This window comes from Colias eurytheme, chromosome 18 (genome assembly GCF_061535395.1).
Source record: "Colias eurytheme isolate Ceu_HAF_F1 chromosome 18, ilColEury1 Martin Lab GWU primary, whole genome shotgun sequence".
In the NCBI taxonomy this organism is placed as follows: Eukaryota; Metazoa; Arthropoda; class Insecta; order Lepidoptera; family Pieridae; genus Colias; species Colias eurytheme.
In genome coordinates, this window is record NC_142997.1 from 10,569,100 (window position 1) to 10,713,278 (window position 144,179).

The following is a 144,179-nucleotide window of genomic DNA, read 5'->3' on the forward strand; positions in this document are numbered from 1 at the left end:
ATTTAACATTCATTTGTTTGTCCACGCTCATTAATCCCTCGTTTTGTTTGTAATTACAGTTTCAATTTAAACCCTCATACGGATTAACGCCGTGCCCCGTGGTTGTCAGTGTGCTGTGGTTTTTGAAGAAATGTAAGAAAGAATAAAGCTTTCAATGGGTTTGTAAAGTTTCTAAGTCGAGTGATACCAAATTAATTAAATGTCTCCTAGTAGCTTTATTGCGTGGTTTCGCCTGATAACTAAATATAAAAACTAAATCTCTTAAATGACGATCATTAATTATCTAAGTAACAAACGTTTTGTCGTTGATTTTGTGTGAGAGCAATGAATATATTACCGGAACTATCGGAGGTGCTAGCAATTATGTGCTATTTTTTTAATGGAATTTTATTTGTGTTTGATTCTTAGAAAATTGTATCAATCAATAGATCTATTCAGACTTGAATTCAATTATCTGCTTGATTTATACACGAACACTCTTTGTAAGTTTTTTGTAACGCTAAATATGCTATTACGAATTTAATTGCCTGTACTATTAAATGTCATAACAGTTATAAATATAATTTATAATAGTTCTGCTTTAATCACATAAATACAGATGATTCATTTCATAATAGACGAAAATACATTTGCATTAGATATAGCGAGATAACTGCCGGCGGACAATTTATTAGCAATAAAAAGTTAATAGCTAATAAATAAACTGTAACACACTATTCCGAAGCGTTCAATTCCCGGTGGAAATAATTGAAATATCTCGCAGGCAATTTACAAACAAGCGATAGATCGCTTTAATTAGGTATAGAGCGCGCGACACCGGACACCGCGGGCCATTGTCTCGCTATTGTCCGACCAATTAGTTACGACATAATTGACGCTATCTATCGGACAAATTGAGCGCGAAATCGATCGCTATCGACCAATGACCGCCGCCCTTTCACATTATGGCCAATTGGAGCGGCGCGTTGTGGAGCTAGCCGCTGTGATTGGTCGGTAATGCCGCACAATGCGCCTGAAACGTGAAACTTTCGCGACCATGTTGGTTTCGGGGTGAGCTGGTGTGTAGCCGCTGCCGTGCCCTTTGCCCTTTGATTGGCGCGCGGCGGCCACCCGGCTGCAGCGCCCGGCACGGTTTCATCTTACAGCCCTGTATTTGATCCCCATAACGACTTTATTTCCTTTTGCCTTCGAATGTTATAAATATTGGTAGAAAGAAAGTTGTTTTATTACATATCGTCAGTCTCTAAAGGTATTGTGTAAAGGAAATCTTATACTCTTAGGTATACCTATTATTCTTAAGGGGAATGTATAATTAACTATTTCAAATGTAAAAGTAAACTCTATCCTAAAATATTTTCATTGGTATTCATTCACATCAATTGTATTAACTTCAATAGAGTAGCTTGTTTATAGAAAAGCGTTTTTCTCTTTAATGGAAAAGTGAGGCGTCTCTAGGTACATGATTTAAGTCTCTATTATTACGTACTACAAATCTACAGTAGAATAGTAGAGAGCTCTATTATTACTACACATTACTACAAATTGATAAGAAAGTTTGGGCATTATTGGTAGGATCGATGTGCATTAAAAACTATCAATACCTTACATGGATAGGAAGAAGTACGTTTAGTATCTAATGCTTTACACAACTTATACAAAAATAAGGCACAATTTGCCGTTCAGTCTGAACACATTTTATTTAATCTGTTGTCTAGACCTTGGTGGTCCCATTCATATATAGCCGAACTTCCTCAGAAGCCTTAATTACATAATATTCAGATAAACACAAAACAATAGGTTTAATTAATGAACGCTCTCTATCGACCTTTCATAGGGAGATTAGGTGGTCAATGGGCAATTATGTCGGCCATTAGTGACCACCTGGGGGCGAGGGGAGCGGGGTGCGGGGGCCTGTGGGTGCAGGGGGAAGGGGGGGGGAGCTGGCCACCCGGGTGACCGACATAATTGGTGTCGTCGCTGCGAGCGTGTTAACGTCGGAACGCTTTTTATTATACAAATAAAGCGTTTTTGTTTTTATTGGGCTTCGATGTCGATTGTCGACCGCTAACAATGGATGGACAAAACCGCTTTGTTTCCGTTTATCGTAACATGTATTTGAAGTAATGCTTTCAATGATTCTTTAATCAATTTTTGTTTATTATAAAAAGGTACTTATTACAAGTGAAATTTAAGCAAATTTTATCTGATGCAATAAATATGCATTTTTTTAAATAAAGATAGACATGAGGTAAACATAATGAAATCCATGTGCAACCCATAACCAGGAATCGAACACAGATCCTTCAAATTAAAGTTCGCGTTTGCAACTTTTCTAAAGAACTTTTAAAGAGATAAATTACACATTAGGTAATTTCTTCAAATCAAAGTAAAGCTTTTCCAATCACGACTAATACTATAAATGTAATATATTTTATAAGAATACTTAAAAACTCGTTCGTTTTGAAATAATATTACAAAAACAAACTAACGAATATCTCTTTAACATAATAAATATCTAAATTTATGTGTATGTCTACAGATTGCTGTCCCCTAAATTGTTGAATTATATTCTCTAAAATACATCTATTGCTCCGGTCAATGTGTGTAAATTATAATAATAAGCAGTAAGAGTATTTATAATAATATATTCCATTAGCGGTTATGACGTGTCGGTTATTTAGTAATAGGGGAGACCGAGTTTGGTTGTCTCACGGGTTGGTTGTCACAGCGGTCTTAACACAAAACTGAACTATCGAATAAGTCTGTTGAACAGCGTGGCAAGAGCGATACAGTACAACGCTGTCCCAACTTCGCGTCAGACCGCTCCGATCTGCCGTGAGGGCCTCACACGTGTTTATTGTTTTCGCACAGCAAAAGTAAATTTTTGTGCTGCTGTGTTGAACCTCATAATTATACCTTCTTGTTTTACAGTAATAATCTTTCAGTGCATTTGATGATGATGAAATGTGTTTTATAATATCGTAGTATAGTTTTTTAGATATTCATTGATCGGAATTTATTTACAATTTTATTTTCCTAAAACGTGTTATGGGGCTCGTTGTCACAAATTTTCGGGGGCTGGTTTTTTTTTTTTTTTTTTTTTTTTAAAAGGCACCCGTCATCACAGGGTGTTCGCGCCACCTCTGGAATATTGTCCAGAGACATTATTTTCATTTTTTATTTGTTTACAAATACATAATTTTCAGCCACATAATAAATTAAAAATAAAATTATTACTAAATTAAAAATATTACAAATACAAAGTCAAAGATATTAAAATACTGGGTAAATAAAATAAATGCTACAAAATTGAAACTATCCTAATACTAATATCACAGAATCACATCACACGCCATTGTTACGCTTATTGACTACTTCTACAATATATTTACAATATTTAAAGAAAGTATCCCTACACTTGTCCCCCAGGGCGGAAGGCAGATTCTCACCCGTCATCGCCATGCCCAATTTTTGCTCAATAGCATATCTATTGCTTGCAAAAATCGGGCACTCGAGTAACAGGTGAGGAACCGTCTCCTCTACTCCGGGCTGACATAGACACGACGGATTCTCCTTCAGCTTGAATCTGTTCAAGTAGAAGGCGAATCCGCCGTGACCAGTCAGTACTTGTGTGGTGTGGTGTGTGATGTCTATTTTCCCGACTACCTTGTATGCAGCAGCAGCGCTTGGGAAAAAGAGCTTCGTGACTCCGGCCGTTCCTCCTACATCGTATCTCCTATCCCATTCGCTGATCGTATCCTGTCTCAAAATACGCTTGACGAATGAAACAGGACACAGATCGTAATCCGGTTTCTTCCTCAACCCCAGAGCGGCCTCCTTGGCTAACTCGTCTGCCCTTTCGTTCCCCCTAAGCCCTGCGTGCGCCTTAATCCAAAACAGGGAGACCTCCCGCCTCTGCAACGCAGCATTTCGGAGGGCCGCCCGTGTTTGCACAGCCAGGGGATGACGGGAACTCAGGGTAACCGCCTGGAGCGCCGATCTGGAGTCGCTAAAGACACCGACCTTTGCCGCTCCGCTCTTGCAGGCTATGTCTACTGCTCTTTTGAGCGCTAGGAGCTCAGCCTGATAGACGGTACAATACGGTGGCAACGCAAGCTTAACGGCCTTTGTCTCGGCCTCACCTTTCCATACGGAAAGGGCGGCTCCGACGCGACCCTCAATCTTGCTGCCGTCCGTATAGACCCTGTGGACGTGGCTGTCAACCACGTCGGCATAGGTGTCCTCATCTACCAAGCCGAACCCCAGCTCTACCTGCTCTGCCGGATGTGGGTCCTCAATCGCGGGTGCCATTCGTTCCACCTCCCTGTCCCTCAACACCGCCGGGTGCGACACACCCCTCCCGATCTCATAAAGCCTCGAAGCTTCGAGTATCCTGAGATCAAGAGGGAGAATCCCAGCCAGCAGCATCGCAGAGTTCAGGGAGACAGTCCGATATGCTCTGCAGATCTTCTGGGCAAAACCCCGTTGAACGGTGTTAAGCCTCTTTTGGACCCCCATCTTTTCCGCTGTGGGTGCCCACGCTGCTGATGCATACAAGATAGTCGGTTCTATAACGGCGATATATATGGTCTTAACTACTTGGGGGTTAAGCCCCCAACTTACTCTGGCTGCTCTCGCTAACAACTTGTAGCGGGCGATTGCCTTCTTGCAAACGCTCCCGACATGGTCGTTGAACGTCAGGCCGCCGTCAATAATAAGGCCCAGTATCTTAATATTATCGTAATACTGGATGTCCACACTACCCATTGTAAGTCGTGGCTTGTCATATTTTAGTTTTCGTGTCGAGAGCAGGGCACATGTCTTATGTGGCGCGAATTTCAGCTTATTTTTGACACCCCATTCGTCAATTATTCCTAATATGCGGTTTGCCTTGACCTCTATTTCTAAACCCGTATCTCCATCAAACACTAACACTATGTCGTCGGCAAACGCCTGACAGAACACTTTCATCTCCTCTAACATCCACAGCAGGGGATCCAACAAGAGGTCCCACAGGAGCGGTCCACCTATGGACCCCTGTACGCACCCCTTATTGGTTTCCCTACTCACTTCCACACCTGCATACCTTACATTCACTCCCCTTTCACTCAGGTAGCTGCTAATCACCCGCCTCAAGTTCACCGGACACCCAACTTCGGCCAACCGCACCTTTATGGCTGGCCACCAGGCGCTGTCGAAAGCTCCCTCTATGTCCAGCGAAACCACAACAGAAATCTTCTTCTCCTCCCTCTTATTTCTGATATGGTTCACTAGTCTATAGAGGGCGTCCTCGGTGCTCCTCTGTGGCATGAAACCATATTGATGGGGGCTTATTTTGGGCAGCAAGTAGAACCTGAGTCGGGCGACCAACATCTTTTCGAAGATTTTGCCGAGAACAGGTAAGAGACCGATCGGTCGATAGGCTTTCGGTACCCGGTATGATTCCCTGCCCGGCTTTCTCAGGACCACCACAGTCGCCCACTTCCACTGTTTGGGGAAGTAGGCGACAGTGAGGCACTTGTTCAACAGCGCAAGGAACCACTCCGGGTTACAATCTACAGCGTGCTGGCAGATGTCGGCCGTGAGGCCATCCGCCCCGGGGGCCTTCTTGGGATTGAAGGACCTAACGGCTCCCTTCAACTCCTCCATGATGAAAGGAGGATCGTCCGGACCCATCGGCAGTTCGGTGTCCAAGGACTTCGCCCGCCGGCGCGTCAAACGATGTTCTTCACTTTCACCACTCTCCAGGTCCACGGGGTAGAAGGTCTCCGCCAACAGTTCCGCAGAGCTTCGGGCATTGAGGGTTTCACCGCCCCTCGTAAGGGGCAGATCCTCCACTCTCCCTGTGGCCCTGTTCAGCACCCTGTAGATGCCCTCCCAGACCCCCTCCCTATCCTGTTTCCGGCAAAACTCCTTCCAGCTCTCACATTGCGCATCTTTCACCGCCTTTTCATACTTCTCCTTTTGTTCCAAATACAATCCAACAACGCGGTCTCTGCGTACAGGTGCTGCGTTGCGGATCCTGCGTCTCCTCGTGGCAACTTCCTTTTTCATCTGCGCGAGCTCATCATTCCACCACGACAAGGTGTATTTCTGTGTGTGTTTTTTGGTCGGCATTGTGTCTCTGCATGTGTGTGTGATTGCTTGTGTGTATCTGTCTATTACCTCGTCTATTTGTTGTGTGCTGTGTATTGTGTCTATGTCGTGTGAAGTCAATTGTCCGTCTGACATCAGCTGGGTCAGTTTCTCATGAAACTGAGTCCAGTTTGCCTTGCGTGTGTTAAATATGCGTGTAGTTCGTATTATGTTCGTGCCTGTGGATTTCTGTTGTCTGATGCCGAATGATATGCCGTTGTGGTCCGAGTTCGTGAGACCCTCCTCTACTCTCCAGTCGCCCACTCGGTTCAGCAGATCGTCGGAGCATGCTGTCACATCCACGTAGCTGGAGTATCTTTTCCCCCCTCTGATGGTATCGAATGTCGGGATGTCCCCGGTGTTGAGTATGTGCATACCCATTGCTTCCAGTACAGCAGACACATCCCTACCTCGCTGGTCTTCCTTGTCACCACCCCACCACGGGCTCTTTGCATTCGCATCACCTCCCAGGACCATCCTATTGGAACCTAACTTTCTTCCTATCCGCATAAGATTGTCCAGGTAGGGCCCTACTGGCTTATCGGGCTCGAAGTAGAAGGACACTACAATCATCTCCCATGCTTTGGTTCTGAGGGTGGCCACAACAATGTTGTTGTTGCTAAGGCGTGCGTGTAGCTCGACGTCCAGTGAGTCGTCGAGTACCACAATACACGCCTTAACTACACCGCCCCCTTCGCCATCGCTCTGGAAGACCCTCACTCCATTGTATGTCCTCACACTCCGTGCCCCACCTACGTAGGGCTCTTGAAGTAACGCTACGCAGGCCTTACGCTTGGTGGCCTCGAGCAATAGCTCCTTAGTGGCGATTTGGCTCCGCTGGAGGTTGGCCTGCAATATTCGGTACTGGAAGTACTCACCTTGGACAACCTCAGCAATACGCTACCGCCGACCTGGCTAGAGCGTCCCACCTCTTTCGTTCCACACATTCGCGGTCAAAGGCACTGTGCTTCACGCTACCTTTCTTGGCCTTCGTGCAATTGATGCACTGAGGCGCTTCTCCCCGCAGCCACTTGTCGCATTCAGTCCTCATATGAGGACCGGCGCAGTGGCTGCATCGTACCTGCTCTTCACTACACACGCGCTTTGTGTGCCCATACCCCAGGCAGCGGGAGCACTGCACCAGCGGACTGTGGTCCATCACTTTCACTCTTCCCAACCCTATGTGGGCGTATCTCTCATTCATCCATCTTCTCCATACCTGTGGGCTCGCTCTGACCACCACGTGGTTCTGGAGGGGGTTCCTCGCTCCCATCACATACGCTACTTCAACCTTTCGCTCATCCCCTTTCAAGCCCTCAAGGATGTCTGCATTCTGGTTCTTTAGCGCAGTGATGAAGTCGCCAGTGTCACACTTCATCACATCCCTGAAGACCAGAAGAGGGCTCTTGTTTTTCACTTCTTCCACAACTAATCCCTCATTCTTTCCCAATCTCTCTTTCACCTTATCTCTTTCTTCTTCGCTCACACAGCCGACGACTACTTTTCTATTTTTCACCTTTCTTACTCTTTCCACTTTTACCCATCCATCTTTTGCGTCCACAGTCTTCCTAACCTTCTCCAATACTTCTTCTCCCGTTTCTTGTTCGTCCTTGGAGGACACCATGACCGAATGCAGGGCCCTTGTTTCGGGGAGACGCTCAGCGACTCCTCTCGAAGCAACGGCCGCATAACTTGCCGTTTTGGCGACAGTCATATTGCTCTCCAACAACGAGCTTAGCTTTTCCATTCTTACTTCACTCTCTTTAATACTTCCGCTCATCTCTTCCATCCTTTTCGTCATTTCTTTCATTCTCTCATTCATGCTTTCTTGTAAATTCATGTTCCTCACCAGTACGTCGTCAAATATCGTAGGACTTGCGTTGGACGGCTGGGGTGGATGTAAAGAGTCCCTCCCCTGTCTTCCAACGCTCCCAGCCCTAGCACTGGTGAGTTCTGCATCTAACTCTTTAATTATTTGATAGAGTCTGTCTACCGCTACGATGAGTCCCTCTTTCCTTTCTACTTTCATATTTCGGGAGTCCCTTATGTGATTTTTAGCTTTTTGTAGACAGGCTTTACCCTCGATCAACTTTGTGCTTTTTATAGCGGTCGTTGCAGATGGGCTTCCCTCCTTGTCCTCAGCTTGCCTCTTACTGAGTTTCTTTTTCAGAGCTGGTGGCTCTCGGGTGGGGGGTGAAACGATAGAATTCAGAGCCTCCAGTTTGTCAATGCTTTTCCGCACTACGGATGCCTCAGGTCTTGTCGTAGTCGTTGTCTCGTCATTCGTGTCGCTTATACGTTTTTGGGGTGTGTGGAACATCGTTATGAGTTGAGTCTGAACTTATAATAATAAAAAAAAAATGTTAAAGAAATAAAATAAAGTTATATTACTAATAATATAAGTAAGTTGTCAATATGTAATTGTCACGGAATAAATAAAATAAAATTATATACAACACTAATCTAAACAATTGCTCCAATAGGGAGACAGTTGTATAAAATAATAATATAATAATTATGTCTCAAAAGAGTAAAAAGTCAAAGATAAAAGTCATAAAATAATTATAATACTTAGAATAATTATTTCTAAAGGGTCAAATAAGTAACCTAACAGTTGCCCCAATAGGGAAAAAACTGATCTAACCTAAAAATAAAATAAAAAAGTATATATAACACTAATCTAAACAATTGCTCCAATAGGGAGACAGTTGTGTAAAATAATAATATAATAATTATTTCTCAAAAAAGTAAAAGTCAAAGATAAAAAGTCATAAAATAATTATAATACTTACAATAATTATTTCTAAAGAGTCAAACAAGAAACCTAACAGTTGCCCCAATAGGGAAAAACTGACCTAATCTAATAAAATATTGAAAAAAAAATAATAATATATATACTTATTAATAAATACTTTGTGGTGTGTTTATAATATATATATATATATATATATATATATATATATATATATGTAAATAAATAGGGGATATTCCTATGCTCTCCGATTTACAATTACACTTATAGCAATTAAACAGTAGCTTCAATAGGGGCTACTGGTCTGTAAAACAAATTATTAATTGAAATAAATGTACAATCCCCTTAGATTGCGGTCTTCCGATCTGAATGCTGCGGTTGCGGCGGTGTCTTCTAAAATATATTAATAGGATGATTTTTAAAATTCACATATAATTTCAAGTTCGTGTCGATTTGTTCACTATAATCGATGTTTTATAGCAGGTAACCTCTGTTTACGCAAATAAAGTAGATTGGGGCTACTGGTCTTGCAATATCCCTGGCGCGGTGTTGCGGCAGCGTCTACTTCTCGTCCGCTCCAACGGGCGGAATGTCAGAACTGATTTGCGTAAAAATCAGTTTACAATATTATTATGTTTTTAATCCTTTGAATACACTGGTCAGTGTTATTTATCGCCTTCGAATTCAATTGAAGCGGCAGTCGGGTGAGACAGCAATTATGACAGCTGTCCTTGTTTCGCAGAAGTGAGTATGGGCCGCGGAGAACTTCTCGACTTGTTTCACGCCACTTTATTCACAGTTATCACTGATTTAAAGGTTATATTTGCGTATATGAACTTTTGAATAATAATTAAGTACGCGACCGCTTGCGAGCACTGCGTGAACGGAACTCTCGGGGGCTGGTTGTCACATATTAACCAGCCCCCTGTATGCGAGATGACTTTATTTGCGTTTTGAGATTGTTTGTTTTAGCCGTAAATTTTCAATCAACACCGGAAAATCACCCTAACAAACCTGCTGGAAGTCCATCTGTCCTTGATGACTCTATATTGACTCATGATTATTATTGGTTGCTAAAATTGTGATTGATTAATATTCAGACTGAAATAAAGACCGTAGACACGGTTTCATTTGGTTAAGAGTTCTTAATTAAAAACTATTCCGTAAAATTTTAAGACCAAAGTGTGACTTTCTATTTATAAATTGCCTGTTATTTAGTATGTGACTACCTACCCTAGGCATTGAGACAACCATCCCTGACCCGGGGTTATAAGTCACATTTTTCTTAAGAGTGAAAATACAAAATATTTCTACAACTGATAATATTACACAAAAATACGTTTATTTCTTTTGTAACAGAATAATTACACTATCTTTTGGTATACAAATATCATTCCTAAACAACGTATTTTGGAAGTTACATAAAAAAAGTTAAAAATGTGACTTTCATCCCCGCTCTCCCCTATTTAGGAGGCAGTTGACAGCGGCCGCCGCGAGCAACACAGCTCATTCTCGAATTCAATATCTTAAAGCATATAAACTCGCCGTAAATCGACAAATTATCCGCTAGCATATTGTATTTGATTATTATCTTAATTCAATATTATGAATACATTTCCCATTTTAAATTATATTAGTATCTTATGTAAATAAATGTTTCTTGTAATGTCGATCGACGGTATATGCATAATTATCTCTGATTATTGCATTCCTTGTGTTTTTATGAAACAATATCTACACATTACACGAGAAACAACATCTACACTCTATCTCTTTAGTATTTACATTTGAACTTTAACACAAATAATGAACACTTAAAATTATTACAATGATCATTCTCTCTTTAATTTTTTTAAGTGCTCTTGCATCACATGTTTATACTTTACGTATCTATATTCGATTTATAGGCTTTTTAAAACCATTTCAATTAAAATTTTTTAATGCCGTATACACTATACTTGCCGTATAATTTAAATGGTTTGAAGTTTATACAGTCTTTTCTACAATATCGTAATTTTTTTGATAAAGCAGCTCTATATAAAAGAGTAATTAAGGCAATGAGTTGTTGACAAAATAACATCAGTCTATGTAAATAATAAAATCATAACATTAAGTACGTAATAAAGGTTCCACCCACGCCCCGCTCGTGCAGTGGGCCCTTTTTTTCCCCGTCATTTGTCCCCGTCGCGTCGCGGCCGAGGTGTCGTCGATACGTTTCAATTAGCCCGCGTTATCCCGGCTGCATCTAACAACAGGCCAATTTGTCGCTATCCGAGAACATTTTTCAATCTAATTACCGAGGTTATCGACCCCACGAGTCACGGATAAAAAGTGAATTCTCGCAAACTTGTGTCCGAGCGAAGCCGGGCCTGAACCCGAGCTACGGAGCTTGAATAATGATTTTATTACGGAAACGACTTGTTCAATTTGTTAATTTAATTGCGCGGAAATGTATTACGTGGACCGAAATTGTAAAGGATTGTACTGAAGGTCTACATTGTATTGGAAAAAACTTTCTTGATCGATGTGTCAGATAATTTATTCGCGCAACGTGTTTTCTTTGTCATACAATGGGAATGTATGTAATTTGAGCACACAGTTTTAGCACAACGGTCTGCTTCTGAGTCTATTATGGAATATCTATATCGACTATAATTCAGTAAAAAATACATAATTAAATCCGAGTCCTAGTACCTAGTTTTTATAGTAGGAAAATCTAAAGCTCTTCATCGCTTTTTTAGCTTAGACCTATGGCTTTACATTAAATATGGATCAAAATCACACTTTCAAAGCTTTACGATTTTTTTTATTATAATGATATTCTTAATTATCTGATTCTGTAACAATATGAGAAAGTAATTGAAACTTAATTTTACTTCATAACGTGAAGACAATACAAGACTTAACGACGCATGGCTGACTCGACATATCCATTTCACAATTAATACGAGGGGTTGTTTTACGAATCTCTTTGTTTAATATACACAGCTGCACGGGATAGGGGCAAGGGGCAGGGGGCAGGGGTAATTAGGGCATGCACTTGTTTCACGTTATCTTGCTATTAAAAGTTTTGTGCGGTCTTATGAAATTGTAGACAGGGGATAACTGTTTTAACTTGTGTTTGTATGTAGTTTACTTTCAGAGTTTTTTAATCTAACGGTGAATCGCGGTTGCTCACGTTTCAGTATACAGTTTGTATTTAAAAGTATAGCAGTTGGAAATTGAATTTAATTAATGAGGTATATTATAGAATTTTTTTAATAAATATGGCGGAGCTCTTTGTTTTTATGTTTTCAATTTCTTGGTGTTATAACTTAATACATTTGTAAACTCATTAAGATTAATAAGTCTGATAAATAAGTGTTGTAATCTAAATCTACCTAAATATCTATGATAATAACAAAATTATTCATGTCTTCAATCTTCAAAAGTTAGCTCTAGAAGACTTCTACAAGAGTTTGTATAAATAACTAGCATAGTATACAAAAAAATAAAAATGTAGTTACAGTTAAAAGTTATCTAATGCTACAAACACGATCAATACTTCACAGATAACTAGCCACCGATATGAGTGGCAGGATCATAAACATGTAATGGTAATGCTCCCCCCCCTCCCCGCGCCCCTCGCCCCTCACCCCTGTAGGGCTCCACATCTCTTCAAGCGACGCAGCTTTTTCTCCACATTATCGGTAACTCTTCAACAAGGATTTTAATTGATCTCAACAAACAAAAACGTTAATTTATTGGCGCCACCGCTTCCTTCATGTTTATAATTGCGACGTTGTTATTTAACTACTTCTTATCAAATCGAACAGGTGATCTAATTGTAGTTACTGATCTTGTAAAGTATTTATTACTGGCGTCCCGACATCCGCATTTGTGATGGTTTTCGTTATTTTTCCCAAGACTCTATTACGTGGTCAGTGTCCTGTACCGGGATATAGGTTATATCATAACGTCTTACGTTGTAAACGGTTTACGTTTTTTTTAAACAATAGCTATATCCTTAAATATAAACATTTTTCTTACTTTGTGAAAAGCAGAAAGATATTTTATAAGCGAAGAAAGAGGATTCAAGGAATAAAAAAAATCTCTAGAACAAAACAGATTTAAAATAATATCTATGCAAATAAAACTGCCCCTCTGATTTGTCAGGCCAATCATTTAAAATAGATACGCGCTATCTCTTCGTATTAATAAGTATCACTACACACTTGTTAACCAAATGTTTAAAAAACAACACACAAAGAAATCACCCTACTTTCGTCCAACAAAAACCATTTACAAAGCCTTTGTAATCGACTTTAACAAAGTAATTAGCGGTGTGTATCGCTGGACGATTCACCCATTGTTGGACCGCGGGACAGTCCCCTCGGCGCGACCCTCGTGGTCAGAACTATTGAGATAATTATCTCTATTGAAAACACAAGTGTTCCAACGCAAATTAACTAATTTGTGTTGACATGCGCCTGCGCTCGTTGTTGTCGCTTTTAATTAAGCATTGTAGTTTTTATATGAATGAGTTGCTATTATTTTTTTTTACTATGTATGTACTACATAGTAATTACATGCAAAATGTTATAGGAATATCAGATTTTAATAGCGATACCTTATTAACAGCTAAATCACTTAAGTATTATTCCACTCCTATCTTAATAATTCAGCGTACCTAATTCCAAAGATAAAGATTAAGAAGACTTAAAATAATTATTTTAAAATCGTAAAGTTTAAATAACTTAACTAAAACTTTTAATTTAAATGAGCTCATGTCCATCCTATAATTGGATTATACATTAATTGCAGTAAAGGTAGCTGTTCCCGCAACCCTTCTGAAGTCGGGAGCGCAGGCACCGGTCGTGCGGCGTGCGTGCCCCCGCGTGGCCTCGCTGGTCCCGCGAACATCGCACAGCAACGATAAATTCCAAAAGTTACGACACACGATTGAATGAATCGCAGTAAAAGCTAAACTCCGAATGATTTTTAACGAATCGTGCTCACGTTCCGGCCATAATTGGACAGGGCCCGTTGGATGGGATCGACATCGGCAGATTTAATTCCGTTCAGATATCTCAAGCGACGGCCGGTGTGTCACGTATGTTAAGCGTCACATTGGTCACATTACACGCAATCACCGTGGTTTAGCTCCACATTCGATGTGTCGCCAAGTATTTGGAACATATTTGGCATTACAAATAAGCAGTTACAGGTAAGCGGTTATTGAGTAGGTAGAATATTTGTTGGAGAGATCAATGAGAATGTTACTTCTTTGGCAAAATTACACGAGTCATGTTTAACAAAATTGTACCGTATAGAACTACTAGTATAAAGATACTAATACATCTTGAAGTGACTAAATCTATTAAGCTTTATTTTAATTTACAATAAAAAAAATTATAATTGATGGTACAATATTCATACGGTTAGTGACTCTACATTGTTAGTCGATAATCGCTAGGCGCCTTCCAAATCTCGTGTATGTATGTATGTATGTATGTATGTAGTAGGTAATGCAATATTTATAGTATAGTATAGTCTATAATAAAAAAGGTTAACTCCGTAATAATTAAACTTTTTTAAGAATAGTTCGACGTTAACGATGTTAATTGAAGAAACTGCTGACATTAATCTTTTTTAATAAGTACATATTGAGTATTTCTTCGACCATTTTTGATGTTTAGAGATGAATAGAGACAACAGGAGTCGAATCTTAATTGAAAAGGTTAAGCAATCATAGTCAAAATATGTTTTCTATGCAGTTGCATTTTTACAAAGCTTTTATTATTTTTCGTACCGTTTTTTAAACACTATGTTTTAGTAGGCCACAGAAAGCAGCTATTTTTACATAATATAACCTTTATACAAATCGCTCTCCGCTTATGGCTTGTGCGTGGAGCGGTGAGCGGGAGCGACACCCTTCCGCCCGTCACCCCGCCGCCATTGTAGTCCGTTTTCTTATGGGAAAAGGTATACATTTTTGAGTAAAGCAATGAAATTTGGTTCGAATGTTGTACTCATCCACCTAAGCCCAAATCGCCTGGTAGCCAGTGTCTACTCCCCTGCAGAATGGAGGGAGGGGGGGTTATAGAACAGAGCGCCCGGCGCTCGGAAAAAAAATTCTGGCGGATGCATTTGGCCCTTTGAGTCGAGTTTGGTGTCGTTATCAGGTAACTAGATGATGCCCGATTCATTCCCCATACCAGTTTTTTAGGGTTCCATAGCAAAATATGTCACAATCTTTAAAATAATAAACTTTTGGCAGTGGCAAAATCCAAACAAACCAGTATATCTTTATATTTTTGTATGAAATTTTGTTTATAAAAAAATACTGTCTGAAAGGCCATTTCATGCAGATTATAAAAACATTAACATGTAACATATGTCTTACCATTTTCAATGTGAAATAAATTATAGAAAGTACAGGAACGTTCGTCAGCGCAGCGTAGGGGACGGCTAATAGACCCGAAAAATAAGCAATAACATAAAACAAAAAGCAGTCAAGTGCGAGTCTGACTCGACCATCGAGTGTTTCGTACTTATTTGTCCTATACCATGTTATCTTGTCTGGTAGGACCTGGTTAACTGATACACACACACTTTCGTCTTTTTAATATTAGTGTGATTTTTAATCATCTTTAAATTATAAATGAAGTCAGGTAACTTTGTTAAAAATAAAGATTTATAATAATAGAACGTTTTTGTATTAATAATAATGATAACCACCTCCACAATTACATAATTCGATACATTTGAGCTGGCGTATAAAACACTTCAATCTGGAATTGCAAGATTTCACGCACCGACATCTTATCAATTCAAAGCTTCTCTTTTCTTTTTATTTCAGATGGGCAAGGAATTTTTTGATTGTTTTAGGTCCCTAAATATATACAGCCTGTAAAACTGCCCTTAAGGTGTCTTGTTTAAGGGCAGCTTCTGTGGGAGGCAAATTTTCGATTTGCCTGTCCGTTTTTGTTAAAAATTTGTTTGCGACCCTCATTTACTGTCACAGCGGGGTACAATGTGAAAAACAAACATGTAAGTACTTATAATAATTATAAAAAAATATAAGTTCTGGATAAGAGTATCCTTAAAATATCGTGACCGTCCTTACCTATCATGCATTGTAATCACAAACTTTTTAATTTCACTGTCTGCATATTTGCCACTGTAAAGTGCTTCAAATCCTCGTGTGATATTCGAATATGCCTTCCATACCTCAAATGCATGTGTACCTATAGTTCTTTTAGACCTTCTAGCTTGGAATACATGATATTCTGTACTAGTCATATCTGTCGACTTTTCTTAACATTATTTTGGCTACTACTACTATATCGTGTGTTCCAAAGCTAGAAGGTCTAAAAGAACTATAGGTACACATGCATTTGAGGTATGGAAGGCATATTCGAATATCACACGAGGATTTGAAGCACTTTACAGTGGCAAATATGCAGACAGTGAAATTAAAAAGTTTGTGATTACAATGCATGATAGGTAAGGACGGTCACGATATTTTAAGGATACTCTTATCCAGAACTTATATTTTTTTATAATTATTATAAGTACTTACATGTTTGTTTTTCACATTGTACCCCGCTGTGACAGTAAATGAGGGTCGCAAACAAATTTTTAACAAAAACGGACAGGCAAATCGAAAATTTGCCTCCCACAGAAGCTGCCCTTAAACAAGACACCTTAAGGGCAGTTTTACAGGCTGTATATATTTAGGGACCTAAAACAATCAAAAAATTCCTTGCCCATCTGAAATAAAAAGAAAAGAGAAGCTTTGAATTGATAAGATGTCGGTGCGTGAAATCTTGCAATTCCAGATTGAAGTGTTTTATACGCCAGCTCAAATGTATCGAATTATGTAATTGTGGAGGTGGTTATCATTATTATTAATACAAAAACGTTCTATTATTATAAATCTTTATTTTTAACAAAGTTACCTGACTTCATTTATAATTTAAAGATGATTAAAAATCACACTAATATTAAAAAGACGAAAGTGTGTGTGTATCAGTTAACCAGGTCCTACCAGACAAGATAACATGGTATAGGACAAATAAGTACGAAACACTCGATGGTCGAGTCAGACTCGCACTTGACTGCTTTTTGTTTTATGTTATTGCTTATTTTTCGGATCTATTAGCCGTCCCCTACGCTGCGCTGACGAACGTTCCTGTACTTTCTATAATTTATTTCACATTGAAAATGGTAAGACATATGTTACATGTTAATGTTTTTATAATCTGCATGAAATGGCCTTTCAGACAGTATTTTTTTATAAACAAAATTTCATACAAAAATATAAAGATATACTGGTTTGTTTGGATTTTGCCACTGCCAAAAGTTTATTATTTTAAAGATTGTGACATATTTTGCTATGGAACCCTAAAAAACTGGTATGGGGAATGAATCGGGCATCATCTAGTTACCTGATAACGACACCAAACTCGACTCAAAGGGCCAAATGCATCCGCCAGAATTTTTTTTCCGAGCGCCGGGCGCTCTGTTCTATAACCCCCCCTCCCTCCATTCTGCAGGGGAGTAGACACTGGCTACCAGGCGATTTGGGCTTAGGTGGATGAGTACAACATTCGAACCAAATTTCATTGCTTTACTCAAAAATGTATACCTTTCCATACAAGCATGCCCATAAGAAAACGGACTATTGAGCGTCAATCACACACCAACGAATAAGTCTCCTTCAGCCGGGCACGACTGTATAACTAACTGGAAATCTATTTAGACGCTATATATACCTATAAAGTGTAACTGATAAATAGTTTGTTTTGATCTGTGTATTTAATCTATGGCTTAAAAGGCATTTTACACGCGTGAAAAGGCGTCGCGCGTCATGCATTATACATAATATGAGGCAGGTCAATATAAAAGATACCACCACTCTTACAAATAATATGAACACATGATATAACTCTCTGTAATGTATAATTTTGGTCAGAATTAGTGAATTTTTTAAATAGAACAGTGGACAGTGAACAGATGTGATGTTAATTTGGTCCATATTTTGCAAAGGGGACAGTAGTAGTTGCACCCATCTATCGGTATCTACGGGTATCGGTGTCGTCTGAGCTCGAATCTGCGATCCATTCTAGTGTATGATGCACGGTTTCGGAGATGTGCAGATCTATTTACTCATATCTAATTGGTGTGGTGGGTGGGTGGGTCTGTACCGTCATTAGCGTCCCGTTGTTCACCTTTTCCTATTATCTATTGTTCCTCCAACACCGTCCCAACTCGGCGTTCATATTATCTATTACTCATTTTGCACCTCGCCTATCACTGCTTTTGTATTAAACTTCTTTGTTACGACTTACCTCGCTATTCTGAATCATCAATAAAACACATACCTACATTTTACTGCCATTTTTATTTCCAAAATGTTGTTGCCTATTATCTACTGGTTTGTGTGCTTATGGAAAATGGTCACCAAATAACGTTTCCTTAAATAACCTACTTTCTGTTAACCAAGCCGAACTTCGGGGTGTCCCTGATTTCTTGCTAAAGCGAGTTTTAGATTTGGCGACCATTTGTCCATTTTGCTATACAAAAATAATTATCGATGAACATTTGAATTGTAGCCTTATCTACTTATAAAATAGGAGCGAAACATCTCATCCACTAAAATATCGTTGTACAGTGTGTTCCCTGTAAATATGCTCGTAAAACTATGCATTGAATATCCCTGAAACTTATATAGCAAATACATTAAGCAATATTCACCACAAACTGAAGTCCAATCATTCTGAATCCTATCAACATTCCAGACCCATCTCTTACAATTCCTTTTCAAAAACTGGAGATGATATCGCTCAGGTGTTCGTCCATATGAATCAAAATATTCGTATCGATATGTACAGCTACCCAGTGTGAACCTGGTTTATCATCCGCATCCAAATTGCATATTATATACGTTGGTACATGGGTATACAATATACATAGGCAGTCTATTAGCAGCATAAACATTATTTTCTAGACTGGGATGAATCTTTTTCATATGTTTTTGTAATTCTAGTGTATCCATAATATTACTGTTACATATTAGCAGATTATTACAGTACCAATCTATTCAATGGTTGTCATAGGAATGTTTAATTATAAGATGTGTTTTGTATAAGATTAAACTAGCTTACCGCCAGCTTTGTCTAAAACCTAATAAATTATATACTAAAACCTTCCTCTTGAATCACTCTATCTATTAAAAAAAAACCGCATCAAAATCCGTTGCGTAGTTTTAAAGATTTAAGCATACAAAGGGACATAGGGACAGAGAAAGCGACTTTGTTTTATACTATGTAGTGATGATAGGAAGTTTATAAGGAAATAAAAAATAGTAAATTGCATACAATTTATTTTATTTAATTTTATAATGTTTCCTTTATTTACATAAACACAAAATGCATTAAGCATAACACATAAATCTAAAACATAACACACATTATAACCTTAAATACTATAGTCTACAGTAACATTTCTATTTTTATCTATTTCAATAATATTTATTATCAAACTCAGCATAAACAATACAGTTAATTGTATTCATTAAAAATCGATATCTTATTTTTGATAAATGAATGTATTCAACAACATACAATTTTAAAATAAGCTTCATATTGCATGTTGATTTCAAGCTGATTTCATACAACAAACTAAAGATATTAAAAATACATTTGATTTTTAAACGTTTAATTACCTAATTTGTCAGGGAGATGACTTAAATATTTTTTATTCATCATTAATAGACACTGTAGTCGGTAAAATTTGTCAATTTGAAAAAAAAAAGATAGTGGTTGGAGTCATAATCAAATTAAATACGTAGATATGAATGTTAACAAATTCAACCCCCTACGTGATAGTTCATATATCGACCTTCCTCAAGATATTAAATCAAAAAAAGCTGTAATCAATGGTAAAAATAATGATAACATGTGTTTCAAATGGGCATTACTCTCTGATTTATATCCTGTATGTAAAAGTGTAGATCGGGTAGCATCTTACGCAATTGAGTATTTGAATAATAAAAAAATGTTGATTTTTTTAATGTATTTTAAAACTTTATTATTAATAATATTGATATTTAATGCAAAAAACTCCGAAAAATTATTTTTCAATTAATTATAAGCAATTAAAAATTGATGAAATTTAAATTAAAGTCACGTGACTATAAACGCGCCATGACTGGTCACGATAGATGTGACGTCAAAATGTTATAGTTGTATACGTTTTTCTATCAACTGCAATGAGTGAAAACTAACATTATGACGTCACACGCGTTCGGGTGACGCTTCGGGAGTTGTCGGTGTGTTTTCGGTACTGGATTCAAAGACGAATTTTTATTTTGAAATAACTTTTGAATTATTGCAAAAACAAAATTTTAAAAAATAGTTTAAAACTAATATATAATCTTTCCATTTAGCACAAAAAAATTTTTTATTCAAATACCCAATTCATGGAAATAGACAAAAAAATTACTGGTATTTCTTTTCCGGTTAAAATTGCAGATATATCAAAAGTAGAGAAATTAAACAATATTAGTATTAATGTTTTTGGCTTAGAGTATAATAAAGAAAAAAAGTGTAATTCTGTTGTAGGTCCTTTATATTTAACAAAATGTCGTACACCTAATCATATTAACCTACTATATTATATATATATATATATATATATATATATATATATATATATATATCGAATGGTACTAACAATCATTACTGTTATATTAAAAACTTATCGCGATTAGTTAGTTCACAAATATCAAGTCAACATCGTGCAGTTTATATATGTGATTCATGTTTACTTCATTTCCCATCAGAGGAAAGACTTAATTACCATCAACAATATGATTGCACTCACATTTGTACGGAAGTAGTATTTATTGTGTTTCGAATTCAACCACAGGTCAACGCGTAGAAATTAACAACAAATAACAAAATGGAGGTAAGTTATTATTATGTCTCTCTCCATAATATTATAATTATTACTTCAGTAAAATCTTTATTTATTTTTATCTTGTTAAACATATTTTTAATTATATATGTTATGTTTCAGGCTTCTTACAACCTCAAAGATGTGGAAAAATGTTTCAAGCCCTATAATTATTATAATTTATCGGATGAAGATGAGGTTTCTAACTTAACAATAAATAAAAATAAGAGGACCAGTCGTTTAGATGACTTTTTTCTTCAAGAGCCTGAGCGGAAAAAGAAAAAGGCGAAACTATCTTCAATTGTTGGACGTTCAGTGAAGGAGGGATGCATTTCATATATTTCAACAGACAAAGATGACGGAATGGATGCTGATCTACTAGTGAAAACTGAAAATTGATTTATATAGTTTAAAAAAGTTGAAAGAAATCCCGGTGTCGGAAAAATGCTGATATTCGCATTAAATATTATACAAAAAACGATTCTAACATAGATCTTCAAATAAAAGATATTGTATACAACATAACAAAGGAGATATCGGAGGAAGATAGTGCTTTAAAAATTAGGTTTCTTCATGTGGTAGTTTAGTAATTAGTTTATCCACTAGTATAAATAGTACGTTGCAATGTATAAAGTCATTGATTATGTTGAAGACCATTGAGCATTAAGGTAAAAAGTGTGTTACAAGAAAGTAGCTGTGAAACAAATATAGTGTTTAAGATGTCTGAAGAATGTGTTAGTGTTTTTTTTCAATGAAATGGATCTTGAATTGACAAGCCTATCCATTGATACAAATGAACTTTTAAACGTTTGTGATGAAATAGAAAGAAATGAATTAAATCACTCATTTCATGATCAAAGTTTGATGGAGCTATGTGATGAATTCGATGGAAAATTGTGAGTATAGGTATATTTTTTATAATCATCTTATTTGTATTTTAAGCAGTCGAAGTAAATAACATTTTTTTTAGGGTGGAACAAACGGGACGGGGAACCAAAAGGAAAGCAGAAGTTGATGTTAATTCTGATGACATCAAAAGGATAAAATCTGCAACTAAAATTGATTTTTCACGGACTTCACAACAACCATCAACATCGAATGAAGGTATTAATTCCAAGACGAAATGTTGTAGTATTTGTAATATAATTAAGTGTTTCCAAAAAATATTTTGCTAATCATCTGAGAAGCAAAAATAACGTAGATAAAATACAACATTCAATAAAACCTAATGTTAAGATAATTGAGACTGCGTTCGGTAATAGAATAATAACTTATAGAGTAACTTCTGAAAATCAAAATTTTTTACAGTTTGAGACACTAGATTTAATTCTTGCTTCAATCAAAGATATAATATTGACGTTAATAAATAAGTCCATAGAAGAGCATACAATTTTAAAAATCAATTTTATTTTATATGGTGACTTTGTGCAGGAGACAAAAAATATAAATAACACTTTTGATTTTCAATCAATGAATTTTATTGTTTGCACCGGCGATGATTTAAATATATTTTATACTACTGTAACGAATTCTCTTATTAATTACATAAATTCATTCGAGAAAAAGGATAGTGGGTGGAGTTTGAAAACAATTTTACATTTGGATATGAATATAAATCAATTTAACCCTTTAAGAGGAAAATCTTATATTGAGTTACCACATGACATAAAAATAAAAAATGTTGTGTGGTTTTATGAAACCACGGTAAAAGTGAAACTGTTCGAACGGTTCCGAACACTGCTTTGTGTAGCGCATGTCGCGTGACGGTCGGCTGCCGAGTAGGTATACCTACTCGGCAGCCGCGTACGCGACATGCGCTACACAGACCAAAAAGTTTGAGACGATGTAATAAAAGTTTCACTTAAAAAAAAGCTGTTATAAATGTTAAAAACACAGATAACGCCTGTTTTAAGTGGGCACTGTTGTTTTTCCAATACATAAAAATTCGGATAGAGTATCATCATACACCAAACACAGTCATAAATTGAAGTTCGGTAATATTACATTTTCAGTTAAATTAAACGATATTCGCTAAATTGAAAGTCTTAACAATATTAGTATTAATGTTTTTGGTCTAGAATATAATGAACAAAGAAAAAAAAAATAGTGTTGTCGGACCCTTGTATTTTTCAAAGAACAAAATGCAGACTCATATAAATTTATTATATTTGACACAGGGTAAAATCGGTCATTATTGTTACATAAAAAATATGTCAAGATTAATAAGTAATCAAATTTCAAAATCGAAGGAAGCTATATAGACCGGACTCTCAGTGGAGTTTCGTTTGCAAAAATCGCGGACCTAAATCTGACTTCTGATATATATTGTATAGATCCCAGACATCCTATAGACAGATGTTGCCAACCAGTTTTGTGGTCCCCCTGCCCGCACCCCGGTAATTAAATATGGCATACAAAGAAAAACATAAAAATTTCCAAAACATGCCGTGTGGGGTATCAAATGAAAGACCTTATTGAGTAGATCACGAATATATAGCATACTATATACATTTCTTACACTTTCTCTAAGATTTTTTAGAAAATTTACGAAAATGGTCCATTTTTGAGTTAACTTTAAACCACTATAGTTTGAAAACTCATGAATATATTTTTTAAATTATTATTTTAAATAATTAACAATAGTCTATTGTTTACGATTCAATATTTCGTACAGTGAAATAGTTGCATGGGGGAGTGGGGGGAGCATTCAAAGATGGCGAGTATATTTTCAAGTTCATATAGTATATAGTTATTTTCATCAAATCCACCACATAGCTCACTTATATTATATTACGAACTATTGAATCATAAACAATGGACTATTGTTAATTATTTAAAATAATAATTTAAAAAATATATTCATGAGTTTTCAATCTATAGTGGTTTAAAGTTAACTCAAAAATGGACCATTTTCGTAAATTTTCTAAAAAATCTTAGAGAAAGTGTAAGAAATGTATATAGTATGCTATATATTCGTGATCAACTCAATAAGCTCTTTCATTTGATACCCCACACGGCATGTTTTGGAAATTTTTATGTTTTTCTTTGTATGTCATATTTAATTACCGGGGTGCGGGCAGGGGGACCACAAAACTGGTTGGCAACATCTGTCTATAGGATGTCTGGGATCTATACAATATATATCAGAAGTCAGATTTAGGTCCGCTATTTTTGCAAACGAACATATCCTTGGAGCCTGCTCTAATATATATATGTGACTTTTGTTTACAATATTTTTCAACATATGAACGTTTGAATAACCATAAAAAAATGATTGCAGAACAAGTTGCAGACATATATGTACACAAATACCAAGCGTTGATAAAAATAAAAGAAATTGGTATCTGAAAGTAAATTAAGTTTTGATAAATTCCAACGTAAACTGAAGTTACCTTTTGTTATATATGCGGATTTTGAGGCTTTTTTAAGTCCTTTAGCATCGTGTTCAAATGACCCTACAAAATCACATACGATAAATGTACAAAAACACAATGTTTATAGTTTTGGATATTACATTAAATGTTCTTATGATGATAAATTGTCTAAATATGTAACATATACTGGTGAAAATTGTGCTTTAAAATTTATGGAATCGTTAAAAGATAATCTGAAAATAATTGTCAAGAAAATTAATTGGTTTTCAAAAAGCTACTAATAATTTATCACAAATAGAACAAGATATAGTTAGCAAATTTGAACACTGTTATGTTTGTAATAAAAATTTGACTCTGGATTCAGTGTTTTACCATGATTGGTTTACTGGGAAATTTATTGGGGTCGTGCATAAAGTTTGTTCAGAAAAATTTAGAGTACCTTACACTATACCAGTCTTCTTGCACACTTTAAGTCATTATGATGCACATTTCATTGTACATGCATTAAACTTTGATGAAGGTCAGGTAGAAGTTCTCCCACAAAATAAAGAAAAAATATATCATTTTCAAAGATAATTAAAATCAATAACAGTAATGTTACTTTACGTTTTGTGGATTCATTTAAATTTTTACCCAGTAGCTTAGATACCTTAGCAAAAAATTTAAACGATAATGATTTTAAAGAATTATCAAAATGTTTCCCTAATTTAGAAGACTTTAAACGGCTAACTAAAAAAGGTGTATTTCCATATGAATTTGTTAAAGATTTTGATGCATTAAACCACTATCAACTTCCAATTCCAATGCAATCGCAATTTTACAGTACTCTCACAGATTCTTTTATTTCTAATGAAGATTACCACCATGCGAAAGACGTTTGGAATTATTTTAAATGTAAAAATATGATGGACTATTCAAACCTTTATTTAAAAACCGATGTATTATTGTTAGCAGATATTTTTGAAAATTTCAGATGTGTTTGCATAAAAATATATGATTTAGATCCCGCCCATTACTATACAGCTCATGGATTAAGTTGGGATGCTATGTTGAAACATACTAGAACCGAGTTAGAATTACTTACAGATATTGAGATGATTGCTTTTATTAAATCAGGAATACGTGGAGATGTTTCACAGTGTAGCACTCGCTATGCAAAAGCAAATAATGTTTATATGTTCGACTATAATTCAAAAGATAAAGATTCATTTTTAATGTATTTCGATGCCAATAACCTGTATGGTTGGGCTATGTCCCAATATCTACCTACAGGTAATTTTGAGTCTTCATAAAATACACCCCAATCTCCAGTATAGCGTGTACCCCTCGAATCGCCTGCCAATGCATATACACATACCTGCATTTATTATATGCAATCTCGACCCTGACTCACAGCCAGGTTCTCATTGGGTAGCTATTCATATCAACCACGAAAGAGTTGGAGAATATTTTGATTCCTTTGGACGTAAACCGATTAGAGAAATAGCGGAATTTTTAAGAAGAAATTGTCGCATGTGGGGCTATAATACTGCTAGAATTCAGGATATCTATTCCGCGTTTTGTGGAGAGTATTGCGTGGTATATTTGTACTACAAGTTCCGGGGCCTGAGATTGGAAGATTTCCTTACAAATTTTTCGTATGACTCACCAAGAAATGATATGACACTTGTTAAATTGTATTGTAGTGTAATGCGGGTGTAAATAAAGAAATAATATATGGAAATAATATGTTTATTTTCAATCAACACTTTTACAATCCTTGTCCTCACCTACAAATGTGACGTCAATTCCTACATTCATTAAGTCATTAGCAAATCATTTTATCTTATCGCCAACGTAGAGAAAAAGCTATCTTTGGAACCGTGAGAAATATCGCTTCGGGAGTGAGTGCTATCGACTCAGCGTGGCCGTCTTAGTGGGAAAAGAGTCCAAACTTTTTTTTTAGTCGGGGTATGTTTTGGTTTGGTAAAGCAACCAAATTTCTTTTTTTATAATTTATTCAAATAATAAATTAAAATTTGATAAATTCGCGAAAAAGTTGGAAATGCCCTTTGTGGTTTATGCAGACTTTGAGGCATTTTTGAACCCGATAGAATCATGTAGTAACGATCCATCCAAGCCTAGTACAAATAATATTAAAAAACATGAAGTGCTATACACTTCATGTTTTTTAATATTATATGTTTTGGATATTACATTAAATGTTCATATTATGTGTTTATGAATCGCCTTTGTGAGGATGTGAAAACAATAGTTAAAAAAATAGTTTCCAAAAATGTCCCGTTCCATTATCAGATGAAGATGAAATTAAAATTTCAAATTCAAACATACTTCCATACTAATATTATAAATGCGAAAGTAACTCTGTCTGTCTGTCTGTTACTCAATCACGCCTTAACTACTGAACCAATTTGCATGAAATTTGGTATACTTAGAGATATTTTGATGAGAAAGGACATATAGGTTTTATCCCGGAAATCCCACGGGAATGGGAACTGTGCGGGCGAAGCCGCGGGCGGAAAGCTAGTATGTCATATTTTTGAAACTGAGTTAAATGAAGTTCTAAGTACAGAACCCCTCGTCATATTCCAATATTCTTACATAACCTCAGTCACTACGATGCTCATTTCATTGTCCATGCATTAAACCTCGATGATGGCAAAGTTGAAGTTATTCCACAAAATAAAGAACGATACATATGATTTTCAAAACAGTTAACAATAAATAATCAATCAGTAAGTTTAAGATTTGTAGATTCATTGAAATTTTTATCGTGTAGTTTAGATCAACTAGCTAAAAATCTTAATGATGATCAGTTTACAGAACTAAAAAGGAACGAACCAACCTAATAAGGAAGATTTTTCACTTTTAAGACGGAAAGGTATTTATCCTTATGAATTTATGTGTAATAGTGATTGCTTGAAACAACTTGATCAACACCAATTTTATAGTTCACTCACAGATTCAAACATTTCAAATGATGATTATAATCACGCAAAAGATATTTGGCAACATTTTATAGTAGTAGTATGTCTGATTATTCCAATTTATATTTAAAAACTGATGTTTTACTTTTGACTGATGTATTCGAAAACTTTAGAAAGCTTTGTTTTAAAATTTATGGATTAGATCCTTCTCATTACTATACTGCCCCAGGTTTAAGTTGGGATGCAATGTTAAAATTTACCAAAATAGAATTAGAATTGTTAACGGACTATGACAAAATTGCTTTTTTTACAGCTGGTATTAGAGGGGGCGTATCTCAGTGTAGCAATCGTTTTGCTAAAGCAAATAATAAATTCATGGAGGATTATGATAGTGAAAAACCTAATTCATATCTAACATATTTTGATGCGAATAATTTATATGGTTGGGCAATGTCTCAATCTCTTCCTGTTGGTAGTTTCGAATGGATAGATTCTAATACAGATTATAATGTGTCGGATAACTCTGATTTCGATTATGTTTTAGAAGTTGATTTGGAATATCCTGATGAACTTCATAATTTGCATTCTGACTTTCCGTTATGTCCTGAAAACATAGGTGTGGTACTAAAAGAACTAAATCAGTTCCTAATTATTTAAATAATAAAAATAAATACATCATTCACTACAGGAATTTAAAACAATGCATTGAAATGGGAATTAAATTAATTAAAGTACATAGAATTTTAAAATTTAAACAGAGTTCTTGATTAAAGAAATACACAGACTTAAATACTAGTTTGAGAACGTTAGCTACATCAAACTTTGAAAAAGACTTTTTAAATTAATGAACAATTCTGTCTTCGGTAAGACTATGGAAAATATTGAAAAAAGAGTAAACGTTAAACTACTAACTCACTGGGATAATCGTGATAAAGTTTTAGGTGTTTAGTTAAAGTTTCAGGGTTGGATTGCAAAACCAGAATTCCATAGTTTATCAATATTTTCAGAACATTTAGTCGCAATACAATTACGGAAAACAAAATTAATTTATGATAAGCCGATTTATTTAGGATTTTGTATTTTAGATATATCTAAGACCCTTATGTATGAATTTCATTATAACTACATGATTAAAAAGTTTCATAATAAAATTAAGTTATTGTACACCGATACCGATAGTTTGATATATCTAATTTTTACAGACAATTTTTATGAGGATATAAAACCAGATCTACTTCACTATTTCGATACATCATATTACCCGGAAAATAATATTTACGGTTAAAGAAATATGTAATTGTGATTTTAATCAGATCACATGGTGCTTTGATGAAATGCAGCCTTTCCATTTACCAAATGTCATCAAGGAATTCCAAAACTTAATATGTTTGATAATGAAAACACACAACTTATTATAAATTATTGATGATCTAATGAGTGAGTCTGATGGAAGAATTGTGGATTGAAAAGTGAATGTGGAAAGAGTTTAAATACACCAAGAATCAAACAATTCAAATCAAAGCTAAATGCTTTGCATACGCTTAAACCAAAATATCAAAGAGCGTTACTTAAAACGTGTGATGAAGAAGAAATAAATTGTATTTGTGAATGTATTCATAACGTTTTACAAGGAAAGATACCAATTAAAGATAAACAAAAATTGAATAAACACAAAAATATACTCCGTAAACTGGTGCATAAGTGTAAACATAAACTAAGAAAAAATATTATTATTCAAAAAGGAGGGGCTTTTTTACCAATAATATTAGGTGCAATATTGAGTGGATTAGTAAGTGGACTAGCCAGATAACATGGAAAATGCTAAGAAAATGATACTTATTGAACCTGGATTGATTGAAAAATTAAAACAAGAAAATAAGGTTACTAGTAATTTGTCTCGATTAGATATTGAAATGCAAAATATTATGAATAGTAAGACGGAAGACCGAAAAAAGTGGATGTTATACATATTTACAAACACTACAAAGATACCTTCACTTTACCGAAGAGGATCGTCAACCACTCAGATTACAAATTTATTCTGATACATCTAATGAATATTCAAATGAGTCTAAAATTGGTTTTAAAAATAAAGATCTAAAAGTGAGATCTAAAAAGTTCAGTTGATGCTGAATCTTTGTTGGAGGAGAAAGGATCCATTCAAAGTATAGAAAGTGAGGCAAATCCACTGTATTCACCAACACAAATACTCAGTTTAATACCAAAAACTTATAATAAAAAAGGTGAGTCATTATTAAACTTAATTGGAACAAGTAAAAGTAAAATACGTTGGGATAATGAAGGCACAGTCATAATTGATAATGAAAAAATTCCAGGAAGTAATATTGTTGATTTAATAAATGATTCACTTAGACCCTTAAACAAAAGTGATCCGATAGGGTGGGATAGATTTGCTAAATCATTAAAAGATATTAAAGTACCACTTACTTATATTGGAAATCCAAAGAGATGTGAGTTTATTAACCAACTTCAAGCAAAAGATTCAGATCTTTTGCTGAACAAAACCTCTGAGATTGAAGTTCAAGAATTTTCTACACCGAGCAGTGGAGATAAAAGATATATATAGGTAACTAAAATACGTAAAAAGATCGATTGGGAAAAATGGACCCCGTACTAGAAGAAATTAACAGGATTTATTATTATCCATCTAACCCCGCTGGTTTTGGTGGTATTGATAAATTATCAAAAGTTATGAAGGGTAAAATGGATAAAAAGCAAGTAAAGGAATGGTTACAATCACAAGAAACATATAATACATTACATAAACCCATTCGGAAAAAATTCCCGCGTAATAGGTACATTCTATCAAATATTAATGAGCTGTGGCAAGCTGATTTAAGTGATATGCGAACTTATTCTCAATATAATGAGGGTTTCAACTACATACTTTGTGTTATTGATGTATTTAGTAAATATGCTTTTGCAAGACCAATGAAAAATAAAAACTCAGAAACAACTAAAGAATGTTTTGAAAGTATATTTACTGAAAGTAATTCAACACCTACTCACATACAATCTGATAAAGGTACAGAATTTGTTTCAAAAGATGTACAAAAATACTTTAAATCCAAAAAGATGAACTACCACGTAGGGGGTTGAATTTGTTAACATTCATAATATCTATGTATTTCATTTGATTAAGACTCCAACCACTATCTTTTTTTTCAAATTGACAAACTTTACCGACTACAGTGTCTAGGTATTTATGATGAATAAAAAATATTTAAGTCATCTCTCTGACAAATTATGTAATTAAACGTTTGAAAATCAAACGTATTTTTAATATCTTTAGTTTATTGTATGCTGATTTCATACAATAAACTAAAGATGCAATATGAAGTTTATTTTAAAAATTGTATGTTGTTGAATAAATTAATTTATCAAAAATAAGATATCGATTTTTAATGAATTTAAAAACGATTCCGGTGTTTATAAATATTGTCCCGATTGAAGTGTTTTACTATTAGTTCTATATGTTAAAATTCGATTGCCAAAAGCGGTTTCAACAACTGTAACATTTGTTAATGAATTATGTGATTATAAAAGATAATTTTTATGTGTTAAATGGTTGTTTAAATACCTTTTATTAATATAAACATTCCACCTTATTGTTGTCCACGTCATTGGTTTCAATTGATGATGTAGAAGCTCCTTCATTCTCCTTCAAATTTTGCTTTCTTGGTAACCTTATTTTCATCAGAAGTGATACCTCGTTTGATACCTCTTCCAACTTGTTGTTGACTGTAACAAAAAAGAAAATTATAAGACAAATCTTAAAATAAGACATTACTACAATAATATTATTTCTTATTGAGTTTGTACTTCTAATACTTACATCAACGTTGTTTCAACCATCAAACATTGATTATACAACTCATCATCATACGATGAATCGAACAGTTCACGCTTCTCCATTTCATCACAAACTTTAGACAGATCCTGATCGAATTCGCTATTAGATTGTTCTATATTCTCTTCAATGGTTGCGGAAAAGAAAGCACTGGTGCACATTTCACTGAAGTTTTACATCTTTATAATAACGAAGAAAGTATGTAGCACAGTAAGTAACAGTTAAGTGTTGGTAGAGCAACTGATACTCAATTTCAAATAATGTCCAATATTTATAGTCTAGCAAATGATTAGGAAAGTCAGGTAAAATCTAATGAGTTCATAGAAGTAATTTAAGTAAACAGAATCACATTCACTAATGATCATTGTTAAAATAAGTAAACAGAATCACATTCACTAATGGTCATTGTTAAAATAAGTAAACATAATCACATTCACTAGTGATCATTGTTTAAAAAGTATTTTTTAACTTTTTCACTTTCTGCTATAATTGTCTTTGTAATATTGTATACGAGGGCGTTTTTGTTGTCATAGATGCTATCCTTATTATTCTATACGTAATATTTAATCCTCGTGGTAGCGTGCTTCCAGTGATCACTAGTTGGAATCTTGGATAGTTTCTTCATATCATACATTTCGATTTTTATGAGATGTGTCGCTTGGTCTCCGTCGTCAGAATTTGTAGAGATGTATGATACGGCATCTCTAGCGGCTCGTGCCACAGTCGACGATAGCAGCTTCTTCCTTTTTATTTTTGGTGCCACTTCAAAAAATCGATCAATCGGTTGCGATTTCCTTTTTCCACCATCGTCTGTGTTATTAACGATGATGTCATCACTCTCTTCTTCGTTATGAGGAGAGAGTGGCGAGTAGTAATACTGTTTATAGGTATTTTGATCGAAGTTGAATGATTTCTGCAACAACAGAGTTATCGCGTTAATATCAATTTGTTTACACTTAATCTGACACACACACGTTAGGAAACAACAACAGAAATACAAGTAAATTTGTCAATAGAATAAACACTTACCTCCATGGCCATTGATGCGTTGAAGTAACACAAACGTAGTATTGGTAGACGTATACAATCCACTGTGGTCAAACGACCATAGACTGACTGCATGACTGCAACTGTTCGATTATATATAGTACCATTCTTATCTAAAGCAAATTCCTAAGTACAACGAAACTGATTGTAACTCTTTGAGTCAACAAACTTATCTCACGTTCCTTCGCAACAGGCATAAACCTGCTTTGTGACTCTCACAAAAGAATGCGATTTAATATTTACAAATCACTATAATTGAACATTCCTATGACAACCATTGAATAGATTGGTACTGTAATAATCTGCTAATAACAGTAATATCATGGATACACTAGAATTACAAAAACATATGAAAAAGATTCATCCCAGTCTAGAAAAAAATGTTTATGCTGCTAATAGACTGCCTATGTAGTATGTATATTGTATACCCATGTACCAACGTATACAGGGTGTAATCGTTAAGTGTGCACAGGCGATTATTCCGTAACTATTGCAGATATCAAAAAACTTTTAACTGATATCGAAAGTACTTAACCTAATGAGAAAATGACCATAATAAAAATTTAAAAATAAAACGAAAAATATCTAAAAAAATTTCTTTAAACCCTCCCATACATTTAGTATGAGATATGAATATCCCATGTACATTTAATATGAAAGATTTTAGCTTTTTCTTTCTTTTATTGGTTTTCTGTTTTAATTACTTAGCAAATTTGAAGGGAAGTTCATTTAGAAACTGTAAATAGAGCTCCTCATTGTATTGCCTAATGAGGACGTCACTTCGAAAATCTACTATGAATACAAAATGTATGGGAAAAATAAAGTATGGGAGCGTTAAATGTGTAACATTTTTAGATATTTCTCGTTTTATTTTGAAAAATTTATGATGGGCATTTTACTCATAAGGTTAAGTAAGTACTTTCGATATCAGTTAAAAGTTTTTTGATATCTGCAATAGTTACGGAATAATCCCTTGTGCACACTTAACGATTACACCCTGTATAATATGCAATTTGGATGCGGATGATAAGCCAGGTTCACACTGGGTAGCTGTACATATCGATACGAATGGCATCGGTCAATATTTTGATTCATATGGACGAACACCTGAGCGATATCATTTCCAGTTTTTGAAAAGGAATTGTAAGAGATGGGACTGGAATGTTGATAGGCCCGTCCGATTAGGGCCCTTCTGGCCTCCTCCACTCAAGCGACAGCTCAAGCCGAGGTTCGTGGTCCCCGTCAAGGGGGGACGCCCTTGTGCATGTCGCTACCAGGGCGAACCTTCAGTTCACCCCCGCGTCCGCGTTAAAATGTAGAAGCCCTTCTGGCTAACATTGAGAGACACCACACAAAAAAAAAAAAAAAAAATGTTGATAGGATTCATAATGATTGGACTTCAGTTTGTGGTGAATATTGCTTAATGTATTTGCTATATAAGTTTCAGGGATATTCAATGCATAGTTTTACGAGCATATTTACAGGGAACACACTGTACAACAATATTTTAGTGGATGAGATGTTTCGCTCCTATTTTATAAGTAGATAAGGCTACAATTCAAATGTTCATCGATAATTATTTTTGTATAGCAAAATGGACAAATGGTCGCCAAATCTAAAACTCGCTTTAGCAAGAAATCAGGGACACCCCGAAGTTCGGTTTGGTTAACAGAAAGTAGGTTATTTTAGGAAACGTTATTTGGTGACCATTTTCCATAAGCACACAAACCAGTAGATAATAAGCAACAACATTTTGAAAATAAAAATTAGGATTCAGAATAGCGAGGTAGGTCGTAACAAAGAAGTTTAATACAAAAGCAGTGATAAGCGACTAGCGAGGTGCACAATGAGTAATAGGTATGAACGCCGAGTTGGGACGGTGTTGGATGAACAATAGATAATAGGAAAAGGTGAGCAATGGGACGCTAATGACGGTACAGACCCACCGGATATCAATTAGATAATATGAGTAAATCGATCTGCACATCTCCGAAACCGTGCATCCTACACTAAAATGGATCGCAAATTCGAGCTCAGACGACACCAAAACTTTTATATTTCTATGATGGGTGCAACTGATTCGCGGGTTCTGGCGCTTGCGCCAGACTGGGGTCGACGAACACAATACCGAAAGATCTATCAAATTTAGAATTTAATTTATTCATACCACGGTAGAGCAACCAAGGGATTTTAAAATTATTTTTAATATTTAAAATTCTGATGTTTATTCCTTTGAAAATTTGACATTTCCTTAATCTCACATTTTTATCATACTCATTATTTAACAAAGGCAACAATATGTAATTTTATTATTGACTAATTTATAATGCGGTATGCATTTTGTGCTTATCCAATATTCTTTTATAATAATTAGCCGATCAATCGTTAGGCGTCGAACAGATAACAAATAATCACAACTTTTTATCTTTATAAGTTTAATGAGCTAGACGTTAGTCCACTTTGTTTATGTATTTAGATTTCCGTATGATATAAATAATAATTAATATTTTATTCATAGACAAAATCATGATACACATAAATATGTAACTTTAAGAACTAACAAAAAGCGACGACTATGTCAAGTAACGTGTGTCTTTTCTAAAAGTGAGGTAATAATTTTAATAATTTCATATAATTCCATTTACACATTAATAAGATACAGGTGTTTGATAAAATATAACGAATTGCATACTTCATATTATGTCGATACTCATAATTACACCTGTATTCACGTAATTGCAAGCGATGCAGGAGCGAGGGGGGAGGGGTAGAGGAGGGGGAGAGGAATCCTGTAATTACACAATTTGAAGCAAGTTTTTCCCTCGCAGCAATTAAACTAATGAATTGGGACGATACGGTATTAATGACATCGCGGAGACTGCGCGAGCGGCGCGGGCGCGGGCGCGGCTAGCTCGCTAACGAACCTCTTCAATTACCCCCTTACACGTCACTTTATATTATGCTCATGTGCTCATTTATAAGCGCTGTTAATTGTTTCATTCTATAATTATAAAATTGTAAAGTTGGCGCTTGTGTAGTTTAAGGTCAAATAGAGTCGCAATCGCCTTTTAGAACACGAATCGTTTATTTACAAGCACGTTAGTTCTTATTGTGTATTAAATATTGTTAAAAATTATTTAGGATTAATTGCTATGTTATATTTAAAATTTAATGACAGTAAATATAAACATCAATGTGAGAATGTTCAGAACATTCGCAGTTCAAACAATTACCACGTTTATAACATTATACAGCAACAATGTATTGGAAATTACAAAAGCATTGACGCCCGTAGATAGGCATCTATATAAAGACAGTAGGAAGCCAGCAATATATTGAACAATCGCAGATCTGGCGATCTAAATCACGGCTATCTGCGCTTGCGCCGCATCAGATACACGGCTAATGTATGCTGCGCCCAGTACGTGTGATACCGCGCTATCACTGCTAGTCTACGAGTTAGTACGGCCAGGGATACTCAAAGTTGAAAACAAAATAATTCGTGGAAACTTGAAATAGAAAAACTTGATAAAACACTGAAAAGTCCACTTAATCTGACAGACTCCAAAGTCACAATCATCAATCAAATATGTATATCCAATAGTAGAGTCTGTCTCTTTAAGTACATACACGATTTTCAATGATTTTCAAACTTTGATAAAATGTCCGAGCGATGGCCCAAATTATAGATTTTAGATATTGATTATCATATTATGATAAAAAGAAAGTTATATTTGTATTCTAGAATAGGTTCTAATATGATAAATGGAAATTTTTCTATCAAAATCTGTTTTGGTAAGATTTAACTTCAAAAGTCCCTTTTTAAGCAAGTCTATTTTCTGTAATGTATCTAATATGTAGTATGATTGTGAACTATAAAATAGGTAGGCATAAAATAATATGGAAAAGCTTTTCTTTGGAAGATTTACTTTGAGTAACCATGGTAAATAGCGTGATACAACGGCAAGCCACGAGGATCAGCACAGTTTATAGCTCACAGTCGGGGTTAGGCGAGATTGCTTGTATCATTGTACTTTAAGATCAGCGCCTGATGTGTAATGTATTATAGTAACACTGTTTGCACTAGAAGTAGCTGCATGTTTTACTTTAGAAGAAACCTCTTAAGATACATATCCTATTAATCAAGTAGTTCTAGTGTAAATACCAGAATTGCTATAAACAGGCTAATGTCCAGTGTAAAATTTATTTTCATAAGTGTAGGTAACATTATGTTTTATTATGTTTATCTCTAAATTTTTGATAATAATCGAAGATAATAACGCAATCTTCTACAAAATCTATACAGTCCACATCATCTGTATCACGACAATATTGTACTCAGTCTGCTGTTAACAAAATTTACGGAATTATGGAGCCAATAACAAATCCATCATCTATGATCTAACACTTGATATTTAACGACGGCGACACGGCTGCTGACCGCTCGACACCGGCCAGTAATTGATACCAGCCACCACCTAATTTAGTATTACAACTAACTCGTATTATATTACATGTTCATTTTAGTATTTTGAAATGCTTAATTCATCATGAGAAAAGAGTTGGTAGTGTTTATGTACAAAAACTCGATCATAAGCTTTTCTCTAATTGTAAGTTCTAAAGAGCTAATTCCTTTAATTTGCAAAATAGTTAAAATATATAATAAAACAACATAATATTATGTACAATCACTTTTAATACTTTTGAGTCAAACTCTATCCATATAAAATTGACCGAAATTCTTTATGGTTTGCTATCTATGGTGTAAAATTTGGAAGTTCCGATCAATCTAATTTATTTATATATAAGATCGCAGTAGTTGTAACGGTTGTAGATGGATGATAAACGAGTGTATCAGAGTTACCATTAGACCGCACGCTCCACGCTCCCACCGAAACGAAACACCATCAATTATCCGAGCTATTTATTTACTTGAGTTTCACCAACGGAAGCATAGCTTTCGTAATGTAGGTACACCGTTTCGAAAGGATTGTTTATGTTTGACAGTAAATAATTTGTATAGATTCAAATTAATTATCAATTAATTATGTGAGTGATGTGAGTGTATATAGTAGCGCAAAAATGTTTAAAATAATATTCAGGTCAATCTGAAATGCAGACATACAAATAGGAATTCTAAACCATAGTAGAGAGTCTATGTAGTTCTAAGTGTTCCATATAAAGTAAAAATGGCTTAAATTTTTATAGGTCTTAATTAATAAAGCTTCCGCTAGCCAGCTTTTCACATGCAAAATACAAATAATGCGTAAACAACTCGTAGATCTAAAGGAGCATGTTTAAACATGCCCCACAGCTTCATTATTTTAGTATGACTGTATTAATAATATGGTATAAGAATATAATATTTTGTTGCAATCCTTCCAAAGCTACAAATTTATTGCCAGCATATTTGATAAATATGTTAACTTACCTTTTTAGAATAATAAACCGTAACTAATGATCTTTACGTTTTGTGGACATTAATCTCGAACAAGCTAAAGAAATAAATGACAAACATTTTAACTGTGACCCACAATACCAGATCGTAAAATATTTAAATGAAAATAGGCTAAATATTTGTAGAGTGCCATGACTCAGGCAAGGCTGTTTGACTGACTAGATATGAGGAGCGACAGCACGACTTTTCAATGAATACATTGCTTCGTACATTGAACTAACGTGAAGGCATGTTGTAGGGTGGCGAGAGATGGATGTGTAGCTGAGTGATGTGGTCACGAACGGGTCGGCGTGGTGCGGGAATTAATTAGAAGTTAGAATTAATGCCCGCAGCGCGCAGTGGGCGTGGGAACGGCCAAATATTCGCGACTTTTTTTGTTCGCGGTCGAGCGTCGCCGACACGTACCGGTCGCCGGCTCTTTGCTGTATATGCGCTGTTTTGAGAATTCATTCCGCTTGCAATATTTTCTCGATAGTTAATTAATAATTAGTATGCATACTTATTACCATGTAAATTGCTTTTTTTATTAATTTAATAAATAATTTATTCAAGCTAGATTAAAGTGCACCTTTTTTGTACCTAATTAACGAAAAGTTACAACGGTATACTGATTGAAAAAAAGTGTTCACAAAAGATAATATCAGTATACCATGCAATATAAAAAAAGCTTGGACTATATTCTATAAACTAAACTATACTACACATTATTCAGCCAGTTATTTATTTATCAGCAAAACCATATTTAGAAACCCCGGCATCTCGCAAGCACACAATTCAAGCTGTCAGCTCTCAAACAGCAATTAACAAAACGCAGAAATCTGCAAAACAGAGGTATCGCGATTGGTGAGCTTTTAGCGTCGCGATAAGCGCGCCCGCTATCACCTGATACGACAGCTGCATTCAATTGCTTGATAAGGAGCTGCTGATAAGGGTCTCCAGATTATCGGCAATATTTACCGCGCCATCGATAACTCGCTCCAATAATTATAACAGGAGTTATTGTGAAACTTTCCCTAACTCTGAATATGATCTCTGCTAATTATTCCCTGGCTTGTTTATTGGTTTTATAATTTAATGCGAGTGGTTTATTTATCTCCTATTGCCTGTTGGTTGCGATATTTCCCGTGTTGTTTTAGATTCGAGTGATATCCTTGTTGGTGTTCGTTTTATAATACAGGTCATGAAAACTAGTGCGTCTATCGTACATAATAAAAAATAATTTGGAAAATCCAAAAGTGCACGCCTCATAATTTTTTTTTAATAAATATTTATTAATTATTATTTTTGTTTATTTAATAACAATTAAACCACATCGAATCAGACCCTGAAAATGAAAGGGTTCTATTCCTGAGCATACCTACTCAAGCGTAAGAGATAAAAAAATATTCGATTAGTAAAGTATTTCGGTCGCTATCGTGTTAACAAGAAAAAGGATCCGCACATACAGACACACGGACGTCCAAGACAGAACTTTTTTAAACTGTTTTTTAACTAGTTTAAATAACAAAAATGACATCAAAAATATCATGAACGTTAAAAATAGTGTTTTTTCTTAATATGTGTGTGTATGTATTATCTTACAAGTGCAATGTATGATACATAAAGACATTTTAAGTTTGAAAAATCAGATGTTTTGCGCGAAGTGACAGTAGTACCCACCTCAACGCTTCGCTTATGAGGCGTGCAAAATGTAATAAGTAAATAAATTCACCTGGAATATTATTCAATTTGTGAAAGTACAAAATATCATCGTGTGATTGTAATTTATTCGCCAATCATAATACATATTATATGCAACTTTCAATCAAGAGTCATCGAAAGCCAACTTATAGTTGAAACTGATTGAGGAAGGACGGAATGGATAAATTCTTCATTTCCCTTCCTGTATTATGATTTTAATAATTTTATTATTACGTAGGTATTATTCTACGTATAAAAATTATTTACGTACCTCTTCACTTTTACAAGAAAGAATAAAGTGATTTGTTTAGTGTAACTATAAAAGATAATTATTTAATGTGACACTTATTCTATATTTTTTAAATGCGACATTCCAGCGCGCGGGGCAAAAATTAGGTATGAGGAAGAATAGTTTCCTAGAACTACAAACATTAAAAATGTATGAGTAATATAAAAATGAATGTTTCACGCTCTAAGACAACACACTAATTAATGCCAATTTGTCACAACTCATGCCGCGTGAAGTGACCCAGAGTTAGGTGACGCTAGTTAGCGGCTCCAATTAGATGACACAACACTATCTGTAAGGGATATGCTTATTAGCATGATACAGTGCTGACACTCGACTGTTGACAGAGTTATTTAATTCCTCCCGTCACGTGTTCCTTAATGGCGGTCTTATTTTGACGGACGATAATTACTGTAGCCCACTCATTAACTGCGCGAGGATTGGAATGTTTTGCGAGAATTTCGCATACATTAGCCGATTAATTATTCAAATTGTATTTATTACACTTGGTAAAGAACCGAATAAAAAAATGTTGTGTGGTTTTATGAAACCACGGTAAAAGTGAAACTGTTCGAACGGTTCCGAACACTGCTTTGTGTAGCGCATGTCGCGTGACGGTTGGCTGCCGAGTAGGTATACCTACTCGGCAGCCGCGATACACGCGACATGCGCTACACAGACCAAAAAGTTTGAGACGATGTAATAAATAAAAGTTTCACTTTAAAACTTACAAAACCTTTAAATTGACAGCACAGACAGTTTTATAAAAAAAAAAAAACATATTTATCCGTAACTATATGTTTTTTTATATGTATACGTTTTTGTATTGGTCCTCACTAGCGACAGATATCTGATTAGAAAGTAAACTCTAAGAATAAGTTGATACTAATAGTAATTATTCAAATTGACCAACAGTGTACACTCATCAATAAACGCTGACACCGTATCGGGGACATTATTTGAATTTTAAATTCACAATTTATTATTTTCTCGCTCACAATGTGACGCTTTCCGATTGAATTTACTAAAGCAGTAATAATGTTATTTATTAATAAACTATGATTATTAATTTTAGACCAATAAATTTTGAGTGTACATTTTTAAGTGAAATGAAATGCAACCTTTTTTTATGGAACATCTTCAATAAGTACTTAGTACAGTATATAATATTATGTTATAACATTTAAAATTATACTTTATTATACTAAAAAGTGAAATTTATTTTTAACACATCAAGATACGGTCTATTCGTAGCAATGTAGAAGAGATGAAATACATATAATTAATAGATACAAATACTTCTTAAGCTAAAGCGTAGGCAGCAGCAGTTGAGAGGACGAATTAAAACTTCCTCCTTTTAATGAACCCAGTAATTACAATAACATGTTTAAGTATGCTTACGAATTTAATAAATAACTGGATCGTTTTCGACTTTTCAAAGGAACTTTTTGCAAAAGATTATATATCATTCATAAATAATTTAAACCTCGCTTAATTATTTAGACGATTTTAATACAATTTGAAGGCATTCCATTCAGTAGCTATTTTTAAAAATTCATAGTACAGCGTTACATTTTCCCCGTTTCAATATCGCAAAATAATAATATCGATTTATTTGTAGAATCTCTGGTTTAACCTATAGCTAATCATCAAAAGATAGAGTCAATAAGTTTACTACCAATTCCACAAAACTAACCGATGTACTTCTAGACATTTTAAACATAGTGCAGGCTACTTCAGACTGAACACTGATACATTCTTACTTACTTAGTCATTACACACGGATTCTCGTGAGGTATTGAAGCGTGTCACATGATCGATAAACACAAAACCATTAGTCGAGGGATTACTGAGCAGCCTCCACCCGCTTATCTGATGCCTGCAGCTTAGCTCCGACATGTGTGCTTATATCTTTATTATCCCCACGCTGGTTAATAATATTATGTGTTACTGACGTTGTAAATAACCATTTTGTGTCGTATTTCGGAATAACTAATGTTGCATGATTATTGGTTTTACTTATTACTGGTAGAGTCAGTAGTCAGGATAGTCATAGTTGGTAGAAGTCACTAGTCATCTATAGTGGGTATTAAAATACAAATGCCTAAAAATTATATTATTGTATAACATTCTAAGTTGAATAATAGATAGTCGTAATTCAAATCCTGATAAACAAAACATGATAAATGTTTTAAAGGAAACTAAACAGATTTCAAATGATCATAATTTAACATTTCAAAACCATTTAAAATGTCGTATAGAAAACAGACATTTCTATTTATAATTCCATATCCTTAAGAATAAACATTATGAAAGATAAAGTGGTCTGAGACGCTTTTATTCGGAAGCATATCTAATAACATTAAAATAACTTCTGTGTAAGCTTCAAGTATAAATATTGATGAGATCTGTCCGTCTGTGAACACTAAACAGTGCATAAACGCTCGTTAATTTATCCGAACGGCTCAATTAATAGCCATAACATTAATTAGAATTTGAACTGCGCTCCGACCGCGGGTGTTCACTTTCCCTGCTTTTGTAAATATCTTCATTAATGCCTCTTTGAATGTAATCACTGTCATCCTAAAGCCTTGATAAGGAAGGGACATACAAGGTATGAAGATAGTATCGACATGGATATAAGTGCATATTAATGGCTTCATTGAATATATATTATTGGTTTTACTTATTACTGGTAGAGTCAGTAGTCAGGATAGTCATAGTTGGTAGAAGTCACTAGTCATCTATAGTGGGTATTAAAATACAATATTACTAGTAGTAGGGGAGCCCAAGAGGGGATTTTGGGATTTACTCGAGCGCGTCAGATTACTATAAGGGACGGTACCTTAGCTATTCATTAGTACCTCTAGTCAATATGAGCAGTTATGGTTGGTGGGTGCGCTCAGGGGCCCCGCTGGAAAATTTGAATAATCCTTAATTTCCTAAGGTTGAGCTCGAATCGTCAGATTAGCGAAATGGGGACTTCTTATATTGTAATTAACCCCCCCATATATTAATCTGACGCGCTCGAATAATATTACTTAAATTTTTTACCCTTTCTTCATAGCGATTAAATCGCCACTTAAATCGTCAGATTAACGTATACTTTTTTTCAGTGACGACCTGGAGTATGCAAAATATCAATATCTAACGCGCTTGAGTATTTCCAAGCCAATTTTTTTCTTTTTTAAATTAAAAAAAATCAAAAAACCCTTCCCCACCGCTAAAAGTGAAAACATTATAGGACCTTTTTTTCTCGCTATGGTCTAATCTACCAATTCTAATAGGTTCCCGTGACGCTCGAGTAAATCCACATTTAGCATCCTGGCCTCCCCTACTATAGTATCAGAACAGTTAGTTAATAGTTATTGAAATATAAACAGAAAATTGTTATCAATCTACACAAATGTGTAAAAGTGTACCTTGTCAATATTAAGTTTATAAAAGTTCCAAAGTTATATGCCTTAACAACCGTTCCAAGGAAACTATCAGGTTGTATTTAACTGCAACGGTGAGAATAAAAAGAGTTTAATTTATATATTGTTGCATTCAAGACGAACAATGTGATGAATTCAAGCAATGCTATCGAGTTAACAATTATGGAGTTTTTCTAAGCACAACAATGTCGCCGCTCGTCCGCTCTAACCCGCTATTAGGGACGTCCTACGTTTCTATATATCGATAAATAATAAATGTAACAACAATCGCATCAGATAATAAATCGCATTTATTAACTGATGCGATTTTTGTTTGTTTGTCATTGTCTAAGTAATGTAAAATAATCGCCAACAATGTGACTTTTTTATATTTATTCTATGTTATATGTCGGTACATACTGTAATAATAAATATAAAACGTATACAATTATCAATTATAGATAATAATGCATATTTGATTAGAAAGTGAAAGTAAGCAAATCATCACTAAGGTTCAGATATACAATGTTGCAGGCTATTGTATCGATACTCTTTTTTTGAGACACCCCTACACGCCTGTACGGAGGCTGTATTTAATTAGGTCGTAACAAAGCCTGTTTACTGCGCGATCTTATCGCTCCTGCCTTCACTATTTATACTATTCTTTTGTTATATTCCAATTTTAATTCTTACGACTTATAAATACCGATTGAGATTAATACCGATTATATATTATTTTAAAAATGTTGATCGTGAGGTTGGATTACATCGGGACTAATATTCCGTGAAATGCAACAGGTTGGGATCTATTGATGCTTGACTAAATAACTATTTTTATTTTGGGGCTTTGTAAATTTAATAATATGTAAATTGTATCATGGTTTATGGAGCGTATTAACATACACTTAAACTTAATTTTATTTAGAGTAGATAGACATTGTTTACACTAAATACAATAATTCAATGATTATTATTATTTAATCAATTTTAGTAAAAAAATTAATTGTGTTAGATAAAGTGTATTATTAATATTACGTACAACTTCATGAAAATTGCTGAACAATTTTGATTTGATGTCTTGTATGCGAGTAAAATAAATCTTATTTATGATATATCGTTTATCGGAAATACTCAAACGAAGTAATCCAAGCCGCTTATATAGAAACATTCAGCTATATTAACATGAGACATGTCGTTGAAGTCTTTTCTATGGCGCGGCGTTCGCGGCGCAGTGTCGCAAATACCTGTCCCCAGCAGACGATACTATCGCTATCAGCTCCGCTATCGGCCCATCGGCTCGCCGGCTAATCGCAACAAACGTGACACTCCGGGAAATGGAAGCAATCGCTGATATTGCCGACTTCTACCAAATGACTCTATTTGTTTTGTAATCATACTCATGTAGGTTGTAAACGTAATTGTTGCAGTGGTATTGTTGAAATGGTAGTTGATGGCATTAAATGATACGGTTAACATTCAACCGTATCATATAATCTCAAAGTACATTAACACTATCTAATAATATGAAATCGAAGTTCAGTTTTTACCAATCACCGTCAGGGGCTGCATCTAGGTTGAAACGTTTTTCATGTGACTCTACCAAGAGACAGACAGTGTTTTTCAAGCCTACAATTAGAATTATAAAACATTTAATGTATCCATTGTTTCATTGCTGAGTGTAATTTCCAGAGGTTGTGTTTTGTGTGGACGATTTCGTATTCAAGAACACGCATAAATAGTTGAAATGTCGTTTCATCGTTCGCTTTGTTCCGAGTCGTAAAATAATATTATGAAGGACAAAAAGTGTTTCAATGCTCCGTGAATGAGCCGCGGGTATACGAGCAAAAATGGCCACAATGCTGAAGACGAACATACGACTCGTCTCTTTTTATGTAACTCATATATCGTCGGAGCTTACGCGCAGCTTCCTTTGAGCGACGCAATAAACGTTTGTTCAACAAAACTATTGCATTTGCAAAAAGCGCTTGAAACATTCGGCTTGTAGTGTCGTGTTGCTTTCGCTGTGTCTGCAATCAGACAGTAGTATTTACTTTCATTTGTATTGAAAATGTTTTACGATGCTGGGGAAGTTTAAAAATAAACTTGCAAAAGGCACATAGTATTAAAACTATATGCAGGTACTTATAATGTTTAGCAATTTCATTACGAATTCAAATTATAATATTATGTATTACAATTTGACCTTAATACTTTTTTAGTAGTCGACTTAAATATTCCATCACATTCTATTATCAAAAGAGAAAATTATTATAAAATATAGTATATTATATCTGCTGGACTTTAACAATGAGAATTCGTGACGTTTAATAAATGATATCAAAATATTATTCATATAATATGAATTGCAGTGAGACAGAAGTAAACATCGGTAGTGGAATGTATTGTGCGGTGGTCCACCATAACTACGTAATTGCTTATGTTTTGCAGCGACTCTGCGGCCGCGGCGTAGCGTGCTGTAGTGTGTCGTGTTGTAACGCAGTGTGTCGCGGTGTGTTGCGCTGTGTCGCAGTGTGCCGCGGTGTGCTATGGGTCGCTATTGCGCCCGTGTGCTGCTGTGGTCAGGCACAAAGGTGCTGTGATGATCTTTGACCGCTGCACCGAGAGATGGCTTAGGTTTTAATTCACGTTAAATTAAAGGAATATATCCTAAAAGTAAATAAGGGATAATGTCAAAAAAGACGTCATAGACGCCTCATACGTCGTAATCGTTATGAGGCGAAGTTGTCAAAGAACATCTTAAACGATTCGTGGACTTAATGCTTTAAATATAAATTTTAAAAACATGTAGAGTGTTTTATGAAGTGATTACAATCTTGAATATAGGTAGACAATAATAACATTTTAACAAAACTTTTTTCTTGTTAAGTAAGTACCTATCACTTCAGTATTTCTTAAATACTAATATTATAAACACCACCACACATACTTCCTTCGACTCTTTGACTTTTAGTAGTTTTGCGTGAGAGAGGCACACCACTGTGCCCCTGATAATAAAACATTCCTCGAGTAATGAGTGTTCGGGCGCGGAGGGCGGCGGGCGGCGAGCGGGGGAGTACGGGGGGAGTGCAGCGGCGAGGGGGCGGGGAGGGGAGGAGGCAGATCGAATTGGCGGTGAAACTGTAGCGTTTACGGCGGCGGGCTGCGGTCGGCATTCGTTTAACCTTTTATTTATTGGCGATAACCCGAGCGAAAACTAATACTCTCCGACATTTCATTATGTTTGTACCTGAGCTAGCTAGCCGCAGCCCGCGACCGCGCCCGCCCGCTGTCTCACTGGACTTGCGGTTTAATTGGAGAATGCTAACGTTGTATGTAAATATTTACACGTTATGTGTGCGCTCGATTCGATCTGACGTGAAAGTAAATGTGATTGTTTATGCAAGCTTTTTAACATGCCTTATTATCTACAGGAGAGCTTTCTGTTTAACTGTCAGTAAATTTGCAATGAGCTGAAATTTTGAACACGTTGGTAATTCCCGACTGTACAAAGATAAAAAAGACTAGAGCTTTTTAGGAATTAAATTACCTTACATACCTTTCAACTTTCAAGAAACGATAAGCTTTTTAACTGATTTATTAACGCCACACATTCTCACATCGCTCCATAAAAATATAGCTTTATATTATATTCTATTAACTAAATAATTTCTTTACAAACACGTTTAATGAATTAAAATAAATTTTATTTTTTGAAGCAAGGCGCTAAACTTACGTTTTTTAATTAGGTAAGTAACATTTGCATAATATGTATATCAATTTAACTTTCCATTGTACATTTATTAGCATCACTAGAATCGTATCTAGAACTCCAAAAGAGATTGTTGACGTAATGTGAAGCATATCTACATAGTACATATTATTATACTTGTACTCTACCTGTTCCGATTTATTTGATTGATCGGTTGAACGCTTTCATTTCAACTTGTATTATTGTTGGTTACGACTTCTCCTCGGTTAAGTAATTACTTAGCGTATTCAAAACTTGAACATTTGTTTATTCAACAAGACTTTTTAAGCTGCCTCTTTTGTTGTTTTTTATAGAGAGAATGTTTATTGTTCCTTACTTAAATATTTACATTTATTATAATATATATATATATATTGCTATAAACTATTTTTAAAAAGCCGTTATTTAATGATACAAAAATTTAGACTTATTTTAGAAGATTCGACTAACAGGTCGTCGGTTCGCCAACAAACAAGTTTCGGGGATTCTTCTACACATCAATTTATTGTGTAGCAGACAAGATGTTAGCAATGTTGGATCGCTCCCATGTCTCGAAGGGCACGTAAACCCATCAGTTTCGCACTTGATCTCTGCTCGTGTCAGATATTCTCCTCTATCGTACCTTGAGAATAATGGTATAGATAATTATTATTACTAAGCAAATAAATTGAACTTGTGTTTTCGCGGATTTTATTGCGCTACAATAAGTATCTACTATTTATAATTATTAGTTTATAAGTATTATTAAGGCTTAAGTAAAGTAAAGTAAGTTTAAAATGACCATTGGTGATTCTGTATTTGCATTCGAGAAAGTATTGTGTTTTAACGATAAGTGGCTAAGTGCGATGCGCTGCTATCGCGCGAGAGATCTGTGAGCACCTAATAATAGCAATCGTGTTGTGATGTTGTTATCAAACATAAAGCAAACATAGTCTATTATAAAAAAAAATTTGATCCCGTTTTTCTAATTCAGATTGGAATATTTTAACCTATTTCAAAGAACAGGTTATCAATATGATGTGCGAATGTATTATTTGATAGTTGATAGTATGTAATATTGTCAGAAATACAAACACATAAAGTATAGGTATCTTCTTTGCAATACCAATAAATGAAAAGAAATGGATGAGACTGTCACGATTATTTTTTGTTATCGGTCAAAGGTTAAGTTCTCAGCAAACTTGTTGTGTTAATATGCTAATAAAATAAAAGTAAAAACATTAGAAACATGATGTCACATTGTGGGAATCCCTCCGATAGCATCATGATAGCATCGCCTGCATTAGCGCATAATATTATAATATTATTGCGCTCTGTTCGATCGCGATCGTCGATAGCGGCTCAGCAGTTGCATAATGGTGGCGTGTAAACAAATATAAAAGTGCTTTAGCCAACAATAGGTACAGATAGCCATCGGAATATATATTAAACTCGTTGTGTTTCTTAAACTCTGATGTTTTAACGGAATTTATTGATTTGTAGGGCGGTATATGATTTGCTGTTTTTAACGTCTGAAATAAAAAGGAACAAGAGAAACGATTACAACAGATAATTACACTTAAATATAGGAAATCAAAGAAGTATTTATTGCATTGCATATTCATGAGTTTCAGCCAATCGCGACTGGTTCTTCTAATTCGTCGCATCAAAAACACATCATTAGTTGCTGGCCGGTCCGGGCTGCGGCTGGCCGCGCTCCGGCACGCCGGTCACGTCACCCGCCGAATCCCGGAATGTGGGGAAGAAGCTGCAACGGACGATGATTAAAACAATTCCAACAATAAGTCAACAATCAGTGCACCGGTTTCACAAAAAGGCTCGCGGGAACCAGTCGCGGGCGCGGGCGGTGCGGGGTGTGCGGGGTGAGGGCGCAGGGCGAAGGGCGCGGGAGCGTGCGGGGGGCAGGAGGCACCTGCGCCGCCGCCGAGGGCGACGACCCCCACAGCCTGCGCGCAGCCGTGCACCCTGACACACTGATTGAGCGCTGCATCCCGGCTTAGATGCCCAACGCACGAACCTTATTTACCGACCAAACCTATAGAGTGCAATATAGGTACATGATTACGATAGGTATATTTCAATTACTTAAACAATAGTAATATAACAAGTTTGGAAATTCATAGCATCTAGGAAAAAATTGACGTTACGGCTACTATTATACAATTGTTCACTAAAACGTTTTCACGTAATAATACATTAATCCAATAAACAATGGGTCTGAAAGGTTGAAAAAAGCTCGGTGGTGTAGCGTAACAAGGAGATTCCTGTACCGTTCGTGATGAGACTCTGCGTGTCGGCGCTCTGTCACGATCCCTGCGCCGCACAATGGACGCAGGAAACGTTTTTTGTAGGGATGTAACGATACCGATACAGATACCGATATATCGGCCGATATATCGGCAAGCCGATATATCGGTATCGCCGATAATAAATCAACCGATACCGATATTTTTTTATTAAATTATTTCTTTTCTTTTATGTTTTTGCATTGTATTTATTCCTGACACAAGCATTTTATTTGCTTACTAGGAGTGTTCAAATCACAAATTTGTTTATGTAAAGGAAATAAATAAATAATTTTGAATTTTTTTAATTTTTAACGTGATAACGTTTTTAAAATCGTTTTAGTCGGGTGACATGTTCATAAACTTGTGTCACACCAAAACCTCACGAGCGCGATCGCAGGTATAACGAGAGAGAGACGGACCGATCTCCCGTTTCATCTCGAGCGCTGTCACTGCATTATGTTATCACGTAAACATCTCGATCGTAAAAAACTTTACAAACATCCAATTTTTTTGATATCAAATAATTCAAAAATCCGCGCCCAATGAACGATGCGGGAGGCCGCCCGCGCGTGCGCACTTTGTTTTCTGAAAAAACTCTACCAATACTGCCGTCCTTTAACTAAAAAGCCGTTAACCCTCAAATGGTCAATTTTCAGTTTTAAATGTAGGGTGATAGAGTTCAGAATTCTCTATCTTTCTGTCTAAGAATCATTTCTCTAGCATTAATAGTTATAAATATATGAAAATATTGTAAGCCGTTAAGTAACACAATTTTCAGCGATTCCATAACTTGAAAGCATCTAACCAACACTACTTCGCTAAATTTCCTTAAAAGTACCTTAACCGCCAGATTTAATAATTATTTTTTAGCTTTTTACTTGACTAAAAGTACGTTATCAGATTATACTTGACTATAGGGACGCAAAAGGACTATAACTGCTTTATGATATGCTTTCATATAACGATTCCAATGGAAATCCTTACCTTATTTGCAGTTACTCGCCATTAACGCTTTTTTAGTTAAGTAATTTTATTTAGGAAAAATTCTAATAACACTTTTTTGCTTAGCTACAAAGCAGCTAACCCTCATTTTTAAGCTAAAAGGCAGGTATCCGATTCTGGTGATACATCAGTTTTGGGGATGAGAGTGATGATGAAATAATGTCGCTCCCAAGCAGAGTACCGATTGTTTTTGATTTTCTTTTACAAGACGTATTGTTTCTGATCAGGTTTACTAAGTTTTAAACAATCTAGCAGCTAAATTACGGAAAATATAACAAGTCAAAGTTACGAAAATTTGGTAGGTAATGGTTACGACAGTGCGAACTTTCAATCGTACTTCTCTGTTTAGACTCTGATTTGTCTCTGTAACCGAGAAAGAGAAGAAAGAGAGTCTGTACTATTTAATTTTTAAAACTATTTATTAATTATGTAATTTACCCCTTGGGTGGAATTAGTAATCGACTGTCAAGCAATGTACTAGAGATGGTGATACAAAAATTGTTAGGAGTACACTACCTTTGACCCGCTGACGGAGAGTCCATTTTGCAACTATTGCTATTTTTTCTTATCTTTATATGTATTAGATTATTAAGATTTGTATTTTTTACATAGTAGCAAATAAAAAGTTTTCTACTTCCTGCTATTTTCCACATATTCTGGTATATTATATTTTCTGAATGTGGATGAAAGAGTCTTCTAATCATTTGATAAGCGGTTCTACATTATTTATTAAGAGCATCCCACATGTAAGAGCTTGAAGCCCTATTGAAACCAGGGTTTTATTTTTTCAAAAACCTTGTGCACAAGTCTTAATTTTTTTTTTCAGGAAACGATTTATGTTTATATGTTTGTGGTTCTATATGTACTCACATACCCGTGACTCGTAGAAGAATATTTATAAAATAACGTTAAAATTGCAATTCTAAATGAATATACGGTTCCAAAAAAGAAAAGCGAGAAGATTTATCTCAATCTTAACCCCTTCGCAGACTAACTTCGCAGAAGAATATTTATAAAATAACGTTAAAACTGCAATTCTAAATGAATATACGGTTCCAAAAAAGAAAAGCGAGAAGATTTATCTCAATCTTAACCCCTTAATGAGCCACTGTAATGAAATAAACGTGAACATGACGAGAAATAAAGGTTAATTTTATCGAAAACTTAAAAGAGTCATTTAGTAAAAGAGTTTAAAATACTTGTTACTCACAATAAGACGCTAAAACCATTAATTTAGATAGTGTTTAAATCTTTAATACTTAAACCTAAAAGCTTTTGATCCTTTTCCTTTCCATTGGTTGATGGTTGACCTAGAGGATGTAATTCCCGAGAGCAAAGCCTCAGACAGCAGCAAATTTTTAACATTAGTAAGATTAAAATTTAGTACAACTATATAGAATCATAGTACAAAAGCATCCAAAAACCCTTAAACGCTGATTATAAAGTTTTTGAAATTTAAATTAAAACGAAAGTCATAGCTTAAAAGTAGTTATAGTAGCTTAACGACGTTTTAGGTAAGCATTTTATTACTAAATAAAAAAAAATCACAAAATGAAAATAAAAATACTAAATTACTTAGCTAAAAAGTCGCTATGGTATGTGAACGGCCGTCTTGTCCAGTAAATAGTTAAAATTTTCAGATTATTATGCTGAACTAAACGAGAAAAAGTGAATTTAAAAATAAATTATAACAGTTTCTGGGTAAAAACTAATATTTATATATAATTAAATGTCGATCGATGTATCTCACAATAATTATTGTAAGTGTCATAATTTTTAAGAAATAACGATTTCCGTGTTTTTTGCCATTTACTCGAAACTCACTTCGTGGGCTTAACGGCTTTCTAGTTAAAGGACGGCAGAATAGTAAACTTTTATTAGGTACTGATTGTATGTGTATTACTTAAAGTTTAACTGACTTCGTAAAATAATAATACTAAAATAAATGGTTTTGTTGTTTTTTGATTTGGCATTTTTATTTAAAAGAATACGATTAACAGTTGTCTCTGTTAAATGTTGGTAACTTTTTATGCATAATTCACTATTTATTTTTCTACCAAGCCATCGATATCGGTATCGGTATCGGTATCGCCGATACATTACTACAAATATCGGTATCGGTATCGTATCGGCAAAATCATGTATCGTTACATCCCTAGTTTTTTGGCTTTAATTTAATAAGGAGGAACCGTGACCTGCTTCCCAATGTTGTTAACTCGTATTAAATAATATTTTATGGCAGTCGGGTCGTTTGATGCTACACCTACACCTTGGGAAAATCTTCACTAAGTAAAAACTTCAACAAACGATCTCATATTTTTATTCATCAACACGTCGCATCATATGAACAAAAGAAAAAATTATAGATATCCCGCATTGCTAACAAGAATATTATGAAGTGCAAATAAATCTAAGAGTATAAACTGGTAATTCGTATATAATATACACCACAGATCACAGAAATGATAGATATACACCATACAAGTTATCCTAACTCGTTCTTTGGCTAGCTAGTAAGGTCACAAATTCAAAAAGTAAATCATCTCCACACATTGTAACACCTTTAGGAAACAACTGTTTTTTCCTTTTTTAATTTTTTCCACTGTCCGCTTCACCCGCAACTTACCCTTCCGCGTACGGTGAAACTGTGGAACGATTTGCCACGCGGTGTTCCCGAACAACTACGACATTGGGGCCTTCAAGAAAAGAGCTTATTTGTCCATAAAAGGCCGGCAAAGCACACTTCTAGTGTTACAAGTGTTTATGGGCGGTGGTGACCACTTAACATCAGGTGGCCCACCTGCTCCTTTGCTTGCTCTGATATATAAAAAAAAAGAACAAGCAAAATGTTATACTTTAGCTACATTATAGCTATTTTCTCCCGATCCACTTAGGCTCTATGACATTGAAGAGTAAAAATCAAATTGCGCTTACAACTTTAATGCAAAAAAGGTAGACATCAATTTTATTGTATAAACAAATATTGCAGATAAAATAAAAGCACCTTACGTACCTACTAAACTTTTTACGTTAATCTTAAAACTGAAAAAAATGTGAATGAAATAACCTGAAAAGGAAACTGCGCCAAAAAGTTCCCATTATCACATTTAGATTCTCAGAGACACCGTATATAATAATATAAAGTGTCTCATTGTACTTCTTGTGATATTTTTTGTCCCTGTCCAGTGTACAGTCATCTATAATATAAATTGACTAAAAGCTATAATACATTTTATCAGCTCATTTTCAAAGCAATGCGTTTACGTGACTTGCCAGTTGCCTACTGGACCATTGCTGCATTGGTCAGGTTATAGATTCGGTAAGAGATATTTCCACTGCTGTTTATCTTTATTATAACATTTGTGGATCTTTGTTTTGGGCTTCAGTAATTGAAGTGACGCGTAATGATTTAAGTTAGGTAAAAATAGTTTCTAATTTCTGACTCTTTAATTAATATTCATGCACTTAACTATATTAAGACTCTAACCACTAAAGTAATTATAAAGTCGTAAAATATGAAAGTTACCAAAAAAGGAGATAATAGAATCATAATAAAATTAAAAAATTACGCGTCAAATCAATTATTACTTAAGCCCAAAATAATGTTCCACCAAATAAAGGAAGTTAATTTCATACCACGAATCTCTAAATAAAAATTTAACAATAAAATTCAAATGTTCAAAAGTTTTGAACCCGATCCCATTCTAATAATGGGAAAATATTTAGTTATCGCGGCGTATAATCGAATTTATTAACACGGAGTGAGGCGGTCGAATTGTGGCCACAAAAAGTGTTCCGAGCGGGGCGCGGGGTGCGGGGCGTCGGGACGAGGGGGGAGGAGGGAGGCAGAGGCCTCATCAATTCAATTAGGGCACACAATAAATGCTATTTAGTTACGATGACTTTCATGTTGCGTAATAATAACTTATGTGTTTGATGCACATATTTTTCACCGGTTAATTGAGGTTGAAATTATTTTGTGGTAGTCGCTACCGACATTGTGTTTAACCGTCGGAATTTGTGGAGCGATCGAGAATGGAGTTTCCAATTAATCCTGCAATAAAATATATTATACTGCTTTCTTACTCAAAGTTTTTATGAGATACATGTCGTTGTTAATTATAATAAAATGTACAACTTTTTAGTTTATTATGGGATTGGGGCGAACGTCACAGAAACGTGTTTTTAATTATGAATCATCGTAAAGTGCTCGTATACAAAAATTATATGTTTTTATATGCCATATTAAACAATAAATATTTTTAATTTGAAGATAAGTATGAATAATAACACAGTAGGTACTAGGTATTATTATTATTAGGTATTCTTATATTCAATAAGTGGTTTATTTATATTAGTTATGTCTATACTTTTCCACACGAATACATAATTTTTGAATTTTGTTATTAGTTTGCATGTTTTTATGTGAAATCATGCAAGAATAAAAAATAATGACACAAACAACATGAAACTCGCGAAAAAACTAAATTCCGCTTTGTTTTCCCTTTGTATCATAATCATCACGAGCTTATTAAGGGCTTAATTATCTTCTTTACGCGAGAAGCCGCTCGAGCCCGACCAGCCGCCACTGGCCACACAAGCACTAGCAACATAATTAATTTCAAACTTAATAACAATTTAACTACGTTGTAAAACACCTGCATAATTTATAATACATTATTATATTTATATAGAGTCATAACTTCGAGCCGTTAAGAAAACTAATGGTTTGTTTCAGGGCGGCCTATGACAATAATGAAATACATACATTAAATTATCATAATCAACGAGCAATGTTTAAAATGAATACACAATTTACGTTAGTCGCTCAGATCGCCACATGCGATACGCAATCGTCCACAAATCTGCCGCGATACAACTAGGCTATTACTGACAGGCCCACGTTTCAATTGTCAAGTGTATGGAGCTCAGTTGAGCAATAAGAAGGCTTTACTAAGCGTCCCAATAGCGCAGAGCGATCGTATCGCGCTCATTTCTCGACAAATCGCCCACTCGGTATGCTGAAACTCATGAAATGCAACGATTTCCGCGAAGATCGCAATCTCGCCGCGACGCGACCGCCACGGGACGACGCGGGGGAAACTGACTTAAAGTGCGCATTGTATGAGCATCTCCAGATTTGAGACGTGTATCGGCGCTCCTGGCCGCGGTACTAACAACAACAAAAGTATACAATGGTCCCTGTATGTTTAAATAGTAATCAGAGACATCTCTTCTGCGTTGTACCATCTAAACGTCTTACAGCTTCACAAATAAAAAAAGCTTGGGCTAGTAACATTAAATACAGATTGATATAAGCTAAAAATCTCTATTTTATCGTCATACATTGTTGAAACTAAGTAAAATTAAATGTATAAAACACCGTTCATGTTCTAGATTCTCTCGACGCCGATTAATTATACCAATTCTCCACCGCAGTAGCCAATTCGATCTGAGCGATTGGCCGCGCTTGACAATTCCTAGAGGAGTGAAAACAAAACAAGAGCAGCGAATTGTATAATGCATGGAGTCACGGCGGCGAGCGTGACGAACCGGCCGGCCACCGGCGGAGGCTGCGGCGGAGGCTGCGACGGTTTCACGGCTGTGGGCTTTTTTAGTGAACGAAACGTAGATGCGTGTCCCGTGTTGATAAGCAGTAGATTGCCGAGACAATCTTAGTCTGTAATCAGTTCTAGCTGAGTAAGAAAAGCTGACAAAGAATCAAACAATTTTATACGTAGAATATAGATAGGATGCGAAGATGTTTCCTCCTATAGCTACATTCTTTATCGCAGACTAGACAGACTACAGACTACAGACTAGCTGCTCCGCGCGGTTTCACCCCCGTGGCTCTACTCCTGTTGGTCGTAGCGTGTTGATATAATATAGCCTTTAACCTTCATCACTACATAGTATAAAACAAAGTCGCTTTCCCTGTCCCTATGTCCCTTTGTACGCTTAAATCTTTGAAACTACGCAACGGATTTTGATGCGGTTTTTTTTAATAGATAGATTGATTCAAGAGGAAGGTTTATATGTATAATAACATCCATTAAATAGTGGAGAAGTACTGTTATTTTTGAGGTTTCTAATGTGATGTCGTAAAAAATTACATTTTTTCCGCTTAAATTGCAAACGCAGGCTGAACCCTACGAGTTTTATCAAAATAATGTACAAAGTATTATACACATTGAAAAGGTCTACAGAAAAGTCCGCGATGGTATATTATGTCTATCTCTTATGGATAACCCACAATAACTTTTTTTGTCATTTACTTTTTACGACAAATAATGGCTACTTTTCGATGCGATTTTATCCAATACAGCATTAATCCTTAACCAATTAAATACCTTGAATACATTGTTCATTTAATATAGATCTATATGGCCCTTTACACCGTATGATTTAAGTGAATATTTTCGAAGATATTACAGATTTAAAAATTGCGGGACGTAGCGTTTGCAGCGCTACTGCAGGCCGGCCGCCCGGCTATCTATTTTATACCCGTGCGAAGCCGGAGCGGGACGTTATATTTTTATATACAACGTTCACAGTTTTTCTGTAGTGTATTTAGTATCAGCATTGCACCCGTGCGAAGCCGGGGCGGGTCGCTAGTCCTCGATAAATGGGCTATCTAACACCGAAAGAATTTTTCAAATCGGACCTGTAGTTCCCGAGATAAGCGCGTTCAAACAAACAAACAAACAAACTCTTCAGCTTTATAATATTAGTTTGATTAGAATTGCACTATGTACCATCACTGATGATCATCCCTGAAAGAGAAAAACTTTTATTAATGCTATTTCCTTTATATGTTGTTTAGCCCTTGCAACTTGCAAGCTTTTCATAACATATCGCTCCTATTTGTAAATCGGACATTACAGCTGTAGCAACCGTTAGCGCTGGCACACTCGATCAATAGAAACGTAGCAGGGACTTATATGGCACAGCCTAGCGACAGGCTACGATTTATCGGGTCTGCGACAGATCCTATCTGCGGGTCCGATAGCATCAGATCTCCGTATTAGCATGCTAATGAGTTGCGGTAATAGCGGGTAATAGCCACCTGCGGGTGACGTCACACCCTCCCCCCAACCCGCACACCGCACCTCGTGTTACGTGACGGTGGCATAAGGAAGCTTTGAGGGTGACAATAATATGAAAGATTTCCTGAAGTAAGTATTGCGTTAGAGCCATATAGTGGATTAATTTCAAAACTTTATTTAATACATTTAACAGAGCTTTGTAATTACAATTATGGAGTAGAGTCAATTATTATTACATAATAACTTGCATGCGCTACACTAAAAATTTCACTACGCTTTACTGTGAACTCGGTAGAGATTTGTCTCTCCTAGAGATTTTTTTGTATTGTTTGAAGAACAAACAAATTTTCTATGACCAAAAAAGTAATACAAAATTCGAACTATTCAATTCTATATCTACATTTATTATTTAATGAATTGAATTAATTAATGCGCGGCCAACCAAATAGTCAAAAATTTGGCAAAAGAAAGCTTTTACTCGTAACATTTTTGGTACAAATAAGTAGCGAGGTATGTAACAGGTTGGTTATGGTGGCCGAGGCGTGACGTCACACGCACGCGCAGTTCGCGCGGATAATCGCCATGTTAATTAAGTCGCGGGAAAAAAGCGCGCGCAATTAGCCGCCCTGTGCACAGCACACAGGCACAGCCCACAGGTGCGTCTGCGCGCTCTCACGAGTATCATAACGGCCTTTTTTGTGTGTAATATAGTCTCGTGTTTTAGCACCTTTTTTGTGCGGCCGCTTGTTTGTTCTATTTGCATAATTCCAGGTAGGTCGTTTTTGTTCGGGAAATTAAGATATAACGATCTGTGCTCCGCCACTGAATAGCTTTGAGAGAATGTGGGAGGACGCGATGTGCTTCACTAATTATATGCGACGCCTGAGTCTCAGCTTTATTTAATTAAATTTTTGGAGTAGGTACTGATCGTTATAATTGTAAAGATAATATTTATTTATTAAGGTACACATGTCCTAATCGAATGTTATAAATTAGCATTAAGAAAATACACTATCGAACTCATCTTCGTGCAGCTTCGAAGCTCAAACAGACAAGCTATGGATATAAATTATTCTACCCTCACGGGCAAGAGGCGCAGAGAATCGCAGAAGGGTACCTGAAACTACATCGTATAAAGTTTCAAGTGTCGTTCTGTCTACATTTTGTCACTTCGATATTATGATGATGACGTCATATTCTGTAAGTTGGTGGCCGTGTTCAGTGTTCACACGTCGTCAAAGCTAGTTCGGCTAATTGATTGTTCTGCTTCACTTGCCTTAGACCGGTGAACACGAGAATTCGTGTTCTCACTTTGTTTACAGTTTTAGGACCTGTTCTATTAATATAAAAACGTCTAGATACACACAAAATATTTTTTAATGAAAATTGAAGTTCTGTATAATATTATATTTGACACCTTTTTATACCTAGTTTTTAGGAAAACTTTCAAGTTTATTTTTCGCTACGCTAAGATTGGCTTTATTGATAATGTTATCGTTCGAAATACGATACAGGTGATATTTTGCACAAACTTCTTATATAATATTAAATTAAAAACAGCCATTTAGCTGTCATGCTTCACCGTCCAGACTTATAAGTTATCGAGTTTTTACATTATGTGTAAATTGTACGTGTTAAGAGAACATTTGAAAGTAAATATCGAGTATAACGTGCGGCTCGATCGCGTCGCACATAAACAATAACATTACATGCGACATCTCAAATTTGAGAATTCAATGAAGCCGGTCCGTCCGAGCGTTTTTGCCGAAACTCCGGTGCACATAAATCCTGCGCTGATGTGACAACCGCCGCGGCCGTACAGACGATCTGCGCAGGGCTGGATTTTCGTACCTTATTATATTATTCCTCTTCGCATTATTGTATAATAAGTATCTGAATAATTGTGTTTCAAAATTTCATCACGTACGAAGGAAGTACGAAATGGATTCTTATCTTTCAGGTCATCTAACAACACGTCATCTAACAACACGTCATCTAACAACACGTCATCTAACAACACGTCATCTAACAACACGTCATCTAACAACACGTCATCTAACAACAGAAATGGCACTATATAATATTGCATAGGTAATTTATGTTTAACCAAAGAAGATTTGGAGAGCAACGTATCACATGAATGTTATTAGTTATTACGTTTATATTATGGAAATAGATAATAACTTTAGCATTATTATTTTATTTATGCGCATAATAAATCTATCGCTCGCTATAATCGCTGCTAGTTAGTGTTATCACAACAAATAATTCACACAAATTGCCAAATTTTCCCAAAAATTTATATAAATGACGGGATATAAAACTATTTTTAAAACCAAAATCCAACCCTGCGCCGAATCTCGATGCAGAAGCGGCCAGGGAAGGGTAGGGGAGGGGAGAGGGGGGGCAAGGTGATGTTTCCGAGGAGCTTATTAAAATACCTAAACCGAATCGCAGCGGAGACAACTCGTGAGAATCGAGGACTAATTAAGCGAAATGAGAGGCTTGATAAAGATGGTGGTCGTCAGATGTTGGCGGCCGATAGCGCTCGCCCGCGCCGCGCCACAGCGGCCATACATCGCGACCTGCCCCCAAAACATGAATATATCAAACGTTAATCACTCGCCGGACTTGCTTAAGTAATTAAAATTGTTATCGGAGTGGTTCTGCAAAAAAATGCTAAGTAATACAGAATAAATTATTGACCCGATTTTGGGATCTTGTCTGACAGAACGCTGTTGTTAGGCTTTAAAAATGAAACTTTATATTTTTAAGAGCCAATTACAGATTGCGAAAAGATTTCCCAAAATAATTATAAAGGCGGGATTAAAATTATGATAAATTTTCAGTTATTTGTATTTGTATCTGGATGCTTCGATGTATGAAACTTCTGGTCAAACTTCAAAAATATAAGTAATTTCTTAGCACAGAAAAAAAATTAAGATACTTAAAAATGCAGCTAATTATAATGTTATGACAGTTTTTCTTGTCCGATAATTAATATACATAATATGTGTTAATGTACAATAATGTGTTTATGTACAATAATAGCCGCTTCTCTAGCTTAGTACGAATATTGCACATTATTTAGTTGTTATCTAAAAAGCTTTTAGTTTGTTGATTAAAAGTATTTATAGAACTAATATGTATTCGAATTTACAAAAAAGTGTTTTCGGTCGCAAAGTTCACGATAATACTAGTCTCGCATATTTTGCTTTGACTCTACCATTAACGTACCCAAATAAATATAAGTTTTAACAGTAGATTAAAGCAGATTATTAAACTTACTATCATAACTCGTTCTTCCATCATACGAGGCAATTTCAAACTGTTTTTAATTATTTCATTTTATTCGCTGTCCCCAGGGATCCAGCCTTCAATACGTCATCTTTAAAGCGCGAGCTTTTGTGTTTTTCAGGTTATTACAAGCTAATTACAACGTTTCTCAATAAGTTCTTCGTTAACTTGTGAGCTAATAATGTTTGCGTTGCGCGGGGCCGCGCGGGTGCTGCGCGCGCAATCTGCGGCCGTGGGCGCACTATCGCCCGGATGCGCGTGAGACGATGATACGCCACGTTATTTCGTATCTACGCGCTTCGCTAATTAACTGGGAAATTTTCCTCTTACACAATTCGACAATTATTCTATTAAGACGATACACAAAAAAAAATCCACTGCTTGGCGGGCGGAGTCTAATAGCTCGCTATCGCGAACGCGGGTGTGCGCGAAGTCATTCTTGCAAACTCGCCGCGCTGCCGCTGGCCGTCTCGGGACAAACATGTATGGAGTCGTCATACAGTTATAATATTGTTACTTATACATTTATTTAATTGTTGATATATTGGTTTTATTTTCTTGCTTATAAACATTATAAGCAAGAAAATAAAACCAATAAATCAACACTACTTAGACATTATTAATAATTATTATTACATATTTCGTAATGTTTACTTTATTACAAAATAGTACAGGTTATAAATAATCTTTAAAATAACAAAAAATATTGTTACTTTGAAAAAATGAAATGGTACTCAATAACGCGGACTACTGAATTAATTTAGATAGAATTTGATGTTGACGTAGATATTACATCATGCCCAGAAATGAAAGGTACTATTTCTGAAAGAAGTTATAAACCCTAATTCTTCTCAGTCAAAGTCAAGAGTGGAAGATATCACTAATACAGTTAAACTGATGCGAAACTTTGGATGTTAATTTGTATATTTTTTTGTTAGTTGTTACTTAATCACGTCAAGACTACATTACCAATTTTGATAAAATATAGCTAATTGCCTGGATTTACACATAGGATACTTATTATCCGAACTGAACACTTCTGTGGGATAAAACAGGATTCACGATATAACCTAATTCCACGCGGGCAAAGCCGCGGTCGGAATGATATTTTTTTAAATAAAAAAATTGTTTAAAAAAAAAACACAAAATATATTGACGCATGTATTTATTTTTTGCACTCTATTATAATTGTAATTATTCATTACAAATAATCAAAATAAAATAGCCAGAACAAAGTTAGGCCCTGGTAGGGTAGGTAGGCAGGTACAGCAATGTGAGACGAACACTGGCTTATTTATACCAATAATAATGTATTATAAACATTAAATTAAGTTTACAACAAAAATACATAATATTAGCTAATGTGAAAACGAATCAACCAATCATCACACAACAATGAAATGTGCACACAAATATTCATCCAAATCGGTTCATGTGATTAGGAGGAGTGACTGCAGCGCCATCTTCCGGGCCCAATTGTGTTTCCAGATCACCCAGGAACTCAATTTAATATATGTACTTACACAAAATTTTTCGAAATGAAAACTCACATTACTATGTAAATATGAATATAAACCTGTTTTAGTACTAAGCAATTTCCCGCACAGGTGTAGTAAGTATAAATGAAATAAATATCAACATCAAATTCTTTATACAACATACTTATCTACCACCTACTAAGAAATGTAATTCTTGAAATTTTTTCGTATTTTTTTTAAATATAATACTACTCCAATGAGCTCCTGTTCCATATTATGTCCACCATACTTCCACTAAGTTCACCATGATTTTTTATTTCTTTGCACTTTGTTGCTTTTTGCTAAAAATGGAATCATGCGATAAAACCAGTAGAGCGTTGATAACATACATTTTTGACTGAATAAAGGTACTAACGAAGGAGTGGGTTCACATTGTGAACAATCAGTGGGTTTATTTTCCTTCTGGATTCCGGATTTCTGAAAAGATTATCTATGCTATAAATGAAAAAACCTTACACATTCGTTATGTACTTAAAACAGGGGTACATATCAAACATCGTCTATAATACAATTATCATCAAATTTAAAATAAAACCAATTTACTTCATTAATTTGTTCCAATTGTAAGCATTCTTTTTCCTCCAACCTTTATGTTTCTTCTTCTTATTTTCTTTATTGTCCCCATTTGTCTCATTTTGTCTTATCGTGTTGGTACCCTTTTTTACGATTGCGCGAGCGACACAAGTTCCCCGTGTGACGGCCGTAGCGGGAATGACTCGTGCAGCGATCGGGGTAGGAAGGTACAGGGCGGCTCTCGCTATATTGGCTGGTCGCGCGCTAATTTCAAGTATTTCTTGTTTATTTCAAAACCATCGCATATTTCAAAATTCTAAATCGGTAGACGTATAGGTTGTATATTTTATAGTTAATATCCAAAAAGTCGTAACTTTACGTTTGTTATTTTGAAGATGCCAGAGATTAAAAAAAAATAACAATGAGAACTTTGTATTTTTTTTCTATCGAGAAAATATCATGGAATCATGTTTCTAAAACGGTAGACGTATTGTGTTACTATTGAACTTTCTTGTCAAGAATTTTCATCACGACAACTTTAATAATATAAAAATTACGAAGGTTTAAAAAGGGCCGTAAATGTTAGAAAAATTAATTCATCACCTTAACACCTTACGCAAATGTACTATATATATGTATATATGTACTACTACTTATTGTTACGTATAAAATATTATGTAATGTATGTTTTAGCTTTGGTGTCAACACACAAGCACAAATAATTGCGACACTATAATAATTGTCCCAGTAATGGAATGTTATCTTATAGTAAACTAAATTCACTAGCTTATTGCTTGTTCTTCCCTCGTCACTGGTATACAGTCGAACAGTGCGTGCGAGCTATTTGAGCATTTAACGCGCTGCAAACCGACTCACGCTAACGGCTAAAGGGTTGCTCACATGACTAAACCAAATTATTATTCTATATAATAGATTAAAATTTGAATAGGCGACTTCGTCTCCGTTTTGTCTCGAAATTCTGGATCTAATGGAGTGCTATTTCCAAATAAAGTAAAATTGAAAGATCTACAAGGACCGGAGTTGCTTCACTGAGCCTATTGGTAACCTGATTACAAAGTGCTCACTTACAGCATCGTTCAATCCATCGCTTCACGATAACGTTATAAATCTAAACTTAATTCCGAGACCTGCTAACCGTCCGCCATACATGTAGGTACATAGAATCATTCACGAGAACACATATAATAGATTTATCACCGACAATATTTACAAGAAAGATGTCGAAATAGGATTATAACGAGCTGAGAACAAGTCTGCTTTATTGGCACTCATCTAGTTTTAACAAGTAATTAAGAGGTCCGTGAACCGACGCGACGCTGCGAGTTGCGACCGTGCCGATGTCACAAGGATCGTTGTGTAGACATTATTTATTTATTAAATTGTTATTCTTACTTAATGTAATGCTAATGATAGGCAAATGTAAAGGTTTGTTGTTTTTTTAATATTTAAAATGAATAATATAAATAAATTGAAGATGTATTCTGTTATAAGGAATTTTATTCCTGAATTCCCATTTCTAGTGTTAAATTAAGATATATCGCTAAATTAATATTGGTAGTCTGCAGAAACGAATCGTTTTTACACAAAAGCAATTTCAAAGTCAATGAACGTCTGTATGAAGTAGACCTAAGTTGGTCCCGCTTCAGATGCAAATCCTATTAACTGAAACAGGCGAGCCCGTAATTACACACACGCACACACGCGCACACGCACGCACACACACGCACGCGCTCAGGTGCGCGGGCGCATCCCGCATCGAGTGAAATAAAGTAATTTAACGCTTCGGGGCTCCGGCGCGCGGACACGAAGCGACTGCGCTTTTATTGCAAAACATTATGAGCTTTCCGTCTAGTGTAGGTATAGGTACGTATGTCTATGTCTGTTAGGTACAATAATCCCAGACACACACATTTCACTCTATATCCAATAGCCCTTAACATAGTTTGTGTTGAATTTAAAATATTCTAAGAGTTAAGCTCTATAGGTCATTAATTTTAAAGGAAATTGGCATCGGTTGTGTAAAACTACGTTCGTACAACGAACTTAATTAATGACAATTTATGTTGCTGAATAAATAAAATATAAATGATATATTAAAATCAATTAAATATTAGTTGAATACCTCTAGTATTTCACTATTTCTACCCAAAAGACAAACTGTTTGTATTTGTCTACATTTGTCATGACTCATGAATTCCTTAGAATCCTACGCACAACTCCATCAAGTCGACATTACATTATTAAAAGTAAATAATTTGGTTAGAAGTTTCAAAGAGGGAAATCCGCCTTATCTACGCGATTCAAATTATAAAATAATAATATATCCTTGCTCTAAATGTTGAATATTTAATAAATTGTAATAATTCCCAAATTAAATGTGTTATAGGATGGGCTCGTGGCTCAGTGGCGCGATAAGGCGCACGCGCCACTATGTCAGTGTGCTATCGGCTATCGGTCGACTGCCGCCCACTGCCCACGCAATGTTATGTCACAGCTGGCCACTATTCTATTGTTTGTGTCGTGCGATATCATTTCATTAGTGATATTATATTCTATCTTCGAGTAATTTTGTTTTCTGGTTTGAGCAGTTCTGGGAGATTTGAAACGTCAAAATTATTCAGAAAGTAGCTATTTTTTAATCTAAACAATGAAAATATTTATTTAACTAGACTTATTTGCCATAGCATAATACTAACTGTAGCTAATGATTTTGTTCTTAAATTCAATTGCTGTAATGTTTGGTCTTATAAAATTTACAATTTAGGTACATTATGACTAATTCATTCAACCAACGCAATACAATCGCATTAACAATTTGAGATTACCATACAGATGTAATTTGTTCTGATTTGTGATTACTGCAGGAATTCAGTAATCTTGCGAGTAGTTAGATCTGCAGTGAATTAGCGAACGTTACATGGGCGTAATTTATCAAATTGCGATGCATATGCACGGACAGCAATTTGCGAGGGGCTCAATCTCCGGCACCGTTAGCGCCGCGCCGGGCCTCCCGACCCGCGCCGGGTTGGCCTCATTAGCTCGGCGCTGATCCATCACAGCCGGACACAGGAGAGGTTGGTAAAGGTTCCAGGTTTAGCGAGCAGCCACCGCCATCACAGCAAGTAATATACTAGTGTAGCAACATGGTAGCTACGCACAATGTATGTAGTGACGTGCAATCCCCATTACCCTCTGGAGAGCCTTATAAGACGTTGATGTCATATTATGGTCGCGCAATCTACTGAAAAAAAAAATAATAATCTGTAAGATATAATCATCATAAATATTATATCTCTAAGGATATTGGATATTTTTCATTTTATTCAATAATGTAAAATGAAAAATATCCAATATCCTTAGAGTTAATCGCTGTAACGTAATACCCAAATGATTTTTCATATTGTCTCACTACGGTCCCATACTTAAAGTGAGGTCAATTCATAACGAACGGTGTAATATTGATCGCCCGCTGCGAGACGGAGTGCTCTCGCGAAACCAAATAAAGCAGAGCGTCTGAAGTAGATGATAAACGCGCCGTGCGGCGGGCGCCGGCCAGCAGCCGCGCTCCCTGCTCACACACCTGATACTATGCGGTTGATGTGATATACTTTTTCTGTAATTCCACCTCGTTCTTTGTTGAATTATGCGGTCTGGTACATAATATTAGAAATAAGAAAACAATGCTCAGGCGTAAATTGAAAATACTTATAACTCGATAACATTGTTTTGTAATGTTGCAATCGATGATATAGGAAAATAAAAAATACGCGACCGAAATAGCTTCAAATGGAACTGTTAATTGAATCATTCGCTAATCTAAATCCGGCTTCAACACTGACCATGTAAAATCCACTCCCGATACCGCATGTGAAGGCCACTCCGCAATCACACAATTGAAACTGAGCTATTTTTAAATAAATTTCTTAAATAGATAAGCATAATAGATGAGCAACAAAAAGGGTTCCAGAATTAAAAGCCTCGTTGGCTACACAAAAAGTTGGATAGTATTTTAATGAGATAACAGTGGGTAATATCGTTGTGGTTATTCCGAAACCGCAGCTCTAATGACACGACTCCACTTCACGCCGTCACGCCGCCGCCGTCGCTGCCGGGAAGCCGCAGCTGACCAAACGCCGAATTAGTTCCAGTTAATCCCCGCCCGTCCCTCTTGACTCCTGCTCCTAATTTATAATGTTCTTCAAGGGTCAAGCTTATATTTTTAACAGAACTCCTTCGAACTATCGTCCGAGCTGATGTTGTTGACTAGAGCTACTATAGAGCGCGCCGGCGGTGAACCGGTCGCGTTGCCCGCGTACCTGCACCCCATGTTTTTATTTCTTCTCCGTGAACTTTGTAATCAGGATCACGATACATTCCAGCCTCATTATTCACGAGAACACATTTTATTTATCGAGCCTTCGATATAAATTAACCGTCGGAGATTATTGCCTTTTCTTGGACGTCAAATTAACATACTTAATCAATTTTGTGGTAATTATTTTTGGTTGTTATCAGAGCACGATCGATCTTTACAACTTCGTCAATAGATTATATTTTATTTAAGTCATTCTTATTCGTTTTATATCTGGCCTAAGGGCCGATTTTTCAATGCTTGGATAAAATTTATTCGTCGAATAATGTATAAAACTACCATTTTAAAAACGTATTCTAATTGCCAGTATTTGACAGTTTGCGTGACATTTTAATATTATCGTGTAATACTTTATTGGACGGATGAGTTTTATCCAAGCATTGAAAAATCGGCCCTTAATTAAATAATTTCTAGTACTTATAACTATTGACGTAAAAAATTCTTGTACATTATGTAAAAACTGTTAGCTATCAGCTATAGATATTGTGCAGTGTTGATTAATTTAGTTATTGGATGATTTTAGTAGAGCTATAAACAAAGAGCTGTGATGAATGTGCGGCGAGGGTTCGCGCCGGGGCGGGCTCATTACGCGCCCTCATTACCGTCTGATAGCTGAACGTCTTCGTGGCGCTAATTATCTCTGTTCCTACACGAGATTCCACTTCTTTGATATTCCAATAAATTACAAATATAAACCTTATTTACCAAAAGCATACCAATATACCTACTTCAATGTGGTCGATTACTTTTTTTTGCTTTATCTGCTTCGATATCTAAACTTTTATCACGATGACGTTTCCCTGTAGCGCAAACCTAAATTATTACTGCCTTTTGCGTTTATTTGGTCGAATGCATTAGCAAAAACTATCTGAAATAAAAAAATGATTATGACCACTACGGCTGTCTTGTTTTTGCATGACCAACACCTAAGAGCAACACGTTATTAATTACTTCACTACGATTAGATGTAAGACATAAAAGCCCCATTGACATGGAAGGAAATATAACATTTTTATGGCCGTGGACCGTCGTGCAGTTTATGAGCCAATAAATTCTGCAGACACAGTTTAGCGGCGGCGTCCGCGTGGAATCTTCCGCGTCATTATTTCTGCTTATTTTCATACATTTCATGTTAAAATATTGTAGACAATTTTTAAGTAAACTTCTCTGTTCGGTAGAGAAAGGACACATGTGACGATTTTATGTTCCTTAATTTTAGGGCGAATAAGGTTCTTGTAACAAAAAATATGATTCATGGAAAATTGGAAATACTGGTCATAATATTTACTGACGTTATTTCTACGAAACTTTTATAGTAATGTGTGTGTACGGGGCATGGTGGATTACCTTTGCGTATTTGTATAGTACCTTTTTGTGAACTTACATTTACTTCAACTAAATCCGGTAGATGATAAACTTTTTGAACATGAATTAAAAAGGGTTTGGATGCAGAAAAAATTACTATAGTTAGTAGTTGTTAATGTTTTAGTGTAGCTGTGTGTAGGGAGATAAAAATACGCGAGCTACGGGACAACTGGGGGGCGACGCTATGTGAATGTGCGACACATCACCTACAATGTTAACTTTCTTCATCTGTTTTATACCATGATTAGAACAGCTATTATTCCCATAAGAGTTTCTTGGCAAACCTTAGCCGTTCTTACTTAGTAATGTGCCGTTTGTTTAAGATTGAATGGAGCACGATAAATAAGTGATGGCTGACTCGTAGAACAAACAAAGACAGCTGTTAATAAGTTATGTATTTATGTGGAGTAGCGCGTTATAATTCGTGGCTGGCAGTCGGCAGTCGGCAGCTAGACGAGGCTGGCGCAGATTTATGTGGGAACCGGCGACCTGCGCGGACGCATGCTAACTAGCCCGCCCGGGCCCCTACCGTGCACCTGGCTTTATCATTTTTTCATTATGTTTGCTTTTTTTACAAACCATTTGTTTGCACTATTTGTTATGATTTATGTGAAAGGGTAAAATGGTCGGTTTGGGGATCCGTTGCTACCAATATCGATGTAGGTAAGAAATTAATTTAAAATTAAAGTTTAATAAAAAACGTATCATCTTGCGTGGGTACAATTTGTTGTCATATAAGTTTATTATACAAGCAGCTCGTCATATTAATTACATTATATTTGACGTACTTACGGGAAAATAATTTAATAAATCACTGATCAAAATAGATTTCTTAACCACCGCGATACAAACTTTATCAATAACTCTCCTTTCGCGATGCTTCAAGAACGGAATCAATTATTCAAAGGCGATCGATGTACGTAGTGAATGTATGTTATTTCGTAGTAAAGTAGCTTTACGTCGCGTCGTAATTACAAATATTTCAGTACCTTTAGCTTTACGTACCTATCTTCGGTGTAGCCCATGTGTGTTTGATCGAAGTAAAAAGAGCGCTTCAACTACACCTGACTTTTTCTTAGCTAATCATATTATTCACAAGATAGTGCAGCGGGAAAATTCATTAGTCAGGTAATCCCGTAAAGCGTCGCGACGGAATCGATCACGTGTCGTGTACCGGTCGTGTGGCAGTCGTCACGTCGCCGCGTCGCGCCCGTCACGCGCCGCTCACACGATCCGATTGACTTGTAATTCATACAGTTTTGCTAAATTGTTCGTAGCGGATAGCTGTAATGCAGCTCTTTGTGGGTCAGGATACCGCTACGGGTCGAACGTCCAAACTTGATTACTATTTCAAGCTTTTAGGATGACAAGTATAGATACATAACTATATAATGATGAGTGTTTGTATAGTACAACCGATAAGATAAGGTATTTCTCTGTGGTATTTCTATAATTTTATTTAAGCAAGCGATAGACAAAATAAAGTGGGTATGTTACTGTAAATTCATGAAGAGCATTAACTTTTTTCCTACGCGTATGGCATACACGCTGCACTTCGGGACAAGCGACTGGATAAATTTGCGATCTCAATGACTTGCTGATGTCGCAGAAAAACATAAATATGGTACAAATTTGGTAAAAAATTACATAGACTATTATGCTTAGGATTTACTACCTCTTAAACTTACAGTTTAAACGAAAAATAGAAACTTTACATCGACTAATGTGTCGTATCGTAATAGGAATAGATATATGTAGAGTTTGATAGGGGCCTACTGAAAAATATTTTAGTCAAAAGTCGTTTTATATATATGTATGCTTAGTAACATAAAATCCTTTTCTTGTGGTAAAATAAATAACTACCGACGTAAATTTACCACTAGCGCGAACAACTCGCTCCGAGAGATTGATTGTCAGCCACGAACGTATCTCCTTAGATGGAGAACTTTAAAACGTGCTCCTTATAAATGTACAATAAGTTATTATACATTTGAATAGCATTTGAAGATATAAACAGTGTAATGGAAAAGTATGGCATAGTTATATACTACCTAACTGAACTAACAAAACCTAATATAGTTAGCTGGAGTGTCATTTCTTATATTGCCAATCGATCTAAACTGTAACGTAGATATGAAAGTGATCGCTTAAAAAAATAAACATGAAGAATTTATATCATGGAATCAATAATTATTAGCAAAGTATCCTGCAAGTAGTAAGCCTAAATCTTTCTAAAGCAGTGGAAAGCTAGTAGCTATATAGTAGTAGTAACTAACTATATAGTAGCTATATAGACCTGGCCCCGATCCCGTAACGGGTCCCGTCAGCGCCAGGCCTGCGCCTCGCACCGCACGACGCGCCCTCACGACGCCCCTCCATTGAGCACTCCCATTGTTGCTGTGTGCAAATCTGCGATGTTCCGCCGCTCGCTGATAAACCCCGATCACTTGTGCAGTTAGATAACACGGCATTTGTGGCAGACATTAAATCAAAACCATTATCCCGCGTTGAGTCGTCGTAGTTGTAATGACGTAGTTCATCAGGAATCTAAAGAGCACAATTTTTTTTTAATTTAATGTTTTATTAAGAATATCACTTAACATATCACACACATAAAGTTTCATGAACTTCCTGTCTACAGCTATTAATTTAGATATTTATTAATCACGACATAGTTTTATAGCGGTACAAGCGTATAATATAATTTTCTGTTCTCTAGCTTTCTGTTGATTTTATTCATTTATTTAATTAATATTTTAATTAGCCGATCTTTTCATTACGATGCAGAGACAAGGTGGGGTAGATTATTAACATTTGACGGAGACGAAGCAGATTGTATCGAGTCCCAATCGAAATCGCATCAAAATACTGAGGTCAATTTGTAAAAATAAAAATTATTATTTAAACAATTAGATTTTTGCAATATATTATCACACTCAAACCGCAAATTGCAAGACACTTTGAAATCACGCGGAAAATAGTTTTTGCATCTGGCCACAAATATGAGTATGATCGCAATTTGAATAGATCATAACGAGAGGATCATTATTCTTTATGCAATATAACATTTAGCGCGAACAATATCACCCCCCGCTGTCCCCCTCCCCCTGCCCCCGCGCCGCTCGCCCCTCACCCCCCCCGCGCCCGGCTGATAACTGCACTATATTACATGATATTGGCAACATCTGTGACGTCAAATCTGTCATATGTGAGACAGTCGGCAACATTTTGTTTATCGAGAGCTGTTACATTCGAGTTGATATTGTGATAGGATTAGATATTGTTATCGGAGTTATTGTTTAACTGAGGGTGAAATTTAAACACAATGCTGTTTTAATTAAACACTTGAATGTGATAGTTATACGCGTATGGCATATTTTTTTGATCACAAAATTTTGTGATGGTATGGATGGTATGGATGTCGGTAGTTATTTATTTTACCACAAGAAAAGGATTTTATGTTACTAAGCATACATATATATATAAAACGACTTTTGACTAAAATATTTTTCAGTAGGCCCCTATCAAACTCTACATATATCTATTCCTATTACGATACGACACATTAGTCGATGTAAAGTTTATATTTTTCGTTTAAACTGTAAGTTTAAGAGGTAGTAAAACCTAAGCATAATAGTCTATGTAATTTTTTACCAAATTTGTACCATATTTATGTTTTTCTGCGACATCAGCAAGTCATTGAGATCGCAAATTTATCCAGTCGCTTGTCCCGAAGTGCGGCGTGTATCGATACTGTGGACTGGCTCGTTAACTCTAATGTTGTTTACTGCCGTCGCCCGGCGCCGCTCGCACAGGTGCCTCGCCGTCACTTAGCGCACTGCTTCACTTGCTTGTAATGGCGCTGCGTCTAATGCGACTGCCCTTGTTTATGGACCACTTAGTGATGATTGAGCAGTTTTACAGTAACACCTCAGAGATGGTGGAAAAATGTGTAGACCCGCTGCCTGTAAACACAAAAATAAAATTATGTCATCATCAGATTTACACTTCTAGTGAAAAATCGGAACAAAGACAAAATAATTTGGAAAATCCAAAAGTGCACGCCTCATAATTTTTTTTAATAAATATTTATTAATTATTATTTTTGTTTATTTAATAACAATTAAACCACATCGAATCAGACCCTGAAAAATGAAAGGGTTCTATTCCTGAGCATACTCAAGCGTAAGAGAAAAAAAAAGACTCGATTAGTAAAGTATTTCGGTCGCTATCGTGTTAACAAGAAAAAGGATCCGCACATACAGACACACGGACGTCCAAGACAGAACTTTTTTAAACTGTTTTTTAACTAGTTTAAATAACAAAAATGACATCAAAAATATCATGAACGTTAAAAATAGTGTTTTTTCTTAATATGTGTGTGTATGTATTATCTTACAAGTGCAATGTATGATACATAAAGACATTTTAAGTTTGAAAAATCAGATGTTTTGCGCGAAGTGACAGTAGTACCCACCTCAACGCTTCGCTTATGAGGCGTGCAATAGACTATGAAGAGACCGAAATATTGAAAGTGATATCATGCAAACATTTTAATAAGTTACGACAGTTTTTTTACTAATACATACATACTACAGTTAATGATACTTTATATCTTTTTGCGGTAACTATCGATTCCATTGACAATTTCCTATAACAGGTGTCCGAGTGTCGCGAGCTCGGACCAGTTTTATTTAAATCGCAAGCAAGAAAGGAATTGCATCTGTTTTTATGAAACTGTGAAGTTGTCTCGCCGCAGTAAGGGCAAGTTTGCATAGAGCGTCACGCGCCACGCCGTCTGCGCACTGCATGTACTTTGAATAGATGATGAGTGCTGCGCGAATAGCGCCCTTACCGCCCTCGCGTTAAGGTGCTCGGCCGAACAGAACTGCCGCTCATTAAGGGACCACCGGTGAACGGCACAAAAACCCCGCGATTGACTTCTATGGCCACATTCAACTCTGCCTTTGTGCACAAACCTGTTGATATGACGACAATAAAACGAACTTTACTGGAAATTATATTGATGTAACATAATTGTCGAGCATTTAAGTGTTTACAAGAAACGTGTAGACAGGTTTCAGGATGGTTTATCACATGTTCGAGTGGACTTTATGCAATACCTGGAGCGTCCGATCGGTGCGGTTTTACCACGTTTTACATAGCTATATGTTCTGTGTTATTTCCTAGTTTACACGTTTTTTGTGGAATTACACACTGTAATCCTTTCCTTACATTTTTCGTTGCTGAAATGTTTTTTGCCATATTTTCATTTTTCACATTATAATTATATTAGAAAATAGTAGATACTCATTCCTGGGATGTTCTTAAAGTTGATCCTACTTTATTCAGTGTAGGTAATAGGACTTTTAAATGATAATGTGTTTGTACCTACATAGTATATCATTTTATCATGCCAGACATTCAATAACCGGGAGGTATGAGTTCTGCTAACAGTTCGCAAAAACTTGCGTGTTTGAACGGAAGCCAATAGATGATGGATCCATAACATCTCGATATCCGCTGGGGCATGTTCGGGCCGGGGACACAATGCGCCATCAAATCGCGGCGGAAAAAGTGGAGCTGGCCCCTGTACCAGCTCAGTGGAGTTCTTGCGGCCGCCGCGAGCGCATTCCGCGCACCAGCCCCCGCTGCCGAACTGCGAGCCTGTACTGTGCCATTCTTATTGTGATTTTTATATGTTATTTAATATTCCATATACATGAAAAATGTTACGGCATATAAATATGTTTTGGGTACGAAATCGTTTCATGCATTTCTTAATAATTGTTTAATAATATTAATAATTATCAATAGTTGTTCAAGAGCTATCATTACATTTAATTTAAAGAGCATCGCATTACATTTAAATAAAAAGATGTTCTTGTTACACACGTCAATCTGGTATAGGTATATTTCTGGTTAATGGTTTTTGAAAAAACACGTGTATAATATCTGAATACATATGAAAAGGTCTCATTAGCATTTCAATCTATATCACGGCCATTTAATTATGTTCGACAGAAAAGATCTAATCGAGATAGGTAACAAATGCGGACAGGGCGTGACTCGCATCGATAGCAGCAATTCATTACGTTATATTCTCGTAATTCGATACAATAATCGATACAGATTCATAACGTGAGCTATCCGGGCTGCTCAATGGGAAAGGAAATTATTTCTTGTGTGGAGTGTCGCGACGCGCATGTCGCTGCCGGCTCGTCCCGCTTTTTGCGAGTCTGTTGCACAACTGGTACTGCAGGAAAATAGTCACATATACATGAAACATTATGTGAACGTGCTCCTTATTAACTAAATTGGACTTGTACACTCACTCGAAGCGCGTGAATAATGAGACATAGATGGAATTAAAGCTTCGAATGTAGAATCGAGTGATCGTGAAGAATGTAGATGCAGATAAGTGCAGTGCGGTGGGAACGGGAGCGGCCGCGGCGCGGGCGCTACCTGCACATCAACATTTAGTGCCGCCGTTATGCACATTGCATACGTATCTGATTATTACAACATAACATGACTGAAGTATGCTTTTTTACTGATCCACGTCCAGCCGCCAGCGCCAATCCGCTCGCACTCGATGATCGGGAGCAGCCGTTATCGACTAGATTCGATTCTCATTTTGAACAAATAAATAAATCGTTTAAACGCAAATAAACATGGTAACAAAGATGTTAAAATTCATTGTTATAGCATGTTTATTATTTAGCCGTCATTCAACGGCATGCAAATTACTTAAATAGTAGTGATGTGCCGATTATGACTTTCGCCGACTAGCCGACTAGCGGATTAGTTGGTTGTAATAAGACCGACTAATCTTTACACTTTAATCTTTACTTAACTATATTTTTAACCGACTTCCAAAAAAACGAGGAGGTTATCAATTCGGCCGGTATAATTTTTTTTTTTTTTTTTTGGATGTATGTACACCGATTACTCCTAGGTTTCTTAACCGATTTACGTGATTCTTTTTTTGTTCGATGCGGGATGGTGTCGAATTGGTCCCATAAAAATTTTATTCGGATAAACCCAGTAGTTTTTATTTTATGAGCATTTTTGTCTGTACTCGATGACTTCATTGAAATGTTGCAAGTAACTTTGATTCACTTCCCGGTAACCGATTGAGCTGAAATTTTGTATACTTATGTAAATTGGATAGCGATGAAACATTATCATGACATAGAGCTGATTTGATGATGGAACCGGAAGGTGGCCTTAAGCTTTGGTCTGGTGATCATGACGCACAACGCTGAGGTATACGGTTTGCGATGCCGGACACTCAATCATATGAAAAACGTCGACAATGTTCTCTTGTTCCGTCGCAGTATGCGTCCGCGGCGAAGGGCAAGCGCGGTGAGTGGGGAGGTGTACTCCCGCACAGCGCGGCGTCATTCTCGATTGAACACTGCGGTGTGCGGGTATGCGTCACGGCATATATGAATGCGACAATATGAATTTTTTCGAATATAATTTAATAGAATTACTTCGCAGCTATCCTTCTTTATATAAAAATAAAGACAAAAAACATAAAAGTTTGATAATTACAGCAAAATTGTTCATGTTCACGTCTACCTTGGTAGCTGCGGCAAAATCAACTGACCACCTCTCCGCAGGGACGGTAAATGCTGCGTCGTGACGCTGCGTTGGGGCGCATACCTCAGCGTTGTGCGTCATGATCACCAGACCAAAGCTTTAGGAACTCAGTAATATATTGACTCAATTATATCGAGATTGGGCTCGTTTGATTCGTGTTGATAAATACACTAAAAAGTATTAAATAAAAATAACTGCGTTAAAAACAACCGACTTCATAAACAGAAAAGTAAAAAATAAAAAAGATTTGATATTATTAATTACTACATATTATTTAGATGTGCTATTTATTAAATAGGTTTGAAGTCGGTGCCAAACACTAGTATTAAGCCCGTGCACCGACATCAAACCTTTTTAGTAAATAGCACATCTAAATAATATGTAGTAATTAATAATATCAAATCTTTTTTATTTTTTACTTTTCTGTTTATGAAGTCGGTTGTTTTTAACGCAGTTATTTTTATGTTATAATCAATTCATTTGTTATTTATTAAAACTGTTTAAATGTATTTATTGAATAATAGATATAGATAATATTATTTTCCTCGTCAACTGAAATCTTCATTTGTACGTTCAAATACCCTCTACTTCCCTAATGTTGTTTTAAATGTGCAAAAAATTGTAAGCTAACTGAAAATTTACTCGAACTAATGTCTACTACCTTTTGTTCTACGATTATAATATATGAATAGAATACTACTAAAATACATTCAAATCTTATTTGGAATTGAGCTGTGTACCTACTAAAATCCTGCCGTTTGTGCCAAAAAAGTAAAAATAATCGTATTTATTGTAATAATCGTACCGCATCGGATAGAGATGGTCGTTCGATGTTTTTATTGGAGATAATTTAATAATACCAAAGCTACAAAACAAACGAATGCTCTACCATTTGAAATGGTGTTAAATATATACCTAGATAATAAATATCAAACAAGTTTAATGATTAACATGAATTGCTTTACTTAGCTTAGCTATTCTGTAAAATACGATGCATTTCAAAGAATCACTTTGGTTCTTCGATTCTACTCCACAAACTTTATGGAGAGAGGCAGCTTTCAAAAACTTGACGCAACATTTTTCAAGTCTCGATGAATGTAACAGACGCGATACTGAAAAAAATAAAAAGCACAGGTTTCTCACGGCTCATGCATTGTGCCGAGTGCGCAGGTGCCCGGGGGCCGGGGGGTGAGGTGCGGGGTGCAGCGCAGGGGGTGCGGGGTGAAGGAGGGGGACGTGTCGATTTCGTCAACGGAGCGACACGCGTAAATGGCGTATCATCATCCAATAATATTTGGTGTTCGCCGAGCAAACAGGAGACGACCGCTCGCCCCCTCTAGGGCTGCCAACTCTTACGTGTGCATTAAGTGTTTGTTTTTGAAACAACCATTAGATCTAGATGACGTTATTTAATCGTTCAGTCTGTGTAATAACAAATTTAAGCTGCGTTTCCCTGACGAACTTTTTTTAGCAGCCTGTTGTATGATAATTCATGTTGTATTTTTATGGCCTGAATTCGTTTAGATATGATTTTCCTTGAAATTAATTCCGAAAACCTTTTGGTCAAATTATACTATTTATATTACGGATCGTCAACCCTACGCGGAAGGGTGGAAGGGCGCCGCGACTCGCGCACCTGGCCGGCTCCAGCGACAGCGGCCAGCGGCCGGTGAAACGCTCTTGTTTTCTTAACGACTAGTTTAACAAACTTTGGATTCGACGCTGAGTAGTGTGTATCTTCAGTGCTGTTTGTGCAAACAACGCTCCAGCCCCGCAACCTGCCCGTGCCGCCGAGCTCGGGCGTGGGCAGTCACCCAGTCGGCAACAGACAGCTGTACCATCTCCAGTTATATAATGGATTAATAATACCTAATAATAATAAATTGATTGGCAGATAATTATATGAGCAGATAATTTTGCAATGTTAAAGTAGGCGGGCGCACCCGAACATACTTAATTCAACATAAAATGATTATTAATAAACTTAAATTGCTCACTAAATATAATATTATACTGGCTGATAGAAATATTATATGATTGAACATACTAATTTAAGATTCGGGGAGATTTAACCGATCAATTAATAATAAAATTGTAAATCTGTAAAATTGTACGTCCATTCAAATAATGTACCTTGAATTACTTCATATTTAAAATCAGATCACTCATTAATTCATCGACCGATAAAACCTAACAAACTCTACCAAAAAAAACTCTAGGATTTTATAAATTTATATTCGTGTTAACGAAAAAATATGAGTATTGGGAGTGCATACCAGAGAGTCCTAAATAAACATCTAATGTGTTTAAATATTCGTTCAATATGGCCACTTATCCTTCATCACTCACTTCGACGAGCAACGATTTGTGTCGGAGCATGTCCCTTGCTCCCTTTGCTCGCCGGGCGCACACGCGGGGCGCAGTGCAGCGCGCAATGCACTCCATCCACGGGGAGTCGCCTGCTGCAGCGGCGGCGCGCCGTGTCGCGGGTGTCGCGTTCTCACGCATATTGCATATTGCGCAACTAATAGATTCGTCCGAGTTTGCGAAAGGATTATTGAGCCCGAGCCAGCGGGCGTGGGCGATACGATCGCTATGCCGATAATCCTCTACGATGCAAATAAATTAAGACATTGATGTATTGTTGAACGACACGAGGTTTTAATGCGAAATTAAATCCTAAGAGCGCCTGTCAAAACTGATTTCACCTGTCACTGCGCAGATGCAGTTTTTGCGCTGGATCGAAGCGGTTTTAATATTTGATGAATCGGTTTGCATCTGTTTTATTATAACTATGGCCACAAAAAATGCACTACAAAAATATGCCATTTCGTTCGATAAATAATTATTATAGTTCATTACCCTCGCTCGTTCGAACGGACGAATTTTCCACCGATACACACCGCGAGGACACGAGTTCTCGTTTACGAAAGTCGGACCCTAGAGGAGCCGTCGGGTGAGTCACACAGCTCGCTGCGGCCGGCGCGCGACGTGCGGCCATCTCGAGCCGCGCGCGTCATCAATATTCGCGGCGCGACCGAGCATCCGCCACCTCGCCGAGCTCAGCTCCACATTTCAAGGACAATGGACCCGCATAGATTCCTGCAGCTTCGCTCGATTGTAATATGCAATTCTATCTACAAATCTATAATATGCAAATCTACCTGCATGCCAAATTTCAGTGGTTTGGACTCCAAACCACTGAAATTCAAACTTTGTCAAAAGTCCAAACTTTGGACTGTGCGTTGGTAGATCACTATGTCAGTCAGTCAGTCACCTTTGAGTTTTATATATTTAGAAGATAAGCACCTTACCACAGATTAGAGAATAGTTACTTCGTAACAGATACATCACTCCCATACAAAAGCTAAAATACCTACGCTATATTTACCTACAAAATGCGCCGCAACTCGGCTGCAGTAAGAAATGTACTCTACGAACACGCACCGAGAAGCGAGTTTCCCGCGCACGCCGCGTGATTGCGTCATCAAACGAAAACTTTAGGGTTGTACCGAGCGCGTTAATTAAACACAGAGTTGCTGAAACACTTAATTTTTTATTGTTAATTATATTTGTTACATTATACAATAAAAAAAATGAAATCTTATTGATAGGAAACAACTACTTCCTTCGGTTTCACCCGCTATATGTGTCTCCTGGATAAAAAGTAGCCTGTTCCTGTTTAGGCAATTGAAAAAAAGACAATTCCTTGTTATTCACTCTTGAACTCCGACACCCGTCCACATCGCAATAACCGGGCATCTTGGTAGCGAGCGCGGGAAACGTGACGCGGGTGCGCAGTCTCGCGTGTGCCAACCAACTGCCGCTTGGGTCGGTACCGACCTACTGTGCGGTAGGCACTTATAGCGCGACCTTGAGCGAGTGACGGAGGCCTGACCTTACATTCGATTAAGGAATTAACCTCTCTCACTATTAATAAATTATAATATTGAATTATAGAAGGATTGATTAGTGGGAGGACATGGGCGATGGGACGGTAATGCGAATTTATGCGATTAATAGACTGGGGTAGAAGCCTTTAAAAATAATGAAAAGATAAAAAAAATCGCAGTCGGATGAAACCCATTAGAAAAGGAACTCTATATCTTCTCTTGTATCGGCTTTTCGGTAATATTTCAAAAGAAAAATAATTATCTGTTCTAAGTTTAATATTTTACAGCATATTCAAAAGCAAAATGATGTCGATATAAACATTTCAGGTAGTTCGAGAAGTGTGCCTGATTTAGTAAAAGCTAATTTTCGCACTGTTTGTATGCATTTCCTGAGAACATTTACTATGGTGGTGTTTATTTTTTTTTACACCATATGAAAGTAGAGATTTCAATGAATAAAAGGCACCCCAAGTTTTTGAAAAAAGTTGATATTTTGACGGGTGACTTTTCGATTGAAAATTAGGTTGTTTTTTTGGTATTAATTCAAAATAAGGCGAAAAAATAAATATTTTCAATCAAATAAATTACAGTGATTTGAGACATAATAAAGTAAGTTTTCACCAAATTTCGTAGAAAAACAATAAATTTTGAAGTAGATAAAAATAAAAAACCAAAAACTTGTTTTTTTGAATTTTTCACCTAAATTTTGAGGTTATGTGAAAAAATTGTGAATACAAAAGTTGTAGATCCTTTTATTACCTACAACGTTGCCATTGAACTTTTTTCCGTAGGACTTGTAGTTTTGTCGAAAATCGAGAGAAACCATTTTTTTCTCTTAAAAGCTCCCCCCTCCCCTGTAATTTATTTTTTCTTTAATTTTCATCATATTCCCCTCCTTTTCTAGTGGGTTTCATCCGACTGCGATTTTTTTTTGTTTCAAAAATTATCTACTCTAGTCTATAAGACGTTTGGGAAACGCAGAGCCTACCTACGTCGCCCCATTGTCACATTGCGTTGCTAACCCTTATCATTTCTACTAATTACGATTCAACGGAACAGATAACTTCATTCTCATTAGTTAATGAACAATTAAAAATTTAAGACCTCTGAATAACAAGATATAATAGGTATAATTTGTAATATCTTTTGTTGCACAGTTACGGACGAAAGTTAACTTGAACTACATTTCTCTTTGCACACGTATTGCAGATAACAAATGAAAGCTAGAATAGCGAATTTTCCGCGTGTGCGCAGGCGATCGATCACGCCGGCCGGGACCTCTGCCGCGCATCGCTCGCTTGACAAGCAACCATAAACAATTTCTATTTCATTTCACAGCCAGCTTATCGACGAGTGATGTTCGCTTTATAACCTCGCCTTTATACGCTCATCGATAATGTAACGTTTGGACTTTGGCACGTCTTGCTTTAATTCAAGTTTGAACATTAATTCATATCTAGAGAGGATGTAGAGGTAGTTACAGAGTTTAATGTTTCCTTAATAGGGTGTTTTTAGCTTTTAGTTTACATTTGCAAGATCTCATTTCATTAAATGTTTTTGTAATCTTCTTCTTCTTCTTCTCTTATATATAAAAATGAATCGCAAAATGTGTTGGTAAGCGCATAACTCGAGAACGGCTGAACCGATTTCGATAATTCTTTTTTTATTATATTCCTTGAAGTACAAGGATAGTTCTTATGTAGAGAAAACGTAAATATTATGTACCACGGGCGAAGCCGGGGCGGAACGCTAGTTCGGAAATAGTTTTTGATGCGTTTAAATACAAATACATATATCGATGATACCGGAGAGTTATGCTTTCAAAGCTTTCGTTTTATCAATTCGTATTGGATAGGACGATATTCTGTAGAATAAGGCAAATGTTAGCATCAATCGAGAACTGTGCATCGAGCACGGGCGGGTAGGTGTCGTTTCCGAGAAGCGGCGGCGCAGTTGGCAGGCCGCTCACGCGCCGGCCCGTGAGGGAACGCGCCTCGGCCGCGGCGGTGCTCACTGGCTAGGCGTTAGGATAACTCGCATTTCGTTGACAAACCTAACAATTGCTTATTGTAATAGTTATTGTGATAGATACTTCAAAAGATTATAACATATTATAATACAATTTCTTCATAATATTCCTTGTACGAAATGTTCTTCTTCGACTATCAACGACATCTCTATCGTTCCGTAGTTCCCGATAAAACAGTGAAGTTGGAGCTGGTTGCGAAAATTGGTTAGTGTTGCAACCGAGAAGGTCTGTGGCCGACAGGTAGGAGTGACGCGACCAGTCGGCTAAAAATAAACGGGATGCCGAGATTGCGCCCTGGAACTGTGCGGGGGAGCGGCGGGGGGGGGGATGAGGGCGCGCGACCGGTCCCAGCGCCCGCCCGCTGCTAACAATTCATTTGTAAATTTTACTATTCTAAAATTATTATCGATAAATGATCATATTTCAGTTCCCATGGCACCTAAATTGAAGTGAGGTGTTTTAGTTGAGCTGAAAGCTGAACTGCGAAGATTTTAGGAAGTAATCCTAGCGTCCAGAGCTTCGCGTGTCACTGTGATTATGCTTGATAGGTATAGTGGTTACAAGCAGTTTTCCCAATGTGAGGCGTTCTCCAGCGAGGCTCGAGAGGCTTGTGTGCACTCGGACGGTCGGACCGGTCGCGAGCCCGACCACACGCACTCACTCAATTTGTCCAGCGCTACACAATGCACTGTTTATCATCCATCACGACGCTGTCCTCAGCTCCTCCCAAATTAATAACAATAATATGGCTCTATCGAATCACAATTTTTTTGTTTTGATTTGTGGGTTATCACAAGCGAATGGAGATACACAAGATTGTCTATAACTTTCAACAACGATTTATTTTTGTTTATAAACACAATCTATACGTATACTATGAAGTTTAAGAGGTTGTTTATTTTTTGAACGCGCTAATCTCAGTGTGTATTGGACCGATTTCAAAACAGCCATTGGTTGTTAGATGTCTACGTGATCCTTGACTGCTAAAGGCTCTACATATAATTACTAGCTGCGCTTCGCGGTTTCACCAGCGTGGCTCCGCTCCTATTGGTCAGCGTAATGATATATAGCCTTCCTCGATAAATGGGCTATCTAACACCTAAATAATTTTTAAATATAGGTATAATAAATATACATATATAACTTTGGCTCATGAACATAGGTAAGCCACGTTCGGTGAGTAACGATCATGATTGTTAACAATGTAGTCCTAGAGCACGAATCGTTTGAAAGGTAGACGGGGTATGAGGCCACCATTGATGGCAGCGGGTAGGTGAGCGGTATGAATGGAGCGCGTCGCCAGCGGCAAGGCAGGCGAGCGGCCGCGCTACGGTACCCGTTGTACACCCCGGGGCACTCACGATTGTGTCTCACCCTTCGAGCTCATCTCGAAAAACAGCTGACAGCATACGTACAACAATGACCATCGAGTTCTTTTGCATTTCCTCCAAACTTTTTCATTATGGGAACGTTCGATAAGGTAAAGTGAGTCAACGGAACCGCTACGAAAAGATAGTCGAACACGTATCGATCACGGTGAATTAATGAATCTAAGAGTATCTCGTATCGAACCTTCAGATCTGACGTAGCAGCCTCGCGTCGGGCTCTGCGCGTAGACATATCTTCAGAGATATCACCCGAAGGTGGTCATCTGATTTAATTAAAATCCTTTTCCGCGTCGGGGGCAGGTTCGTCCCCCGCGCGGCGCCTCGCCCCTCGGTCGCCCGCGCCTTCGGTATTTTAATTAAACGGGCGGCCGCGGCGAGCCCCGACAACATAACCCTACCGCTCCCGCACACACGCGCGCACACGCACACTCGCGCAGCGCTGGACGAGGAGCTGCACGCACACGCCCACACCGACACGTGGCTAGACGTACACGTGTTCGTGCGTGTGTGACTATCGACATTCGTTGTAAAAAGTTAATTAGATTTTGAGAAGGATAGATTTATTACTATCTTGTTGATGTCGTTTTTTGCCTTTTCTTTGGGTATTCTAATTAGATCGATTGAAAAATTTCTTTAAAAGTTGAATAAGAAATAATTATGTAACTAGTTTAATGGTATATAGATATTTATAATCGCGCTTTTATAATATTTAATATAGGTAATTATTGGAAAGTGTATGCAAATTGATTTTGCGTTTACATATCCTCATATTTTTTATTGAATAGCTCTTGGAGTTGGGTTAGGGTACCTCTATATTACAAATACTTGATTCTCGTCAATTCGCAACTCAAACTCAAACTCAAACATTCATTTATTCAATTAGACTACTATTTAGTAGCACTTTCGAATCGTCATTACATAGTATTTTTAACATTTACCACCGATTCGGAAAGCAGTATCTATGGAGAAGAATCGGCAAGAAACTCCATAGTTGCTCTTTTAAAATAATGTCAATAAATTTACATAATATGTAACTTATATCTAACTACATAATATGCCAAAGAACTGTCCTGTGGTTTTTACGCGACAACCCTCCATGGGTCTTTATCGTCCATATATTCCTGAATACTGTAGTACGCTCTCTGAACTAGTACATTTTTTATGTAAGTTTTAAATTTAGAACTACTAAACTCTTTAATATTGTGAGGAATTCTATTGTATAAGCGTATACCTTGACCCATAAATGAATTTTTAACTTTAGCTAATCGGAAAAATGGCATTTCAATTCTATTCCAACATGTTTGTTATCGCGCGACACTGCTGGATGGAGGCGCCGTCGCCCGACCCAGCCTGATGAAAAATACGTTAGTAATAAATATATTTATTTTGGAACCGTGAGAATGAATTCATTATGTTTTAATATAAAGATAAAATCAGTTGCAATACCGGTTGATACGTAATTCATGCATATTATAAAATATTATTTAACTTGTAACCTGAACGATGCCGAGCCATGAGGCTGTAAGAGCCATGAGTAATAACAAAATGTGAGATACAATGATACACTTTCTCATAATGTGTGTGATCAGTATTTAGCAGTCTTTAAGTGAGTAGTAGGTACCTATTTGAAGTCGAATGACATACATCTTATGTTTTACGAGCTCATAAAAACGTTCAATAATTGAATGAACATATTTTATTTTGTGAAATACCTTTGTAGGTGTAAAAGCACAAGTGCAAATGTTGTGACACTGTGACACTGAGCTTTGTGCGCCCTTGCGTCGCATTTATTCAACACTAGCGGTCCGCCCCGGCTTCGCCCGTGGTACATGTTTACGTTTTTTCTACATAAGAACCATCCTCGTACTTCAAGGAATATAATAAAAAAAGAATTATCGAAATCGGTTCAGCCGTTCTCGAGTTATGCGCTTACCAACACATTTTGCGATTCCTTTTTTATATATAAGAAGATTAGCGACAAAGGACCAGTAAAAATAACTGTATCTGTTATATATTTGTCTATGCTAATACGCCCATTAAAGCGTTGCAGTGATCGCGGGTGACAATTTGTGAGGTGTCTCATTAGGCCGGGTTTATCGTGGCGAGCCGGCCTCGCCTTTCGTAATGTGTAAAAATTATTGCAGGTATCGAGCCGACTCGGCAGATAACAACTCGCTCGACGTCTCTATCGGCTCCGAATAAGTACCTACCCAGATTGTGTTTATTTTTATTTATTTGGATTATAATCTGTTGAGGCAATAAGGTTCAAATTTGCTTGGTAAAACTTGGTTAAGTAAAACGCACGTCTAATCTTGATAACGTTTATTTCGTTACTAAGTACTAACACAGAGCAAGTAATATGGTTAGGTACTAATCGGCGGCGCGTACATAATCATTCCTACATTGCACAGGTTTCATAATTCAAAAACAGTAATTAAGAGCTATTTACATATTGCGAGAGGCAGTCGCAATTAGCTGGCTCGTCCACATGAGGCCCACCGACGGCTGCCGGCCGATTTCCGTCCATTTACCTGACAGCGACCACAGTCGGACAGTCCCCAGCAGCGACAGGCCGCGTATGACGCGCGATAAGCATCGCGCAGTCGGCAGTCGCACCGCGGCGCGGAGCTGCTCGCCCTGCTGCGGAGTGCGGCACCTGGCAGCTGCAGCGGGCATATGACTGGCGACACGACAGACATCAGGAGATGTGATGGATCTACCTAATGACGAATCTCACTTCAAGTGATCAGTGGATATGTTACTGAAGGAAATGCGACAATGGTACAAAACACGTCTTGAGCAGGAATTTAATATTCCTAAAATATTATTTCGTTGTGAACTATTTGTAGCAGTTGATACTTTGATTAGTTAACAATGTCAATGGATTAAGTCATTACCTACTCACCTACCAGTCAAATATCTGGTGATATACTTGTATTAGCGAGTCGACAATATTGATCGATAAATTAATGTAATGTTAATCGGAACTGTGAAACCAGCCCAAAGTGATCGGTTGAACATTATTAACGTATCTGCTAATCGTTAGAACAATAAATCAATTTGGCGGTGCGTGGCGACCGGCAGCGGCGGGCCGCGGATCGGCTGATTGCGGCACAATGGCTCTCGTTACCGGCACTCGGCCGGTGCGGCTGCCGGCTGGGCGGGGGACGGTTCCCTGCCGTCGTGTCAAGGGAATTGAGCAGCTTCAATCAATCATGTAACGCGTTATAGGGTTCGATCAAAAACATACACACTCTTTTTAACCCGGAGGTCATTGAAGCTTTTGGTTATATCTACATATTTTAAGAACTTTCTTTTGAAAATCATAATATCATTCATTATTAATTATTATTAACTCGTTGGAGCTCAATATCCTTAGATACAAAAAACGTTTCTCTCGGCAAGTATAAAACGCTAACGAGTTTAAATTGTGCGCTTGTAATTTGTATTAGGTTGCTCAAATAAACACAATCATAGTGGATATCTAAATGAAGGTAAAGTTTTAAACTCGTCCAAATTCCGTTCGCCTCTATCAATTATAATTCTTACTTATTACAAATGCTTCTTTAATCGCAGCCAATTAAGTAATTAGATGCACAAGGAAAACTACTTGGTAATCAATCGCGTGGTATATGCGCGACGCCGCGGGCCACAATCATCTCTATTGTGTTCCGGCCCCGGCCCGGCGCCCCCGCGCCCCCGGCGCCCCCGCGCCCCCGGCGGACAGTGGCCACACCAACCACGCACTATTAACTCGCATCATAATTATAAAGGTAATCATCGAGGAATTATCTAAAGATCGTGATCTGATCATTGCCTATTATCTTATTGTCAGTAACTTCGGTTTTCAAAAGTGTATGCAAGGGCTTAAATATTTCTAAAACGCTTTTAAATTGTAAAATAGCGATAACTAGAAAAATTACTTTAAATTAAATGATTACCCACTGTCTATATGATGAAGGGCAATATAATATATATGCCTGACAATTATACACGGGCTCGTAGCCACCGACTGTTAGCTGCTTGGCGCACACGCACGGTTCAACGCCAGCAGTCTCCGGTGCCTCGCATGCTTTCACTGCTGAACTCATTCCTCAATTCTGCACCAGTATATGATTTGTTTGTGTCAGGGATGGGAATGATAGGTGAAGAATGAGGTAAGAGGTACCTAGAACTAAGAACATAGTGATAAGTTTAGAATTAAGTTTAATATATGTATGGTTTGGCGTATGCCGTAAATAAATAAATGAATAAATATATTATTTTAGTTTATAAATAAAAAATATAATTATATTTATAGTTATACGTCTACCAGAATCTGATGGCATATCTATTTCTATTTAAAAAATTAAAGATTTTCATGTGGCAACTTAATTTGACAACTATCAAATTGGTCGTCAAATTATTTGTTTTGATGATAAATTTTTAGGATTTTGTCTTCAAAATCTTCTAAATGTCGATAAAACCGCTGCGATCACAAGCAAGAGGTGTTGTTTACAATGTGTGTAGAAAAATATTCGATGAAGAAGGGTCAAACTCATCACAATTTTCAATTTTAAAGCGCGTGAAAGATTTTATTGCTAAGTTGGACTTACCCGTTTTGATACTTTAAATTAAAAATGTTATAAATAGGTATATAATATTTTTTGTTGATTAAAATATAATTTTATGAAAACTTATAACAGGAGTTTCCAATTCGGCTATTTGTCAAGTCCAAGGTGTACACTGTACAAGTCAATTTTATAATGTGTTAAATCTTACGAAAATAAGTTACATGATTTTATTTTATTATTGTTTTATTTTATAAAAAATTATAAACAATCGTTAAATATAGTACTTAAATAAGTTTTGATCTGCATTATCATTACATCCATATTTTCACATGCCATAATGATAATTATATTATATTCAAAATATATAGGTGTGTAATACATAATATTATGTATTACCTTTAGAAAAGTAATATGTATATTATACATGTAATAAGTACCTACATAATATTACGTGGATATCTCATTATTAAATACAGTATTATCCACTTGTGTAATATAACTAATGATATTGAGGACAAAATAAAAAATACGCAGTATCAAGAACGCAGAACACTCAAAATTTTGATTTCCCTAATTGCCATCAGATTCTGGTTTACCTATATGTTATAATATTATGACAACATTAATAATATTATGACAACATAGTCCCGACTCCCGACAAGTTGCCAAACTTCTACGAAGTGCTACGAATCTTCATAGTCACCAAAAAACCACATAAAAACGTTCAATTCTTTACACCAAACTTAATTTATGAATGATAACTACTTGAACTCGCAAATTATTATCAGAAAAATAATTCCATTAGTTTCTGAAATATTGAAGTTCTATGATTGACTTAGGTATTCAAAAAGTGATTATTTATTAATATCCAAATTCCAAACCAGTTTAGTGCTTATGAAAATATTTGTACGAATTGAAATAAAGTAGGAACGCATTCTCGACATGAGGCTCCACAGAGCCACTAATCTGTAATGGAGTGGAATTAATTTGATTTTTTGTTTGTCTAATCGAATGTATCGCGACGTTTGTTGAATGTTAAAGCTGGCTTAATGGATGGAACTAATTCGGATTCACGTTTGTTGATCTGCGCGCCGTCGTCGTCGTGCCGCGGACGACCTGCCTACTGATTAATATACGTCCACTATTGTCGAGTGAAATAAATTCATGTTGATTGTTGAGTATTATTAAATCTGTTCTAGTCGATTTTCATTATTGCTAGCCTACATTGATATTAGAATTCTGTAAACACGCAAAAACTTTAGCTTGCAGTCTCTGTGTTTGAAACATCAAAACTTATTTATTTAAAGACGAAGACGTGGACTCGTATCGTTTGCACCAAAACGGCGTTTAGTATGCGGCGCAGGACAAGTAATAACCGTATAATCTTTCGAATGCGCTAAACGATCTCGGCCCGGGATGGTAAAGTGAATCGTGAGCGTACGACGTACCTAGTCGAGATGAGGATCGGCGGTCGACCGCCTTCTGGTGGGCCGCGTGTGGGGCGGGGCGGGGAGCAGCGGCGCGGGCCGGCAGTGCCTCTCTGGGCCCCGCGGCGAGCACACGTCTCGCGCCCTCGACACGATACGTCACCCCACGCGACAGTTGGCGCGGCGCGCGAGTGGGCTCCGAGCCAGTGCTGGTGCAGACAGTGCAGTGCAGTGTGGTTGCTGGCGACCAGGCGCGGCATGCGGGCGCGCTCCCGGCGCCGGCGCCCTGCGCCTCGCTGACCCCATGCGCCCGCGCGCCGAGCGGCACGCGCCGCTGCTGCTCGCCCTCGCCCTCGCCTGCCTGCTGCAAGTAGGTGCTCCGGCTGTTCCCTTCGCCCTGCGATCCACCGGATTCAATTATATCATTTTAAGCTTACCGAACGAATTGTTATCCAGAATTAGTCTTGTCGAGACAGTCAATAGACTCCGAATCATGACAAATTATAAATGTAAACAAAGACTATCCAACCATATAGGAAATAGGAATGGATGTAGAGTCATTAAGAATTACCATATTACTTAAATAGGTATGTAAGGCAGATAGGAAAGTGATACTTGAAAACAAAAAAAAAATTCTCAATAAATTTTTCAAAAAATATTTTTCATAATCAGGAAAAGGCTGGGATAGTGCTTAAATTATGAACATCAAAATTGAGCAAAAAAGTGACGATTAAAACAAAAGTGCAAATTACATTTCAAGAGGCGACAGCGGCTATAGAATTACGCATAATAGGGAGATAGCGGCCGGGAGTCGCGTGTGAGCGGCGCGGGCGCATTCATTGACCGTTTAATGTCCTTAATTAACGTGGAACTGACGACCATTATCTTCCATCGTCGTGTCCTAGCGACACATTATCTTCCATCCACCGGATCCGATGCGACTCAATATAATTGCCCATGTGGGCTTAACTGATGATGTCGCTAATTGACATCATGAAATAGACAAGAGCTTCCTTTCTCGCGGTACTCGCACTTTCACAATAACTGCACATTCCACCTGTGAACGCTCCGAAGGCGAGATGAGCGCGCGCTGGCCCGGCCCGGCCCGGCGGCCCGGCGCGCGGGCGCAGCGGTGGGCCACCTGCTCCCGACACTTTCACAAACCTCGCCGTCATCAATCTTCCGATAACCTTCGACGTTTGTTTTCAAATGTTCCCCGGCCGCGACCACATTCTGTCTACGGTGTCAAATTAAGTTACAATTTATGATTATTAAATTTTAAAAGAGTCGAATCCTAGATAAATTATTACTTACTATTAATTTATTGTCAAATTGAGCTTCAAATTGCACGCCGAGAACCTGTTTCATTAATAATTTATGAGAAATGTCGGAATCGACTTTAGATGACTTGACCAGTCGTTGACCTGGGGACTCGCAAGTGATTATTCCCAAAAAAAAACTTGTAACTTCATAAATATTGAGATTGACATTCTTATATTTTAGGATGTCGGAAAATTCATATCTAATCCAGAGAAAGATTGAATTAAAGATTGTACCTCTACCTTTTTATCGTATGTATAATAGTAACCTAATGTAATGTATAATTTACACCGATGTCAGGTTGCTGCATAGGTGTGAATAAAGTTCCGCAATTAGTATGAATTTCAAATTTCAATAACAGATTGACAAATCGCCCTGAGGTACGAGCCTGCAGTGCATCTTTTTGTAGTTTTAGTGAGAATTACATAATATGTCATTTATTTCTGCTCAGATCCGGTTAAATTGATTCTTCCATAGGCCCGCAAACTTTAAAAAGCCCTCAGTAAAAAGTGTAACAGGGTCAAAGGAGCTCTTGGTAATATAATTCGTAAGACAATATTTGTGCTCTAATTGTTTTCAATCGATTTTGTATGTTAAAGTCTTTAAAAGTCCAAGCCCAAGTTCAAGTCGGGAATCGACAGCTTCAGGTTATGTAGTTTGTGTCTACTTACATGGACTACGGCAATGTTCACCTCCATTTGGTACTTGAACATTCAGATATTGAGCGATTATATTTTATTGCCCTAATACATCGTCTCAAATTTTGGCCACCAAACTTTGAAGAAACGGCTTTGAATGCTATTTTTGTAATAAACACTCATTTTGATCACAAAGTTTTACTATTTGTGCATATTGCTCATTGTCACATGGCATTGCAGTTTATAACAAAAATACAACGAACGTTTTTAACGAAATAACCAGGATAACAGGCCACCAAAATCTACTTATTGAAAAGCCCTATATTTCGATCTTAGCTTATTTTTATGAACAACTAGTGGTCCGCTCCGGCTTCGCCCGTGGTAACTATACCTACATGTTTAAACTATCCTATCTCTCAAGTTGGATCGAACTGCACATGGTGTGCGAATTTTATTATAATCGGTTAAGTGGTTTAGGAGTCCATTGAGGACAAACATTGTGACACGAGATTTATATATATTAATATGTTCCATATTTTTTAGTAACGCAAGTATCTTATAGTATAAAAAAATGATTTAATATAATATTTGCCTTGGTCATGTCATCACGATTTACGCGTGAACAGCTGGACCAATTTTTATAATTCGTTTTTGTTGTGTTAGTTAGTTTTTGTCAGAAGAATCTTATGAAAGAAAAACTTAAGAAATGTTTGCCAAAAATTAATAAAATTCAGTAACTTTACGGCTATATTAACTTAGCGTTTGACTGTTTGCGTTAGTTAGTTATACAAATCTGGGTTTCCGAACAAAATTATCTATAGGGATTAATTTTTGCAAAATTATCGTTGATTACAATAAAGTCCACCACATAACATGTAACCTATTCACTTACATAGTTAAAAGCAATCGGGACGATACAACAAAGGTAAGTTCAATAAATAAAATGTACACAGCAACACCACAACAGAACCTGAATATAGTTCGAAAGCTAGCTATACTACTCAAAAGGAGAATATTAAATGATCTAAACGTAGGTGCGTAATTAAGTTAAAATAAATTCCCAGAGTAATTTAGCTCAATATAAATAGATAATGGCGAGAGTGATCCGAGTATGGTCACAGAGCGGCGCGATAATGCGCATTTAAAGGCAAACGCAACGCGGCCTTCCGCCGCAGCCAGGCGCTGGCGGCGCGGCGGCATTGCGCTCGCATCCGCTCCCAGGGCGGCTGGCCATCGGGGAATGCGCTCTTACATCGTTGGGATGCTTGTAGCACGGCTATTTCCATTTACATATTGTTATTGACTTTGCTCTCACTGGCTCAGGAAATGGAGGTGAAGGCTGGAATCGAACTTTCCACCACACATTTAACTGACGATCCTCGAGTTTGCGTACACGGATGCTTAGCCAATTTGGTGTTCAAATTTGCTCTCGAAGATTTTGTATTATAAGATTTCATTAAACAAAAATTGTTTTCTCTCAATGCTTGAGAATCATTATCGAGATCACAATAACGACACAAAAAAATCGCAACAGTCCATTGATCTTCCTATCATAATAATATTCTAACCGTGTTATCTATACTAATATTATAAAGAGGAAAAGTTTGTAATTATGTAAGTATGTATGTATGTATGGTTTTCACGCATAAACTACTGGACCGATTTCAAAAATTCTTTCACCATTAGAAAGCTGCATCTTCACTGAGCAACATAGGCTATATTGCATTTTCAAAAAAATTAGAGATCCTTACAAAAATGCAATAATGTAACCCAAGGTGTAAAAAATCTATACATATAATATAGTACATTGAAAATATTGAAAAAATAAATAGCAGGGGGTGTTACTGGATCGATACCAAACCCAAATATGTGATTAAAAAAATTTTTGTCTGTCTGTCTGTCTGTATGTGAAGACATCACGTGAAAACTAACGGTTCGATTTCGATGAAACTAGGTATAATTATACCTTATTATCCTGGGCGTAAAATAGGATACTTTTTATCCTGAAAAAATACGAAGAAAAAAAATAATCTTAATTTTTCAGTTTTATCCATAGACGTTGTTCTGTAGAACAGCGAACACACGTTGGGTATTATTATAGGCCTAGCCGTATTTGAGTCCAATAGATATTTATAAGATGTTACTGTCAGAGTTACTCAAAATGGAGAAATAAACCATCCACGCGAAGACCGACATCCCCGCGGACGGAGTCGCGGGCGGAAGCTAGTTCCTTAATAAAAATGCTGTCATCGCGTGCGCTGCGGAATCTATTGAAGATAGAACAAAAAAATGTTCTACGGTATTATAGAATGGATCAATATCTACAAGAAAGTCCGCGATACCATATGTCCATCTTCAGTAGTTATGTTACTACAACAACTTTTTTACGTTTTCAAAGTAAATAGAAGTGCCGACAGTAATCAAACCATGTTATCCATACACATATATTAATCCTTATCCCATTAAATGATGTTTTATTATAGACTGTTTCAATACCAGAAAAATACTTTTTAAATAAAAAAAATTGGATATTCCATTCAAAATTGCATTGCACTTGCACTGTTGCATCAATCTTCTTTGACATGTCAAAAGCTTTTGACTTTGTGGACCACAAACTACTTATATATAAATGTGAGAAGTATGGCATTAGAGGTCCTGCTCTTGAATGGATTCATGATTATTTGTTTCAGAGACAACAGAGTGTTGAAATAAATAAAATAAATACCAAGCTAGAGTTCACTACATACAAGTCCCCCTATTTACCTAATAGTTTCGGTGTGCCACAGGGCAGCATATTGGGGCCTTTATTATTTTTAATTTACATAAATGACCTACCTGACATTATGGACCAAAAGTGTATATTGTTTGCAGATGACATTTCAATAATTTATTCTGACGATCACAAAGAGATAAATTATAACATGACAATTAATAAAAATTTAGAATTAGTATTGACATGGTTTAATGATAATAATCTATCGGCTAATATGACTAAAACAAAATTTATTCAATTTTCAAATTATAAAGCTCGACATACACCTCTTAATGTAACGGACAAATTCCATACTATCGAACAAACACATTACATAAAGTTCCTAGGGTTAAATGTAGATCAAAATTGCAACTGGAAAGCACATTGTGACATGATTACTGGAAAAATAAATAAGTTCGTCTACGCATTAAGAAGACTACGAAAAACAGTGTCCTTTAATGCTGCGCTTACCGCATATTACGGATACGTTACATCTGTGATACGGTATGGAATTATATTCTGGGGCAACTCGACGGACGTGACAAATGTATTCTTGGCACAGAAGAGGTGTATAAGGGCTATGTGCAATATTGGTCCCTTAGAATCTTGTCGACCATTATTCAAAAAGCACCATCTTTTAACACTCACGGGATTATACGTTTTGGAAATTTGTATATTTGTCAAAAAACATAGTGAACTTTTTAAAAGCATGAAAGACCACTCTATACTGGGACTAAGAGATCCCACACGTTTAATGATGCCTAACTGCCGTTCAGCACTCTACCAAAAGAATGCAAGTGTAATGTGTGTAAAGATTTTTAACCATATACCAAAACATATAAGGGAACTACCAAAAAATTTAATGCACAAAAAATTAAAAGCGTGGCTTATTAATCACTGTTTATATTCCTTAAACGAATTTTTTAGATTATAATTACCGAAACAATAAAAATGTTAACCTAGCTTGACAAAATTGACGTAAGAAATCAATTATAATGTAATAGTATGTAATAATCAAATAGTCATATTGCTATATTATTATAATTTATAATGTAAAATGAACTAATGTAAATAATATATTGCTTAAATAATAACTCACGTGAATTAGTTTAAATTATAAAATTTAAATATTTGTATGCCAATTGTTGGCGAATTGTGCGGACGTGAAATTTATTATAACTTTGCTTTGTAACCACAATTCATACAAATAAATCATTTCATTTCATTTCATTTCATTTCATTTCAAAAGATACCTATAACGAATTTTTAAAAGAAATCTACAGAAAATAGTAGGTACTAGGTATAATGAGCAGGCGTACCTAGTGCGGGACGGGGTGAAGGTGATTTTCATGTGATTAAAAATTAAACCTATAGTCCGACCTATAGTAGACTTTTCACTGTCACGATATCGCTATCTATGCGGGTGAAACCGCAGGGCATTGCTAGTCTTTTCTATTTGTATTGAGTTGTGTTGACGACTATTCAGATACAAAATCCCTATTCAACTTTTACGAAATGTTATACCATAAGACAATTTATCGGTTTACTAACCTTATCTTTTAACGCAACCGATTATATTTCTTTTAGCTACCAAACACTCGAACGTTTCAAGATGTACATGTCAGCACGTTGTTCTGTTGTTGTTTTTATCTGTAGTCTCGGCTAATTGCTCCGGAGTGGCCATGTGCTGCCCGGCCAGGCGACACTGGTACCGCCTTCACACGCGTGACGCGACTGATGTACCCGTCTACAAATAAAAGAAAATATATATTTGGTATATACATATAATTAAAATGCTGTACATCCCAGATAAAACTATACTAACAATATAAAGCGAAAGAGTTTGTTTGTTTGTATGAACTCGCTAATCATAGGAACAGCTACTCGTAAGACTTAGGTAGCTTATTGTAGGTCTAAACCATAGAGTCTAAACCGATTTCACAAATTCTGTCAACATTGGGTACAATGTCATCCCTGTGACTTAATTATATGTACATGTATGTACCGAGGGCGAAGTCTGGGCGAATCGGTTGTTATTTTATAATGATTGACATATTTCACTCATTCGCTGCTATAATCAGAAAAAACACCGTACCAAAAAGTCATAAATTTGTGTCGTTTACCTTAAAATATGATAGTGTCCATTATTTAATTGAAGTGATGTAACGCGATCAATAAAGTTATGTATTCTGGAGCCGTACAAGGCGATAAGGCGACAAGGCGCTGCGGCCGCTCGCTCCGTAAGGCGAGCCGACATTTCAACGGTCACATTATTTTTAATGTCTGTCAACACTACATTTTAATAAATCGATACTAAGGACCGCCCGACATTATTATTTTTTGAAATTTCACAAAATTTTTATTATCTCTATGTATTGTATAATATTACACAGAATGATAACTGTGTACATGTACTTTTTTTAGTTTAAGCCTCACTAAAAAGGAGAGCAAAATTTTTGTGTAAATGGGTCAAATATGAATAAAAAGCCACTAATTGATCCGGGTTGACCGGAGATACAACATTGATAGAGCATAATTGACTAAAGCGAAATATACAAACCTCTCTTTTATATTAGCTACTAGCTTTCGCCATCGTGCTCAAGGAAATACCCATCGGAATGAGAATTAACTCCGGACGAAAGTACCCTTTACCTGTAGAGACACTATATGCTCCACTCCAGGCACAAAAGTAACTCTGAAAATCACTCCGTTGCAACGTGAAAAAAAGAAACACTTTCCCATTATAACATAAGATATTGTATTCATATTTAGGTTGATTTCTTAATTTGCAACAACACATATTTTAATTAATTTATTTAATATAATAGGTTCATTAATTTTACCACTAGAAGGTTCCAGTCATATTTTAAGTAAAAAAATTTAACAAAAACTTTAATGTGACTACAATAATTATACATGGGTGTATACCACCGATGGCTTATTGTGTATGTATATAACGTTATTTTATTACATATCGTTTTTAGGTTCCGCAGCGCACGCGGAATATGTATTAGGTAAAATTTTGATACATTGCTCCAATAATAATTTAGGGATTTCAAATGACTCTAACATCCGAGATAATAATCCAATTACCTACCCAACTATTTAAGAGGGGATATAAATCAAAATTACCAATCTTCTATTAGATGATACGTGTAATATTCAAGACAAAATCTAAAAAATAAAATATAATATATAATTAGGTATCAAACTATACGATAAAAGAGATTACGTAAAACCAAAACTAAAAATAATTACTTACACAAAATGATCTGACAAATATATCGCAAATGTTTTAATATAATTATTCATGAAAAAAAAAATCATATTGTTAGGTACTATTGGGTACTATTTATAGTTACCTACCATGTCAAGTAGAAAACTTAAAAGTGTGAAAATTAGAGATAACTTCGTGATTTTTTTTATCGAGTCAATTTTAATATTTTAATTTTTATGTTTTTGATCAAACAGAATTCTTGAAAATATCGTCTAGTTTGATATATTTTATTTTTTAGATTTGGTCTTGAATATTACACGTATCATCTAATAGAAGATTGGTAATTATGCTATAGGTATACGCACCCTTAATAGAGATAATATTAGAATGTAGACATTTTTCACTAGGTATTAAAATATTTAAGTTTCACCTGCGAGTTGCGACTCTTTATTCTTTAAATGATATGCGTACCTCAGGAGTGTGCAGCAAGCCTAAAGCTCTGGCTCGCGATAATGTGCGTGGGAAAATCTGCGCTCGAGCGCAAGCGGCGCGGGTGCGTGGTGCGGGGCGCGCGGGGCGCGCGGGGCAGTTCGCGACACTAGCGCATGCGCGGCCCGCGACGCACTTTGAACTTGACAGCTGACAACTTGACCGACCCTCCGCTGTCCGCCCGACCGACTGACGTGCCTGTCCGCTGTCCTATCCAACCTTGTATCCAACCATTGTTGCTCTATGAGCGTTCTTTTATATTTCACTATGGAATTTTTTCCACGGTTTTGCATTCGTTAGAAAGGTCTCGGGCTCCGTGAGGTTTATAGCAAAGAAAAGGTGTCTCTGGTGGCGAAAAGGAGTTCGCCCGGTTTGCTAGTCATGTATAACTATATACCTAAATATCATATTCGAGCGCAATTGATCGCAAAAACATGTCCTTAGACATTAAATTGCTAAATATGAAGCAGATTTCTAATTTACAAAAAAAGCCAGCGCATTTGACTTATGTGCTGGTATTTAATAGACGAAGGTATGAAATATTCGATTGCATTAAATATCGACCGGGGACATGCGGCCGTGCGGTATGCGCGGACATACATTCATAAATAACTGACCGAGGTCACACTCGATACTCTCAGAGCTTGTTTATTAATAACTAGCGACCCGCCCCGGCTTCGCACGGGTGCAATGCTGATACTAAATACGCTACAGAAAAACTGTGAACGTTGTATATAAAAACATAGCGGCCCGCGGGCGGCCGGCCGGTACCGCCGCAAACGCTACGTCCCGCAATTTTTAAATCTGTAATATCTTCGAAAATATTCACTTAAATCATACGGTGTAAAGAGCCATATAGATCTATATTAAATAAACAATGTATTCAAGGTATTTAATTGGTTAAGGATTAATGCTGTATTGGTTAAAATCGCATCGAAAATTAGCCAATATTTGTCGTAAAAAGTAAATGACAAAAAAAGTTATTGTGGGTTATCCATAAGAGATAGACATATACCATCGCGGACTTTTCTATAGACCTTTTCAATGTGTATAATACTTAGTACATTATTTTGATAAAACTCGTAGGGTTCAGCCTGCGTTTGCAGTGTAGGCGGAAAAAATGTAATTTTTTACGACATCACATCAGAAAACTCCAAAATAACAGTACTTCTCTACTATTTAATGGATGTTATTATACATATAAACCTTCCTCTTGAATCACTCTATGTATTAAAAAAAACCGCATCAAAATCCGTTGCGTAGTTTCAAAGATTTAAGCGTACAAAGGGACATAGGGACAGGGAAAGCGACTTTCTTTTATACTATGTAGTGATTATACAGTAATACTGCTCAAGTACCTACCTATGTCGTGAAATATTGTATGTTTAAAAAAAATCATATATGGAACGAGATAGGATACCTACCTACCTATTATCACAAATCATAAAATTATTTACTAGCTACTTATTTTCGCGATTTCAAAATATGAGTCAAACTCAAACACCCAAAAAGGGAAACTACAAATAACTTAATTTAATTCTAATTTAAAACAATGGAAATAAACACCACGTTTTACGACAAGTTAAATCATAAGAGTAGGTAATTACACTTGTCAAAGTTTTCCTTGTATTTAAAATTATTATTTTTATTTATTATTCTAAAAACATACAAAAGGGGCGCCCGCGCCGCGTAGAAGGGGAAGAGCAAAAGGGTACAAATATACATACCTAAATGACTTGGAGACAGTTTGCTGTTTCTGACGATGAAGCGCTACACTTCATTTTACAATTTCATACATATAGGTATTTTGTTGCAGCAAGACACTTCTTATTATGTATAATAATATAGTCGTTAGTTGTTAATATCGTCAATATGTGCCCAATGCCTATCGTTGACAGGAGATCCAAATAAATTTATAAACTATGCTCGTGTTATTCTTTATCTTTTATAAAGAGAACGACATCAACAAGCCTAACGTGACTTATGTTTTGTGATCAATAAGTGTTGTGCGTATACCTAACTCTTGGAGGGAGCCGCTGGCGAGGATTGTGTCACGCAGAAAGCCGTGCGTAGAGCCGCCGGCCGCGGCGGCATGCTCAGCGGCCGGGCGGGGCCTGCGCCGACACGCCTCGCCGCCCTACGCTTCAGTTTCAATCTATTTACTGTACTGAAAAAGTGAAAACCATGTTATTTTTAAAGTGAAACTTTTATTACATCGTCTCAAACTTTTTGGTCTGTGTAGCGCATGTCGCGTGACGGTCGAACCGTACGATAATTATCGTACAAATACGATAATTTTGTGCCTAAGTTTCACTTTTACCGTGGTTTCACCACACAACATTTTTGTTTTATCTGTCGTTCTTTATATCTTTGGTCGAGTTTCGAACACTTAATGAAAAGCATCCTAATTCCTAAGTGAAAGAATTGAACGTAAAAGTTAAGGTATTGTTTTCTGTAACTGAAAGATCTGTTTCATTTTACAATTAGTGTTCGTGTATGAAATTTATTTACAATAAACGTAATTTAGATCAAGCAGTAGGTATCAGCACCTAAAGTTCTTAATCCGCTCGAATCATCATGCATCATAAATAATAAGCAGCTATCTATGATAGCAAGGGAAAACTGGGATAATGAAAGAACACTATGAGTGTTCTTTCATTATCCTAGTTGTTTTAGATCATGTTGACCTAAAACAGGCCATTGAAGTTATACGCAAATGGTAAATAAGTACTTTATTTGCATTAAAACATGGTGTATATGAAGGTGTTACAACTTACAATACTATATTACAGCATGTTTGGCTGTTACTAAACAGCATGCAAATTATTTTAACTGCTAATTTATACGGATTAATAACTTTACGAATTTCCAAAGAACACAGGACCTCAAACCACAACACACAATAAGAATTTGGTATTCAATTTTAAGTAAGAATAACCGGTATTGTTGGTAAATTAATTTAAATTCTGATAACTCTTGATTTTTTATATACAGGGTGTCCCACTTTCGGTATACTTAGCGCAAAGGGAAAGAAGAATTCCTCTATTTTAAAAAAAAATGCGTCTGGAATTTTATAATTATTTTTTACGTACTCAGCGTATGCAAAACTACAAGTCCCTTCGCGCTTAGTATACCGAAAGCGGGACACCCTGTATAATTAAAAAAAAAAAAACTTGGGCATTTTAGTCAAAATTTAGGTATAAGTAGTTTCCTAACAAGAAACTATACCTAAATTTTGTTGATCCTTATTATATTATATTATTTTATGCAAGATTCTACCTTGGTGAGAAAAACTAATATTATTATGAAAATTGAAAAGGCATGAAATGTTTTTCTTTGCTTTTAGGTAAAGACCTTAAAATCTTATCCTACCTACAAATATTATAAATGCGAAAGTTTGTGAGGATGGATGTATGTGTAATGTGTATATATATGTATACATGTAATATTACTGTTTCACGCAAATACTACTGAACCAATTACAATAAATTGAATGGAATGAGACCTATGCGGGTTTTTCTTTGATATTGCATGCGAAGCCACAAGCAGAATGCTAGTGACCTATAAATTCTTCCATTAACAATATCACAAAATTTGTACATATTTGTACAAACCTACAAAACCAAATATCTCTTTGTTGATGTGTGTATTGTTTTTGTCATTATTCTATTCCAGTAAACAACATAACATAACAGATCAAACTTGAAAAATGCTGTACCAAGTAAGGAAAACATGTTTATTTATGAGACTTTTTTCGAGGGTAGCAAAGCTATAGGTCTAAGTTATAAATAAGTTTTAAAAATAATTTAATATACTTAGTAACTTTCCTATTATAAATGTATGAGTTTCTAAGCTAATACACCTACCAGCATATAATCCTTACTTAGTTTTCCTTATTATTTGCAAAACCACCAACACTGATTATTATTATTTAAGATGGTGAACTTAAGAGACAATATCACACAGATGACAGAGAACTTTAACACCTGATGTACTGACGGATGTCTGGGTTTCAAACGCAACTGCAGTCCAACAACACTCCCACCGCCTCAAATATCACTACTGAGTTTGCTCTCTTACAAAACTTTATAATGTCATCGCTTAAAAAAATCCTGCAGAGTGAAGTTGAGACGTTGTTCAAGCTCCATGATATTCAGGAAATTCGCACCCGTCGTAAGATCCTTCTATTATATGGAGTCAACGAAGAAAACAAAGAAGACACTAAAGCTGTAGAATTAGTCTCCATCAACTCTTCTATCAACTTTGTCCAGCAAGCTCCAGTCGCTGAATCTCAATATTGATTCCTTCAGTCGCTGTCATCAGATGGGCCATGTGAGTAATGATTCTGGCAAACCTTGTCCTTTGTTGGTTAAATTCAGGGATACGCCAGTGAAGAATGCTGTGTGGTTCTCTAAAACCAAGTTTAAAGGCACCGGTTGACACCGTCTCGCTAAATATCTGACAAAATCGCGACACGAAACCTTCACGGTCGCTCGGAAGAAATTTGGTCTCGCCAAATGTTGAACCAAAGATGGCAACGTCTTCATTATCGGTCCTGACGGCCATAAGTACCAAGCTAAGTACATACTTGCTTACGCGATTTAAACACTTCCGTGCGCGCGAGTGGATGATGTGCATTTAATTCCCAGTGATCCCATATCGTCCGTATCAAATAATCACTCTAAAGGCGTAACTAGGCCTAAAAGATTATATTTTATAACATTTTGTTTGTATACTGTACGTACGTCCCTTTCAAACAAACATCACCTCTAATGTTGCGTCTTATGTTCTCTTTTCTCAAATAATCTCGTTCTGCATGTTCAATTACCTGTTATTAACCTCTTTTGTGCTTATAATAATATTTTTATAAATTCTTGTGTTGGTTTCAAAATATTATCTAAAGTAATTTGAAATGACATCTTATCAGTTAACAATTGTCGTACATGTCAATTGTCAAATGTCAATCTTGATGTCATCAATATTCAATAGTATATGTCAGCTGTCAATCAAGTGTTGTTTCGTTTCATGTAATTTTATAGTAATTTTGCGTTATCTTGTATTATTTTGCTTTTGCTGGGGGTGTAGTAAAAATTAGCGTTTTACATAACATGAATATAACACATCTTTATATTATATTTTATTCCTATTATTATATTTGGGGGAGCCAGTATCTCGCCTCGCGGCGGTGTTGTGATTGTATATAAACAACTCCGGCTGAGTGGCCCGACGGCACAGACCTTGGCACAGACCCTGAGTATATAATATGTTCTGTGGCACAGACTGAGTGTGTAACCTACCAATCTCGAATATAATACAAGTGAATACAATATATCTGTGGCATCTGGGAGACACCTGTTAACTCCATTTTTGGCAAAATTTTGTTAGATACATGTTTGATAAGTACAGAAAGCGCAGATTTTTTTGATCCAGGCGTGATATCTCTACGTCCACGGGAAGTAAATGAAAAAAAAATGTACACTCCTGTTAAATCCAAGATTTTTTGCTACAATCAAGATATATTATAATTATCATTAATATATCATAGTAACTTTTGATGCCAAACCTGATAACTAATATAATAAGTACATAAATGTTAATTCCAAGCTTTATGCCTATGGACTAAAACTTGTTAAGTCCCAGTTACCGCGTATGTACCAAAAACATGAGATACCTACATGTTAATTATTGCAACTTATCAGATTTGGATTTATATTTCCAATTTGGTTTATATAACGGTGACTACTAAATAATTAAAATACAGTGTTATTTTAATGTAAATATCTATTTATTTTCAAAATAACCACCATTTTGCCGATGGGGGATAATTAATGTGGCTCCGGGGCGACTAGGAGAGTAAACTCTATCGTTATGGCGGTTATGAGACTGTTCAATCGGAAAAATATCTTCATCTGTGAAAAAAATATTTTTCCACGCTTCACCAGCGGAGCGCGCTTTCAGTAAGCGACATATTATTTCAAGGAGTATTTTTTTATCTTTATCACCCAACCGCTGCGCTTTTCGCAGCTTGTATGCTGTTAACTTGAGTTCATTTTTAACAACTCGTTGCAACGTTGAATGACTTACACCTAAATCTCGAGCCATTTTTCTTACCTTGGCTTGTGGATTGCGGGTCAATCTTTGTTTGACGATATGTCGAAGCCTAGGCGTCCTCAGAGTTCTTTTTCTGCCTCTTCCCGGACGATCACCAAGATGGCCAAGCACATCGTATTAAAGTCGCAGTATCTCGCACTGCCGCTTACCAAATAAGGATATTATTGCAAAAAATTACTAATTTTTAATTTATGCTCTTCACAAATAACTTTAAGTTGGCGCCAAATCATGTGAAAATAATAATTAAAAAACAAAAGCAACGCAGCATGCCCCATTTTTTAAATTTATTATTTTCAAATTTGTCAACGTAATTTAGAACCACTCTGTATATTACCTGTTATGTATTGTATTGCATTGGCTCAAAAGCTACCGAAATCCACCACAAGTTTCTCGTGCCAGGTCACACTCATTTTATTAGAGTATGACGGTGATCATGCGTTGATAGAAAGATTTGTTAAAGAGTACAACCCGAATATTGCAGTTGAATGTTATAAAAATGACAAGCAAAAATTTCTCGGTGAAATTTATGACACAAACCGAATTTTACGGTTTTTCGAAACTACTAAGAATTTTGTCAAAAAAAAAATTGACATTTCAAAACAATCTTTTGCTTGGAAAAGTATTTTCTGGCTAAAATTTGAAAAAAAATCAGCGGAAGTAAGTTTTAAGTATTCATTGGAGAAATCTTTGAAAAGCCTTTTAGGACATTTTCAATGAAAAGAAGAGGAAGGCAAAGTATATTTTGTTTAGAAACATTACTCCCTGAACAGGCATAATATGTCGGAGGATTGGCGATTGATCCATTAAATCTTTAACCAAAAAGTTTAAAGATTTAATGGATCTTATGCAATTCATTGATCCAGTATAACGCGATTTCTATTCTAATTTAAACCAATCAGCTTCTGTTTTGGAAAACTACTCAGATAGCGAAGAAGATTATGATTAGTATCCAAATGAGTGATTCTTTTGTTTTGGTATTTATTTGATATGTGCCTTTATTTAAATTTTCCGTTGCATGTACACTCCTGTTAAGTCCATACTTTTATTAAAATTAGCCATAAGAGTGATTCCATTGTGAAATTAACTTATAAATAAAGAAATATAACAAAAATAACGTAAAATTGTTTTAATTAAATGAATAGCAATGAAATAATCATTATTTTTATTTTGCTCATTTTGAGATAAGTCCATTCCACTGCAATATTTTTTTTTTGGTTATAATCTGATAAGTCACATTATTCGCTAAACTACTGCGTCAAATTTGTAAACTGTACAAGCAAAAAAAGGGTTAATATATGATATTTGATTATAATATGACATAATTCATTTATATCTTATATCCGATTTTTAGCAGCCAATAATACATCAATAATATGTTAAATTGCTTCTCCTGAAAATTTAACTTTTTGGAGTTAACAGGACGGTGTCTCCCAGATACCACAGATATATTACACTTACAGTAGTAAGTATACAGGGTGTAGGTAATCGTTAAGTGTGCACAGGCGATTATTCCGTAACTATAACAGATAACAAAAAAACTTTAAACTGATATTGAAAGTACTATACCCACCTATACCTAATGAGTAAAATGACAATTATTATAACTTTTTAAAAATAAAACGAGAAATATTCAAAAATGTTACATGAAACGCTCCCATACATTTTATTATCCATAGATTTTGTATTCATAGCCTTCATAGCAAATGTTCGACATGAGATCCTATTACCCATAGATTTTGTATTCATAGCAAATGTTCGACATGAGATCCTCGTTTTGGAATACCATTGTATTCCACATCAAGCTCTAAATTACAGTTTCTAAATGTTCCTCCTGTAATTGTTCCTCCTGATCCTTAAACTTACTAGGCTAGGGCCCTACTACAAACTATTCAACTGTTTTTAGTTATTGACATCACTCACCTATTATATATTATAAGTAATAATTTTAGGTAGTCGCCTATTAATGTGCCTTCAGGCACCTATCAGATAATAACGAGAGCAATTTCGGTTTCAGCGCGCGGCGGGGGCGGGCGTGTTCGAGCTGCAGATCCTCGAGTTCTCCAACTACCGGCTGCAGCTGGCGTCAGGCGCCTGCTGCGGCGGCGGCGCGGCGGCGGGCGGCGCGGGGGCGGGCGGCGCGGGGGGCGCCGGCGGGGTGTGCGCGCGCGCCTGCCGCACGCGCTTCGCGCTGTGCCTCAAGGAGTACCAGTCGGCGGCGGCGCCGGGCGCGTGCTCGTTCGGCCGCGCCGCCTCGCCCGTGCTGGGCACCGACTCCTTCACGCTGGCCGACCCGCTCTACACGCTCGCGCTTCCCTTCTCCTTCCGCTGGACGGTGAGTCACCTCCGTATTACGTTGTTCCGTTTATTATTGATCATTCGTTTTAATATAAAAATCGGCTATTAGGGTGATAGGTACGGCGTACCGGAAAGAAATCTTACAAAATCTAGAACATAACTTATTTTCAAAAAGGTTAAAACTATAGGTACAGTTGTAATCCTTCGACATTCACACTTCGATATCAGGTAATTGAATATAACGATTAAGTAATAAACGATTTCTTTTTTTCAGCGCTCTTTCACACTGATCCTGCAAGCCTACGACGACTACAACTACACTGATCCCGGTATGTGACGCGCTCTAACTTATAATAGAATGGTACTCTCACTATTTTTGTTTCGATCGATTTGAATACATTTTATCGTAGTCCTCTTTCTTCCGCTTCATCTGTGTCCTTATATACTGTTATGTGGCTTAATAACAAAGCACAATCCGCAACCTATCGAAGTTTCCACTGTACGGTTACTATCAAACCCCTAACGGACGGTAGCGATCGGTTACAGACGAGACGGGGCTGATCGAGGAGGCGTGGTGGTCGGGCATCGTGGAGCCGGGCGCGGAGTGGCACGCGCTGCGGCACGCGGGCGCCGCCGCCGCGCTCGCCTATCGCGTGCGCGTGCTGTGCCAGCCCAACTACTACAACACCACCTGCACCACCTTCTGCCGCGCCCGCGACGACAAGTTCGGCCACTACGCGTGCTCGCCCGCCGGCGACAAGCGCTGTCTGCCCGGCTGGCAGGGCGACAACTGTGAGAAACGTGAGTATCCAGTGAACCTATCTACAGACGATCTTAATTTTTAAATTTTTGAAAACGATGAAGATAATGATTTTTTTCGATTACTTTCAGCGGTGTGCAAGGACGGTTGCCATCCGCAACATGGGCGCTGCGACAAACCCGGCGAATGCCTGTAAGTATTATACAAAATTCTTCATGGTTTGGTGGACAGTCCTGATCTGCTTAGTTTCCTCAATTTAAACATGCCAAGAATTGGTACCCGTATTCACACTCATAAGATATACACACACTCATGAGATAACTTAATTCTATGTCGCACTAAATACGGCCAAAATTCACCTATCAATCGTATGTGTTCTACTTATAATACTGTCTGCCATGAGCTCGACTTGTTTAATGCATCGGTCAGTACCACAGGTCAGTACAATCAAAAAAATTTTTTTCTAACAAATATGTAACTACTTAATATGTTTTAATTATTGTTACAAATGTAGGTTTATAATTGTTTGCATGTTGTGTTCGCTCCTAGAAGGACCTCCAACTAAAAGTCACAAAGATTATGATTGTATTTTCACTATTTCTAAATGTTGGAACGTCCAGTTAGCGGACCAAAAAAAAAAGTAATGCCTGTAAGATCGATCGTACGAATCAATCGCGTGTATGTAACGGAAGCTCATTGCGGGTCTGTGCGCAGGTGCCGGCCAGGCTGGCGAGGCGAGCTGTGCGCGCAGTGCCAGCCCTACCCGGGCTGCAAGCACGGCTACTGCAACGGCTCCTCGTGGGACTGCACCTGCGACACCAACTGGGGCGGCATCCTCTGCGATCAAGGTACTCGACTGCTCTTTGCCCTGTATAAAAAAGTTTTTTGGTCAGTTTGCCTGCGCGAGAAGTATGGCTATATTTTTCAATCGTAATTGACGCACACATACAATAGATTAGGGGAGACCGAGGGGAGTTGAAACAATTTTCACGTTTTGTTTAATATAACTCATACATAGGTTATTCTATACACTTGCGAATGGTTAGCATAAATAAACGGTAAGCGTTAAAAATGGTGGTGAAAAATTGACTTAATCGTAACAAGTCAACTTGTTTTAATTCCCCTCATACCGAGGTAAGATGAAACAGAGGTCGAGGAGAGTTGAAACATTATGATTCTGGGGAGTAATAGGATCTGCAAAATAAAAATGATGATTTGATTCAAAGGTTTTAATTAAAACTTATATTTTCAAGTAATCAACGACCTTTATAAGCAATATTTTAATGACATATCAGTCAAGTACGTCTAATACAAATAATAAACACCAAAATTAATAAAATTTGACATGACTAACATCAATTATTATAATCAGTCGAATTAACAAAATGTTTTACATTTTTATAAAACTAAATCTTTGACATAAAATAGTTAATAATCAGTCGTTTTTTAAGTATTACAATCAGTGCCTACTATAAACTATTTACGGAACAATAATCAAAAAAATGTCAAAGACAAAGTTCTCCACCAGCACAAGCTTCATGAGCCCACAATTGGCATTTCAGACAATGAGCCCACTTTTCTTTGGATCTGTTATTTGAATAATATGATTCCATAGAGCAAATGCAGCAGGATTCCTCTTCTTCTTCATCACTATCTTCTTTTCTTGACAACCTTACCTTTTTTAGTTTTACAGCCTGGTTTTGATCTTTTTCTTGCTTTAATTCCTCTAGTAGGCATGCTTAAACAAATAAACACATTAAATTAACAATAAAATCCTATAATCTTCGTACTTTTTAGCTATAGTCAGATATTAAATTGAAAACAAGGAGAGATGAAACAGTCTGTTTCAAATCACGAGGTGATTTGAGAGTGAGAAAAATCCTCCCAATTTTTATTCAAATCACGAACAAGCAGTAAATACACAGAAATCAAATTTACCAAGTATATTTCAAGAATCTATAGATAAAAAGTTTTTAAAATGTTTATAACTCAACCCAAAAAACAAAACCAATATTATAGTACAAGCATCGTAAAAAATCATGAAATACTTACTTTTTGCGATTTTCGGCACATGCCATTAAGAACTACACAACTGCACAAATGACGCCACCGACGTGAACTGACACGATAGCTGGTGGCGGAGGTGGTTAAAAGAGACATTGCCAGATCGCTAAAGGTTTTAAGTTCCGAGAAATCGGGACTGTTTCAACTCACCTCTGTTTCAAAACCCCTCGGTCTCCCCTACACACTACAGTTTGCTTGGCTACGCATTATATATACATAAGCAGTAGATGGATTTTTCCCGAAGAGTACGTATTTCATACGTGAAAAAATGTTTTATTTTTGACCCGCGGCACAGCTAGTATAATATTATAATAATACTAGCTTTCCACCCGCGGCTTCGCCCGCGTTTTCAAAGAAAAACCCGCATAGTTCCCGTTCCCGTGGGATTTCCGGGATAAAACTTATCCTATGATTCCATAGAGCAAATGCAGCAGGATATGGTGTATAAGCTATATTGTGGTAAAGTTTCATTCAAATCCATTCAGTAGTTTTTACGTGAAAAAGTAACAAACATCCATACATCCATACTTACAAACTTTCGCCTTTATAATATAGTAGTAGGATGCTCTGCTATAATACTATGCTAATAGCCATAATTGCGAATCGAATAAGCAATCGCTCGTATAAATTGTGTGTTAATTTTTTTCGAAGTAAGTTACAGACAATATTAATTATAGATATAATTTCAGACTTAAACTACTGCGGGACCCACGAGCCGTGCCAGAACGGCGGCACGTGCGAGAACACGGCGCCGGACCAGTACCTGTGCACGTGCGCGGAGGGCTTCTCGGGCGCGGACTGCGAGCGCGTGGACAACCCGTGCGCACCCGCGCCGTGCGCGCACGGGGCCTGCGCGCTGGCCGCCGCGCCCGCCGCGCCCGGCGCGCCCGCCGGCTTCAGCTGCGCGTGCGAGCGCGGCTGGGGCGGCGCGCTGTGCGACGTCGACGTGGACGACTGCGCCTCGGCGCCCTGCCGCAACGGCGCGCTGTGCCGCGACCGCCTCGACGCGTTCCACTGCGAGTGTGCGCCCGGCTGGAAGGGGCCGACCTGCGCCGAAGGTATGCGCCTGCGCACGCGTGTGCCGCACGAACGGTTTCATTGACCGGCAAATATTCAGCCGTTCGATTAAACATTTTATAAACTGAAGGCATAATAAACGCGGTGACAAAAAATAAGGTGTTCGTCATATACATTTATTTTTGCGTGAGAGAGCGTGAGTGAGCGTGAGTGGTCCTGAGTTAGCGTGAGTGAGCGTGATTCAGCCTGAGTGAGCGTGAGTGGTCCTGAGTGAGCGTGAGTGATCCTGAGTTAGCGTGAGTGATCCTGAGTGAGCGTGAGTTAGCCTGAGAGAGCGTGAGTGAGCGTGATTTAGCCTGAGTTAGCGTGAGTGAGCGTGAGTGAGCGTGATTCAGCCTGAGTGAGCGTGAGTGATCCTGAGTGAGCGTGAGTGATCCTGAGTTAGCGTGAGTCAGACTGAGTGAGCGTGAGTGGCCCTGAGTGAGCGTGAGTGATCCTGAGTTAGCGTGAGTGAGCGTGAGTGATCCTGAGTTAGCGTGAGTGAGCGTGAGTGTTCCTGAGTTAGCGTGAGTTAGCCTGATTTAGCGTGAGTGAGCGTAAATTATCGTGAGTGAGCGCGAGTGAGAGTGAGTTAGCGTGAGTGAGCGTGAGTTAGCCTGAATCAGCTGTTTGGCTGGTTGGCTGGTTAAAGTAAATGCAATTTTGTCTGACGATAAGACATTATTAACCAAACTTTGACATGATTATGAAAGTGAAATCAACAAACAATTTTTCTTGTAGATGTAATCATTTCATTTGACTTATAATTTTTTGACGTGACAACGTCTTATAATTCGATAGAGCCGGCTACACGCGCGAAAAAACATGACTCATGCGGCGTTACCTCGCTCTGAGGCGTTCCATGTATGGCTTGAAGTGCAAGCGAGAGCGCGGATCGAGCGACCAAGAATCACAATCGGACGTTGTCACGTTCAACTATCGTCAGTAAACCGACTTTTTAAAACGGGTGCAATGGCGGCCGGCCGGTAGCGCCGCAAACGCTACGTCCCGCAATTTTTAAATCTGTAATAATTAATATCTTCGAAAATATTCACTTAAATCATACGGTGTAAAGGGCAAATATTAAATGAACAATGTATTCAAGGTATTTAATTGGTTAAGGATTAATGCTGTATTGGTGAAAATCGCTTCGAAAATTAGCTATTATTTGTCGTAAAAAGTAAATGACAAAAAAATGTTATTGTGGTTTATCCATAAGAGATAGACATATACCATCGCGGACTTTTCTGTAGACATTTTCAATGTGTACAATACTTTGTACATTATTTTGATAAAACTCGTAGGGTTCAGCCTGCGTTTGCAATGTAAGCGGAAAAAATGTAATTATTTACGACATCACATTAGAAACCTCAAAAATATCAGTTCTCCACTATTTAATGCATGTTATTATACATACCTTCCTCTTGAATCACTCTATCTATTAAAAAAAACCGCATCAAAATCCGTTGCGTAGATTCAAATATTTAAGCGTACAAAGGGACATAGGGACAGAGAAAGCGACTTTGTTTTATACTATGTAGTGAGTAGTGATAGTGATAGTGATTATTATGATTTATGTAGTTAGATATAAATTACATATCATTATGAAAAATTAAATTGTAATCATGGACGTATAAAAAAAGACGGACGCCGTATTACGAACAAACAACGTGAAGCCACCATAGTAAGCTAGCAATCGTGTAAAGACAATGAACACGCACACACTCTCACCATAGTAAGCTAGTCGGCCGCCATTACGTCGTGAACCGTTGACCGATTAACTGCGTCACTGTTTCACAAAAAATATTTAAAATGCCGTCTTGCGTAGTTAAATGGTGTCGCAACAGTACAATTTTAAATAACAAAACACAAGGGATTACATTCCACAGGGAACCAAGTTATTTCATTAATGTTTTAATGACAAAATTATTACGACAAAATTTATAGAAAAAAAATACAGCCGCCATTGTCATCAGGACATCTGTTGCCATAGTGTTGCCATGGCAACATGTCACACACACATGGATGTGTCGCCGCCATTACTAGGCTTCACTCAATGTTTAGGCGATATTATGCCGTCCGTCTTTTTTTATACGTCCATGATTGTAATATTGAAATGATTTTAAAAGAGCAACTATGGAGTTTCTTGTCGATTCTTCTCCATAGATACTGCTTTCCGAATCGGTGGTAAATGTTAAAAATATGTAATGACGATTCGAAAGTGCTTCTAAAAGAAGTCTAATTGAATAATTTATAAATGTTTGAGTTTGACTTTGACTTCATTTACATATCGTCAGACGTGGACGAATGCACCGAGATCACGGGCGGGCCGGAGGGCTCGCTGGGCCCGTGCGTGAACGCGGCGGCGTGCAACAACACGGGCGGCGGCTACGCGTGCGCCTGCCTGGCGGGCTGGACGGGCCGCGACTGCGACCAGAACGTGGACGACTGCACGGGCCAGTGCCTCAACGGCGCCACGTGCATCGACCTCGTGGACGACTTCCACTGCGCGTGCGCGGCGGGCTACGCGGGCCGCACGTGCGCGCGCGACGTGGACGACTGCGCCTCGCGCCCGTGCCGCCACGGCGGCGAGTGCGTCGACCTGCTGGACGCCTACCGCTGCATCTGCCCCGTCGGCTTTTCGGGCACGGACTGCGAGGTTCGTTCCCCTAGCTCCGATTCGATTCGCTCGACTCGATCTCGTATCTTTCTTATTCTTCCGATTGACCCGTATAACATATTATTAACCTTTCTCAGGCGCCACTAACCTACTAAACGATCTCTGCTTCTAGCTTACCTCCTGTTACGGACGATACTGCTCGGTGAGTTGGTACACCTTAATATCGATTTGACGTCAGTTGTATATTACTCAGCTCACATAATTGCCTCAATGTCGAAGCCGCTAATATTTACGCGTGGCACAGGACGACCGCGACCACTGCGCGGGGTCACCGTGCGCGAACGGCGCGCCGTGCTACACCGCGCAGAGCGACTACTACTGCCACTGCGCGCCGGGCTGGGCCGGCAAGAACTGCACGCAGCGAGCGGCAAGAGAACGTATGCGTCCTATCGATCTAATTGTATATTTTATTTGAACGTTTTATGTAGAAAACGGCTCATAACATGGAATTTTAAATTCACAGAAATAGACGAATGCGTCCCGAACCCTTGCCATAACAACGGGACCTGCACGAGCGGCCCCACCGGATTCACCTGCGCGTGCCGCGACGGTTGGACCGGTGAGTGCTCGCACTGTTATAACGGCGAATTATTATATAAAAGTAAATATTATCGTGACAAATTTCTCATAACTTCTACGCATCCAGGCGAGACGTGCTCTGCGGTGGACGAGCCGCACTGCGAGGTGCCGTGCGCCAACGGCGGCACGTGCGCGCGCGCCTCGCCCGCCGCGCCCCCCGCGCTCCCCGCGCCCGCCGCCCCGCCCGCGCCCGCGCGCTGCGTGTGCGCGCCCGGCTGGGCCGGCGCCGCCTGCGACGTGCCCATCGCCCCACCGGTATGACCCTACTCATTTTTTATTTACTAATACGACTTTTTTTTTGGTCCGCTAACTGGACGTACCGACATTAATTAGAAAATAGTGAAAATGCAATCATTTTTTATTTTATTTTATTTTATTTGTATAAGAACATAACAGTCGTACATGATTTAATATAACAAAGTTCTAAAATTCACTATGACATTATTAGTCTGTGCACATAGGTATATAATAGAACATGTTGTGTGGTCGTAATGAATTTTAGAACTTTGTTATATTAAATCATGTATGACTGTTATGTTCTTGTACAAATAAAATTAAATAAAATAATAAATAAAGCCCACATTTAATTACAAAACTTAGAAAAATAAATAATTTAAATTATACATAAGTTACACATTAACTACATAAAATGGTATATCTTAATTGATTTCTATAACTATTACAAGAACATTGAAAAATATCGATGTCTAATAATTTATCATTATAAAATTTGGCTGCTCTTTTTAAGAAGGCATTCTTGGCGTAATTTGTATCTCAGGGAGTGACTTCAAATGTGTATCTGCAACGTGAGGAAATTCTGGGAACTCTTAATTTTATTTTTTCCAATAACAAGCCTGAATCAGTTATGCAATGCAATGTAAAGAAACATCTGGTCCAAAAAGAGACGACGCTTTTCCAGTAAACTTATATTATTATGTTTTTTAGAAGTAGTTTCATAATTGATAAAGGTATATCCACTATCCAGTCCGATATTCTAAAGCTTTTAGAAATTTATTTTGAATTTTTTCTATACGAGTAATGTGGACATTGTAATAAGGGCTCCATACAGTAGATGAAAATTCCAAAATACTGCGAACAAAAGCATAATATAATATTTTATAAGTGGACGGTTGTTTAAATGGTTTAGCGAGACGAAGAATCATTCCTAGTTGCTTATAGGCTTTAGAGATTATGTATTCAATGTGTAAATTAAAGCGTAGTTTTGTATCGAGAATAACTCCTAGATCTCGTACTTCCATGACGCGTTTTATTTTATTACAGGAGAAGGCGTAATCGAAAATAAGGGGATTACGTTTTCTGTTGAATGAAATAATTTGACATTTATCGGGGTTAAGAAATAATTGATTGATGTTGCAGAATAATTCAAACTTCTCTAAATCTGATTGCAATTTTAAACAATCTTCAAGTGTATTTACTGTCATAAAATATTTTGTATCATCGGCGTAAAGTAGATGGTGTGAATTTTGAAAACAAGAACCTATATCGTTTATATAAACAGTAAACAAGTATGGACCCAAATGGGAACCTTGTGGAATACCCGAAGGAATCTTTAGGAATCCAGAAGTGTAACCATTAAGTGCGACAGCTTGGCTTCTATTAGAAATATACGATTGAAGCCAGCGGAAAAGGTCACCGTGTATACCAAACTTGGATAGTTTCATTACGAGTGTGGAGTGATTAATTTTATCGTAAGCTTTTGAAAAGTCAGTATACACGGCGTCCACCTGCAGGCCGGCATCAAGAGCATTCAAAATAAAGTCCGCATATAGTACAAGATTAGTCTCTACGCTACGCCCCCGGAAGAAACCATGTTGATGCTGTGAAATATGTCGAGATGTTATCTGTTTTAATTGGTTTGTGACTATCTTTTCAAAAATTTTTCCTAATACGCATAATTTAGAGATCGGCCTATAATTTTGAACGTTTTGTTTATTACCGCCTTTTGAAATGTGTGTTATTATATTAAAGCCTTTTTCCAAATATCGGGAAAACATCCTTCTCTTAATGACGTATTGTAGGTATATAATCCAAACTGGAACAGAGAGTTCTTGTGATAATTTTGAAATAAGAAAAGGATGCACACCATCGAAATCGGCACTTTTTTTGGTGTCAACTTTTTTTAGATGCATCTGACACACAACGTTACACAATCATAATCTGTGTAACGTTTAGTTGGAAGGCCTTCTAAGAGCGAAAAAGCGTATTAATATAATAAATAGAACACATACCTACGGTTGATTGGAGAATTTCGACCATAATATTATTTAGTGCGACATAAAATTAAGTTAAAAGTCCGATTATGAATATGGGTACCGATTCATTGTGTGTTGAAATTGAGGAGACTAACCAGATCACTGATCAGGACTGTCCATTAATCCATGTAGAATTTTATATAAGAAGACTACGACTATTTTTTAATTTGGTTTCCACCTACGCCAATCGCTTCTGGTGTCGTAGCCTGTAGGTACAATAAAGTCTGTTGAACTCGCTACATATTAACATACCTACCGGCAGGCGGTCTCCGTGGCGGTGGCGACGGTGGCGCCGGGCAGCTGCTCCTGCCTGCACGGCGGCACGTGCGTGTCGGTGGGCGGCGCGTGGGCGTGCGCGTGCCGCGCGGGCTGGGGCGGCGCGCACTGCGAGCGCGCGGCGGACGGCTGCGCGTCCGGCCCGTGCCGCCACGGGCGCTGCGTGGGCGGCGCGGGCTGGTGGGCGTGCGAGTGCGCGCCGGGCTGGGCGGGGCCCGACTGCGCCGCGCCGGCCTGCGACCCGCCCTGCCCCGCGCCGGCCGTGTGCTCCGCCGCCGCGCCCGCCGCCCGCTGCGTCTGCCCGCCGCCGCCCGCTCGCCTCGCGAGGCGCTGTCTCGAACGTGAGTTACCTAAAACATAATATTGCATAACAATATAGATATACAGGGTGTAATCGTTAAGTGTGCACAGGCGATTTTTCCGTAAGTATTACAGATAACAATAAACTTTAAACTGATATCGAAAGTACTTAACCTAATGAGTAAAATGGCCGTAATAAATTTTTAAAAATAAATCGAGAAATATCAAAAAAATTATCATTAAACTTCCTATACATTAAGACGTATGAAATATGAATATCCCATATACATTTAATATGAAAGATTTTAGCTTTCTTTTTCTTTTTTTGGTTTTCTGCTTTAATTAATTCCCAAATTTGAAGTGGCATTTTCCACGATTTTTCCGGACATTTTCACGCATTTTCCGGATATTTTCCGAGCATTTTCCGGGCATTTTCCCACGCTTTTCCGGACATTTCCACGCATTTTCCGGGATTTTCCCAGGCATTTTCCGGGAATTTCCCAGGCATTTTCCGGGGATTTTCCGAGCATTTCCCGGGGATTTTCCGGATGTTTCCCAGATATTTTCCGGACATTTACCTGGCATTTTCCGGGGATTTTCCACGCATTTCCCAGACATTTTCCGGACATTCCTCAGGCATTTTCCGGGGATTTTCCAGGCATTTTCCGGATATTTTCCGGACATTTTCACGCATTTTCCGGATATTTTGCAGGCATTCTCCACGGTTTTTCCGGAAATTTCCACGCATTTTCCGAGCATAACCCAGGCATTTTCCGGTTATTTTCCGGGAATTTCCCAGGGATTTTCCGAGCATTTCCCGGGGGTTTTCCGGATGTTTTCCAGACATTTTCCGTACATTTCCCTGGCATTTTCCGGGGATTTTCCAGACATTTTCCGAGCATTTCCCGAGGATTTTCCAGACATTTACAGGCTATGTCAGGGAAATGTCCGGAAAATGCCTGGAAAATTCCCGGAAAATATCCGGAAAATGCGTGAAAATGTCCGAAAAAACGTGGAAATATCACTTCAAATTTGTGAAGTAATTAAAGCAGAAAACCAAAAAAAGAAAAAGAAAGCTAAAATCTTTCATATTAAATGTATATGGGATATTCATATTTCATACTTAATGTATGGGAGGGTTTAAAGATAATTTTTTCGATATTTCTCGATTTATTTTTAAAAATTTATTACCGCCATTTTACTTATTAGGTTAAGTACTTTCGATATCAGTTTAAAGTTTTTTTGTTATCTGTAATACTTACGGAAAAATCGCCTGTGCACACTTAACGATTACACCCTGTATATCTCTAAAATAAAAAATATAAAAAACTGGTGTCGATAAAGGCCACACCTAAAGGTAGACTTTGAATTTTATTTTAAGTTTAAGTCTAAAAATGATTATTGTCGCACATATAGTTAGGTTACCGACGCGACGATAAAAAAAATACATTTCTTCCGTTCTTTGATTTCTGAACATTCATTTGAGCGCTTAATCTTAATTAATAGATATCTAGATAGCCTTCGACGACTAATGTTGCAGTGATAGCCGGCCTGGGTGAAGAGAGTGGCGACATCGCCGCCGCATCGGACAGTGAAAGTAACGTGGATACGGCGGCGGCGGGCGCGGGGGGTGCGGGCGGCGCGGGCGGCGCGTGCGGCGACAACGGCACGTGGTGGTGGGGCTGCAACGCGTGCCGGTGCGCGGCCGGCGCGCCCGCCTGCACGCGCCTGTGGTGCGGCCTGGCCGACTGCCTCGCGCCCGGCGCGCTGCCGTGCCACGCGGACGAGGTGAGCCCGCCCCTACGCTATCCAATAATATATGTATGTCGTGGCCATATGGTAGATTTGCTCATTTCATGAAATGGCCAACATAGTTTGATCAGATCGTTAAATCGTCAACGTTTCACGATTTGGTCATCCACATTTGGCCAGATCGTATAAAATAGGTATAAAGAGCCCATAAAACATTAAAAAATTCAGAATATTTTATATACCTATTATATAAATACATATATTATTTATATACATAGGATTTTAGACGCATTCTTTGCTATGACTTTCTTCATATTGTAATTAAACTAATAATTATGAAGTTTTTAGCTGCGAATAATAACCTAAATTTTCGTCAGCGGTCGCCATCTTATCACATAAACACAGCGCTTGCAGCGTCTCTACCAATAATTAATGTAATATTTTACGATATGATAAAATAATTTTGATCATATTTTCATGAAAAACCGCTCGTTTAGTTGGCCATATCGAGAAACGATTTCTTATCATTGATCTGCTCAAACCACATCATGATGTGGCCAATAGACATTCAACCATTTCATATGAAATGCGACCATTTCACGAAATGAGCAAATCTACGATATGGCCACGACATGTATATAGCGACAGAGCGACCTAACGCTATCTTCCAATGAACACGATATATTTAACTAGCTGTGCTAAATTTTTTGTATTTTTTAAGTTGAGATGTAAGAGATGTACCTTTGATAAAGTACTTATCCTTAAACCGAGTTAAAAGCGAATTTTTAAATACTAACCTTTTTTATTATTTGTACATATTAAATGAATTAGAATGTGAATATTTGCAGGTGTGCGTGCCGGCAGCGCCGTCGCTGTGCCTGCGCGGGCCGTGCGCGCCGCTGGGCGAGTGCCGGCGCGTGGCGGGGCGGCGCGTGGAGCCGCCCGCGCTGCCCGCGCCCGCCGCGTGCTGGCCCGGCGCGCGCGCCGCCCCGCCGCCCGGCTGCGCGCGCGCCGAGCTGCGCCTGGCCCGTGAGCGGCTCGCGCGCGGCGCGCACGTGGAGCGCGCGTGCGCGGCGCTGCGGCGCGCGCTGGCGGCCGCGCTCGCCGACCGCGACCCGCCCGCGCCGCCGCTCACGCTGCTCTGTGATCTCGCTCCCGACGACGACGACGCCCTCGACCTCGCCCTCGTGAGTACCGCCGCCTGTGCTCGCCCTAGCCGATAAGTCGGTCGCTTCTGGAGTAAAAGAACAATGGCGTAATTAACGTAGCGTCATTAAAATTAAACATTTATTATTATATACCGGCCCGGCCCGGATACTTTTTGAGTTTATTTTTATGTTTTGAGGGAGTTAAACGAACAATCGAATCCCAATAACACCTCTATATCGTAAAGACAAAGACAACACAATATAATAAAGTACCTATACACATTAAATACAAGTTACAATAATAAATAAAATATTATGTATTAATTATATACCTAGTCTTTATTAATAACTTTGATTCAAAGATTGAAATTTGAAACGTAAGTGGGTAATTGTAAAAAATTAAACAAAAATAATAAACAATGGATTATTACATTTCGCAGTGGGCAGGTGAGGAAGAAAGCACCGGGCCGACGGGCGAGGAGGCCAGCGCGCTCGCGAGCGGCGTGCGGGCGCTGAGCGAGCTCGTGGCGCGGCGCCGCCTCGCGCAGCACGCGCTGCTGGGCGCCGCGCTGCGCCTGCGCGTGGCGCCCGGCGCCGAGCCGCCCGCCGCCGCGCCCGCCGCGCCGCCCGACGCGCCCGGCGCCGGCGCCACGCTGGCGCTGGCCGCCACGCTGCCGCTGCTGCTGCTCGGCGGCGGCGCGGCGGCGGCCCTGCTGCTGCGCCGCCGCCGCGCCGCCGCCGCCGCCGAGCGCTCGCGCCGCCACGACGAGGAGAAGTCGAACAACCTGCAGAACGAGGAGAACCTGCGGCGGTACGCCAACCCGCTGCGCGAGGAGCGCGCGCGCGACGCCGACGAGCTGCCGCGCGCGCACTCGCTGTACAAGGCGCAGAACGCCGACGCGCGCAACAACACGCCGCCGCGCGACAAGGAGCTGACCAAGCGCGCGCTGCCGCCGCCCGAGCCGCCGCCCGCGCGCCACCCGCCGCCCGAGCGCCTCACCGTGCTGGTGTAGCCCGCGCCCCGCTAGTTAGCTATTTATTACATTAGTGTGATCGTTCGTGTAAATATGTATTTTTGTAAATAATGTTAAATAGTAATGAATTATTTTGACGAGAGGTTATGAATGTGTATTTTATTTTTTGAGAAATATTCGAGAGTTTCAAAGCTATATTGTTTGTAAAAAAGGTTGTAAAATTGAGAATGGAACGTGATAATATGTTAAAATAAAAGCCTAATGAATATTATTTTTGTTTACTTATTTATTATTACACTCCAAAGTAAAAAAGTATAAGTATTACATACAAAATATGTACCTATGTAAGCAACAGAAAGAGCAACAGCTGTTAAAAATATTTTCTTAATGCAGATGCAAGTATTACTCATAGTCTATGATTTAATCAAAATGTAAGATTACTTTCCTAAACAATACTAGCAAAAAAATGTTGTTTTGTTACCTTTTTATTTTTGAAAATTCATTCCGCATTTATCTATATACAAACAATAAAATCGGTTAAATAATATTTTAGGTTAGGTTTGCTTGTACTCGTAAGACGAGTACAGACGAGTACGTTTACTTATTTATTATTACACTCCAAAGTAAAAAAGTATAATTATTATTACATACAAAATATGTACCTATGTAAGCAACAGAAAGAGCAACAGCTTTTAAAAATATTTTCTTAATGCAGATGCAAGTATTACTCATAGTCTATGATTTAATCAAAATGTAAGATTACTTTCCTAAACAATACTAGCAAAAAAATGTTGTTTTTTTGTTACCTTTTTATTTTTGAAAATTCATTCCGCATTTATCTATATACCAAAAATAAAATCGGTTAAATAATATTTTAGGTTAGGTTAGGTTAGGTTAGGTTAGGTTAGGTTAGGTTAGGTTAGGTTAGGTTAGGTTAGGTTAGGTTAGGTTCCCGTGTGGAGTTTCTGGTCTCCCATCGGGCGCGTCCTCAGGTGGCGGATAGGGGAAGGCCTCCCAGATATGGGGGGTACCGGTGGTCTTGCCGGCGCGGACCAAAATCAGCGTGGAGGAACTCGAGGGCTACCACGTCCTCGTTGCAATCTCTGCTTTGCAGAGAAATTGCTGGGTTTGTTTTCGAACAGTGCTGCTTTTGCGGCGAGGTATGGCGACCAGTGGTTGCGGACGATTTAGTCCTACTGGACGACGGGCTGCTTTGCAGCGATGGATGGCGGTTGTATCAATCGCGGCGCGGCGGGCTGGGCGGCAGGCTTTTCTGTCGCCTGGTTAGAGGCTTCGGCCTCCCGTCGGGCAACCTGTTATCCGTCGTAGTGTTGTTGTCACGTCTAGCAGCTACGACGGACCAGGAGGCTTGCCTTAATCGGCTGGCCTGAGAGGAAGGACACCTCATCAAAAACCCTCAAATCCGCGTTGTAGTCCAGCGGCGTGGATTTCCTGTCCTTCCTGGACAGTTTGGCTCGGGAGAGCGTGAGCTTTTAGCTGTGTACGCCCATGGATACCGCCCGACCTGCTGCTTTTGCGGCGAGGTATGGCGACCAGTGGTTGCGGACGATTTAGTCCTACTGGACGACGGGCTGCTTTGCAGCGATGGATGGCGGTTGTATCAATCGCGGCGCGGCGGGCTGGGCGGCAGGCTTTTCTGTCGCCTGGTTAGAGGCTTCGGCCTCCCGTCGGGCAACCTGTTATCCGTCGTAGTGTTGTTGTCACGTCTAGCAGCTACGACGGACCAGGAGGCTTGCCTTAATCGGCTGGCCTGAGAGGAAGGACACCTCATCAAAAACCCTCAAATCCGCGTTGTAGTCCAGCGGCGTGGATTTCCTGTCCTTCCTGGACAGTTTGGCTCGGGAGAGCGTGAGCTTTTAGCTGTGTACGCCCATGGATACCGCCCGACCTCCATGGTGTAAAAGGGTTATCCGGGTGCAGGGGGCACCGCCCGGATGGACGTTTTATATCCCCCATACTCGTGGGAACAAAAATGTCCTTTAACTCCGAACCGATCAACGACGACTTTAGCAAACACACAATTATGGACACTGAAAACTTCTATGACCTCGAAGACACTGACGGAAGTATGTCTCCGGCGCGTGTCGAGACAAGGCGGGGAAGGGCTGTGCTGCGTTCAAGCTCCAGCTCTGTCAACAGCATCATAGAAATGGATGGAAAAGACAGGCTGTGGCGGAAGCGGACGCTGGACACCAGCTGTTCTGGTTCCGACACAGAGGATGGCACAGGGGTTTTTACATCCCCATTTATTAAGACCACCTCAAAAAGAGGGAAGGGCCGCCCATCGGGTTCAAGCGCCACTCGGCGCGAGGCCACATTCGATATGACGAGGTTGCGTAAGAGGGAGTTGGAGGCGCAGGCCGAGAAGGAGGTTGCTGAGTGCGCCGAGCGCATTGAAGTGGCGCAAGCTAGCGCTCCTCTCCCTCCCATTCCAGCAAAGACAAACACGTCGGAGGCTCTCAGTCGCCGCATTGCCGATGACCTGGCTGCAATCGTGAAGGTGATGACCAAGTCATCAAATCTCAAGGGCACTTTCAAAAAGGCCTTGAAATTGGCCCACGATGACATTGAGCAGTCAGTAGCTCTATTAGAGAAACACACTGTCTCTGAGGAGACGAGATTGCTGCAGGCAGCCAATTCCCGCCTACAGGCGGAGCTCGACTCCCTGAAAAGGGAACTCCAAGAGGTGAAGGCCTCTCAGGGCTCGTCGCTGCCTGCTCAGCCCCAAGATTCGGATATCTTGCGCCAGGTCGGAGCAATGATTAACGCGAGATTTGAGGCTCTAGAGGAGCGTCTGCTGCCGGAATAGCGCATAAGACCTCCGCTGGCGGCAGATAGTAGGAAAGCGGCAAAGGCGGCTGAACAAGCGATGGCTGATGACCTCGCACCGCCCCCTCCATCAAAGGCGAGGACATATGCAGGTGTTGCGGCTTCATCGCAACCCGGTAGATCGGTGTCTGGGCCCGCAATTAAGAAAACCGCGAAGCAGACGGCGGTCCCAGCTTTGGAGATCGAGGCAACCTCGAAGAAGAGGAAAAAGAAATTGGCGAAGGGGAAGGAAAGGGTCCCCGTGCAGCCTGATCCGGCGGGTTCAAAGCCCCCCAGAAAAGATACGCTGGCCACGTCATCCGGCCTCCCGCAGCAGCCGTCAAAGGTCGGAGAGTGGACTGTGGTCGGAAAGCGAGGAAAAGAAAATAAGGGGAAAGGGAAGAAGCCTGCGGCTAAGTCCCGCAAGAAGAAGTCGCGAAAGCTCCACGCTCCGAATTCCTCGGCTGTCGTCCTTACCCTGCAGCCGAGTGCGAAGGAGCGTGGCGTAACCTACGCCGGTGTTTTAACGGAGGCGCGGCGTGGAATAGACCTCGCCGAAATTGGCATCAGTGCAATGCGTTTTAAGCGCGCTGTCACTGGTGCCAGGATACTAGAGATCCCCGGTGCTACCAGCACCAAGGAAGCGGACTCCCTTGCCGCCAAATTGCGGGAGGTCCTCGGTGAGGATAACGTTAAGGTGTCCAGGCCGGTCAAGTGCGCAGACCTGCGAATCACTGGCCTGGATGACTCGGCCACAGTCGAGGACATTGCGGCTGCGGTATCGCGCGCAGGGGAGTGTACCGCGGAGCATGTGAAGTGTGGTGGCCTGCGCACGGGCCCCCGAGGTGCTGTATCAGCCTGGGTTAGTTGCCCGGTGACTGCGGCGAAGAAGCTGGCGCAGGCGGGGCGCGTAATGGTTGGGTGGGCTTCGGCGAAAGTCTCTCTCACCGAGCAGAAGCCCCTGCGCTGTTACCGCTGCCTGGAGGTGGGCCATGTCAGCGCCACGTGCTCCTCGCCGACGGACAGGAGTGCCACTTGCTTCCGCTGCAGTGAAACAGGCCATAAAGCTGGTGGATGCGATGCCGCCTCCGCTCGCTGTGCCCTATGCACGGAGGCAAAGCTACCGGCAGAGCATCGGCTTGGAAGCGCAGCCTGTAAGGCCCTGAAGCCTAAAAGAGGTGGAATGCGGAAGCAAAATGGCGCTCCAACGCCATCACGCTCTGCTCCGGTGCCTGATGAGGTACCGCAAACGGAGGCAGCCATGGAAACGCAGTAATGGCCCCACTGCGTTTTCTACAGGCCAACATCAACCACTGTGCCAGGGCCCAGGACCTTTTACATCAGAGTCTGGCAGAGTGGGAGATTGACGTGGCGGTAGTGTCTGAGCCATACAATCTGCCCCCCCGGGATAACTGGGTGGGCGATCTGGATGGCTTGGTGGCGCTGGTTGCTCAAGGCGACACACAGCTTGAGCAAATCATAAGGCGACGGGGATGCGTCTCGGCGGTTGTCAATGGCTTCACCGTTGTGGGGGCGTACTTCTCGCCGAACCGCTGCCTCGACGATTTCGAGCAGTTCTTGGTTGAGCTGAGGGATCTGCTAGACTTCGCACAACCTCAATCTGTACTTCTGGCCGGGGACCTGAACGCCAAGTCGGTGTCTTGGGGCTGCGTGGCAAGTGATATACGTGGCTCGACACTCGCTGACTGGGCAGTTGCGTCGGGACTGACGGTTGTTAACCGTGGAGCAGAATTAACGTGTGTTCGGCAGAGGGGTGGATCCATTGTGGATGTCACGTTTGCGAGCCCCCCTCTCGCTCGTCGTATACAAGACTGGAGGGTTCTTTTGGACGTGGAGACGCTCTCGGATCACCGTTATATCCGGTTTAGCGTCTCCACGCCCTCGACGGCTCCCAGTCAATTCCCCCCTGGCGATTGTCGTCCACGCTGGGCACTTGGTAGCCTCGATAGGGAGCTCCTCATTGAGGCTGCCTTAGTGCAGGCTTGGCTCCCGTCGCAGCAGAATGGCGGCGAAAACGTAGAGGAGGAGGCCACTTGGCTTGCCGAAGCTATGTCTCAGGTGTGCGACGCGAGCATGCGGAGGGTGCGGTCGGTTCCACGTAGGCGCCAAATGTACTGGTGGTCCGCCGATGTTGCCCAGCTGCGTGCTTCATGCGTGGCTGCGAGGCGGGCGTACACCAGGCACAGGCGCCGTAGGCGGCGTGACGAAGAGGAGGAAGCGCGGTTATACGCCGTCTATAGGGACTGCATTGTGTCTCTGCAGCACGCCATCAGCAGCGCTAAGACCCGTGCATGGGAAGAGATGCTCGAGAGTTTGAACCGCGAACCTTGGGGTCGGCCGTATAAGAGGGTGAGGCAAAAGCTTCGCCCTTGGGCCCCGCCCTTGTCTCAAAGTCTCGAGCCACGATTTCTGGAGCAAGTGGTGACGTCCTTGTTTCCAAGTCGGGGAAGACATTCTCCCCCACCGATGGCACCCACGATGACTGCGCAGGAGGAGCTCAACAACGAAAATGTCCCTCCAGTCACTCGCAACGAGCTCGCTGTGGCAGTAGAGCGCCTTAAGGCGAAGAATGCCGCCCCCGGCCCTGACGGTGTTCCCGGGCGGGCCTGGGTGCTGGCGCTAGAATCTCTTGGACCCAGGGTGGAACAGCTGTTCACAAAATGCCTCCAACAGGGCCAATTTCCCCGTAGGTGGAAAACCGGGAACTTGGTCCTGTTGCAGAAGGAGGGACGCCCGCGCGACTCGCCCTCGGCTTATAGGCCGATCGTGCTGCTCGATGAGGTGAGCAAGCTCTTTGAGCGCGTCTTCGCAGCTCGCCTCATCGACCATCTGGAGGGAGTGGGGCCGGACCTAAGCGAGAACCAATTTGGATTTCGCCGGGGAAGGTCCACTATCGATGCGATTGCTGAATTGCGGAACCTCGCTGATCATGCAGATAATGAAGGCGGAGTGCTTTTGGCGGTGTCCCTTGACATCGCCAACGCATTCAACACTCTGCCGTGGAGTTGCGTGATCGAAGCGCTCCGCTATCACAACGTGCCCGGGTATATGGTGCGCTTGTTGCAGTCCTACTTATCGGAGAGGGCTGTGGCGTACCCCGCGCGTAGTGGGTGGCTAGAAAAGGAAGTGACGTGCGGTGTTCCACAGGGCTCGGTTCTTGGGCCCCTTCTGTGGAACATCGGCTACGACTGGGTCCTGCGTGCCACTTATCTACCGGGTGTCAGCGTGCTTTGCTACGCGGATGACACCCTGGTAACTGCACGCGGGGCCTCGTACAGGGAGGCAGCCCTCATTGCGACCGCTGGTGTGGCGGATGTTGTGCGCCGAATCAAACGACTTGGCTTAGAGGTCGCTCTGAACAAGTCAGAGGCAATTTTGTTTCGCGGCCGTCGAAGGGCGCAGGCTGCTGGTTCAGCTATCCAGGTGGGTGGCACGTCCATCGGCGTCGGTTCCACTTTGCGCTACCTGGGCATCGTGCTGGACAGCCGGTGGACATTTGTGGAGCACTTTCGTCGCCTCGCCCCCCGTCTTGTTGGGGTGGCCGGGGCACTTGGAAGTCTGCTCCCGAATCTAAGAGGGGCTGGGGGTGCGTGTCGTCGTCTATACACCGGCGTCATTCGCTCCATGGCCCTCTATGGTGCGCCCATTTGGGCCGACTCTTTGAGCGTCCGTACCAGACCATACTTGCGTAGACCGCAGCGGGTCATGGCGCTCAGAGTCGTGAGGGCATATCGCACAGTGTCCTTCGAGGCCGCGTGTGTCATGGCTGGGACGCCCCCGTGGGACCTGGATGCTGAGATGCTGGCGGACGTTTATCGCCGCGTCACGGCGTCCAGATCGCATGGAATTAATCCATATCTGGAGCAAGTCCAGCAATGGAGGGCTGATGCTCTCGAGCGGCGGTTCAGGGAGTGGGAACGCCGGCTCGAGAGGCCCAGCGCAGGAGCGAGGACGGTCGAAGCTATTCGACCGGTCCTACGCGAGTGGTGCGACAGGCGGCATGGGGCAATTACCTTCCGCCTGACACAGGTGCTGTCCGGACACGGCTGTTTCGGGTGGTACTTGTGCAAAGTCGCCAGGCGGGAGCCGCAAATGGCTTGCCATTGGTGTGACAGTCCGGAGGACACGGCAGACCACACTCTCGCCGTGTGCCCCGCGTGGTCCGAGCCCCGTGCTCACCTAGTCGCAGTCGTCGGCCCTGATCTCTCCCTGCCTTCCATAGCTCGCGCAATGGTTGGCAGCGACAGAACGTGGCGCGCGGCTATCACATTCTGTGAAGATGTGATGTCGCAGAAGGAGGAAGCAGAGCGGGTCCGCGAGGGAGATCCCAACGCGGATCCTATTCGGCGGCGACGTCTTATTGGGCGCAGTCGCCGAGTCGCGACCGCTGTACACGGTCGCGACTTGCTTCCCTAATGTTGGGTGCCGGACGGTGGAACGGGGACATAATCCATCGTCCGGTGCGGTGAGGCGGCGTGAGACGTGTTCCGTTCACGCCGCCCCCCAGGAAGGAGGAACTGGCGAACACTAGCCAGGTCTAAATCGCGATGGGCCTATATAAAAAATAGGCTGCCGCTGACAGGGTTACGGAAGCGGTTACACCAAATACCCGCGACCCTGCCAATATAGCGGAGCGACGGAACACAGTGGAGTTTAGTCGGTAGTCGCCGCATTCTGCGGTGTGAGTCCGACATAACCCAGGGCCCTTTCCCCGAGCGCTCTGGGTATGCCTAAATGCATTCTCCACAATAAAAAAAAAAAAAAAAAAAAAAAAAAAAAAAAAAAAAAAAGGTTAGGTTAGGTTAGGTTAGGTTAGGTTAGGTTAGGTTAGGTTAGGTTAGGTTAGGTTAGGTTAGGTTAGGTTAGGTTAGGTTAGGTTAGGTTAGGTTAGGTTAGGTTAGGTTAGGTTAGGTTAGGTTAGGTTAGGTTAGGTTAGGTTAGGTTAGGTTAGGTTAGGTTAGGTTAGGTTAGGTTAGGTTAGGTTAGGTTAGGTTAGGTTAGGTTAGGTTAGGTTAGGTTAGGTTAGGTTAGGTTAGGTTAGGTTAGGTTAGGTTAGGTTAGGTTAGGTTAGGTTAGGTTAGGTTAGGTTAGGTTAGGTTAGGTTAGGTTAGGTTAGGTTAGGTTAGGTTAGGTTAGGTTAGGTTAGGTTAGGTTAGGTTAGGTTAGGTTAGGTTAGGTTAGGTTAGGTTAGGTTAGGTTAGGTTAGGTTCCCGTGTGGAGTTTCTGGTCTCCCATCGGGCGCGTCCTCAGGTGGCGGATAGGGGGAGGCCTCCCAGATATGGGGGGTACCGGTGGTCTTGCCGGCGCGGACCAAAATCAGCGTGGAGGAACTCGAGGGCTACCACGTCCTCGTTGCAATCTCTGCTTTGCAGAGAAATTGCTGGGTTTGTTTTCGAACAGTGCTGCTTTTGCGGCGAGGTATGGCGACCAGTGGTTGCGGACGATTTAGTCCTACTGGACGACGGGCTGCTTTGCAGCGATGGATGGCGGTTGTATCAATCGCGGCGCGGCGGGCTGGGCGGCAGGTTTTTCTGTCGCCTGGTTAGAGGCTTCGGCCTCCCGTCGGGCAACCTGTTATCCGTCGTAGTGTTGTTGTCACGTCTAGCAGCTACGACGGACCAGGAGGCTTGCCTTAATCGGCTGGCCTGAGAGGAAGGACACCTCATCAAAAACCCTCAAATCCGCGTTGTAGTCCAGCGGCGTGGATTTCCTGTCCTTCTTGGACAGTTTGGCTCGGGAGAGCGTGAGCTTTTAGCTGTGTACACCCATGGATACCGCCCGACCTCCATGGTGTAAAAGGGTTATCCGGGTGCAGGGGGCACCGCCCGGATGGACGTTTTATATCCCCCATACTCGTGGGAACAAAAATGTCCTTTAACTCCGAACCGATCAACGACGACTTTAGCAAAAACACAATCATGGACTCCGAAAACTTTTATGATATCGAAGATACTGACGGGAGTATGTCTCCGGCACGTGTCAAAACAAGGCGGGGCAGGGCTGTGCTGCTTTCGAGCTCCAGTTCTGTCAACAGCATTATTGAAATGGACGGAAAAGACAGGCTGTGGCGGAAGCGGACGCTGGACACCAGTGGTTCTGGTTCCGACACAGAAGATGGCACAGGGGTTTTTACATCCCCATTTATTAAGACCACCTCAAAAAGAGGGAAGGGCCGCCCATCGGGTTCAAGCGCCACTCGGCGCGAGGCCACAGTCGATATGACGAGGTTGCGTAAGAGGGAGTTGGAGGCGCAGGCCGAGAAGGAGGTTGCTGAGTGCGCCGAGCGCATTGAAGTGGCGCAAGCTAGCGCTCCTCTCCCTCCCATTCCAGCAAAGACAAACACGTCCGAGGCTCTCAGTCGCCGCATTGCCGATGACCTGGCTGCAATCCTGAAGGTGATGACCAAGTCATCAAATCTCAAGGGCACTTTCAAAAAGGCCTTGAAATTGGCCCACGATGACATTGAGCAGTCGGTAGCTCTATTAGAGAAACACACTGTCTCTGAGGAGACGAGATTGCTGCAGGCAGCCAATTCCCGCCTACAGGCGGAGCTCGACTCCCTGAAAAGGGAACTCCAAGAGGTGAAGGCCTCTCAGGGCTCGTCGCTGCCTGCTCAGCCCCAAGATTCGGATATCTTGCGCCAGGTCGGAGCAATGATTAACGCGAGATTTGAGGCTCTAGAGGAGCGTCTGCTGCCGGAAAAGCGCATAAGACCTCCGCTGGCGGCAGATAGCAGGAAAGCGGCAAAGGCGGCTGAACAAGCGATGGCTGATGACCTCGCACCGCCCCCTCCATCAAAGGCGAGGACATATGCAGGTGTTGCGGCTTCATCGCAACCGGGTAGATCGGTGTCTGGGCCCGCAATTAAGAAAACCGCGAAGCAGACGGTGGTCCCAGCTTTGGAAATCGAGGCAACCTCGAAGAAGAGGAAAAAGAAATTGGCGAAGGGGAAGGAAAGGGTCCCCGTGCAGCCTGATCCGGCGGGTTCAAAGCCCCCCAGAAAAGATACGCTGGCCACGTCATCCGGCCCCCCGCAGCAGCCGTCAAAGGACGGAGAGTGGACTGTGGTCGGAAAGCGAGGAAAAGAAAATAAAAGGAAAGGGAAGAAGCCTGCGGCTAAGTCCCGTAAGAAGAAGTCGCGAAAGCTCCACGCTCCGATTTCCTCGGCTGTCGTCCTTACCCTGCAGCCGAGTGCGAAGGAGCGTGGCGTAACCTACGCCGGTGTTTTGACGGAGGCGCGGCGTGGAATAGACCTCGCCGAAATTGGCATCAGTGCAATGCGTTTTAAGCGCGCTGTCACTGGTGCCAGGATACTAGAGATCCCCGGTGCTTCCAGCACCAAGGAAGCGGACTCCCTTGCCGCCAAATTGCGGGAGGTCCTCGGTGAGGATAACGTTAAGGTGTCCAGGCCGGTCAAGTGCGCAGACTTGCGAATCACTGGCCTGGATGACTCGGCCACAGTCGAGGACATTGCGGCTGCGGTATCGCGCGCAGGGGAGTGTACCGCGGAGCATGTGAAGTGTGGTGGCCTGCGCACGGGCCCCCGAGGTGCTGTATCAGCCTGGGTTAGTTGCCCGGTGACTGCGGCGAAGAAGCTGGCGCAGGCGGGGCGCGTAATGGTTGGGTGGGCTTCGGCGAAAGTCTCTCTCACCGAGCAGAAGCCCCTGCGCTGTTACCGCTGCCTGGAGGTGGGCCATGTCAGCGCCACGTGCTCCTCGCCGACGGACAGGAGTGCCACTTGCTTCCGCTGCAGTGAAACAGGCCATAAAGCTGGTGGATGCGATGCCGCCTCCGCTCGCTGCGCCCTATGCACGGAGGCAAAGCTACCGGCAGAGCATCGGCTTGGAAGCGCAGCCTGTAAGGCCCCGAAGCCTAAAAGAGGTGGAATGCGGAAGCAAGATGGCGCTCCAACGCCATCACGCTCTGCTCCGGTGCCTGATGAGGTACCGCAAACGGAGGCAGCCATGGAAACGCAGTAATGGCCCCACTTCGCTTCCTACAGGCCAACATCAACCACTGTGCCAGGGCCCAGGACCTTTTACATCAGAGTCTGGCAGAGTGGGAGATTGACGTGGCGGTAGTGTCTGAGCCACACAATCTGCCCCCCCGGGATAACTGGGTGGGCGATCTGGACGGCTTGGTGGCGCTGGTTGCTCAAGGCGACACACAGCTTGAGCAAATCATAAGGCGACGGGGATGCGTCTCGGCGGTTGTCAATGGCTTCACCGTTGTGGGGGCGTACTTCTCGCCGAACCGCTGCCTCGCCGATTTCGAGCAGTTCTTGGTTGAGCTGAGGGATCTGCTAGACTTCGCACAACCTCAATCTGTACTTCTGGCCGGGGACCTGAACGCCAAGTCGGTGTCTTGGGGCTGCGTGGCAAGTGATATACGTGGCTCGACACTCGCTGAATGGGCAGTTGCGTCGGGACTGACGGTTGTTAACCGTGGAGCAGAATTAACGTGTGTTCGGCAGAGGGGTGGATCCATTGTAGATGTCACGTTTGCGAGCCCCCCTCTCGCTCGTCGTATACAAGACTGGAGGGTTCTTTTGGACGTGGAGACGCTCTCGGATCACCGTTATATCCGGTTTAGCGTCTCCACGCCCTCGACGGCTCCCAGTCAATTCCCCCCTGGCGATTGTCGTCCGCGCTGGGCACTTGGTAGCCTCGATAGGGAGCTCCTCATTGAGGCTGCCTTAGTGCAGGCTTGGCTCCCGTCGCAGCAGAATGGCAGCGAAAACGTAGAGGAGGAGGCCACTTGGCTTGCCGAAGCCATGTCTCAGGTGTGCGACGCGAGCATGCGGAGGGTGCGGTCGGTTCCACGTAGGCGCCAAATGTATTGGTGGTCAGCCGATGTTGCCCAGCTGCGTGCTTCATGCGTGGCTGCGAGGCGGGCGTACACCAGGCACAGGCGCCGTAGGCGGCGTGACGAAGAGGAGGAAGCGCGGTTATACGCCGTCTATAGGGACTGCATTGTGTCTCTGCAGGACGCCATCAGCAGCGCTAAGACCCGTGCATGGGAGGAGATGCTCGAGAGTTTGAACCGCGAACCTTGGGGTCGGCCGTATAAGAGGGTGAGGCAAAAGCTTCGCCCTTGGGCCCCGCCCTTGTCTCAAAGTCTCGAGCCACGATTTCTGGAGCAAGTGGTGACGTCCTTGTTTCCAAGTCGGGGAAGACATTCTCCCCCACCGATGGCACCCACGATGACTGCGCAGGAGGAGCTCAACAACGAAAATGTCCCTCCAGTCACTCGCAACGAGCTCGCTGTGGCAGTAGAGCGCCTTAAGGCGAAGAATGCCGCCCCCGGCCCTGACGGTGTTCCCGGGCGGGCCTGGGTGCTGGCGCTAGAATCTCTTGGACCCAGGGTGGAACAGCTGTTCACAAAATGCCTCCAACAGGGCCAATTTCCCCGTAGGTGGAAGACCGGGAACTTGGTCCTGTTGCAGAAGGAGGGACGCCCGCGCGACTCGCCCTCGGCTTATAGGCCGATCGTGCTGCTCGATGAGGTGAGCAAGCTCTTTGAGCGCGTCTTCGCAGCTCGCCTCATCGACCATCTGGAGGGAGTGGGGCCGGACCTAAGCGAGAACCAATTTGGATTTCGCCGGGGAAGGTCCACTATCGATGCGATTGCTGAATTGCGGAACCTCGCTGATCATGCAGATAATGAAGGCGGAGTTCTTTTGGCGGTGTCCCTTGACATCGCCAACGCATTCAACACTCTGCCGTGGAGTTGCGTGATCGAAGCGCTCCGCTACCACAACGTGCCCGGGTATATGGTGCGCTTGTTGCAGTCCTACTTATCGGAGAGGGCTGTGGCGTACCCCGCGCGTCGTGGGTGGCAAGAAAAGGAAGTGACGTGCGGTGTTCCACAGGGCTCGGTTCTTGGGCCCCTTCTGTGGAACATCGGCTACGACTGGGTCCTGCGTGCCACTTATCTACCGGGTGTCAGCGTGCTTTGCTACGCGGATGACACCCTGGTAACTGCACGCGGGGCCTCGTACAGGGAGGCAGCCCTCATTGCGACCGCTGGTGTGGCGGATGTTGTGCGCCGAATCAGACGACTTGGCTTAGAGGTCGCTCTGAACAAGTCAGAGGCAATTTTGTTTCGCGGCCGTCGAAGGGCGCAGGCTGCTGGTTCAGCTATCCAGGTGGGTGGCACGTCCATCGGCGTCGGTTCCACTTTGCGCTACCTGGGCATCGTGCTGGACAGCCGGTGGACATTTGTGGAGCACTTTCGTCGCCTCGCCCCCCGTCTTGTTGGGGTGGCCGGGGCACTTGGAAGTCTGCTCCCGAATCTAAGAGGGGCTGGGGGTGCGTGTCGTCGTCTATACACCGGCGTCATTCGCTCCATGGCCCTCTATGGTGCGCCCATTTGGGCCGACTCTTTGAGCGTCCGTACCAGACCATACTTGCGTAGACCGCAGCGGGTCATGGCGCTCAGAGTCGTGAGGGCATATCGCACAGTGTCCTTCGAGGCCGCGTGTGTCATGGCTGGGACGCCCCCGTGGGACCTGGATGCCGAGATGGAATGGAGGGCTGATGCTCTCGAGCGGCGGTTCAGGGAGTGGGAACGCCGGCTCGAGAGGCCCAGCGCAGGAGCGAGGACTGTCGAAGCTATCCGACCGGTCCTACGCGAGTGGTGCGACAGGCGGCATGGGGCAATTACCTTCCGCCTGACACAGGTGCTGTCCGGACACGGCTGTTTCGGGTGGTACTTGTGCAAAGTCGCCAGGCGGGAGCCGCAAATGGCTTGCCATTGGTGTGACAGTCCGGAGGACACGGCAGACCACACTCTCGCCGTGTGCCCCGCGTGGTCCGAGCCCCGTGCTCACCTAGTCGCAGTCGTCGGCCCTGATCTCTCCCTGCCTTCCATAGCTCGCGCAATGGTTGGCAGCGACAGATCGTGGCGCGCGGCTATCACATTCTGTGAAGATGTGATGTCGCAGAAGGAGGAAGCAGAGCGGGTCCGCGAGGGAGATCCCAACGCGGATCCTATTCGGCGGCGACGTCTTATTGGGCGCAGTCGCCAAGTCGCGACCGCTGTACACGGTCGCGACTTGCTTCCCTAATGTTGGGTGCCGGACGGTGGAACGGGGACATAATCCATCGTCCGGTGCGGTGAGGCGGCGTGAGACGTGTTCCGTTCACGCCGCCCCCCAGGAAGGAGGAACTGGCGAACACTAGCCAGGTCTTAATCGCGATGGGCCTATATAAAAAATAGGCTGCCGCTGACGGGGTTACGGAAGCGGTTAAACCAAATACCCGCGACCCTGCCAATATAGCGGAGAGACGGAACACAGTGGAGTTTAGTCGGTAGTCGCCGCATTCTGCGGTGTGAGTCCGACATAACCCAGGGCCCTTTCCCCGAGCGCTCTGGGTATGCCTAAATGCATTCTCCACTATAAAAAAAAAAAAAAAAAAAAAAAAAAACAAAAAAAAAAAAAAAAAAAAAAAAGGTTAGGTTAGGTTAGGTAAGGTTAGGTTAGGTTAGGTTAGGTTAGGTTAGGTTAGGTTAGGTTAGGTTAGGTTAGGTTAGGTTAGGTTAGGTTAGGTTAGGTTAGGTTAGGTTAGGTTAGGTTAGGTTAGGTTAGGTTAGGTTAGGTTAGGTTAGGTTAGGTTAGGTTAGGTTAGGTTAGGTTAGGTTTTTTTTTTTTTTTTTTTTTTTTTTTTTTGTAAAAGCACCCGCCATCGCAGGGTGTTGTCTGCTTTTTCTCTAGAGTATAGTCTAGAGACATTTATTTTCTTTAATCAATAATAAACACAATTTTCTTTATTTACAATATGGGCACATAATATTAAAATACAATTAAATTTTAAAATACGAATTTACAATATACAAAAAATTTTCAAATAATAATAAAATACAATAATTAAAAGTCACTTTAAGATTAACAATTCAAACAATACAATAAAAATAAAACCAATACAAGTAAATATACAAATTAACACGGCACAACAATAAAACTTAACCCTAACATCACAGCTTATCACAGTTTCTTTTGTTTACCACCCCAACAATGTATTTACAATATTCCAGGAATTCAGATCTCGTATCATCCCCCAGGGCCGCGGGCAGATTCTCACCCGTCATCGCGATGCCCAATTTTTGCTCAATAACATATCTATCTCTTGCAAAAATCGGACACTCGAGCAACAGGTGAGAAACCGTCTCGTCGACTCCGGGCTGACACAGGCACGATGGATTCTCCTTCAGCTTGAATCTGTTCAAGTAGAAGGCGAATCCACCGTGTCCAGTCAGTGCTTGTGTGGTGTGGTGTGTGATGTCTATTTTCCGTACTATTTTGTATGCAGCAGCAGCGCTTGGGAAAAAGAGCTTCGTGCCTCCAGCCGTCTCCCCCACATCATATCTCCTGTCCCATTCCCCGATCGTATCCTGTCTCAGGATACGCTTGACGAATGAAACAGGACACAGATCGTAGTCGGGTTTCTTCTTCGACCCCAGAGCGGCCTCCTTGGCTAACTGGTCCACTCTTTCGTTCCCCCTTAGCCCTGCGTGCGCCTTGATCCAAAACAGAGCGACCTCCCGCCTCTGCGAAGCAGCTTTTCGGAGGGCCGCCCTTGTTTGCACAGCAAGGGGGTGGGGGGAACCGAGTGTGACTGCCTGGAGGGCCGATCTGGAGTCGCTGAAGATGCCGACCTTCGACACTCCACTCTTGCAGGCTCTAATTACTGCTCTTTGGAGCGCTAGGAGTTCGGCCTGGTAGACGGTGCAATACGGCGGCAAAGCAAGCTTGACGGCCTTCGTCTCGGCCTCCCCCTCCCATACGGAAAGGGCGGCTCCGACTCGACCCTCAATCTTGCTGCCGTCCGTGTAGATCCTATGTACGTGGCTATTAGCCACGTCGGAATACGAGTCCTCGTCCACCAGCCCGAACCCCAGCCCTTCCTGCTCTGCCGGATGTGGGTCCTCAATCGCCGGAGCCATTCTTTCCACCTCCCTGTCTCCCAACGCTGGGTGCGACACCCCCTTCTTGATCCCATATAATCTCGAGACTTCGAGTATTCTGAGATCAAGGGGGAGTATCCCAGCCAACAGCATAGCTGAGTTCAGGGAGACGGTCCGATATGCTCGGCAGATCTTTTGGGCGAAGCCCCGTTGTACGGTGTTCAGCCTTTTTTGGACCCCCATCTTTTCCACGGTGGGTGCCCACGCTGCCGATGCATACATAATAGTCGGTTCGATAACAGCTACATAAATAGTCCTAATAATATCTGGGCTAAGTCCCCAACCAACTCTGGCTGCCCTAGCCAAGAGTTTATATCGGGCGATTGCCTTTTGGCATACCGTCCCGACGTGGGCGTTGAAAGTGAGGCCGCTGTCAATTGTAAGGCCCAGTATTTTAATATGTGAAAAATATTTAATTTCCACACTCCCCATAGCGAGCCGTGGCACGTCATATTTTAACCTCCTCGTCGAAAGGAGGGCACAAGTTTTGTGTGGTGCAAAATTTAATTTGTTGTCTTTACCCCATTCGTGTATTACGTTTAGGACACGGTTCGCTTTTCCTTCTATTTCAAGGGCCGTATCCCCCTCAAAGACCAACACTATGTCGTCGGCGAACGCTTGACAGAATACTCCCATCTCCTCTAACATCCATAGCAGAGGGTCCAGCAAGAGGTTCCACAGGATTGGTCCACCTATGGATCCCTGCACGCACCCCTTGCTGGTCCCCCTACTCACTTCCACGCCCGCATATCTAACTTTCACTCCCCTTTCACTCAGGTAGCTGCTGATCACCCGCCTCACGTTCCCCGGGCACCCAACTTCAGCCAACCGCACCTTTATGGCTGGCCACCAGGCGCTGTCGAAGGCTCCCTCTATGTCCAGCGATACCACAACAGAAATCTTCTTCTCTTCCCTCATATTTCTGATGTGGTTCACTAGTCTATAGAGGGCGTCCTCGGTGCTCCTCTGTGGCATAAAGCCATACTGGTGGGGGCTTATTTTGGGCAACAGGTAAAACCTGAGTCGGCCGACCAGCATCTTTTCGAAGATTTTGCCGAGAACAGGTAAGAGGCCGATCGGTCGATAGGCTTTCGGTACCCGATATGATTCCTTGCCCGGCTTTCGCAGTATAACCACGGTCGCCCACTTCCACTGTGCGGGGAAGTAGGCGGCAGAGAGGCATCTGTTGAGCAAGGCAAGGAACCATCCCGGGTTACAATCCACAGCGTGCTGACAGATGTCGGCCGTGAGGCCATCCGCCCCGGGGGCCTTCTTGGGGTTGAAGGACCTTACGGCTCTCTTCAACTCCTCCATGATGAAAGGAGGGTCATCCGGGCCCGCCGGTGGTTCGGTGTCCAAGGACTCCGCACACCCGCGCACCCGACGATGTCCCTCACTTTCACCACTTTCCTGGTCCTCGGGGTAGAAGGTCTCCGCCAACAGTTCTGCCGAGCTCCGGGCATCGAGGGTCTCACCGCCCCTCGAAAGGGGCAGATCCTCCTCTCTCCCTGTGGCTCTATTAAGCACCCTGTAGATGCCCTCCCAGACCCCCTCCCTATCCTGTTTCCGGCAAAACTCCTTCCAACTCTTCTCTTGCGCTTCTTTCACTGCCTTTTCATACATCTCTCTTTCTTCCAGGTACAATCCAACCACGCGGTCTCTGCGATCAGGTGCTGCGTTTCGGATCCTGCGTCTCCTCGTGGCCACCTGCTTCTTCATCTGCGCGAGCTCATCATTCCACCACGACAAGGTGAATTTCTGTGTGTGTTTTTTGGTCGGCATTGTGTCTCTGCATGTCTGTGTGATTGCTTCAGTGTATCTGTCTATTGCGTCATCTATTTGTTGTGTGCTGTGTATTGTGTCTATGTCTTGTATAGTTAATTGTCTGTCCGACATCAGCTGGGTCAGTTTCTCATGAAACTGAGTCCAGTTTGCCTTGTGTGTGTTAAATATGCGTGTAGTTCGTATTATGTTCGTGCCTGTGGATTTATGTTGTCTGATGCCGAAGGATATGCCGTTGTGGTCCGAGCTCGTGAGACTCTCCTCAACCCTCCAGTTGTCCACTCGGTTCAGCAGATCGTCGGAGCACGCTGTCACATCCACGTAGCTAGAGTACCTTTTCCCACCTCTAATGGTATCGAACGTAGGGATGTCCCCGGTGTTGAGTATGTGCATTCCCATTTCTTCCAGTACAGCAGACACATCTCTTCCTCGCGAGTCTTCCACTTCGCCACCCCACCACGGGCTTTTTGCGTTCGCATCGCCTCCCAGGACCATCCTATGGATACCCAGCTCTCTCCCTATCCGCCTAAGATGGTCCAGGTAGAGCCCCACTGGTTTATCGGGCTCGAAGTAGAAGGACACTACAATCATCTCCCAGGCTTTGGTTCTGAGAGTGGCCACAACGATGTTGTTACTGCTAAGGCGTGTATGTAGTTCGACATCCAGTGTGTCGTCGAGTACTACAATACACGCCTTTACTGCTCCACCCCCTTCCCCTTCGCTCTGGAAGATCCTCACTCCATTGTATGTCCTCATACTTTTCGCCCCACCAACGTAGGGCTCTTGCAGCAATGCTACGCATGCCTTACGCTTGGTGGCTTCGAGCAGTAGCTCCCGTGTGGCGATTTGGCTCCGCTGGAGATTGGCCTGCAGCATTCGGTACTGGAAGGACTCACCTTGGGCAACCCTAGCAATACGCTACCGCCGATCTGGCCAGAGCGTCCCACCTCTTTCTTTCCGTACACTCTCTGTCAAAGGCGCTGTGCTCTGCGCTGCCTTTCTTAGCCTTTATGCAGTTGATGCATTGAGGCACTTCTCCCCGCAGCCACTTGTCGCACTCGGTCTTCATGTGAGGACCAGCGCAGTGGCTGCATCGTTCCTTCTCTTCCCTACACATTCGTCTCGTATGCCCGTACCCAAGACAGCGCGAGCACTGCACTAACGGACTTTGATCCATCACTTTCACTCTACTTAGCCCTATATGGGCGTATCCTTCACTCGTGCATCTCTTCCATACCTGTGGACTCACCCTGGCCACTACGTGGTTCTGGAGGTGGTTCCTTGCTTTCATCACGTACGCTACTTCTACCTTTCTCTCTTCCCCCTTCAGGCCCTCAAGGATGCTTGCATTTTGATTACTGAATGCTGTGACGAAATCGTCAACTTCGCATTTCATTACATCCCTGAAGACTAGTAGAGGGCTCTTATTTTTTACATCTTCCACTACTAATCCCTCATTCTTTCTCAGCCTTTCCTTCACCTTGATTCTTTCTTCCTCATTCGCACAGCCGACGACCACCTTCCTGTTCTTCACCTTTCTTACCCTCTCTACTTTCACCCATCCGTCCTTTGCATCCACAGTCTTTCTGATCATTTCTAACACCTCATCACCCGTCTCTTGTTCGTCTTTGGATGACACCATGACCGAATGCAGGGCTCTTGCTTCGGGGAGTTTCTCTATGACTCCCTTCGAGACAACGCCCGCATAACTCGCCGTTTTGGCGACAGTCATGTTGCCCTCCAAAAGCGAGCTCAATTTGTCCATTTTATTTTCATTCTCCCGCATGCTTACTCTCATATCTTCCATTCTTGTCATCATCTCTTTCATACTTTCTTTCATTCCTTCACTTAGGTCCAGATTTCTCACCAATGCGTCGTCAACTACGCTGGGACCAGCATCGGATGGCGGGGGGGGATGTATAGGGTCCCCACTACGCCCTCCACTACCAGCCCTGGCATTGGTGAGTTCAAACTCAATCTCTTTTATTATTTCATACATCCTTTCTAGCGCCGTAATTACCCCGTCTTTTATATCAGTCTTTAAATTTCGGGACTCCCGCAGGTGGGCTTTCCCTTTCAGCAGAAGGGCTTTCCCTTCTGCAGTCCGACTTTTAGGTGTTGCAGGCTTCTTCACTGGTTCGGAGATAGTGAACGTGTCACTGGCACGCCTCTGGGGAGTGTGGATCATGATGACTTAGGGGAGAAAAAAAAAAAAAAAAAAAAAAAAAAAAAAAACCCCTGTCAATAATAATACTTATTCTTAACACTATTAGGTCTCCCAATAGGGGAGATACCTGTCAATAATTACAATTAAAAATTAATATCACAGATATAAATATAAGATATAAAATATTAATATAAAATATAAAATATTAATAGGTCACTGATAGTTAAAAATGGTCAACTTAACACTATTAGGTCTCCCAATAGGGGAGATACCTGTCAATAATTACAATTAAAATAAATATCACAGATATAAATATAAGATATAAAATAATAATATAAAAATATAATATAAAATAAAAATATAAAATATTAATAGGTCACTGATAGTTAAAAATTGTCAACTTAGCACTATTTAAAATATTAATAAAATATTAATATTAATACGTCCGTAATAATTACAATTTGTCAACAATAAAAAAGTCAAGTCAATAAAAAAGTCAATACTTATACTTAATCAGTCTCCCAATAGGGGAGGCACCTGTCAGTGATTACAATAAAATAAAATAAAAATGGAAATGAGCAGCAAATACTAATAATATGATATTAGTAATACCTAATAAGTATTATAGTCTATAGTTCAGTTTAAAAAGTCAATCTATAAGTTATACGATATTATTATCGTACGGTTCGACCTACTAAGCTAGCACTAGCTTACTAAAGCTAGCTAGTCAGTACTAACCACTCAAGTCAATAATTAATAATTATTATTTTTACTTAAGACTATCAGGTCTCCCAATAGGGGAGTCGCCTGTTTATGATTTAAGATAGAATTAATATATAGATAAGATCAAAATGAATACATATATGGACAAATAATACCTATGAATAAAAGATAATAATATTATAATATTATTGTGTTGTGTGATATAATATAATCCCTAAGCACTCAGTATATAATGCCTTAGTCTAACAGCTACACCAAAAATGATGTAGCTGGTCTATTTTTACAAAATACTAATATACAAATACAAAATATAAATTAGGTTAAAAAGAAAACATTAATTCGCCACCACGTGTTTACTGTTTTGTTGATTGCACCCGTGACCTACTTAGATATTTCTCCCGAAATACGTTATGAGGAGTTAAGATAATTTATTATCTTTGTGCGGGAAGGTGTATGGAATATCCCAGCACTAATTTAAGTAGGAAACACGGTGGGGGGAAAGGAGAAAAGTATAGTTTTGGCGGAAGAAAGTTTCTACTTTTAGGTTAAAACACTCTTTGGTGTCTATCTTCGCCAATTTTCAACCGATTTCCTCGGGACAAAAACCACAACCTTTATTTTGATAAGACGCGTCTATTTGCACTTGTATCGTTTCACCATGCACTGAGTTAGGGAGGATTGCCACCGCCCGGCTTGCCGAAAATTGTTTGTTTTACCTTATGTATGGGTCCAAAAAATCCCAAAATTTTCACAGGCACTCGTATCACCAACACACACAACACTGCAGTTACGGTTCGCGAAGTCCCCGATATAAATCGGGACTTCCCAGCGACGCCGTACTTTTTGTTGATTTCGTAAAAATTTCTTTTGGTGATAACTTTTTACTGGCTCGAGCGATTTTAAAACCGTTTTCGCGTCCGTATTAGCTGTTGAAACGCGCATCTACTGGTTAGGTTAGGTTAGGTTAGGTTAGGTTAGGTTAGGTTAGGTTAGGTTAGGTTAGGTTAGGTTAGGTTAGGTTAGGTTAGGTTAGGTTAGGTTAGGTTAGGTTAGGTTAGGTTAGGTTAGGTTAGGTTAGGTTAGGTTAGGTTAGGTTAGGTTAGGTTAGGTTAGGTTAGGTTAGGTTAGGTTAGGTTAGGTTAGGTTAGGTTAGGTTAGGTTAGGTTAGGTTAGGTTAGGTTAGGTTAGGTTAGGTTAGGTTAGGTTAGGTTAGGTTAGGTTAGGTTAGGTTAGGTTAGGTTAGGTTAGGTTAGGTTAGGTTAGGTTAGGTTAGGTTAGGTTAGGTTAGGTTAGGTTAGGTTAGGTTAGGTTAGGTTAGGTTAGGTTAGGTTAGGTTAGGTTAGGTTAGGTTAGGTTAGGTTAGGTTAGGTTAGGTTAGGTTAGGTTAGGTTAGGTTAGGTTAGGTTAGGTTAGGTTAGGTTAGGTTAGGTTAGGTTTTTTTTTTTTTTTTTTTTTTTTTAAAGCACCCGCCATCGCAGGGTGTTGTCTGCTTTTTCTCTAGAGTATAGTCTAGAGACATTTATTTTCTTTAATCAATAATAAATACAATTTTCTTTATTTACAATATGGGCACATAATATTAAAATACAATTAAATTTTAAAATACGAATTTACAATATACAAAAAAAAATTTTCAAAATAATAATAAAATACAATAATTAAAAGTCACTTTAAAATTAACAATTCAAACAATACAATAAAAATAAAACCAATACAAGTAAATATACAAATTAACACGGCACAACAATAAAACTTAACCCTAACATCACAGCTTATCACAGTTTCTTTTGTTTACCACACCAACAATGTATTTACAATATTCCAGGAATTCAGATCTCGTATCATCCCCCAGGGCCGCGGGCAGATTCTCACCCGTCATCGCGATGCCCAATTTTTGCTCAATAACATATCTATCTCTTGCAAAAATCGGACACTCGAGCAACAGGTGAGAAACCGTCTCGTCGACTCCGGGCTGACACAGGCACGATGGATTCTCCTTCAGCTTGAATCTGTTCAAGTAGAAGGCGAATCCACCGTGTCCAGTCAGTGCTTGTGTGGTGTGGTGTGTGATGTCTATTTTCCGTACTATTTTGTATGCAGCAGCAGCGCTTGGGAAAAAGAGCTTCGTGCCTCCAGCCGTCTCCCCCACATCATATCTCCTGTCCCATTCCCCGATCGTATCCTGTCTCAGGATACGCTTGACGAATGAAACAGGACACAGATCGTAGTCGGGTTTCTTCTTCGACCCCAGAGCGGCCTCCTTGGCTAACTGGTCCACTCTTTCGTTCCCCCTTAGCCCTGCGTGCGCCTTGATCCAAAACAGAGCGACCTCCCGCCTCTGCGAAGCAGCTTTTCGGAGGGCCGCCCTTGTTTGCACAGCAAGGGGGTGGGGGGAACCGAGTGTGACTGCCTGGAGGGCCGATCTGGAGTCGCTGAAGATGCCGACCTTCGACACTCCACTCTTGCAGGCTCTAATTACTGCTCTTTGGAGCGCTAGGAGTTCGGCCTGGTAGACGGTGCAATACGGCGGCAAAGCAAGCTTGACGGCCTTCGTCTCGGCCTCCCCCTCCCATACGGAAAGGGCGGCTCCGACTCGACCCTCAATCTTGCTGCCGTCCGTGTAGATCCTATGTACGTGGCTATTAGCCACGTCGGAATACGAGTCCTCGTCCACCAGCCCGAACCCCAGCCCTTCCTGCTCTGCCGGATGTGGGTCCTCAATCGCCGGAGCCATTCTTTCCACCTCCCTGTCTCCCAACGCTGGGTGCGACACCCCCTTCTTGATCCCATATAATCTCGAGACTTCGAGTATTCTGAGATCAAGGGGGAGTATCCCAGCCAACAGCATAGCTGAGTTCAGGGAGACGGTCCGATATGCTCGGCAGATCTTTTGGGCGAAGCCCCGTTGTACGGTGTTCAGCCTTTTTTGGACCCCCATCTTTTCCACGGTGGGTGCCCACGCTGCCGATGCATACATAATAGTCGGTTCGATAACAGCTACATAAATAGTCCTAATAATATCTGGGCTAAGTCCCCAACCAACTCTGGCTGCCCTAGCCAAGAGTTTATATCGGGCGATTGCCTTTTGGCATACCGTCCCGACGTGGGCGTTGAAAGTGAGGCCGCTGTCAATTGTAAGGCCCAGTATTTTAATATGTGAAAAATATTTAATTTCCACACTCCCCATAGCGAGCCGTGGCACGTCATATTTTAACCTCCTCGTCGAAAGGAGGGCACAAGTTTTGTGTGGTGCAAAATTTAATTTGTTATCTTTACCCCATTCGTGTATTACGTTTAGGACACGGTTCGCTTTTCCTTCTATTTCAAGGGCCGTATCACCCTCAAAGACCAACACAATGTCGTCGGCGAACGCTTGACAGAATACTCCCATCTCCTCTAACATCCATAGCAGAGGGTCCAGCAAGAGGTTCCACAGGATTGGTCCACCTATGGATCCCTGCACGCACCCCTTGCTGGTCCCCCTACTTACTTCCACGCCCGCATATCTAACTTTCACCCCCCTTTCACTCAGGTAGCTGCTGATCACCCGCCTCACGTTCCCCGGGCACCCAACTTCAGCCAGCCGCACCTTTATGGCTGGCCACCAGGCGCTGTCGAAGGCTCCCTCTATGTCCAGCGATACCACAACAGAAATCTTCTTCTCCTCCCTCATATTTCTGATGTGGTTCACTAGTCTATAGAGGGCGTCCTCGGTGCTCCTCTGTGGCATAAAGCCATACTGGTGGGGGCTTATTTTGGGCAACAGGTAAAACCTGAGTCGGCCGACCAGCATCTTTTCGAAGATTTTGCCGAGAACAGGTAAGAGGCCGATCGGTCGATAGGCTTTCGGTACCCGATATGATTCCCTGCCCTGCTTTCGCAGTATAACCACGGTCGCCCACTTCCACTGTGCGGGGAAGTAGGCGGCAGAGAGGCATCTGTTGAGCAAGGCAAGGAACCATCCCGGGTTACAATCCACAGCGTGCTGACAGATGTCGGCCGTGAGGCCATCCGCCCCGGGGGCCTT

At 39.8% G+C, this 144,179-nt stretch overlaps 5 protein-coding genes, 2 long non-coding RNA genes and 1 pseudogene across 9 annotated transcripts; 2 read left to right on the forward strand and 6 right to left on the reverse strand.

The window, feature by feature from the left end:
- Positions 1–3,140: 3,140 nt before the first annotated feature.
- Positions 3,141–5,312, reverse strand: LOC149900930 (uncharacterized). The gene has a single exon (XM_090112618.1). The coding sequence runs from the start codon at positions 5,308–5,310 to the stop codon at positions 3,346–3,348; it is 1,965 nt and encodes a 654-aa protein (XP_089968744.1). The 5' UTR covers positions 5,311–5,312; the 3' UTR covers positions 3,141–3,345.
- Positions 5,313–31,438: 26,126 nt separating this feature from the next.
- Positions 31,439–32,037, reverse strand: LOC149900931 (uncharacterized; annotated as a pseudogene).
- Positions 32,038–61,303: 29,266 nt separating this feature from the next.
- On the reverse strand, positions 61,304–62,916 carry LOC149900932 (uncharacterized). The gene is made up of 3 exons (XR_016457745.1): positions 62,355–62,916; positions 62,167–62,228; positions 61,304–62,092 (listed from the first exon to the last, which is right to left on the reverse strand). It is a non-coding gene; the product is annotated as an uncharacterized LOC149900932 (long non-coding RNA).
- An 8,244-nt stretch (positions 62,917–71,160) lies between these two features.
- LOC149900933 (uncharacterized) lies at positions 71,161–102,722 on the reverse strand. 3 transcript variants are annotated; one of them, XR_016457731.1, is made up of 5 exons: positions 102,225–102,722; positions 99,413–99,563; positions 95,242–95,437; positions 72,938–73,061; positions 71,161–72,047 (listed from the first exon to the last, which is right to left on the reverse strand). It is a non-coding gene; the product is annotated as an uncharacterized LOC149900933 (long non-coding RNA). The 3 variants fall into 3 exon arrangements; XR_016457730.1 differs by lacking the exon at positions 72,938–73,061; XR_016457729.1 differs by lacking the exons at positions 71,161–72,047; positions 72,938–73,061 and adding an exon at positions 89,276–89,377.
- On the forward strand, positions 89,146–119,932 carry Ser (protein serrate). Its single transcript, XM_090112396.1, has 15 exons — positions 89,146–89,350; positions 105,522–105,839; positions 106,077–106,131; positions 106,349–106,603; positions 106,694–106,754; positions 107,277–107,410; positions 109,316–109,684; positions 111,980–112,341; positions 112,607–112,739; positions 112,826–112,921; positions 113,009–113,196; positions 115,477–115,831; positions 117,331–117,578; positions 118,391–118,729; positions 119,131–119,932. Exons 1-15 carry the CDS (start codon positions 89,285–89,287, stop codon positions 119,701–119,703), a joined length of 3,552 nt encoding a protein of 1,183 aa, XP_089968522.1. The 5' UTR covers positions 89,146–89,284; the 3' UTR covers positions 119,704–119,932.
- A 3,836-nt stretch (positions 119,933–123,768) lies between these two features.
- LOC149900935 (uncharacterized) lies at positions 123,769–125,632 on the forward strand. The gene is made up of 2 exons (XM_090112736.1): positions 123,769–124,601; positions 125,581–125,632. The coding sequence occupies exons 1-2, from the start codon at positions 123,769–123,771 to the stop codon at positions 125,630–125,632; spliced, it is 885 nt and encodes a 294-aa protein (XP_089968862.1).
- An 8,798-nt stretch (positions 125,633–134,430) lies between these two features.
- Positions 134,431–136,054, reverse strand: LOC149900936 (uncharacterized). The gene has a single exon (XM_090112397.1). It carries the CDS (start codon positions 135,910–135,912, stop codon positions 134,491–134,493), a length of 1,422 nt encoding a protein of 473 aa, XP_089968523.1. The 5' UTR covers positions 135,913–136,054; the 3' UTR covers positions 134,431–134,490.
- Positions 136,055–138,169: 2,115 nt separating this feature from the next.
- Positions 138,170–139,453, reverse strand: LOC149900937 (uncharacterized). Its single transcript, XM_090112398.1, has one exon. The coding sequence runs from the start codon at positions 139,448–139,450 to the stop codon at positions 138,170–138,172; it is 1,281 nt and encodes a 426-aa protein (XP_089968524.1). The 5' UTR covers positions 139,451–139,453.
- Between the last annotated feature and the right edge of the window lie 4,726 nt (positions 139,454–144,179).

Excerpts from the sequence above, each read along its gene's own strand:
- LOC149900930 (XM_090112618.1), bottom strand. The coding sequence starts at position 5,310 with ATGCCACAGAGGAGCACCGAGGACGCCCTCTATAGACTAGTGAACCAT.
- Ser (XM_090112396.1), top strand. The coding sequence starts at position 89,285 with ATGCGCCCGCGCGCCGAGCGGCACGCGCCGCTGCTGCTCGCCCTCGCC. Across the intron at positions 105,840-106,076 it reads CCTTCTCCTTCCGCTGGACG|CGCTCTTTCACACTGATCCT; the intron begins GTGAGTCACCTC and ends TCTTTTTTTCAG. Across the intron at positions 112,922-113,008 it reads GTGCCGCGACGGTTGGACCG|GCGAGACGTGCTCTGCGGTG; the intron begins GTGAGTGCTCGC and ends CTACGCATCCAG.
- LOC149900935 (XM_090112736.1), top strand. The coding sequence starts at position 123,769 with ATGGCCCCACTGCGTTTTCTACAGGCCAACATCAACCACTGTGCCAGG. Across the intron at positions 124,602-125,580 it reads GCGAGCATGCGGAGGGTGCG|TCCTACTTATCGGAGAGGGC; the intron begins GTCGGTTCCACG and ends CGCTTGTTGCAG.
- LOC149900936 (XM_090112397.1), bottom strand. The coding sequence starts at position 135,912 with ATGGGGAGTGTGGAAATTAAATATTTTTCACATATTAAAATACTGGGC.
- LOC149900937 (XM_090112398.1), bottom strand. The coding sequence starts at position 139,450 with ATGATCCACACTCCCCAGAGGCGTGCCAGTGACACGTTCACTATCTCC.